Here is a 112,440-nt window from a genome sequence, read left to right as displayed (position 1 = left end):
TAACTAGACTGCGGATCTTCTTTATTAATAAAATTAATGAAATTGGAGCTTTGTAGAGGGTTGTCTCAACCCCTAGATATAATAATTCTTACATATTAACTAAATTCTGTAGTTTTTTGAAAATTAAAATTTCCCATAAATGCATAAACATCCGCAGTCTAATAATAACATAATATGTTGTAAATGCTTCATTTGGATGTTCATTTCTAAAATTATGTCTAAATTATGAAAAAAATTAAATCCTCGAAGTTTTTCGTGACAACATAACTATCAAATAATTGCATGCTTTTAAGATTTGAACAGAAGTTAGTTGCGTTTCACACCGTCTGATGGTATTGACAAAATCCACACGAAATATTTGGCCAACCCAATATTGCCGCACAACGATCGAATTTTGTTATCTCTCTCTGTCCTGTCGATATCGGCCTTCCTTCCTGCCTCCACGCACTACTGATTAAGCCATTGTCCCAAGAGCGACCGTGCAGGGTGTTCGACATATAATTTTTAACCATCCAGAAAGCGATCGTTTGAACGTGACGTTTCCGATTGTTCCTAAGACACGTTTTGGACCGGATCGGGGCAAGAGACGATCAGAAAATCCTGCTCGATTTCCGTGTAACGGTGAGACGACGGTGTCAAATAAGTGTGAAACCCGGACACGGTACAACAATATCAAATATGGTTAAAACTAGGCGATGATGATGTATCTTGGGCGACGATTCAACCCTGAATGTCCTTCTTGCGTCGCGAAGAAGAGACTTCTTGACTACTCTCATAAAAAACGCGGATGTTCGTCGCCTAACTTTCCGTTTGCAGGAAAGCTTTCATTTTCCTGGTCAAAAACTGCGTTTCGCAGGCGCGTTGGAAAATTCCACGGTGTAACGGATAGCGTGTAACTACCCCACAATGGTTGTAATTCTTTTTTTTTTTTTTTATTGCTTTTGGTACAAACAATTAATTCATTTAGTATAAATGCAGGTAATGCATATCATTTAGTTAAATATAAACCAAATTAGTTTCCTCAGCTCTCGGATAAGAACAATTTAATTTAATGCTTAAATTAAGGTCGTTGAGGAAGCTCCGAATAAAAATTATCCGCGGACGTAGCAACGTCAGAAATTCTGTTCCCGTTTCTGGCGAGCATTCTAATTTTTAAAACTGCAGCTTCCTCGACTTCGACGAATTTTAATCCTTCTCGAGCGGACTCTCGACGTACATAGAAATTTCTTAAGTTTACATCGGACATTCATTATGTACGAAAATACACTATCTATAGTCGCGTCAGTATTTAAGTGGACATTTATCGTTTTTATAAAGTAACGGCGAAAGGATACAATAACAATAAATAAAATGCGAAATGTTAACAAAAATAAATTTGTTCGGGTCTTAAGTAAATAACGTCGTCTTAATAGTTATGTTCATTTTAGTAACAATACCATTAACAAATATTTTCTAATTAACGTCCATCGGGAAGTAAGTTGACAATGTTTATAAATTATAATTCTATAAATAACAATAAAAAAAAATATTTAATAAGGCAGTTCGATACCCTTTGGCTTTAATTGCTTCCAGTGAACGATTTCACGTACTGTGTATTAATTTTTTTATACGTTTTGGGTTGTATCCTATGTTTATTGTGGCTATCAATTTTGATATTTTTCGATCGAGTTCGTCCCATAAGTGCTCAATCGAATTTAAATCGGGACTCTGTGGTGGTCAAGAAACCAGCGATATATTGTTTTCGTCGATAAATTTTTGAACGTGTTGGAATATGTATATGTATATTCTGTATCTGAGTCAAATTTTTGAATTGATAAAAGAACAAATTTTCTTTTAAAATATCGATGTATTTCGTTACTGTTAATATACCATCAATAATCGTTGATTTTCGTGTTTCACGGTGGAGGTGATAACATTTTGTTTAAAACCTTCCCCTTCTTTTCTCCACGCATATTTCCTTCGTTTGTTCGATTGCAATTCAAACTTTGACTCATCGTTCCAAATTATGGATTCCCATAATGCAGTCGGTTTATTAAAATGCTCTTTTAGATATTCGACCGTGCAATCCAGCTTCGTATAAACGGGACTTTACTTGAGTGGTCCCTATTAGCAAATTTGAATCTTCTTTGAGCTGTTTGGCAGTAATAAATGGTTCTTTTTTTGTTATTTTAACAATTTCTCGATCCTGACGGGTAGTTTTTCTTTTTCTTCCCGTTCTAACCCCTTCCTTTGATATCCCAAAATCTGTGGCAATCTGTTGCAAACTTCAGCCATCTCTTCCTCCTTTAAAAATTAATAATCTTTCGGACGTAATTCCCGTATTTTCAGCATTCTACAAGTAACCAATTCTTAACAATAACAATACATAACAAAAAAAACACTATACAATAAGAGTCTAAATGCATTATCAAGTTATTAAATGCGCGTTTAATAGTAAAATTTGATTAATAAAATAAAAACTAGTTTCAGTCAACTTATTTTCCGGCGGAAATAAAACCTTTAGGAAATATTTTTACAGACTGGCTGTTACTTGATTGCACGCGGTGTTTTCGCTTTGACACTCGCTGGTATACCGAGCCATTTCTTGTGCATAACGTAAACAATGCCAAAATGTACGGAATGACGCGTACAAGTGTTTACATTATGGAACAATATCGTCGATACCAGAGATGCAACAGCGTCAACATAAATACCGACGCGACTGCATATCTTACGCGTGAATGTTCTACGTCGAGGATACAATAAAACGATGATACGTGTAGTGTAATGAAATTAAAGTCTCCGGCGGATAAGTATATACATTGTTGGGAACAAAGAATGGCAAGGTGGCAGTTTAAACTTAAATCAGTGCACCTGAGAACTAAGATCGGTGCATCTTGCACGCGTATATCCGGCAATTATGCTGCATCGATCGTACGTTCATGCTCTCGAATCGTTGGATCGATCACGAACGACAAGATTGGAATGATGTATCGCGGATATAGCATAATAAATATGCGTGCACTTACCCAGCATGCTCGAAACGATTGCATGCGTGCCGTGCGAGAGACACTTCGAGGTTGCGACGTTCTTACTATTCGTGAGAAAAACGCATTTAAGAAACAGACGGGTGGGATCTTGCGTAACGCGACACGGGGAACCGTTCTCGATCGATACGCGGAAAGCGCAGCCGATCGACCCAGACGATCCTTACGAGCGCAATAATTCTTTGTTTTTTTTTTGTTTTTTTTTTTTTTAGGAATTTTTACCAAACACTTCTGGCGTCAACTCGAATTTCCAATCTCGCCCTCCAAAGGCAAACGTATGCGATGTATTCCGCGTCGCTTCTAGTTTTCGTATCTTTTTTTACAAGGAATGATTAACTACCGTTTTCGTTTGACGGCAGGGAAACTTCGAGAAGCAATTACCCGGTTTTTCTCCGCGCCCCACGTGAATTGAAACGCCACGGCCATCGACGCTCGGCCTGTACTTCACGATGCATCGACCTCGCGATTTTAGCATCGGACGAAAACAAGATCCGGGGTATAAACGTTCCCTGAGAGAAGCGATTCCAATGTCCGATCAAAACTTTCCGTCGTCACGCGTTCGACGTTTCCGTTTGTGCAACGACGACCACGACGTAGAATTCTCCTAAAGCGTTGCCGAAGGTCATCGTCTCGTTGATCTGATTGACTCCTGAGTCGGATCAACCGAGGCTAAATTCATGGAAGCCACATTTCGCTAATTTCGATACGGGAAACGCTCTGAATCGAGTTTTATCGCGCTGTAAACAAAGTTTTTAGCCGTGATTCGTGTCGCGATTGTCTTCGATTCGAACGAGCGTTGGATCGAAACGGACCGACCCCGATCGTGGTTTTTAGTCTTCTCGCGGGATATTTTGTTACGGAACGTGTATAGAGAGGAATTGACGTCTGTGTGTCGCGGCAGGTGCATCGAAATTTTACCCTAATCCAACGTCTAGGGACATCATCGCCAAGAAACCAACGATGGCAGCGCCGCTGGCGAGTTTACCATTTTCACTGTAATCAGAAAGGGGAAAAAAAACATTTTCTTTCGGACTACTTTGTAAAACGCGGGCATGCTTTTTCGTCGCGGCGGTGGGATCTGAGAGGAGGAAACGAGTAGGCTGATGGCTCTGACGATGTCGATTAGCACGTGCGATGGAGCACGATAGAGGAGGCGAATGGAAAAATCAAGCCATGGGGAGATACTGGTGGCGGCAGAAAAAGTTAGGATCGGCGGCGTGTCGGGGATCATCCAGGTATGGCCATGGCAACGACCAAAGAGAAAGAATACCGCAAGATGGCGAGAAATAAAAGGGTTTTTCACGGCACAAATAAGGATTAAGCACACACAAAGCATACACACACGCGCGTACCCCGGTATTGCACGTCACGGCTTGTTGATTTCGTAAATTATACACGGCCATCAATTTTAACGGCTGGTGAAATGCGCCGTTGTGTTTCGGTGGGCGTTCTACCACATCAATCATATCCGCGCGGTAAATACCTCCTTTCGGTGTGCTTCAGAAATTTGTACTTTTATTAGCCATTACCGTCTCATCGCGCGTTACGAACGCACGATGCTCCGTCCGTCTATCGCGATCGAGAAGAAAAGCTTCCGGGGGCCACCGGCGAAACGAGGGTGGGTAGAAATAGGCCGATTTGGGGTCACGCTGACAACGAACAATTCTATCAGGATATGATTATACATCTCGTGAGAATGTGAGAAAGTTAAAATAAACGTAAACTTTGAAATATCGCCGTTTGTAGTATTCACTAAATACTTTGATGTATTCTTGTTTGCAGGGTGATTTATCAGTGGGATAATCGTTTTAAATGATAGAAGGTAAATTCTTCATAATTTAGTGTCAAGTGTATTACAGATATTATAAAATTATGGTTACTTAAGAGGAAGAATTGTTGATCCATGCACCAACATTCGCAATGAGGAGTAGTATTTAAATTTTTGACTAAATGGTAATATTATTTGATTTAAAAATGTACATATTTCGAGATATATAATAATAACAAATAAAATATTGCATTGTTATTATTATTATACAGGGTAAGGCACGAACTAATCCCCACGATTTTTCAACCCCTTTCGAAATGTTTCCTATCTAAGTTAATCAGTGTTTCACCGACAAGAAATTAAAGTTGCTTAAATTTAAAAACAAATTGATTTTCGATAAAAAAAATGAAGGTTACTGTTACATTTCTAAATGGAACTAGGTATTTTTAACTTCATAATATTGTAGGCGACAACGAGACACGAATTCAACTACCTGCAACACTATGACTAATCGATTTCACAATATCGGCAACATTAACACTAATGGTTATTTTTAACATTTTAATGGGAAATTTTAGAGGCCAAAATAAGACGAAAATCAAGAATACTAATTTGTTGATGGGGGCTTCGTTAGAAAGTTATTAACGTTAAAATCCTGCTCGTACTGAATTTTTTTCTAGAAAGCGGGTAGAATTTTGGGGGTAGGTCTATTCACCAAAAATTATTGTAATTGACACCCTCAACCGAAAATAATTTTTCCAGAATGATTTGAAATTTTTTAATTTTGTCGAAAAAAATACACACCTTCTCGAATTTTTTTCTCGAAAGTGGGCAGGATTTCGAGGGTATATTTAATGATAAAAAATAATTGTAATTGACCCTCACAACCGAAAATAATTTTTCCAGAATGATTTGAAATTTTTTAATTTTGTCGAAAAAAATACACACCTTCTCGAATTTTTTTCTCGAAAGTGGGCAGGATTTCGAGGGTATATTTAATGATAAAAAATAATTGTAATTGACCCTCACAAACGAAAATAATTTTTCCAGAATGATTTGAAATTTTTTAATTTTGTCGAAAAAAATACACACCTTCTCGAATTTTTTTCTCGAAAGTGGGCAGGATTTCGAGGGTATATTTAATGATAAAAAATAATTGTAATTGACCCTCACAACCGAAAATAATTTTTCCAGAACGATTTGAAATTTTTTAATTTTGTCGAAAAATTTCACACCTTCTCGAATTTTTTTCTGTAAAATGGGTAGGATTTTTAGGGTATGACTAATAAACAAAAATGATTGTAATTGACCCCCGCAACCGAAAATAATTTTTCCAGAATGATTTGAAATTTTTTAATTTTGTCGAAAAAATTGCATACTTTCTCGAATTTTGTTCTCGAAAGTGGATAGGGTATCAGGGGTATATAGTATGTATTCACCGAAAATGATTGTAATTGACCCCCGCAACCGAAAATAATTTTTCCAGAACGATTTGAAATTTTTTAATTTAATTTGTTAATAACTTTTTAACGAAGTCTCAATCAAAACATTGATATCCTTGATTTTCGTCTTATTCTAGCCTCTAGAATCTCCAATTAAAATTTTCGCCAGGGGTGGTCGAATACCCTGTATATTATTAGATGAAAATAAAAATGGATTCGAAAGTATTATTGGGCATACGTGTGAATATAGAGTTGGTGAACGGGTTGTTAATAAGCGGGCAATAAGCAAAATTGTCGAATTTGGGAAGGTGCTAACCTTCGTTTAATAGTCGAACAACCCTTGTACCCGCAAAAAGTTACTATACAGGGTGTTCGGCCACCTCTAGCAAAAATTTTAATGAGCGATAGTAGAGGCCAAAATAAGACGAAAATCAAGAATACCAATTTGTTGATGGAAGCTTCGTTAAAAAGTTATTAACAATTAAATTCAAAAATTTCAAATCGTTCTGGAAAAATTATTTTCGGTTGCGGGGGTCAACTACAATCATTTTTGGTGAGTACGCATACCTCCGAAATCCTATCTACTTTCGAGAAAAAAAATCGAGTAGGTGGTGAAATTTTTGCGGCGAAAAAAAATTTTTCAAATCGTTCTAAAAAAATTATTTTCGGTTGCGGGGATCAATTACAATCATTTTTTATCGTTACACATACCTCCGAAATCGTACGCACTTTCGAGAAAAAAATTCCTTACTGAAAATCCAATTAGGTGCCTAAATTTTTCAACGGAGAAAAAAAATTGCAAATCGTTTTGGAAAAATTATTTTCGGTTGCGGGGGTCAATTACAATCAGTTTTTGTCATTAGACATACCCATGAAATCCTGCCCACTTTCGAGAAAAAAAATAGAGAAGGTGTGAGATTATTCGAGAAAATTAAAAAATTGCAAATCGTTGTGGAAAAATTATTTCCGGTTGTAGGGCTCAATTACAGACATTTTTGGTGAATAGACATACCCCCGAAATCTTGCGCATTTTCGAGAAAAAAATTCAGTAAGGGCGGCACTTTAAACGTTAATAACTTTTTAACGAAGCTTCCATCAACAAATTGGTATTCTTGATTTTCGTCTTATTTTGGCCTCTACTATCGCTCATTAAAATTTTTGCTAGAGGTGGCCGAACACCCTGTATAGTGTGTCGTTTTGATTGATGGAGTCATTGGCCTTTATTCCTTTCAAAATAAAGATTTTAGCAATATGGTGCCATATCCCATACTTCTATCGAATATTGCTTTTGTAAAGATCGAAGTTCCATAATATGATTATTTCGAGAAACGCAGCCATGCAGAGAATTGCTGCCATTTGATTACTTCTTGCAGGGCCATATTAAGTCTGGTTTTACACCATAATAAGTGTGAATTCCAAAACTTCGAGCTATGACACAATATCTATTCATTTCAAATTTCGATGAATTGTTGATGTTAATATGTTTAAAATTTCAAAAATCCTCCAAACTAACAAATTTTATTTGTTATCTATTAAATTACAAATTTTATCCTCGTCAATTTCAGAAGTATCGAACTCCATAAACTTACGGGTCGTCCTAATATAATAATGTTATTTGTTCTGTTGCTTTAAATCGATAAATTATAAACAAAACGGTACAGAAAGCATAAAATATTATATTTTTTTAATGATTTAAACTCCTACACAGTTTAAAATTATCGCGAAAACAGCCGTATCGAGCGACGGTTGCGCGAACGATCGTACGAAAAATCGTCACATTCGTGTCCATCATGCAAATGACAACGAACGACCCGAGTTCTAAGAATTCCACCGGCCATCGCGTTGCCCGTTCGCCGTGAAAAATTCGATTCCCAGGCAACGCAGGCCCTCCTACCCTTCGACTCTCGATCGTCGGTTTCGGACGCTCGACCACACGCGCCATCCACGAGAACCAACCGATTCCCAGATCCCGCGAAACTTTCTCTTGTCCTTGTCCCTTCGCGCTTCTCGTCGCGATATCGCTCGATCTCCACGCGGTAGAATAGATTTCACTGCGTCCTCCGCACGCGTTCGCGCCTTTCCCGAAGAAACTCCGTCGTCCCGCTAAACCAGAAAGCGAAGCAAGCGAGCGAGCATTGTAGTCTCTTCCCTCGGTCTCTCTTTTGGAAAAGATCACACGCGGCGTGCACGAGCAACCGCTGCCTCTTGGAGGTCGAGCAACGGTTTACCCGGTAAAGGGAGGGGCGGAGGGGGGGATTCATTTTCACTTTTGTGTTTTCCGGAGCCCCGGAGGGTTCCCGAGGGAGCGAACCGAGGTCTACTATCTCAGGAGCAAACGCGCTAGTATGTACGGTATATGCTTCGGGTATCCGGGCAGGGCGGTTAGATCGCACGCGAAATACAAAAGAAGCCAATTATAATGACAATGCGTCTTCAGCTAGGCCGCCGGGCCTGGGAAAGAAATTCGCTACGTCCGTTTTACCGACGCCGTGCTAACTACGCCACTGCCGTCACGCGCCATTGTACCGTAATCGTTCCCAAATACGCTCTATGCGCGCGTCTATCTCCGTAGACGATGCTAGACATCCTCCTACCTTCCCACCACTTAACCAGGTATTTGGTACCGCGCGCGATGGTCGCGGAACAAATCTTTTTTTCTAACCAAGGTTATCGTCCTACCGGAGTCCTCTAACCTTTTCTACGCGAGTGTTTCACACCAGTTTCGTGATACGGGGGAGAAGAAATACGGCGAAGCATCCGTAATCACCTGCAACTGGGGGATCCTCAACGATCGACATCCTCGATGAACCAGGATCACTCTTAATTGGATGTTGATAGGTTTATGGGAAATTTTGATTCTCGAAAAGACCACAGAGTGCGCTTAATATGCAAAAATGTGAGGAATACTTGAAGCAAGATACGAATTATTATATTGGGATGGCCAGTTCGTACGGTTCTAAAGTGCAAACAGGTAGAAATTATCTTCACTCGATAAGAAATTTTATGTCCTGATCTATTCCCATCTTTCAAATAGCTTCATAATTCCTATAAAAAGTTAGACAAGAGCTGTAACTCAATAAGCTGATACGAATTACAGTTTTGTCCATTGAGGGGATTTTACAGTGGGCGAATTTGAAATAAAATGAGCATGTTTAACACGTTGAATACCAAGTTAATTTTACGTAGATTGCTTGTCGCGCCAACATGAATTTTTTATCGTGTGACACATATTATGTTGAAATATTATCTACAACAGATAAGTTGGAGTGTATAATTATGTTCAATGAATCTATCTTGCTAAATGATTTCACGCGATTTTCTTATTTTTTGCAATTATCAGTTGTCTTGAATTGCTTATTCGAGTTGTTAAGCAACTGTTTCTCTTGTAAGAGTATCTATTACACTCTTATACAGTACACAAATTTTTACATTTCATATCTTCTATTTAATTATTTAGGTAACCCTTAAAATTAATATGACTTCGAATGAAGATTACGCCTCAAGTAATTCGTACTATGATAGTGAAAGCTTACTGAAAAAATCACGACATGAGTTTGAAAGAATGTTGGGAAAAGTATTGGGAACTGTGCTACAATTTTTGAAAAATATGTTGTAAAAAAAAAATTCATATAAAACTAGTTACGACAATCGCAGAAAATTGTACTAAAAAAGTCGTGACATAGTATGAAGACTGTACTGGTGATATAAATAAAGCTATTTTTATATGTTTTATACTGCATTAATGTCTGCATTAATGTAGCAACAATGATAGGATTGAAAAATTTTTAAGTATTAACCTTTATTATAATTATCTATTTTTACTAATGTTTACATGCCTCCATGGCGTTACCATCAATCTGAGTGCCGGTCACCGGTGACCCCCATTGCATTAAACGTGTTAAAAAACTACTTTTAGAAAAACGAACTTATGAGACCACCTAATAGAAATAGTTATCAACGAATATTAACCGAAATAGTATTATTTACAGAGTACTATACTATATTGTATGGTATGTAAATTATGTGGTAAAGAATCGAAGAAAATATTTTTATTTTTGTACAGGTAAATTGTACACTAATTGGACACTCGACTGACGTGTTACTTTATATTGAAATATCTCATTTATTTCGAGGAAAGCAATCAGCTTTTATTAAGAATTTATGAGAGCTGGAGTGTTTGTCAAATAATAAAAAAATGGTAGAAAAGAAAGAAATTTCGGTCTGTCATGGAAGCATAAATTATCGTACAATAGCTTGGAGATATACTATCCACCCAACAAAATTTATAAAAAGTTTTTATAACATAATAACGTTAAAAATTTGGGACGTTGTGGACGAAAGGGATGTGCTACGTCGCAAGATGGCCGTCGAATTGTGCGGGAAATTTAAATGTATCAACAATACGATAGATGATCCCTTTGATAATTAAAGTGTCGTAAATATCTTAAAAAGATATTTAAATAATATTATATATCGCATATATTACTCAGTTAATAATTGCTGTGTGTTATTACTGGTTATCTTTACTTTTAATAGGAGATTCTAGAGGCCAAAATAAGACGAAAATCAAGAATATCAATTTGTTGATCGAGGCGTCGTTAAAAAGTTAATTAAATTATAAAATTTCAAATCATTTACACAACTTTTGCATTATGATAACGCAGTGGCTCACACGTCACTATTAATTCGCAAATTGTTGGCAGAAAACATGAATGAAGAGGACATTGAAGACGATTTGCGATTGCAGAGGAAATAAAAGCATAATCGCAGATTTGAAAAGAACAACAAAGAGTGCTTTCCTCGAGTGTTCGTTCGATCAAGTGTATTTTATTAAATAGGAGCTACTTTGAAGGGGATAATATCAATTTCCATGGCTAGATTACTTTTTTAAAGCAAAAAATGAAAATTCGCGTCATTTTTTTAACACACTCGGTAAAGAGGTCGTTATTATTAGCAGAAAGTTTTGGAACCATATAGGATACGAATCAATAGGTCCCTTTTCTTTCCAATTGCCAAATATAGTAATCCCAGAATAATTAAACAAAATTGGACCCTTTGTGTTTAAGTTATCCGGGGAAAGGTCGGGTTTTCATATCAGGGATCAATCTGTTTTTACATCAAGCCGTGGCTGAGCTACGCACATAACGACCAATAAGCAGAGTAAACAGGATACACCGAAAGCGAGCAAGATAGAACAAGAACGGCACAAGTCTCGGATTACCCGCGTCTGGTAACTTGCGGTCGAGAGTGACAATACGCATGCCCGGAACGAAACATCCAATAGCAAAAATAAAAATTTGTGTATTTTTCATTACATCTTCATAAAAGTTTACAAACGGATCGATGAGATTTTCCTAGTGAAAATCAGTTTAAACGCGAATTCGTTCAAAGTACTTTCGATCACTGTTCTGTCTCTCAGATTGTCACAATTATCGTCACACACTCTTCTGCTTCTCAGGTTGTCGCGGCCTTAAACGTACAATAAACCGAGCATCGATAGGGTCAGTTGCCCTAATATGGAATACTTTTTCTTGCAGAACTTTTATAAAAACTTAAATATTATGAATTTATAGGAAATGTTATGCCTTTTTCACTAGTAACAGTCAAATTTAAAATATAATAACAGTTTAGAAAATGTTTACTTTTTATATTGAGGTCCTCATTTTCTATGTATAGTGTGTTCTAGAGGTTAAAATAGGACGAAAATCAAGAATATCAATTTGTTAAAAAGTTATGAAAAATTAAATTAAAAAATTTCAAATCATTTACAGAAAAATTATTTTTGATTGCAAGGGTCAATTGCAATCATTTTTGGTCGATAAACATATCCTCGAAATCCTACGCATTTTCAAAAAAAAAAATTCTTTACCGAAAATCTAATGTGAGGCTTCCCTGAAAATGTGAATCTTTAAAATGTCATAACTCCTGAACGGATTGGTGGATTTTAATTTAAAAAAATGCAAACAACGCGTATTTTGGTGTAGAATATATAGACATTCTAAGAAATCCCGAAAAGTTGTTCGTTAACCCTGTAAATTGAGAAAACCCCGATAAAAATGGTCCAAACTTCAAACGACTATAACTCCTACAATAGTAAATGTATTTCATTGAAATTTAGTATGGAAGGAGAACTCATGGATACCTACAAAAAAGTATTAGACAACATTTCCGTACAGCGTCAAACAAATTTATTAAAAATCAAAAATGAATTTTCTTAAAAAATCAATCATAGAGGCTGCCTAAATTTTTCGACAAAATTAAAAAATTTCAAATTATTCTGGAAAAATTATTTTTGGTTTCGGGGGTCGATTACAAGTATTTTTGGTGAACAGATATAACCCCGAAATCCTACGCACTTCCGAGAAAAAAATTCGAGTAGGTTGTCAAATTCGACAAAATTGAAAAATTTCAAATCGTTCTGGAAAAATTATTTTCGGTTGAGGATGTCAATTACAATCATTTTTGGTGGATAGACATACCCCCGAAATCCTACGTACTTTCGAGAAAAAAAATTCTTTACCGAAATCAACAAATTAGTATCCTTGATTTTCGTCTTATTTTGGCCTCTAGAATCTTCTATTAACATTTTTCCCAGGCGTGGTCGAACGCCCTATATACTGTTATTCCTTGAGTTTTTAAAAATATTTTACGAGATAGAAATCCGTAATTTCGACAATTATTACAAAAATGTGACTATATTTGAAGAAATAAACGAGCTAGCACAAAGCTGATGCACTTACCTTATTATGTGTAATATTAGGTCAAAGATCACCTTGCAAAAGCTCAGGCTGCGAAATTTTCTTGAATACTTTTTTACGAATGTAATCGATTGCATTCATCGTCGATAGATGAGAAAATCGCGGTGTTCCAAATTAGGAACGTACTCCATATCAGTCCAACTGACCCTATTATAATTAAAGACGGTTCGATCGAAGTCGTATTTAGACTTTGTTTCATTGGGGAAACCTCTTCAATTAATCGATTAGACTCACGACGATATGTACAACGACAAATATAAAAATTCTGATTCTCAATAGTAGATGAAATTCGAATCGTCTCTCACCTGGGATCATCGGGCACAAGGATCGGTTGATTTGCTCGCGCTAAATGAACATAAACAGTGGTGGGGAATGATATCGTTTCAGTTATACGTGTGGGAGAAGCAGTTCGCTTAGCCGAAAATTATTCCACCCAGGCACCGATATATATATATTCGCGACATTCTGTTCGCGATTCGTGCGTAAAGTCGTTCGATAGATAAGCGATAAACAAACCTCTGATGCGCTTCCGGGACGATGTCGTCGATCACTACGTAGATCATTGCACCGGCTGCAAAAGCAAGTGCATAAGGTAGCGCAGGTTCAGCGAACGTCACTCCGGCAGCACCAAGGACACCGGCGATAGGTTCCACCATCCCCGAGAGTTGACCGTACCAGAAGCTCTTCAAGCTGCTAATTCCAGCCGCTTGAAGGGGCAGAGACACCGCCAATCCCTCGGGAAAATTCTGAATGCCGATTCCGAACGCGAGATTTCTGCAACAAAAACGTAAAACCGAAATCCTTATTTACGGTTCTGTAAATTGAACGGGATCCTCGGATCGGTCGAGGGGTAGAATTACGCTAAGGCGAAGTTAGTCGACGGGGCGGCGGAGAAAAATTACGCTAGCTCTAGCGGGAGGCAAGAAAGCAACGTGCATCGCGATCGAACGATAAGAATAAAACCCAAGAGACAAGGTGGCTCTGCACGAGCCAACTTGCACACTCTCCTCTGCTCGCGGTCGCGGTGAGTTCTTGAAACTGGTCGACGCTTCGACATTCTCTACATTTTTCTATCTGCCCGAGAGTCGAGTGCCCGAGCTGCGAGGCTTCCTAGATGCCCGTTCTAAGTCGCTCTTTCGTGCTTACTGCTAGAAGCTAATCCCGCTTCTCTGGCATTCTATCGGATCGAGGGAATATTTCGTGTGGATTTTGTCAATACTTGCCATCAGACGGTGTGAAACGCAACTAACTTCCATTCAAATCTTAAAAGCATGTAATTACTTGATAGTTGGCATTTAATTGTACATTGTTGTGAGAAAGTTTGAGGATTGGATTTTTTTTTAACGGAACTTTTGCGACGTATTATGCCAAATTTAAATTTATGTAAAATCTACCGGAGAGAGTGTCACTGGTGGTTTCGAATTTATTTAAAAAATACAGACGTCTAAAGTTTACGGGTTTTTTAAAAATGGGCGAAATTTTTTGTCATTCCAATGTCTTGAATTTTGTTTAAAATTGAATATTTCGGGGTAATTTAAGTCATCACTTTGCTGGTTTCGAATTTATTTCAAAGATACAGACCTCTAAAGCTTTATCTTGGAAACTATTTATCGTACTGAGATGATTCATGTCAGTTTTATTAAGAAAAGAATGGCCTTTCGAAATAAATTTTGTTCTCAATGAATAATAATTTGCGATATCAGAAATTATTATTAAATTTTTACTTTACTAATTTATTATTATTGGGAAAATTTATTTAAAAAAGACAATCATTTCCAAATAAAACTGAAAAAATACGTTTCTATACGATAAATAGTTTCCGTGATAAAAATTCCTATATTTCTGTACGAAACTGGATATTAATCCAATTGAGCAGCTCTGGCTGGAATTAAAGTTAAAGTCGAGTGATCGTTTAGCAATAACTCAAATAAAAAAACATTTAAAGGCAGTTATAAATGCACAAGATTATGCAACGACATATTAAAATTACGTTTAACTTTGTTATTTTTGTATAATGTAATATCTGTACGCTCAAATAAGAGTACTTTTACGTTTGGTATCAAATATAGGTAAATAGGAAATTTTTAACAAAAATTTCGTCATTAAATTAACCGCTGAAATATCCAAACAAAGTACATATTCTGTCTTTACTTTTGAAACTGTGTGTTTTTGTTTACTTTTCCGCCAATCACCATTGCCAATTTAGGTAGACGTTCGATTTTGTGAATAACTGTATGTACCTATCCAACGACATCTCGCTTCGACCATCGTGTCCAAAATGTCATTGTGGTTCATCGAGCAACATTGACAATCTTCACAATGATATTTTAAAAATTATTTCCAGACGATCTATAAATGCAACAATTTATAATCGAACGACATCTTTGTCTCGAAATTTTCTTTAAAGCTTGCTGGATACGTAACCGTGATCTATGTACGGTCCAAGGATTAATACAGGCAGAGTATAATGAAGGGAGCCCAGACAGACTGAACGAAAGAAGCCAAGAGAAGAAGCGACGGTGCGGGGAACGCAGGAGAGCGAGCTACGCAGCAGGTGAATGAACCAACACGATCGTGTACGTATACGTAACACTCAAATGCAGACAAGACACATAATGCACCGGCACTCCGGGGCATTTAGAAAGACTTTTAAATCGTCGGTGAATTTTATTTCCCCCCCTGTCGATCGAGCCTCGTTCAGTTCCGTAGATCTTTTCTTCCGAACGCGAGACGCGCACCGTGGCGATTTACGCGAAACGAAGAATCTCGAGGTAAAAATGGTGGGGCCGAAGGAATGAATGAACCGTGCCAGAGGAATCCACGCTGGAATGGCGAAGAAATGTTTACCCCCGAGCGAATCGTTCCTCCAGCGTTACGGGCTGTTTTAATCCACGACGGTGCCAGAAGCGAGCATTAAAAATTTTCATCCGAGACAATGGAAAACGGATCGAGGCTAGACGACCGGTGGAATTTCCGGTAAACGGGGGGCTGCCCCGGGAGTCAGCCGGACCGCAAATCGACCGAGAAACGATCCGTAGGTCGACGAGAATCCGATTCAACCGTAAGAAGCAAGAAAACGGTACCCGAGACTCATCGGAGGAGACAGACTAGCCGAATGAATGGCTCGACAAGATCGGATACTCGGTAAACTAGGGGAAGGAGAGGTGGAAAAACCGTCCGTTCAGGCGGCAGGAATGCGGTAACTAAGGTCTCGTACGACCTTAGCTCTCGCGTCGCGAAAGATTCGCGGCCGCTCTCGGCATAGGGCAGAATTTAATTGAGGAGTAAACGATACGCGTATCGTAAGAAAAGAACACGTCGCGGAGGCTAGCGAAAAAGCCGAATGGATTCTGAGGGTAAACGCGATCGGCGCGGAGGTAGGCCGTGGCTAGTGAGATACGACGGGAAGCAGAAAAAGCTACGAGGGCCGACGTTCGAGACAATAAGCGAGGTGTTCCGCGATCCGACACGGTGGATCGCCGCGATCGACGAACGGTTAGAATTTCCAAGGAACAATAGATCAGGCGGTCGGTTGGCAGAGAGCGGCGAGGTGGCCGGAGCAGGTGAATGAATGACGTGATCCAAGCTCCTCCTTCCAATGCAGGATCACCGGTATAGGCTGCAACGCGTTCCCTCGTATAGGGCCGGGGAGCACATGGTATGGTATGTCATGCCGCGGCGTGTAGTGCGTTATTTCATGGGACGGCATCGTTGTCGCATTCCTATAGCATCGAGGTACATAAGTGGTTGTACAGTTAACCCGTTGGGTCCGGCTGTTCGCCAGTTGCACCAGGGGAGGTCACCCAAGTTCCGAGAATGATCGTCCCCCTCCCCCCTTCCTCCATTCTGGCTTCACCTTCGTATTTTTCCCTCCTTCTTTCGTTACGTGTCCTCCTTCTACCTTGATCGTCCGCGTCGCTGCTTCTCTCTTCTTTTCTGCTACTCCTTCCAAGCGTTTCTACAGGCCGGTTTCTTTTCCTTCCTGAGTTCTTCTTTCTGATTTCCACGGTCAGGGCCGCTGACTCCCGGACTCCTCGTCTACCGTACTACCAGACAGCTAGACCAACGACATCGAACAGCCTTTCCGCGTCCTTTGCGAATATCCTTAAAACTGCGCGTTCAACTTTCTCGTTAGCTCGCCATCGGCTTTTATCTTGGCTCGTAAGTAGCCGCGCGCGGCCGGACGCTCGAATCGTCGAGCTACGCGCACGAGAAACACCATCAACCAATAATGTTAGGATGATCAAACGGTTCAGACGTTTATCAGGGCCTCTGAATATTAAAATCGACGCTTCGCGAACATTTTGATGACAGTTGAAATATTTTCTAAAGGAATCGTTGGACTGGTTCGCTAAATGTTTGCACAAGTTGCAAGACGTAAAATATCTCAGTTTTTGTACTTTAATGATGGGAAATATCTTCATTCGATAATAAATTTTTGCGCCCTGATCGATTCCTATCTTTCAAATAGTTTCATAATTCCCATAAAAAACTAAACAAACGCTATTCAATTGCCTCTTACAAATCGAGATTTTGTCCATTGAGAGGATTTTACAGAGAGCGAATTTTAAATAAAATAAAAATGTTTAACACGTCGAATGCCAACACGCATTTCGTATCTCGTGATATGTACATATTATGTTGAAATATTATCTACCTACAACAGATAAGTTCAGGCGTATAATAATGTTTAATGGATTTATCTTGCTGGAGGTCACCGGTGACCTCCGTGACGTTGAAATGCATTTCAAGTTCGCGCGATTTTCTTATTTCCTGCTATTATCAGTTGTCTCACATTATTTACTCGAGTTGTTGAGCAACTGTTTCGCTTGTTTATTGTTTTCGAGCGGGTCCATCAATCAGGTAAGAGCGTCTATTTACACTTTTATATGCTTCACAAATTGTTGCATTTCATATCTTCTATTTAATTTTTTCGTTGTCTCGTAAAATTAATATAACTCGAAAGAAAACCACGTTATAAGTTTTAAAAAATGCTGGAGAAAGTACTGGGAACAGTGCGACGATTTTGCAAAATATATTATGAAATAAATTAAAAGAAACTAGTTGAGAGAAATGCAAAAAAATTGTACTAAAAAGGTCGTGATATATGTCGAATTAGGGTTGTTGGATTCATGTAAGAAGAATCAATTATTGAATTCATTCAAAATTCGATGCAGTATGAAATCGAACTCTGAAGAATCGATCTATTAAAAAATCGATTTATAAAATCGTTCAAGATACCACTTCAGTATACTATCTATTTTAACATTGAAATATCCATGGGTTATCGTGTTTTATATAAATTTGGAAATTTTTAAATCAAATTTGTATATTTATAATTTACGTTCAAAATATGACAAATAAAACAAAGTTTGCATTTGCCACCAGCATTAGTGAGGATGAAATACTTCCAAACAGTATTCTTTGTTTTGTGAGGCACTAGAAATGCATGTTCCTTACAAAATTATTGAAGTAAACTGATCAATAATATAATAATATTTAAGTCATCATTTTGTTGATTTAGAATTTGTTTAAATAATACAGGTCTCTGAAATTTACGACTTTTGTGAAAATCGATTGTATGTACTTGGGAATTTTAATCTCGAAAACTATTTATCGAGTTAAAATGTACTTTTTCAGTTTTATTTGGAAAGGATTGGGTTTTTAAAATAAATTTTGTCTATAATGATAAATCAATAAAATAAAAATTTATTTATAATTCCCGGTATTACAAAACTGATTTTTCATTCGGAACAAAATTTATTTAAAAAGTCCAAAAAAAGATCTAAATACGATAAATAGTTTCCAAGATGAAACTTTAGAGGTCTATATCAACAAAATGATGACTTAAACTACCTCTAATATCGTATGAAAATTCTATCTAATAATATTGTATTTTTTAAAATAACTTCGAAACCACCAATGGAAAAGTGGGATAAACGGAACAGAATCTTTAACGATTAATATAAAAATTTTTAATTTAAGGAATGGTCCTCAAACTAGAAATTATATGAACAGTCTAATACTTCTTCAAAGTTAATATTAATTTTTCTTTTCTTACTTGTTGCTGTTTGTAAGTTTTTAGAATGCAGATTTAAGAACAAACAGAAAAGTCTCATACATCACACTATAAGTAAAATTCGTGCCAATATCAAATATCCAAGACTCGATTAAAAAAGAATCGAAAATTGTATTAACCCCTTGACGTACGATTTAATTCCAAATAATTTTTCAAACTACTGCTATTTCATTTTGTTTAAATTTGTTTTTAGAAGGAACGGCCACGAGAAAGAATAAATTCATTTCACGATTACCTCATGCATGTAAAAAAGTGTTGATTTTAATATACAAGACTCGATGACAAGTGAGTAGTCTAATTATAAGTGAGAAACTTGATATCAAGAACTTGTAACGAGTCAGACTCGTCGTTGCACGTCAAGGAGTTACATAAATCGATTTTCTGGATAATCGATTCCGTATCGAACATTCTCATTGTGAAGACTATACTGGCTGTATAAATAAAACTATTCTTATATGTCTTATACTGTATCAATTTCTGCACCCTAGTATTGACATTTATTCCAATTATGTATTTCTACTAATCTTGACGTCGCCGGTCACCGGTGACCCCCATGGCATTAAACATGTTAAGAAACTACTTTTGATTCGTTATTAAGTGGCACTATCTCCGGTATACTTTACATAAATTTGTACCGATTCGCGCTTCGATTGTTCCTTTTTCAAAACATAACAACACAATACGTCCCAAATGCTCCGTTTGGATGTTCATTTGTAAAATTATGCCAAAATTATAAAAAAAAATCTAATCCTCAAACTTTTTCATGACAACATACAATTAAATGTCAACTATGAAATAAGTATCTGCTTTAACACTTTGACTGTCAGATTCACCCATATATGGGTGATAGGATTTACCATTATGATGCTAGAAAAATTAATTCTCAAGTTAAGACGTCGAGGGAAATAAATTTGAATAGAGTTTGTGAATTTTAACAAGGTTATGAAAATAAGTACCGAAACAAATTTTAGGTTATGTAGCTTACAATGGTCTAAAATCAAAATTTTACTTGTGCAGAATATTATACGGTTTTGATCTGACAGTGAACGTGTTAAAGATTTGAACTGAAGTTAGTTGCGTTTCACACCGTACGATGAATCCACACGAAATATTTGGCGGATCCAATAATTCGAGCTTTTAGGGTTACGCTTTCGTGCATACGCCAGGTGAGTTTATCTCCGTTGATCTCGATCACTCCTGTTAAAGATGCTAGACGATACGAATCCCTATACGATACACTGTAAGTTGGACGAACATCGTTATTGCTTTATTAAAGTTGTCGCATCACGGATAAGAAACGTCGAATCTTTTGACTTTTCTCTCGTCCGCTCCTCCATTTTGTTTCTCCCCGCACGCCAAGATCAAACGAAAGCACATCGATAGCGTCGGTGCTCGATATTCTTACTCGTAAATTTGACTTATACACCGTGTTTCTATACCGTGAAAGCGATTGCCCGCGAGACCGATGATTCGCAGTTAAGATTCGACGTGGAAAGAACCGAGCTCGAGCGGAGACGATAGATCGACTTAGCTGTAAGTTACGAGAAGAGAAGTCGCGTACAGATAACCTTACAAAAGGGAGAAGCGCAAGTGTCTAAGGGAGTAAAGATGCCGCCCGAGTATTTGATCCTCGACGCTCAGGATCCGGGAGAAAGTATCGACGTAGGAATAGATCTTCCGGGAGTCTTTCGACGGCCACGTTTCTTGTCCCACCTTTTTCTATGAAACCGGCGTCGCCGCGAGGCCGATTTAGAACACATTTCCAAGTAGTCCGCTTCCGAACCTATTTTCGCGCGCCTACGTCGCGTTGATAATAAAATTAACAGTTTACCGATGATTATCTCGATTGGCGCACGTGTGCCAAACGTAACGTTTGAAAACGCTATTAGCCGTTATCTTCGCCTTTTTCTCGAGTACCGTTTGTTTCTAGATTAGAAACCGTTTATCGCGGCGACGACGTACCGGGCCCGACTTTAACGCGATCCGTGAAGGACCACCGGGAAACCTTGGAACCAACGTAATTTCTTTCTTAATCTTTTACGCGGGTCGCCTCGTCGAAGCGCCAAATCGCGTTCGTATCCTCGGTTTAGCGGTACACCCGTTCGACGAAGATCGCGGGCCGCGCGCGCGATCGTAAAACGGAATTAAACCGCGGTGCTCGTTGTTTGCCTTTTAAACCAGAAACGATACGTCGCCCCAGGAATTCTGCGCGAGGGCGTCGCGCTGTCTCGGGCCGAAAATCGAAGATATCTCCTAGTAGGGGAAAAAGAGATCTTACCAAACTGGTTGGTAACCATAAAAAAAAAGTAGCACGCGTGTATTTTAGTTCCCCGCGGTGAAACTCGTATCGTGGCCGCACCGTTATCGACGCGTATTCGATCACGCTCTAGGTCGGTGGTCTAGCGAGGACAGCCATAAAATAAAAAAAAAATATTTGCTTCGTTAACGAAATTGCGGAAATTAGCCACGCGGTACGTTGATATCGTTGAACTTAACGGGCTATCGAACATAACAGCACACTTCGCCGGTGTGTACCAACATGGCGGCCCCGAGTAGCTTCGTCGGACGCACCGCGGTCGCCATTTTGCATTCCATAAGGCCGCGGTTGTCCTTACGTGGCAACACCTATCCTCACCTCCGTGCTCGTGCAACGACCGAAAGAATCGTAAATTACTTTCCCCGAGATACTTCGCTCGTACGAAATATCTAACAATGATGGCTGGTCGACTTTCGTCCGGCGTTATTCCGGAAACTTCGGTTTCAAAGGCAGATGCGAACCTTCGAACGCGTCTATGGACGGAGCTCGATCCTCGAATTCTGAAATATCGTACCGTCGAGCCTTTCGTGCGGTGGATGATGAAAACGATCTTGGAGCGGATCGTTTTCGATGGGTAAACTCGATCGATCTAGATGCTGGCGGAACTACCGCGGCAACCAGCAGCAAAATTCGATAGCTCGAGATACCATAACGAGGACTTCTCGTTCGCGTCGGGTCGACTTCCAAAGGAAGTATATATCGGACGAAGAGTAGGAGGAAATCAAAGAGAAGGAAGAGAAGTAAAAAGACGAGGAGGAACGGTCCTGAAGGAAACACGAAGAATCTCTCGGAGGAACCGGCCGCGCGATTGGTGAACCTGAAAGATACAGATAGAGATAGACGAAGGATAGCGATAGACAGACAGAGATAGCGTGGGAGGGGGAGGGGGGGGGGAGGGGGGGCAAACGAAAGAAAGAGAAGGAAATCTGTCCGTTACGCGCGCGTGTATGTGTGTGTGTGTGTCTTTACACGCGTTCCGTATAACGCTCGTTAAAAAGAGAACCGAAGGGAGAGAAGTAACGAAAGACAAACGTACACGTATAAACGTGTTTGTGTGAGAAAACTAAGGAGCGAGAGCAAGAGAAAAAGGAGGGAGAGTGAGACTGAGAGGCGAAAGGAGGGGGTGCAGAGATAAGAGAGTGAGGAGAAACGAGAGAGGGAGTAAGGAATGCATGGGAACGAGGCGCAAGCGGGCCGACCGCGATTTGCCCGTCCCGCATTCCACCAACGCCAAGGCGAGCTCTCCAGCTCTTCTCAGCTCCGAGTCCCGAGGCCACCGGCTACGGCCTAACACCATAAAATCATAAGACCATGTTCAACCCCGCTGCCTTTTCCACTGCCTCCACGATCGCTGCGCGTCTTCTCCTGTCAAGTCACAAATACGATCGAGAAATCTCCCCGGGGAACTTTCACCCTCCCCGTTAGTTCGGGGATATTTTCGAAAAACAGTCGCGACGACGATAAACAAGAATCGCTCGAATAATTGCGACCGAAGACAGGATCGCGACTAGTGCAAAAAGCTAGTATCTAGAAATATAATAAATTTCGAACTTAACCCCATGACGTACAATTTAATTCCAAATAATCTGTCACACATGTACTATTTAATTTTGTTTAAATTAGCTTGTACAAAGAACGACCACGAAAAAGAATAGATTTGTTTTACGAATACCTCGTGAATGTAAAAATGTGTTTACCTTAATATACAATAAGATTTGATGACAAATAATTACCTTATAATTGTTAAACTTGACATTAAGAACTTGTCACGAGTCAGACTCGTCATTGTACGGCAAGGGGTTAATTACGTAACATCAAGTAATTAAGAAAGGATACATTTATTTTGGCAATTACCACTCGCGATATCCGCCAGAAACAGGACAGAATTCGTCTAATTATCTCGTTTATCGTTGACGATACGAAAACACACAGTGAGCATCGATATAAAGTTAACGCTCCAAACTTCTCTTTGAAGTAATTTAAAAGGTATGAAAGAAAATAGGAAAAAGTTGTCTCTTGTAAAAACTATACATTTTTTTGTTAATAAGTTAACAATAAACAAACTTGTAACGCAAAGAACAAAGAGTCACTTGCTCTTGAGTCAATATAAAGTTAACACCCCTGGTTTTGTGTTTTTTTGGTTATGTTGGCATCGCTGTTTAGCAATATGGCGTTGGGAAAGTCGGCAAGTTCAACAAAGTATTCATTTTACGGAGAAAAGGAAAAATTTTTATCGATATCTATAGATATTAACTTCATATTGACTCAAGAAAAAGGAACTTTTTTTTTATAGAAGACAAATTGAATACCTTCATACCTTTATAATTATTTAAAAGAGAAGTTGAAAATTCTAAATGTTAACTTTATATTGACGCTCACTGTAAATATATATCGTGCATATCGTTTTCTTTACTATCTTACAATAGAAATTAATATGTATCCACTCAAGAATAGAGTGTAGATCGACGCTCACAATTTAAAATCAAACATGCTTTCTCCGTGTCCCTCTTGTTTCACCGATGGCAAAAGATACGCTATCAATGTACTATAGATACGTGTCCAAGGTCTACTTGTCATCAGATTACTAAGGTCCAACTATCAGTATATAGGTAAATTTTTTACGACGTGTTGCTTCAAACAAACGGAAAGATTATAGAAAAGTATGTGTATCTATCAAAGACTTTCCATTACAAAAGTCACGGACCGATAGACCTATTAAAGTTCGTTGCAGTTAAGATAACTAAAGGACAATTGCTCAACCACTCCACTGCCTAACTTTTTCTTTGGAACTCGATCGCTTTTTCGAATAGCAATAAATCTTTCGTAAAAACTAAAAGTGATAATTAGATGTCCTGTTTCTGACGAGACACCCTGTATACGCAGCATAATCCCGCCACTAATTGCAACGCATTCTGTGGTAAGGAGGCTCACCGAATCGAGGGCGCATTCGCGAGCGAGATTCCAAAAGCAGGTGTCCAACCGTGAGCCACCGGGGACACAGAAAGGTAGAAACAACTCCGCGGGTAGGTAACACGTGGGACATCTGTCGGACATTTTGATTTGCAAAAACACGCTAGTTTGTCGAATAGTCTGTACAGATAATCCTGAGGTCGTCGTCGAGAGGCATAACGGATCCGGCTGTTCGTCTGTTCCGAGTAAGGTACGCGGCGCGCATGCGTAATGCCGCCGCATTCCAAGCATTGCGAAGTCGCTGCACCGTGCGCGCCGGTGCATCGTCCGATGCCAGAGAAAGAGAAACGAATTAACCGACTAGAGGAGACAGAGAAACGATCGACAAGGGTGAAAGAGAAGAGAACAAGGAGAACGCCGCGATGACAAACGTGCTCTCATCTTGTGTCACCGCGATCGACCCCTTTTTCCCGCCATTTTACGAAAATTTCTCTACTTCCTAAGTATTAGTCGTTCTCGCGCTTACGATTCTCAGACGTATCTCGAATACAGAATTTACTTACTAATCTGCAATTCACAGAAGAAACACCCGGGAAGAATGACGAAAAGCAGGAAGGAGTCGAGATTTAGCAAAAGGAAGAGGAGAAGACGACGCACGAACGCGAAACACGAGACGAGAAAAGTATCGGCGTGTCGCTAGCCTAGAGAATGTCTCGCGAATCCAGTTCTCAGAATCTTTCGTCCCGTGAACGGCTGTGCCTGACTGATCGTACGCAGAACGGACGGGAATATATCCGATCGTTCGTCGTTCAAGATCCAATCCAACGAACGCATCATTTTGGTAGGCTGTATCTGGATTCGAGAGCCTTGGTTCGCTCCGCGGTCGGTTAATGCAATCCCTTATGTAATCGCGTAATGACATTTATAGGAAACGAGCCGCGATTTGTTCATTTGCGTCGATCGTATCGAGACACGTATCGGTCGACCTTCGGTTGCGCGCGCAACGTGTCGCGTTTACATTAATCCCTGCAGTAAGAGTTCCGTTTGCATGGAATTGGCCGACGTCGAGTGCCAGCGATAGAACAGGTTACCCAGGCGAAATCCGTTGACAACGGAAGGCACTTTGTTGCGGAGAAGGAGGTTCCGAGTTGCGGCCGGTATTGTATCTACCATGGCGCACGTGCACTTATAATACTATGCACGGAGGCTAAGCGGGAAGTCCTATATCGTAACCGACTTCCGTCGCTATTAACACACGTCAGAACTGGCTTTCCGCGTGTGATAAGCGCTGAGTACAAAGTGCAACAATTAAGGGAACAGTGAAAACCATACGTTACGAAAATGAACGATCGTCGTAGAATAGAGCAAGTTCGAAACTCGTATACGCGTGTATGTTCGACGAGATCTGTCGTTTAGATTCACGAACATTCGCTGCACGGATTTTTATCGAAATCCGTTACGTTGACAGTTACATTAAAACGTGGTTTTTCTTTTAACTGGGATACACAAGGTGTCCACCATTAATTGGATATTTACACTTTTTGCGTGAGAAACTTCTGCAATTGATGGAGAATATTCCCAACAACATGAAAAGAGAAATACTTATGTGCTATACTCTTAGTAATACTCTTGTACTATCAACAAGATGGCTGTCCAGCACACAATTCACGAGAACTTACAAATTATCATAATGATACATTTCAAGATGGCATTATTAACACGCATGGACCAATACAATGGCCAGCACGTTCCCCGGACTTATCTTCGCTTGATTTTTTTTTATGGGGATATTTACAGTCCGTTGTATATCAATCAGCAATTACAAATGTCAAAAAAATGCAAGAAATGCAACAATTTTTCCAGAATAATATGAAATTTTTACGCACCTACTTCGTCTTTTCTTAACAATTTGCTTTTCATTTTTAGTAATTTTATTTGACGCGCTATAGAAAAGTTGTCCAATACTTTTTTATAGGTATCTATGAACTCTATTTCCCCTTAAAATTTCAATGGAATATATTCACTATTGTAGGAGTTATGGCTGATTGAAAATTGCACCATTTTTATGGGGTATTTCTCATTTCACGGGGTCAAGGAACGACATTTTCAATATTGTTAGAATTTCTACATATTCTTTTCCAAAATACGCGTTGTTTGCCGTTTGAAACATTAAAATCCTCCGATCCGTTCAGAAGTTATGATGTTTTAAAGATTCGCATAAAAATTCGGGCAAACATTTCTGGCAAGAAATTATATTTTCGGCGAGGAATTTTTTTTCTCGAAACTGCGTAGAATTTCAAGGGTATGTCTTTTAATCAAAAATGCTTGTAATTGACACCTGCAACTAAAAATATTTTTACCAGAACGATTTGAAATTTTTTAATTTCACCAAAAAATTTCAATACCTACTCGAATTTTTTTCTCGAGATTGAGTAGGATTTCGGGGGTATATCTTTTGACCAAAAATGCTTGTAATTGACCCCCGCAACTGAAAATATTTTTTCTAGAACGATTTCAATTTTTTCAATTTAATTGTTAATAATTTTTTAATGAAGCCTCGATCAACAAATGGGTATTCTTGATTTTCGTCTTATTTTGGCCTCTAGAATATCCCATTAAAATTTTTCCTAGGAGTGACCGAACACCCTGTATATTGTTTTAGACTATGTAGTAAGTGGCGCACCTGGTAATAAAAAATGGGATGAGGATCCCGTAAAAAGTAAGAAATTGATTTTCCATGTTTTTTTAATGCTAGTTTAAGTAAATAAATAAATTTGTGTAATGAAATAAAAAAATAAAAGTCATTTTATTGCAATCTACGAGGGTCGTTCAATAAGTCCGTAGAAAATCCAAGACCTGGCGCTCGTGGCATCGAAAATGGTTTGTTAGTAAGCTACATGACTCACTAGACAACTATCAAACATGGTTTCATTTTTATTGTCGATCGAAGCAAGGAACTTCCTGTTGCATCAAGACAATGCACGGATGTGCAGTTTCGATAGCTAAAATCATGGGATTAAAGGTCGAATTATTACAACATCCACCGTATTCACCAGATTTGGCCCCCCACGTGACTCTTTTTTATTTCCAAACTTAAGAAAATGGTTCACGTCGAACGAGGAGGCCACCGCTCAAACAGATGCCTACCTTGAGGACCTTCCAAAATCTTACTTTTTAGACGGCTTAAAAAAGTTGGAGAAACGCTTGGAAAAATGTATAAAGCTAAAAGGAGATTATGTATGAAAAATAAAAAAAAACTCTAGCTAAAATAATTTGTTTTCCTATCTTTTTCTAAGGATTTATTGAACGACACTCTGTGTTTGACGAGTATACTCGTCGTCGCTAAATTTGTGCGACGCAATTTAGACACGCGTTTTCCAAAGAAGTCGAAACAGTTAACCGGTCAAGTTTGGAATCCGTAATCCGTGAAATTGACACGTTTCGTAAACCCGATGTAAAGACAACAGGTATCGTAGTCGCGGCGTTCGATTATGAGCAAAAATATTATACTACCGCTAGAGAGCCGGGTATATAGCACGATGGCTAAACAAATTGCAAACTTCGCGTGGCTCTCTCGCGATGGTTATACGTGTTGTATGGTAGTTGGTAGACGGCGCTATAACGCTTTGAAGGTAAACGAAAAGAGAAGGAACCGAAGGCAACCAGTGTCCAGAGCCAAAGACGGAAAAAGACGGCAGCGATAGTGCTCGAGAGAAAGGGTAAAAGGTAGAGAAGAGAGCGGGGGGAGGGGAGGTAAAAAGAGAGGAGTAGAGACAAGAGGACAGAGAGGGGCCGCGGTGCGGTGAGCACTGGTGGGTCGGTATATAATAAGACAGGCAGGAGGATAGCACTGAAATGAGGTGGTTTCGTCGGCAGCTTTGTCCGGCGCCATGTTTAACATAGCACCACCTCATCTACGTGCCACGCCAACCCGGCACTCCGTAGTTCCTCTGTTTTTACGCACGCTATCGCTCTCACCCTCCTTCTTCTTCTCCTTCTTCGTCTTTATCCTCCTCGCCGTTTCCTCTATTGCTAACCATCGCGTTAATAAAAAAACGACTAACGAGGACTCCGACGGGACGGCGCGTACACAAATCGGATGGATGCCCCCGTTCCCCTTTTCGATCGTTTCGAGCGAGCTCGCGCGATTATCGGGCGAGTATCGATCCCCGCAAAACCCGAGAATTATCGCGGGTATTCGAGGCACAGCGAACAAACGACGAGAAAAACTTGACCGGGCAATGGTCGATTTAGTCTTCGGCGCGCACGTACGCGCACGATCGAGTAAACGAACGTTTCTCCGAATCGGAACGGACGCGCGGGCACGGATCGCCTCGCGCGATCGCGCTGAAACGCCAACGAGCGATAAAGGATCGACGACGAACAGAGGCGGTTCATAAACCTTAAACAGGTATTTTTGCGGCGCAATAAAGAATGACGCGAGCGTACGTCGACGGGGAATGGCTGCATGTCGTGCGGGAAACACGCTGGACGCGGGGGAAAAAAAGGAAACGGCGGGCCCAGATTCCGCGAAAAATCCGCATAACTCTAAGGGTGACTCAGTGCCCGATCTCCTTAAGCGTTTTACGAGTGCAAATATCGTCATTCTTATCGGCTGTCCACCTCCCCGTAACTCCTACCTACCGGGAGGGCGCGTCTTTTTTCTCCTTTTCCCGCTCTATTTCTTGTCCCTTCTTTGTTGGCTATGCGTCGAGGACTGACACGAGCCCGCGCTCAGCAGAGAGACAACGAAACGTTTCATTCATGATTCTTTCGTCGCTTCGACCGGAACTTGTGGCCCGTTCCGCGACTCCGTCTCGGGAGTGAATTACTTTTCCTCGGAAAGGGCGCGTCGTGTGCGCCTGGCCAAACCGATCGAGCTAGCAACGCGGCCCGTTACGTAAAAATTCATTTCCATGACGGTGTCTCGACGATGTTTTCCTTGACCGGGACGCGGTGGCAACGATCTCTTTCTCGAGGTTCTTTTTTTCTGCGCCGTTCATAAACTATACAGGGTGGGCCATACAGCGTATTACAGGCTGTTTTCTACCAAATCTAGATATCAATTTTAATGTTTTTCTTCATCTTTAGAACACTTTCCCGACTTTCAATCACGATATTTTCAATACTAAATATAAACTTTACGAATAAGAATGATAGAACTCTCAATTATCATTAACTGGACTGCGAATCTTTATGCAAATTCATATTTCTATTGATAGAAATAATGAAATGGGAGCAGGGTAGGCCATATAGCGTATTACAGGCTGTTTTCTAACAAAACAAATCTAGATATCAATTTTAATGTTTTTCTTCGTCTTTAGAACGCTTTCCCGACTTCCGATCATGATATTTTCAATACTAAATATAAACTTCTCCAATGTGAACGACAGAACTCTCAATTATCATAACTATACTACCAGACGAAATTATAGGACATTTGATGTTTTTGTGTATTTCATATACATACAATAGGATATACAGGGTGTTCGGCTACCTATAGTAAAAATTTTAATGAGCGATAGTAGAGGCCAAAATAAGACGAAAATCAAGAATACCAATTTGTTGATCGAGGCATCGTTAAAAAGTTATTAACAATTAAATTCAAAAATTTCAAATCGTTTTGGAAAAATTATTTTCGGTTGCGGGGGTCAATTACAATCATTTTAGGTGAATACACATACCCCCGAAATCCTACCCACTTTTGAGAAAAAAATTCGAGTAGGTGCTGAAATTTTAAACAAAAAAAAAAAATTTTTTAAATCATTCTAAAAAAATTATTTTCGGTTTCAAGGGCCGATTACTAATATTTTTGGTCATTACATATACCCATGAATTCCTGCGCATTTTCGAGAAAAAAATTTCCATATCGAAAATCTAATGTGAGGCCAGAAATGCTTCCCTTGAAACTTTAAAATGTCAGAACTCCCGAACGAATTGGAAGATTTTAATGTTTCGGGAGTCCAACAACGCGTATTTTGGTGACGAATATGTAGAAATTCCAACAATGTTCGAAAAGTTGTTCCTTGACCCCATAAAGTGAGAAAAACCCCATAAAAATAGTCCAATTTTCAAGAAACCACAACTCCCACGATTGTGAATATATTTCAATGAAACTTTTTTCTGAAATACAGCTCATAGGTACCTACAAAACAGTATTAGACAACTTTTCTATAGAGCGTCAAATAAAATTATTAAAAATGAAAAACAAATTTTTAAGAAAAATCGACAGGGGGTAGGTGCCTAAATTTTTCCAAGGTTCCAAGTTATTTAATTTACCGAGTACTACCAAAGGTTTTTTTCTATTCTTGTATATCAAATAAAGAAACATTATACTATATGCTTCCATACGAGTTTCAATAATTTAGTACAATTTTCATATTTTTTTTTTGAAAAGATATCGGCTCAACCGCTAGGTGTACGATTTTAATAACACTAGAACTACCGACAATTATAGTGTGTTTATTTGTACCAAAGAAATTGAAACGATAGATACGCGAAGAAACATATAATGCAATGGAAATAAGTGTTTATATATTCTCTTTTAGAAAATTACGATAAATTTTCAAAAATTCAGTCGAATAAATTTTTTACAAGTTTTATTAGAATTTACGAATGGGTCATTTTGACTGGTTTGTTAGTTCTAGTGTTAGGCGACAGTCGCTGGTAGACCGCGATCGGCTTTAAGATTCACGTGGACGGGAAATGGAGCTCAAAGTATGGCTCACGTTCTATCGGTTATTGTTTCGAAGTGAAAAATATAGTTAATCGAGAGTGTTACGTTGGTTTGGTACCTCTGAAAATAAGCACGGGACACGAACACGGACTTAATCGCAATCATCGTGAGAGTGGAATGTCGCTCGTTACGAACGAGTTCGGCTACAAAAGGGCATGCTGGGTCGATAAATGCTCAAGGTTGAGTGATTTTCCGAACGACGACGCACGCTTGCGGCCCCGGCTCCTCGAAACAGGTCGTGTTACTTGGGAGGAGCGAACTCCATCGTTTGTTCCTTTATCGCGAATCGATCGATCTTCTCTTCGACGCGACCTCCCGATTACTTTGGCCGATCGTTGCCTGCTATCGCGAATTCTGCTCGTAATTAGCGGCGAAACGGATCGAGTTCAATATTCGATGCCGGAGATTTGTATCGCTGGGATCGAATGGCCCTCGTAAATTGCAAATGTTTCGTTTAATGTGCTTGCGAAATACTTGTCATTAAGTTCACATGGCAAGTAGTACGTATTCAACACCGATCCCATTGCTACTTGCGCGTCCTGTTCCTCGACTTTCGTAGTGCTTACGGGAAGGTTTACAATCTCAACTGTTTAAAATTGAAAATACCATAAGAAAGAAGCTATATCGTTTAAAAATATTATTTCTCATGCGTAAGACTCCTTTCGACGATCCCATTGCTACTTGCGCGTACTGTTCTTCGACTTTTTCACTACTTATGAGAAGGTTTACAATCTCAACCGTTTAGAATTGAAAATACCATAAGAAAGAAGCAATTTCATTTAAAAAAATTATTTCCCATGCGTAAGATTCCTTTCGACGACCCCATTGCTACTTGCGCGTACTGTTCCTCGACTTTCGTAGCACTTACGGGAAGGTTTACAATCTCAACCGTTTAGAATTGAAAATACCATAAGAAAGAAGCAATTTCGTTTAAAAAAATTATTTCCCATGCGTAAGATTCCTTTCGACGACCCCATTGCTACTTGCGCGTACTGTTCCTCGACTTTCGTAGTGCTTATGGGAAGGTTACAATCACAACCGTTTAGAATTGAAAATAACAAAGAGAAAGAAGCAATTTTGGTTCGTTTGAAAAAATTATTTTTCATGCGTAAGATTTCTGTCGACGACGATACGGCGCCTGAAGGAACACGCGCATCGATAACGATGTACGCACAGCACGAACCGCTGCGTGGCGATACGCAACGCATGACTTTGCTATCGGTCGGGGTCATCTTTCGGACCAAACCGACGATTCATTCATAACCGGGAAACTTGGGCGATACTGACTTTACGTCGGTTTGCTTATTGTCTCGAATATCAGAATAAATAAAATACCCTCGAAGAAACGTTATTTTACAGTAAGGTTTCCACGAGAAGAGACGCAGTCGAAATACCGATTTACGCGCATTCTGTTTTCTTAGGGGGTAAGACCACTGTAAAAAGCTGAAATGAAGTGTTTCTTTGCGATTTTTTTTTGCATGGGTGGAAAAGTAAGAGGATAATAATATTGAAGAATGTTATTAACCATGTCGTTAAGTGTTAAAAAAAGATATAACCCCGGAATTAATCGCTCTTTAATAGCCCACGAAAAAAATCACAAAGAAACATCTTTTTTTTCTTGTCTACAAGGTAGAATGGCCCCTTAAGGGGTAAGACCGCTATAAAAACCTGAAATAAAGTGTTTCTTTGCGATTTTTTTTGTTTTGATGGATGGAAAAGTAAGAGGAATGTTATTAACCATGTCGTTAAGTGTTAAAAGAAAATATTTATTCAAAATTAGTGGAAAATGACAACGCTGAAGCCATTCTTCCGAGGCGTGTTTTGAATTTGAGGCGCTCTGCAGCATGCAGTTTAACTGACGCAAAGGATCCCGCACAGATCTGATGGAAAATGGCCCTTAAATTAGCTGAACTTTCGATATGATGTCTTGATGAAAAGTTCCAATGGGCCCAAGCTCGTAAATTGAACAGTTTCCGAGATACGGAGGATCAAAAGTCAATAACAGCGCTCCTTATTCTAGACTATCACGTTTGAGCATATTTGAGTGTTACACCTTTTTGGTGTTTTTTTATTTTGTCTCTTGAATGGGAGTCAGAGGGTCAGAGGGTCAAGGGGTAATATTTAAGGACCCACAGTACAACTACTGAGTTTTAAGGGGCCAAATAAATGTACAGTGTACAACAGTGCTTCTTACTCTCAAATATGCTCAAACGTGGTAGTCTAGAATAAGGCGCACTATTATTGACTTTTGACCCCCCCGTATCTCGAAAACTGTTCAATTCACGAGCTTGGGCCCATTGGAACTTTTCATCAAGACATCATGGACTAATAAAAAACTAAGATTCAACTAATTTAACCGGGGGCCATTTTCCATAAGATCTGCGCGGGGCCCTTTGTGTCTGGAAAAAAAACAAAAAATTTTCTCTTAATCTACATCAGTATAGGTAGAGAAATACGTAGAGGATCTTCGATAAGTTAATTTTAACATTATTTGTTGACAAATGATTGCCCCATTTCTTGTACAAAACTGAACTTTCTACTTCAAATGCTCGCCAATCACACAAAAATTAATGTTTCAAAAATCCCCTACGTATTTCTCTAGCTATACTCATGTAGATTAAGAGACAATTTTTTGTTTTTTTTCCAGATACAAAATTACGTCAGTCAGCAAGAATAGCTCCAGCGTTGTCATTCTGCACTATTTTTGAATAAATATTTTTTTTTATAACACTTAACGACATGGTTAATAACATTTTTTAATATTATTATTCTCTTACTTCTCCATCCATTCAAAAAAAAAACGCTTTATTTCAGGTTTTTACAGTGGTCTTACACCTTAAGGGTCCATTCTACCTTGTAGGCAAGAAAAAAAGATGTTTCTTTGTGATTCTTTTTGCGGGTTATTAAAGAGCGATTAATTCCGGGTTTTGTGGATTATTTATTATACAGGGTGTTCAGCCACACCAGGGAAAAATTTTAATGGGGGATTCTAGAGGCCAAAATAAGACGAAAATCAAGAATACCAATTTGTTGATGGAAACTTTGTTAAAAAGTTATTAACGTTTACAGTTCCGCCCGTAGTGAATTTTTTTCTCGAAAATGCGCAGGATCTCGGGGGTATGTCTACTCACTAAAAATGATTGTAATTGACCCCCGCAACCGAAAATAATTTTTCCAGAACGATTTGAAATTTTTTTTTTTCGTCGAAAAATTTCACACCTTCTCGAATTTTTTTCTCAAAAGTGGGTAGGAATTCGAGGGTATGTGTAACGACCAAAAATGATCGTAATTGATCCCCGCAACCGAAAATAATTTTTCCAGAACGATTTAAAATTCTTGAATTTAATTGTTAATAACTTTTTAACGAAGCCTTAGTCAACAAATTGGTATTCTTCATTTTCGTCTTACTTTGGCCTCGAGAATCTCTCATTAAAATTTTTCCCAGGCGTGGCCGAACACCCTGTATAATACATTTTGTTTCATAATAATACAAATTATCAATATGCATAATCAAACCCCTGGACGCAAAGCTAAGTGCGCAAAAAATTTGCTTCGTAGCGATAAATATTTCTATTTTGGATTGCACAGAGTTCCGGACTTCAACCCCATAGAGAATCTATTATTTACTAAAAAGGAAAAAAACCCCTATAATTTCCAACCAAAATCATTCGTTTTTCCAAATTATTCCTAAACTTGTTTACGAGACGAACGACGTGGTGTACGACTTTGGCCGTGACTCTCTGTATATCTGAGAAACGCGAAGCAAAGATTGAAACACATCTTGTCTGTATTTCTTAATTATCGTGCGACCGAAAAAAGAAAAAAAAACACCGACACGGTTCATTCATTCTACGGATTGTTAATGGGCTTCCGACACTCGTGATCTTAACGTCCGACGTTCAACGCGTCGTCGTTTGAATGCTTTGGAATTCAAACCTGACACGGTCCTCTGCGAAAGCAGCGCCGACTTCGGTCGTATCGTTCGACTAATCGCTAAGAGCGTGCCATTTATTTTCGCGCTGGCAATGCGCGAAAAGACGCGCAGAAGCGCACGCGACTGGAAAAATAGAAACAGTAGACTTTCGCGTTCTCTTTTTCTATAGCTTGCAGAACTACTTCCACGAATCGCGGTGCAACCGTGCATGTATATCAAACGACGATCCTCGACCAACAGAATCGGAAATAACTATTTACGAGCACGTGTCGATTCACGTGCACCTCCTTAACCATGATAATAATCATAATCGCGGTTATCCCCTCCTATCCTTTGCGTCACATACAGCATGTTGTAAAATACGTGGTACAATCTCAAAAGTAATTCGATTCTCTCGAAAAAAGTACGTCGAGAACACAAAATCGTACTCGTATAACCTCACTTATTAGTTCGTCCGGAATCATTGTATTTTACAATTCCGATTTTTTGCTTGTCCGAGACTTTCTGGTACGATGACCGAATTCGTTAAGTAAGATGTAGGAAACTAGCAGAATATCTTCGCGAGAAACAAAAAAAACGGGTAAGAAAACGAAGACTAACAAGGGAAAGGTCGAAGATGAGGGAGCAAGCGATTATGATTGACATTTTCTATAAATAAGATTTGTCGTAGTTCGATTGGCTTTTGCAGAAATGAAATCAACGTCATACCGTTTCGATGTGTGTTGTACGTCATCGCCGGGCATCGTCTTCGTGTTCTAAAGTCAAAGGCGTAAGGCGGTAAAGAGAGCGAGTTCGAGAGAAGTCTAGGAGGAGGAGACGAGGAGCGGGGAAAGCGGGAAGCTGGAATGGAATGCGCGGCGCCTAGGGCTCGTTGAATTCCAGGGCCACACGTGCCCTTCCCCCTCGCCTCGGGCACCAACCGCTGCCAATAAACTTCGCCTGCGGCTGGCACTCGCAACCGACCACCATAGAACTCATTCATGGGGACCTCCTATCACGCAATGAGCCCGTAACCCATGCCGACGCCTCGCGACTTTACGCTGCTGCCCTCTAGCGGACTATAATCCGACTTTCTGCGATCGCGTCGTATCTCCGGGAATAACAACTTTTCTGCTTTCTGCGTTCGCAAAACACGAAGGGAAATTTTCAAACTTTTTTTCGCCAGTTTCACAAGCTATCAGAGTCGTTCAACCAAAATCAAGATCAACGAATTCAGAAAGAATGCACGCGGTTAAAACAAAGCATTTTCGCGGTCGTCGAAGCGATCGTTTTAATCGTTTAATAATAACTGAAATCCATTATCCCGTTAGCATTGCACTTAACCTATCTGGCTCTTCTAATGAATGGAATAGGGACGATTGATTTAAGCGAACAATTTCAATTTACGCGCATTAAAGTCTTGATCGAAATACCGCTGAAGCGTAGTCGTTGCAATCAATGTCACAAAGCATTCCACTATGGAAACTGCTTTCGGAAGTGTTATAGATATAACTCTTTCTAAATGACACACGTACGCAAAATAAATATTTTTCTACTTAAATATTCATTAACACGACGCATTTAACCCTTTCGACTACAACGATGTGTGAAACTCGTGGTAAAGAAATCGGGCCAAACTTGAAAACCACGGGGTTAGAACCATACGTCGATCGGACCAAACACGAGCAGTATGTATCAGGCTCGCAAATTTGAAAACAATAAAATACTATTATATCGCTAAAAAAGACATATTATAGGACGTGTACGATTGGCGCAACTTTGAACGCTCAGCCGACTATGGCCTGTGGCATCGGAACTTAAATCGTAGGACATGGAAATACTTCTGGAACATTCTCTCATCCATTAGTAAAGGTTTCGTTATGTAAACGTTTTTCTACATAGGTATTTCTTAGAAGTAACTTAAACGTATCGCTTACCGTGCATTTTCAAAGGTTGCTGACGCGCTGCTTCCCACTGCAGCAAATCCGACTCCAACAGCAAGTCCCTCTGGGATATTGTGCACCTAATACATACATCACGAAAGTTATACGTGTACACGCAAAACTTGCTACGTTATTTAATTAATTTGTACGTACCGTTATAGCAACAATTAGCAGTAAAACTCTCCTCCATTGATTGTTTGTACGTTCATTGTTAAAACCTTCATAAATTTCCTCAAGTTCTCCTTGTTCCGCCGGTCTATTTATATTTGCAATTTGACGTCTTCTGGTATGTTGATCGTTGAAACCTGAAAAATGTGATATCATTAGAAATGTTATAGTACAACATTAACCCATTACTTCCAAAAACAAATCATGCCTTCCCCTTTTTCTGTGTTTTAAAACAAAGTGTAATAAAGCATATCGATTTTGAAACCCAGTATCCTCTTTTAAAATTTTTGCACATTAGATCTGCAGGCAGGATTAATAAGATCAGTTTTCTAGAATTATGGAACTTTAGAAACACAAACCACACATCCGATACATTCTAATGATTATAGATTTATGCGATGCATTAGAATAATTGGTTATTAGTTTCCTAATTAGTTTCCTAATTCTGTGTTTGTAAGTTCCACATACTATTAACAGAATACTCCCATGCATGTGCAACCATCTCTTGCATACTTAAAGTGTAAAGCTGGTGACACTAACAAAGGAATTCACTAGGTACTACTCACACAATACAAAATGTTAGACACAATACACTTAACAAAAAACAAAGCATACTTCGGAAATAAGCAATAATTTACTGTAACAACAGTAATGGAAAAAAATATGTTTATAAACTGCTTATTTCCGAGCATAGCCGATCGCTGAAAAAGCAAAGAGGGGCGAGTGTACGCTGACATTTGCATATACAGAATAATACGTGTGTATATCGTGAACTGATCCCATTTTCCAAGCCTACAGAGAGAATTGGGTGTTACAAAAAAAAATGAGATACCATCGATGGTGGTCGACTCAATTTGAGTATATAGTTTCCCATCGGAAATCTGTACGTTGCTATATGGATCATAATCGTCTAAATCCTCGTCACTCTTTAGTTTTGCAAAGTTCTTGCGTCTTTTTTTCGTACCGACTGACTGCATAGCTAAAAGCACATTGGGGGACTGAATGCCAAGGGAAGATATCAACGCGTCCGTCCCATAAACAAAGGCCGCGCCTATAAGAAATCCAACTCCGACTGGTACAAACGCATATTCGCCCTCCATTCCGTAAAGTTTGCTCTTTGTCGCCATTTCAATAGCGGGTTCTAGCAACGACCAATAACTTGCCGCTATCATCACACCGGCCGCGAATCCGAGGCTGACATCCAAAAGCTTACGCTGCAACAAAATGCGATAACATTTTTTTTTATAACCGTTCTTTGCCGTGAATATCCTACCGTGCTTCCGCGAGAAGAAGGCGCAGCGTGTTTGCATCCCCACTTCTGTTGCAGTCCGCTGACTTGCTGGTATTGGTCGAAAACGGTGACGAAGATCGGTGACAGCCAATCACCGGACTGCAGCAAGAGTGGAGATGTAGACACGATACCTTTATCGTCCTTCCACGAGAAGAAGGCATAGCATGTTTGCATTCCCACTCTTGCTGCAGTCCGCTGATTGGCTGTCACCGACCTTCGTCATCGTTTTCGACCAATGTCTGTGAGTCAGCGGACTACAACAGAAGTGGGGATGTAAACACGCTGCGCCTTCTTCTCGTGGACGAATGGTACGTTCCACACGGTTTCCTACATTTCAAAATTCGCGCGAGAAAATCGTTTAAACTTGCGTGAAATTGGATCAACAACGACGGATTGCAATACGATTTTTCAATGTCTCAATGGTGAAAACTAATTTGGAAAGTAGAAATAATCATTTTCACGATAAGTTACGATCCACTTTTTAATCGAACATAAAAGAAAAACGTCTGTTCGCGGTAATTAACGTATTAATTGCCGTGCGAGAATCGTGTACACATATGTCGTTCGGATCAAATATTTAAAAATTGTACACGTTTCTATTTATTGTGTAACGTATTGAAATATATAAAAGGTTTGTTTATCTTTTGATGATAAAACACACACGGTAGTTAAAGTGTTAATACGCAATTAATCTTATCAGGTGAAACTTAAATAATGAACAAGTGTTATTAACTTTCCATAAAATTAAGAAACGCAAATATTATTCGCAAAAGATAACGGTGAAATTCGTAGCCGTATTTTACATATTAACGCGTAAATTTGTGTATTGTATCGATCGTGGTTTTTATAAATATTAAGAATATTCTGGATCGATTTAATTAATACTTAAATGTTATATCAGTTAACGACGATACGCTGCAGAAACAATATACTATCGTAGAACTGATAATCTCGTTTACGATTACAGTGCGCTTACGGAACAAGTTTTATATACCGCTTAAGTTTGCAAATTCTTGTACAAAAAAGAAATATTAGTTACTTCTTGTAACATAATACACAGACTGTAAATATATTCGTTGGTTTTTGATGACATAAAAACGTGTAAGAGAAAAGAATCCTTCGATTTAAACATGTATAATGGTCGGTTGGTAATCTTTTTTCAAGGTCACGCTTTTCAAGAATCAAGAATTTGTGTTTACCTTGAATGCTCACTGAATATAGCAATTTTCAGAACATTACGTCACGAACAAAATATTTTAATAAGTATTGTAAATATCGTACTCGCGATTACATCGTGAAATGTATAAGCGACTGACAATTCCATACACACATTTTCAAAGAAAAAGTTGTTCCCGCAATATATGTAAGTACAACAAAATCAGATAAGGTTAGAATATACTATACAAGAAAAGATTTGAACGAAATACGCCTGTCTCCGATAAACTATCAATAGATACGTGGCGAAGAGCAAGTACTTTGCATGTATATTCGATTTCCAAACTAAAACAAAAGAAAGTAGATACAAACTTACTTGTTTTCCTCGAATCATAAGAACGAGTGCGGCACCCGCTGCGGTAAGGGCCCATGTAAATAACGTACCCAATAGTGCCTGTGTAATCCGCGAATAACCCCTTAACATTGTACTAATCGTCAAGTTCCCGACGCCTCAAACTATACAACTGAACCTCTATAACATGAACTGAACATAAGAAACTGTTTTACAGGGCAAAATCTCACTGACGTACACTCAATCTCCCGTACTTATCTCAGCCGCCACTACCACCACCACTGGCACTACCTTCAATACGTTTACCTTGCCCTTCTCTTCCTCCAACAAACTTTTACCTAGTTAGTGTGCAGTTGAAACGCTAGATGGTGTTACTTAAGCTTCGCAATAGCACGGACAGTGTATAGAGCAGAGCGTACATCGAACGAAGTTTTCATGACACGGAAGCAACGATGCTTTTGAAACGGAAGCACGAAGAGTTATTCATTCAAACTAGGGTAAAAGATCCATCCTAACCTAAAAGATCGGAAAGTAAAAATGTTCGAGCAGTCGAGACTCGCATGCCTATGTTCTTCATAAATAGAATATCAATCCAACTTGGATGAATCTATTGTTACAAAGTAACATTGTTATCCTGTTTTATTGTATCATTTGTTAAATATATGTATATTTATTTTAGAAATAAATTTTAATATAATTAAACACAACCTCGAAATCGAACCGTTTTCTACATCACGATTTTAAAGTTAGAAAGATTCATTTGTACATTACAAATATTGATCGTCATAAACAGATATTTTACTTATATGTTTATATAAACCGTTAACCTCAAATCATTGGTATATACAATGCCCTTGTTTTCGAATAAATTCTCTCCTAAGAAAACGCCAACAAGAAAAGTGGGAGTGTTTTTAATAAATAAAGATTTGAGTCCAAAGCGAATTGAAAAAGAACTTGGACCGAATGTTGGTCCTATACGTTTGAAACTGGGTGATCATGAAACTGTTTTTGAGTCAGGCTTATGGATTCCAGGTAAAATATTGTAATACAATTTCAATATTAGGAACGTTTTATAAAAATTTATATTTTTCTAGAATCTGGTAAAATTGGAGGAACCTACAAGGAAAATGAAAAATTAAAGAAAGAAATGAAAAGATTGGAAGAAGAAAATAACTTGTTGAAGCTAAAATTTGAAGTACTACTCGATATGGTTATTAATATTTTATTTTCCTATTCTAATTTTGAAATATATTTAGTATTGTTAATGTTTAATATTAATTTTCTTATGTATTCTATAGTTGACACAGACAACAGCAGAATTTCATATGCAAAAAGAAGAGCTAGGTAGATTAAAAAGAAATTTAGTGTACAATAAAGGCACTGAATCTTGATACAAATATATATTAATTCACGTTTAACAGTGTGACACTTTTTGTATTCAAAACTAAATGTATACTCGTACATTTAGAATGTCGGTTTCATTAACTTATTAATATGTTAATGTACGCACATACACTCGTGCTCGAGCGCACCTCTCTCACACGCACACACACAGATTTGTATATACAAATTGTACGATACTTTAAGGCACAGCGTATTTAAAAAAAAAGATATTAATTTATCATAAAAAAAATACCAAAAATAATTGTTTCTATCACCATTTTCAAATTTTTCAATTATATTCGAACAACGATTTTCTCCTTCTATTAATCCATTACATTTTCTTGACAAGTTTTTCTTGTATGTCCTAAAAGAAAAATTTATATCTTAACTCAACAATTTCTACGATAAAACATAAATAAAATACAAACCTTCCATCCCACAATTTCCGCATTTTCTTTTACCGCCAGTAGCCCGAGGCTTTCTTTGTACATTTTTACGTGTCGCGTGTCCTTTTCCCCTAGATGTGCTGCTATTTCTTTCTCCGAACGTTTGATTATGATTTGAATTGTCTTCGTCTGCCCACTGAAAGAATTTACAAGACTCGTTCATAGGCTTTGGACACGAATAAAATAAACGTCCTTTATTAGGACCATCCTTCTGAACAGTCCGCCTACAAGTGCAAAAAATTGTTTTTAGTATAATGACAGGAGCAGAAAAAATTTATCGAATATTTACTTACTCTTTTGCTAATTGATTACAATGACATTTAATATCATTCGATGATGTGGATGCATTAAAATGTCCCCGTATATTAGAAGTAGCATTAGAAGTACTCGGCCAGCTGCTTGTATTTGCAATTTGTGTATGATTTGAATTTCTGTTGACATTAGTTTGCGTTTCCGGCGCGCTATCTGACGCCCAAAGAAAAAAATCACAACCTGCACCTTGAGGTTTGGCACATTTGTAAAAAAATCTTCCTATAATATGTTATATAACAATTATATAACAATAATAAAATGAAATGATAATTATAGTAAATTTTAAGATAAATATTCAGAAAATCTATACCATGATTTGGCCCATCTTTCTTTACTGTTAATTCAATCGCATTTTCATGACATTTACACACTATAACAGCATCTCTATTGATATCACCCCATGCTGCATTTTGTTGTGTACTTGGCAAATTTACATTAGTGCTTGAAGAAGTATAATTACTTGAATCAAGCCATGTGTCATCATTTTTAGAATTCTTTCGTTTTTTAGTATTTGTATTGTTATTTCTTGGTCTACTTGTGTTGTTACGACCTCTATTCTGACTTTGAACAACTCCTACAGATGTGTTATTGTTAGATAAATTTGTCCTATTTTCAACCGGAGGTTGGCGAATGTCGTTATTTCTTACTGTTCGTGGATTTGAAAGGACGGTTGATCTTGATCCATCAAACATACTATCATAACCAGTATCATTACTTCGATTAATAACTCTGATACTTTCATTCCTTATGTTTAGTAATTCATTGAATGAAGGATCACAACCACCTATGCAGGTTATGTAAGAAGTACCATACATTGGGAAAGCGTTTCTAGATAATTTTAATTTCAATTTATGCATATTTCCCGAACACTACAAATAACGTTATGAGTTATAAATTATTGAAATTGCAAATATTGTATAGCATGTTGTACTTACTTCTGAACAAACTTCATCTAGAACTTCGACAGATTCAACTGTCTGAGGAAACCAAACTGCATTATTACATGTTGGATACCCCATACAACCAATATATTTTCCTGTGCCTTGTTTTCTGTCTCTGAGTACCATATTTAATTTGCACTTCGGACACTTGAAGATAACTTGCTCAGACGGAACATTAATTTGTACTTCTACTGCTTCCATAGGTTGTTCATTGAGATAATCCGCTAAAGCATTATCGATTAAATTGGCACGTTCCAGTGCTACTTTAAACACGTCGCGATATTTATTTATTTGAGTTTGCAACACTTCTTTTGGATCTTTTTGCCGATCGCATATCCTGCATGTAAAAATATAAAGTTAAAACTTGTTTTAAGTACTAAATCAATTTTAGCATTATTAAAAAAGTAATTAAACTAACATACAATTTAAGATCTTTTTCTAAATCGGCTCTTAAATTTGGTTTTGACATTTGAAATCCCATATTGTCATAACCCATTACTAATCCAATTCCAAGTTTCCCAGGCATTAAATACTTTCCATCCGTCAAACCAACGTATTGACGTGACTTTATTGTGTCAATGTGTTCTGCATGCGTAGCATCAGTACCAATACCAAATTTGTCCATCAAACTAATTAAATCTGCTTCGGTTAATAATCGCGGTGGAGATGTTTCCTCTTGTACCATATCTATACTAGTCGGACTAAAAACCTGCCCTTCTTGGTACATGTGAATTCCTTTGTCACTCCATTTTTCATAAATATACACATCTAAATAATTTCTTTCGATAATTTGTAACCCATTAGCAATAAACTTTTCACCGGCTATATTAATCTCTACCGTTGTTTCATGTCCTAATGCATCTTTTGAAAGACACGCCAAAAAGTGCCGAACCACAAACTCATAAACTTTAGCTTCATTACCTATTATTAAATAACTAGTTACAATGAAATAGAAAAATATTTCCTGACAAATTGAATAATTGTAAAGTGTGCATACACACCTTGTAAATTGCCAGCACATTTTGTCGGATGTATAGGAGGATGTGCTTGATCACTTTTTTTTCCTTGTCTAGGACTCACTCCTGTCTCTATTAATCGTTGAGCAAAATTACCCCAAGCTGAATTATTTACTTGCTGATTTACCAAGGGAACAAGATTTAATTCTTTTGGAAATATATTTGTTTCTGTACGTGGATAACTAATAAGACCTTGGGTATATAATTTCTCAGCAATTTTCATAGTTTCCTTTGCATTTAAATGAAGTTTGCGAGAACCTTGTTTTTCCAGTTCCTAAATTTATTTAATAAAATACTAGAAACTAAATTATATCTTATTTTTTTTTTACTCAAACTAGAATTACAATACATACAACTGTGTCCAATGGCAGTGGCCTCCACTTGTTCTTTTGTTTACTTATGATACGTTGTACTGTGGCATTAGGCTGTTCTAGACATGTATCTAGCAAAACTTCGCAAGGTAATTTTTCAAATAACCTTCCTCTCATCCACCTAAATTCCACAGACAGTTCATCACGAACATCCATTACTTTTATTTTCCAATATGGTTCTGACTTAAATCTTTCTATAGCTAAAAATCTTTCAACTACGAATCCCAGTGTAGGAAACTGGCAACTGCCATAACTGATGAGCATATCAGCAAGATTTCTAGGAAATACTTTTTGAAGTCTCATTGTTTGAAACCTCGTAAATGCAGCACCTACATGCGTTATTTCTTTTACATATAATTTTACAAATGAATCAATTCTATTATAATGAAGTAGCGTTATTATATACCTATTCTTAAATCTAGTTCACTTCGTACATCGACAGCATCGCTAATTGCTTTGACTGGTTCGCATACGTTTTGGAGAGCTCTATCTATAGATGCCTGTGTAATTTCAGAAAATTTTGCTCTATGGAAAAATAAATTTATCAATATACAAAGCAAAGCTTAATTATATATATATATGCATTTAGTTTATTACCTATATATTTGAATATTAGGTTTAACTGCTTGACAAACTTGAATAATTTCAAATCCAATATTTTCTCCTTCTCGATCGCAATCTGTCCAAATAATTAATGCACTGCATTTTTTCACTTCTCTTTCTAAAGTTTTTTTAATTTTTATATAATTTTCTTCCGCACAAAGTTTTACTACAGGTGCGTCGAACAAACTTAATGGGTGACAACCTTGCCATTTTCGATACGATCCTACAAATTCGTGATTTAACAAATGACCAGAGACCGAAGTCATGATCATATCGCAATTCTGATTCCACAAATAGCAACTGAATTCATAAATTTTATTATATGGAGACAATCCTTCTTTCTATAAAAAGAAAAATATTGGTTATTATTTCCTAGCACTTCTCTGTGGTTTTAATTGTAATAAATTTTAATTACCCTTCTACTGGCGCCACGAGATAAATAACTTGCAATGTTTTTTGCAGCATCATTTTTTTCCGCAACATTGAGGATTTTCATAACTTTAATAGAACTACGTGTATCTTTCAAAAAACGATACTGTGTTGATTTAAACGAATTTAATAGTACAATATCAAACAACTTTGTGAAATTAATTAACATAATGAAAAATGTACAAGATAATTAACATTTAATTAATACGATGTAAATAACATTGTTATATTATCGTGATAAACCAGAATAGTATTTAGTAACGCCATTTTGTTACATTGTTTACGTTCTTGTTATGGACTATTCACCACATTTACCGGCACAAGTATTTTCTTCCCTCATAACTTGTCGGCGTTATTTAAACGACTTCCGATTTCGTTCTTTTGTTATTTAGTTTTTTATTTTTAATTTATTACGTACCGTATTCTCACACCGTAATTATTTATCTTTTACTGTTTTCGTTCACTGAGAATAACGTGATTATTGGCAGGTAAAGTGTTAACTTTTCAAATCTAGGTTAAAATATGCTAGTCGCATCAGCGGAATATATAACTTCACGAATACAGACAGTAGCACAATAGACTTCTTTGATGGACCGCTGTGTACCTCTTTCAATCTACATCCCATGAAGTCATGTTAACTGATTCAACCACCTAACTATAGTTATTGTATAATAAATAAAATATTTTTAATATAAAATTTCTACTACAGTAACACCGACTTGAAACTAATCTCTGATTGGGGGTTTACGATGTCGGTATAGCAATATACTTCTTTGCAATATTTGTGAATAATGAAAATCGTATATTATTAAATTTCTTCCTAAAATACGTGTGCATCTCGTGATTTATACCCATTTCCGGAGTAACTTTGCTTTCAATATTGTCTAATTTTGTATTAAAAAAAATTATTATTATTCTATAACTTTTAAAACTTATTATTATTATTATTTGACTTAGATGTTGTATAGTGTTAGGATTTCAGTAGTTATCTCGGTGAATAGGTTTATGGTATTGTCATCTGACGAAACTCGCTATTTTTTCAATCCAGATATTTGTATTTATTTAAGCTCTTGATTACAAATAAACGAAAGTTAAAGTGTCCTAAAGGCTAAATTAGTAACAATTCTCGATTTTTGGAAACACGTGCCCCGCAGGACTTTTACTCCTCGTATACCTCGATAGCATGTCGACACATGTGAAAATAAACAAACGGATTCAACCGCAAAAACAACAAATACACTACGGTAAAATAATCAAATAGTACCGAGTCACTACGTAGATCACAAGAAATACTTGATTATTATATTCGTAGAAAAAGGAAAGAAAATAATCTTTAGGGAAAAACAAATATTTTTTACCTTCGCTATAAGTTTTGTTTACAACTCTTTAATTCTATTAAATTATATAATTTTGACATTTTGCACACATAATACATTAAAAATAAACATAAACGTAAAGAAGTACAGTAATTAACTTTTATTTAATTGTACCTTATATATTAAATGTAATATATCATTACATTTATGCATTCAGAAAACAGAAGTCTGTTGAAATATTCTTCCATATGATTAAGTTCGAATTTAATAGGTTTAAATATTCTTTGTCTAAAACTGAAAGAGTTGTCATATCAAAAATATGAAATAATTCATTTGGTAAACATTAACATTTATTCTCATAAAATAAATGATACTATCCAGATATATATATATATATATATCTTTTTTAAAGCATGTGAGAGCAAATTCTTTCCTATATGTATAAATGTTATACAGGTTAGTATTTTATTAGATTATCATCTGCGTTTAAGTAACAGTCAAAAAGATATAAACCAGCTACAAAAACTGAAATTTACGTAATAATAAAAAGTACTATGTTTGTTTAAAGATTGCATAATGCCAGCGATTATCCTCGGCCGCAATTACCGTTAATCCTGTTAGCATACAATAACCAAGAGATTATCTCTAATAGAATTTGTACAGCGAGCAGTGATAGAAAAACGCGTGTATTATTGGTTTTTCTGGCATCGGTAACGGTTCATTACCTTCGATTCGAGTGTGATAACGGTGTTGGTAATGTCAGTACCGTGAGAGAGTAGTGCGTTGATAATCTGACAAAGATAGACGGCCGAAATTTAGACAGCGCCACGGAACGACTAATTAGAGTATCACGGCGACGTCTTCGGCTGTCAATCGACACAGTCTAACACCGACTTCTGCCCTGGACACATCGGCTCCCGATCGTGTCCGTCCAGAACTCGAGTGCAAATCGAAAGAAGATATTCTTTCGAATTAAGCACATAGACTACAAGATTCGTACAAGTACACTCAAAACCTGAATTATTTCAAATACTGCAAATTCTGGGGGCTCGAGAATACACCTGTAAGATGCTCGACCCTCCCTGTGCAGAATTGAACGGTCGTTTCAGCGTATAAACGTTTGAAACACAAAGAGGTCGACGGATACCGTCTACACTTCTTTGTGATTGCCATTCGGCTGAGGAGACACAGAAGGGAGGCACCTACGTGGTGTACCTCCAGGTGGGCTCACTGTAGTCAGGTCGACGTCCACTTAGGACGTCTGACTTTCGGTCTTCACCTCCTTACTTCTACAGATCCCGGCGGTGTAACGCTTAGAGGAGCACCTGTGCGGAGAGGTAACGGAGTCGTGGGTCAGGCCCCCGCGTAGTTCAAATACTGCTGCGAATCACATCGAGTAGTGCATTCGTGCAGTGAACAACGTGCTGTCGGGCTTCGCAGTGCAACTCTCGGCCAAGGCAATCGACGCAAAATCGGCAAAGAAAAGAAGTTTAATTTCTTTCAACGCCTGTAAAAATATACAGTCCACAAAATAATTCGTATATTACGAACTGGAAAATTCCCCGCTCCTGTACGTTCGTATTACGAAGCCAGGGGTGCGAGGAAACGAACGCGGCGTATCTACGTGTAACGTGTTTACGTGTGTCTAACACATAGCCGTGTTTTTCTGTTCACAGGAACCATAGCCTACCTCAACCAGGATCGAGAGCAACGGCCGAGCCCTTGCGATTCGACAAAGGCGCCGAAACTGTTTCGGAAAAAATTCAGATTTTTGTTTTGGGATCCTTTGATTTATTTTACTTTTTGTTCAGTTTTCATTTTGTATAATAAACGTTTGAGAACAAGAGGATCAATTTTGTGCCCAATTCACTTCCCCGATAAACTCCCATTCCTCTATCCGGACTTCGTAGTTAAAAGCTTCAGCCTTTTAACAATGTTACACCTATTTTTTTTTGTAAACTAAATATATATCACGAACTTATCACTATATTATGTAACATAAATATGAAATTTATATTGCAAAATAATTTAAAAAATTACTTCAAGATAAATGCTCTGAGACATTGTCTTATACTAAAACAAAATTAATACTTACTTTGTGAATAGTAATGTAAATACATTACTTCGATTAAATTTTTGCTCCTTTCAAATCAATAACCACAAAATAATAATAGCAATATAAAATGAAATAACAATGAACACATTTGCTTCTAAATATTGTGCATTCCAAAGTAATGTATTACTCAATATACTAGAATCAACTTCTTTAACTCAATTTCAGATAAGCAATTCAGTACAGAAAAGAGCAGATGAAACCAATGCAAAAATTGTCATTTCCGGTAAACGATAATTTTACATATCTAAAGAAATATTATTTAAAAACGTACTTTCTATATTTTTGGAGGTTAATGTAATTCAAACACAAATTATACATTTAAAATCTACAAGTAACGTTTTGAAATAATCTTTCTAACATGTAGATATGTTCGTAGTATTCCCAAATTATGTTTGACCAATGCTGTTCCTTTTGTGGTTTGTTTCGATCACGTATAAATGTATTTCAGCGGGTAATGGAAATCAAAATTGTGCAATATATTTTAAAGGGTATTGTTTAGATCAAGACGTGGCCTTTTGCTACGAACTGTTGTACCATCATCTTCAGAATCACCATTAGTGGATACAAAATCTCGTTTTCTATCAGCATTCTAAAAAAATTTTGATAATAAGTATATTAAGAAATCTGTCGCTTGATTAAGATTTTTCTTCAATATATAACTCACACCTTTTTGTCCCAATGTTGGTGAAGGTACCTTAATAGTATGGTTGTTTTTTCTGTCACTATAACTATAAACAATAACCGCACCAATAAGCTATGTTTAGTTTAATCATTTTAAGCGGTAATAAAGTAAAAACTTACTTTGTCCTGAAGGATGATCTTTTGTAGGGAGATAAAGAGAAGGTTTCTTTATACATATTCTATTCCCATTGTCTGTATGAAAATTAGCAAAATTATTTTCATTGTGTGAAGGTAAATCCTTTAAAAACTCGGCAACAGACTGCACATAAAATGATTTTAATTGTAAAACTTACAGAGTTACAATACTTTTAAATAGATATTAACATCAATATTTTAACTATTAAAATTGTTTTCTCTCTCAGTTAAGTAAAATAGGATAACGAAAATATCTGAAAATTAAACGTTCTCGCTTTATTATTTACTGTACGCATAATAAAAACTTAAAATTTCGAGAATTACTTTTCATATGAAAAAAGAAAAAACATCACGTAAAGCTGTAAACAAAACGTTCAGATAACGTAGAAAAGTATTATTTTTTTTCGCAATAATTTAAAATAAAATGTATATAACCTAAAAAACTATTCTATACTGAAAACGAAAGTTACTGCGTACAGATAAAAAATAAATCTTACCATTTTTAAACGATAAGCTTATTATATAAATTACAATTACAATAAAAGTCAAATTAAAAAATCATATCCACTTCACAATCTCACGAAATATTTGTACACCTTAAAGAAACGTTTAGAACGCTCTAATTGATGCAAAATCAACTACCGTCATTTTTCCAAACCATAGAATTCGAAATATCTAGATCCTATTCCACTTGCCGAGTACTGACGCACTAGGCACTAGTGATGGTTAGAATTGCTACTTGTGAATCACAATAATCGATCACGTTCGTTTAAAATTACGATGATTATTCACAGTGATTCATGATTTTTCGTAATCACTGATGAAGAATATAACTGTTCTCAATCAAAACTCTTTGAACTTATAATGATCTTTGTCGTAATGTTAAATAGTACATCATTCACTGTTTTTAAAGAATCTTAGTATACATAGTATAGTATAATAATATTACGATGTTGACATCAAGAAGAAGAATTAATATTTTACCCTTCAAAATACTGATATTGTTGCGTGGATTTTCAATAAATTAAAGTTTATGGCAAAAATTAACAATTTCAAGGAAATTAAACTCAAAAATAAAATTTAGATCAGACGAATCATGTTCACACAAGTACAGATTCGAAAACATACTATAGTAAAGACGAGAATCGTAACAATATACGATACTGGAACGAGAATTGAATTACTTTTTATTTTTAATATTAAATTAAATAAATAGGGGGCCCGCAATACCCAAGAGGGCACTGCCGTTCTTGATCGATGTATTCAATGATCACTGATCACTGATGGCCGCCAGTGGCGGCCCGCCACACTGGTCTTAACTTTAACAAACGGTGCATCGTCGTAGAGTTTCTGTTCTTCTTTGTTTTGCAATTAAAACATCGAAAACAGACAAGACCAACATTCCTATGTTTGTTTGGTTGTTTTCAATTTTCATGGATACAAAATTGTAAAAACATCGGATTCAAACGATGTAAACAATGACGATGTAAACAGTGTTTGACATTTGTTAATGTAAACATAACCTAGATTTAATTTATATTAATACTTTAATAGTAAAGAATATGACAGAAATCTTGGAATAAACTTGGCTTGTTTGTTGTATATAAGTCGATATATAATGTATAAGAAGAAATGGCAGAATTTGAAGAAAGTTAATGACATTTTCGAACTTGAACCAGAAATAACTAAGAGAACACAGTGTTCCTTGAAAGTTAATTTTACACATGTAGCATTTGATTGCTCCGAGGAACATCTTGTTACAACTGATTCAGCTGGATATTTATATTATATTGACATATCAAATAGTTCTCCATCTTACCAAAAATTAGGAAATATTGGGCAACCAACATTTATAACATTTAATCCGATAAATAAATTTGAGATATTAGTGGGTCTTACTACAGGCAATATAAAGATTTTAAAAATAAATGTAAATATTACCCAACTCTATTTGTTGATTGCTCACAAATTACCACCTGTACATGTTTCTTTTTATAAAAATTATTGTTTAACTAGTTCATGCAAAGAAGTTATAATATGGTGTTTAAATTCTTGTAGTAAAGCTCAACAATTAAGAGTTAGCACAAAGAACGTTGTAATAAAGAAAGCGAGTTTTTCGAATTTAGGACATATTGTTGTATTATATTGTAATGATAATTTACAAACCTGGAACTTTGATCGATTGGAAGACGATGTGAAAATTGATACAAAAACATTTGGAGTGCGAAATATTAAAGACTTTGTTTTTACACAAAATGGAAGAGCAATGATTTTATCTAATGCTCAAAATAAAGTTGTTATTCTAAACACATGCGATTGGAATTTATTGAAGATTTTGGATTTACCAGATAACTTTGTTGGACCAAAGCAATTATTACTTGTGCCATTACCTTTAGATGGTGGAGCAAATAATGTATTAATATGCATTTCACCAAGTTCCACTCTTCACTTTTTTGATCTGAATCAGTCTTGTATTATTCATACTTTACAAGCAGTCAAGCCTATAAGGAAAATTGCAGTTTCTCCTACTGGCAGATATATAGCTTATATAGAACAAGAAGGGCACTTAAAATTAATAATCGCAGAAAACTTATTTTCACAGAAATGTAAAACCTTATCAAAAATAAAGAAATCGTGCAGACCACAAGCACATGGAAAATGTGATCATTTACAATGTGTTAAGCAACTTATGGAACAAGAATTGCGTACAGAAAGATTAATACCCATTTTGAAAGAGTTTGGTGAATATCCTGAAGCATATCGTGTATTAATATGGTCAACTATTTTAAAATTGCGAGGCAATAGAAATGGATACAATGCTTTGGCTAACAAGGCAACAAATGCAAATTTTACTTCAGAACTTCTCAAAAACTATCCATTGGCAGATCGAAGTAAGAGAACATTGTTGATGACGATAATAAATTGTTTAATACAGTGGTGTCCTTTATTAAGCCAATGTTCATTTTTACCAAGTTTAGTTTTTCCATTTCTTATGGTCTTTCAGGTAATAAGGTTATTGATTTATCATAATGAACTAAAGAATAGCATTTGAAGAATAATGAAGCTTTATTTTTTATAACAATTTTTTTATTTTTATTACAGAAGGATCCTTTACTCGGTTTTGAACTCATGCTAAGCATATTATTAAATTATTGTCAAAAGTGGTTTGAATATCACCCTCTACCGCCTCTAAATGTGTTAGGTATAATAGAAAATATTCTCCTGTATACAGATCCATCTTTGTTAAATATTTTTTGTGAACGAGGAGTAACATCCAGTGAATATGCATGGCCACTTTTAAAAACTGCCATGAGCGAAGTCTTATCTGGTCCTGAATGGTTAATTTTTTGGGACAACTTAATATCTTATAAAAGGCCTTCACTTTTGTTAATAAGTGTTGTTGCTTATAGTATTTGTTCTCGTGAAATCATAATTTCTTCATTACATTCGCCAGAAAAGTTTAAACGATATTTTACTAGTCAAGGTCATATTACTGCGAAGGAATTATTAAAAGTTGCTCAACAACTTGATAATGATATACCATTAAGAATACATCCTAATCGCTATCTCAGGTAAAACAATTATGGATTATAATAAATATTCAATAATTAATAACTGATAACAAATAAGAACATTCTAAAACTGTCTCATATATTGTATAAAAATTACTCTTATTTTTTAGAAATGAATTAATAACATTGCCTTTAAAAGGACCATATCCACCATTCATGTTGCATGATTTTCCAAAATTTTTAACTGATGACATTTCTATTTTGGAATTGGAGAAGTTAAAAGAAAAAGAACAAATTATGCGTAAACATAACTATAAAGTTATGGAAATTGCAGAAGCAAAAAGACTGAAACACGAAGCGGAAGCTTTTATGGATCAGATTCACCAAACAAGATTAAGTGGTAAAATTTTATTCAGGCAATGAAAGCATTATGACAGTAAATTAATTATGAAGGCTTAAATTATTATATACTTTTTAGAAGTACAAAAATGTATCAAAGAACAATTATCAGATATAGATTGGAAATTCAGAACAACAGATACGGCGAAAACACTGGAAACGTGTAAGCATGTTTGTGATCAATTTTATAATCTTCCAGAATTAGATATAAATGTTTCAAGTGACGAGGATGTTGTAGATTATAGAAATAACAAATCAAAACATTACGAAAAACTCCAGCGAGATGTAGACGAATTAGAATATGAAGTGCAAAGTCTCTTGAATTCGTTACGATCTCAGAAATCAAGAGCAGAAAATTAATGTACAAAACATTCTTAACTTGTAGAAATTTATTATAAAATTTGTATACAATATCTACAATTTATTAATATAATAAATCATTTTTATATATAAGATTAAAAATATTAATTTACTTTGTTTCTGTATAAACAATGATGATATTATACAGCTTATGATGTTTACGTTCTTAAATTTACATTTACAATTTACAATTTACTTTGTTTCTGTATAAACAATGATGATATTATACAGCTTATGATGTTTACGTTCTTAAATTTACAATTGCCCTATACACATTGCTTTAAAGTAGAAATCAATCATATTGAACGAACGAATGAACAGGGACATTAAGTTTTTCTCTTCCCTTTAATGCATTTAATTCAATTACTACCAAACATTCAATCACTTTAGCTCCAGTTGATTTTATTAATTCTATTGCAGCAGCCATAGAACCTATATTTGTATAGTTAAAACATATGTCATAAAACTGGGAAAACTTCCGTCGTTACTTTTATCTTACCTCCTGTCGCTAGTAAATCATCTACGATAAGCACTCGTGAGCCTTTTTTTATGCAATCAGTTTGTATTTCAAATGTCTCCTATTTAAAGGAATTTTTTTAAGTAATAACAAAAATGATATTAACAGTGGAATGTTATAAGTTATAATTCTGACCTGTCCATATTCAAGAGTAAAATCTTTTTGTGTAACCTTTCCTGGAAGTTTTCCTTTTTTCCTAATAGGTACAAAAGGTTTCCCCAATTCTATACAGATCATAGGTCCAAGGAGGAAACCTCTTGAATCAAGACCTACAACCAAATCAACTTCAAGAAATAAAGTATGCTCTACTATCAAATCTTTCATTGCACGCAATGCTCTTATGTTATGGAATACGTTGAATATATCTCTGAAAATAAGTGATTCTTGAAACGTAATGATACAACTGTAACATCTATTTTTAAAAATGACCTTGGGAATGTTTTGAGGTTAATCATCCGCGATCAAAGTAATCAATGTAATATAAATTTGACATAATACTCACCGAAATACAACACCGGGTATAGGAAAATCTGGATAACTTTTAATTGTATTCCGCAACAAATTAATTTTTTCGATTTTGTCCATTCTGAATAACTGAAAATCTCAAATACCGATGATGGTTGTACTATGGTTGAAAATAAAAGTAATAAATTAATTTCAATATTATAATGCACACCGTTAGAATGCAAAAATGGTAAAAAACATGTAAAATTTGTGTAAATATCAAAGTTTTGATTCCAAAAAACAGGCGTTAGTACACATGTATACCTAAGTACAGTGTGACCAGATTTGGTATAATTGAGCAGTGTGACGTGTGACAGTATCAGATCAGGCTACGATGAAGCAGATAAAAGGACGCTGTAAAATTCAGTCGATGATTTTATCGTATTATTTCGTTTCGTAATAAAATAATTCATTGGGGTTATAGTACCAATCTTGTTATCGTGCTTATAGTTTTTTGATAACATAATTGCTTGGCGCATATTTATTACGTGAGCTCGATACTTCGAACAACTTCGGGAAATCGAGAAAGAAGGCGAGTGCGAGCTTTTCCTTCTTGCTCTTGTAACAGCTGAAATTCGACTTCGAATGTTAATATATTTACACATTATACATTTGCATGATTAACATTAAAGTATTTCTATCGATCGTATACTATAGATTATAAAATAAATATATTTTATTAATATTATATTCTATTAAAAAAAATGAATTTTTTGTTTACTATGCTTATAGACGTACGTTCATGTATCTATATTATTAATACTATCGAATCTAAATAACTGAATGAATTTCAATGTAATTTTATATTCGTAGAAATTTCAAAAAGGATCAGGTGATAAAGGAATACAAGGAATTTGTTTAATAGGACATTCACTTAGACCATGCAATAGAACTTGTAATAATCAGCATTATGTAATATTTTACATTACAGTTACAAGCATATTCTTATATGCAGAGATTAAAAAAACTATTTACATAAAATAACGTATTACAAAGTTAGTAATATATTATAAAAAACAATATTCATTAAAGCAGATGTAATAGAAAAGAAAATTATAACAGAATTCTGTTCCTTAAGACTTATTAAAGATATTTACAACTCTACAAATACTTTGATAAATTACGACGAATTTACATAGATTTTACGAAAAGTGTAAAAATATATAAGCTAAGTTTTTAATATGTTAGTGTTGTATTATTCTATGTAAAATTTTAACTTTATACATTAACTAAAATTTAAAATATTTTATAAATATGACTCTCTATAATGTTAAATAGTAACGATATATCAGGGATGTGCGAATATTAATTGTCACTAAAATTTAATTTTTTATTTTCACTTGAAGATTATTCTACTGTTGAATCCAGTTTGTATGTGATTGGTTGATGTTTGTAAAATATTAGTACAACTGTTCTTTTTGTCATATATTATTTACTTAATAGATTACGACGGCAGTGCAGGAACTGAGTACCTGCCTCAAAACAATAACAGATTACTATAATATAAATCTATCTGTGTCACGTTCATTAACTTTTCACAAATAATTCCATATACGTAGAACATGATTTTCATAGCGATTATCTTAAATCAATTTAATTACATCTCGTTTTTGTTCTCTCGATCTCTTATGGATTCTTACGATTTACTGATATTTATCATTCTATTTGGAATTATCGGCTTTGTGACTAGTAGCTCATGGGAACGATCTTGTTCAATAGAATCAGATACGACACCCTTTACTCTTATCGAGGAAATTATTTGATTTCAAAAACTTTAAATAATCAACAAGAGTAAGTTGTACTATTTACAATGCTGACACGACGACATCTTATAGAACCTCGCAGTCTTAGAAAGAAAAAAATTACTTTTACTGAGAAAAATATCTACAGTATTCCGCTTGAAACAGTACACTGAACAAATTTTTTATTGTACCGTGTTTGTCTTTTCAAACCATTCGAATCGTGTCTGGAATATTTAGTAATTTCCAATTTCAAGTGACAACATCGATATTGTCAATTTGCTTAAAAGCTCAATTAGGAAGCAATTTCTATCTTGAACTCAAATGTGTAGCTAGTCCTATATAAACATAAACAGTGGGTGATGGTTACTTTACTTGAATCTCTTGTATAAATTGTCTCTTGAAAGTGGAAATTGTATTTCCATATTGTAAAAAATAAGAGATTATTAGGTGTCCTGTTTCTAGAAAGACTCCTGTATACATTCTTTAACTCTTATGCCAATAACCAAAATACTCACTGTTATAAATAACCGGGGTATCTATTCTATTTAAAAAAGTCTACAATTGCATTTTTCAGATGCATTATTGAAAACGCAAATAAATGTAGAAGTATCCAAAAAGTGAAGATTCAAGGTGATTTTGTGATATTACAACAAGAACATTGAAAGACGGTACCTTGGTGCTTGGTTATTGACATATAGGTTAAAAAGTTTCTACAATCTATTAAATAAAACTTGAGACGTTAATTAGCCTGCCGGCGAGGGATCAGACTTTCGTCGTAGCCAGCAACTTGATATAATGTGCTTTATGAGTTATCTCGAACTCCTGAGCGGGTAGAAAGCATTGCGTCTGTATCCTGGGATGTCTCACCTTCTTCACGACGCTACGGCCAAGTACCACCAGCGCGATTAAAAGGGCACAACCTGCTCCAATAATCGCCAAGACGATTATCTCTGTGTTCTGCTTGAACCCCTGCACTTCGACGCAACGGAGCCTATCCCGATTATTCACGAAATTCGAGATAACATCTTCTTCGGTGACTTCGTCGAGACTGGCGCAGACCTTGTAACGACCTGGCAATATTACCTCCAATGTTACGAATGTTAAACTACAGTTGAGTTTCTGCTTATGCACTGCGGATTCAGCGTCGAATACCACGACGGATAGCTTACACTCGAGCAAACTTGACTTCTTCAAGGATGATAAGCTTACGTCGACGTGCAAGAAGCCCTGATTGGATACGTTCGCGTGCACGCCAGTTATTTTGGTCTCAGAGGGCTTTATCGCGATGGTCTCTTGATCCTGCTGCAATTCTCGTTTAGTCTCCTTGAGGGTGATCACGTCGGTGCATCCCAGGCCCAATGAAACGTCGTCATAATTGGTCGGTATCAGGAGTATCACGCAGTAACGATATTTGTGGCCCAATTTCAAATCCACCGATGCTGGTATGATCACTGGTAACGAGCAGGGGTCTTCCATCGTGCGGGAATCGCAATGCAGGGAACTGGACTCCGTTCGCATTTCACTGTCGCTTACGGTTTCGTAAACGATCAATCTGTCGCAAGTGTACTGCTCTGCGCACATCTCCACATGCCACAAAAGACTGACACCGGTTGATTTGTCGTAGTGGTAGTTTTTCAATGTCAGTTGAACACTGGTCAGAGGTTCTTTGGTCGTGATTGGTGGTGTTGGTTCCCCGCAAAGCAGACTGCCAGGGGAGACCTGTGTCAATATGCCGTTCTCCAACGCAGGCGGTGTAGCGCAGATCGCCGACGATTTGTCCTCTTCGTTCAAAGTGGAATTGCTTAGCCAATTAGCGAACTCCAGTAGGGTACAGTCGCAGTTCAGAGGATTGTCGGCCAGGGAGAGCCTCTTTAAACGTAACTTTGACGTTGGCACGTCGTTGGCTACCATTGTGATGTCATTGTCGTCCAGTCGTAGATCTTGAAGACTTTTCAATGGCACCACCAGATCGGCGGTCAGGGATCGCAAGAAATTGTGCGTCAGATCCAACGTGGTTAATTTGTCTAAATGCGCCAGAGACGAACTGGACACCGCGACTATGCGGTTGTTCGCTAAATCAAGTCTGGTAAGTGTTGATAAGTATTTGAACGAATGATCCTCCAGAACGTCGATCTGGAAATAGAAATACTTTTTAATGGGTGGTTTGTGTCTATTTAATATTACGAATACGCTATTCCTGAGCATCTATCTATTCAAATTAAATTTGGATCTGGACAAAAGATTCAAAAGGCTCAACAATGTAAATTTTCATACTTAAAAGAATACTGATATAAGTAAATTGAAGATATTAACTAAAAGTATTCTTTTTTATGTGCTTATCTAAATAATTTTGCGAGTAAAAGAAGCGTATTTAGGCACTTGAAAATTGCATTACCTGATTGTGACTTAAGCTCAGATATGACAAGTTCTTCAATCCCACTAGCGCCCCCTGCTGAATGTTTACCAGCTTGTTTTCAGACACTGTTAGGATCCGCAGCCGTGGCATTTGAGGAAGAAGATTCGGGCCCATCGGGCCTAGTAACAAGTTATTGGACAGGTCCAGTTCTTCCAATCTCTTGAGACCTCTGAGCGCCGACAACGCTGAGACGCTCAAAAGATTCCCGTGCATCCTCAACGAACGCAATCCGGGCAAAGCGGCGAACGCTTGCGGAGACAATTGCGACAATAAATTGTCGCACAGGTCCAAGTACGTCAGGTTCGACAAACCCTGCGAAATGTTTAAACTGGGATATACAGGCTGCTCGGCCATCCTTGGGAAAAATTTTAATAGGAGATTCTAGAGGCCAAAATAAGACGAAAATCAAGAATATTAATTTCTTGATTGAGGTCTCGTTAAAATGTTGTTAAAACATTTCAAATCGTTTTAGAAAAATTATTTTCGGTTGCGGGGGTCAATTACAATCAGTTTTGGTCAATAGACATACCCTTGAAATCCTATCCACTTTCGAGAAAAAAATTCAATAAGTGGACAAATTTTTCGACAAAAAAAAAGTTTTAAATCGTTCTAAAAAAATTATGTTCAGTTGCGGGGGTCAATTACAATCATTTTTGGTCAATAGACATATCTTCGAATTCCTACGCATTTTCGAGAAAAAAATTCAACAATTGAACAAATTTTTCGTCGAAATTAAAAAATTTCAAATCTTTCTAAACAAATTATTTTCAGTTGCGGGGGTCGATTATAATCATTTTTGGTCAATAGACATATCTTCGAATTCCTACGCATTTTCGAGAAAAAAATTCAAAAAGTGGACAAATTTTTCGTCGAAATTAAAAAATTTCAAATCGTTCTAAAAAAAATATGTTCAGTTGCGGGGGTCGATTGTAATCATTTTTGGTCAATAGACATATCTTCGAATTCCTACGCATTTTCGAGAAAAAAATTCAAAAAGTGGACAAATTTTTCGTCGAAATTAAAAAATTTCAAATCGTTCTAAAAAAATTATTTTCGGTTGCGGGGGTCAATTACAATCATTTTTGGTCAATAGACATATCTTCGAATTCCTACGCATTTTCGAGAAAAAAATTCAACAATTGAACAAATTTTTCGTCGAAATTAAAAAATTTCAAATCTTTCTAAAAAAATTATTTTCAGTTGCGGGGGTCGATTATAATCATTTTTGGTCAATAGACATACCCCCGAAATCCTATCCACTTTCGAGACAAAAATTCAATAATTGGACAGATTTTTCGTCGAAATTGAAAAATTTCAAATCATTGTAAAAAAATTATTTTCGCAGATTGCCGTTCTACGGATGAAACTTTAAACGTTAATAACTTTTTAACGAAGCCTCGATCAACAAATTGGTATTCCTCATTTTCGTTTTATTTTGGCCTCTAAAATCTTCCATCAAAATTTTTCTCAGGAGTGGCCGAACACCCTGTATATGTATAAATTCATAGACATATAAATAGGAAGATTATTTTTTTCTGTCTGAAAGAATTCTAATTCGTCGAAAAGAAGAGGAAGTTGAATTCAACGAAGACACCTATTTGGTTGAAACAGGTACATAATTGTAAGTATATTTACCTTGAGGGAATCAGCTTCTAAAGTTTGCAGTTTATTCTGAGACAGATCCAACTGCTCCAGCCCAACGAGGCGCGACAGAGCAATCGTCGGGACGGAGTCCAAGAGATTGTTCGGAAGTCCCAGAGCTTGAAGAGGACTAGCCAAACCAGCGAAAGCATTATCGTGAACGCTTCTCAATTCTCCGCTGGAAATAACCAGCCCATGCAGGGCTACGTCTTCGAGGAAACGCGCTGGTAGTACGGAGATCCCCGTCACGGTTACATCGAGAAGAGAGATTGTTCCTGGACGACTAAATCTCAGATGATTTCTGATAATCTGCAGAAGAGAACACACTGGCTTTAATAATTAGTTTCTGGGTAGAGATCAGTTGAAACTGATACATGCTATTATTTACTACGAGTATTTAAAGTATTCGAATGTTTAGATTTATGATGTTGTTTCGGCCGCGAAGTACTATGCCCACGTGCTATGTACTGCGCGTACCACACGTATTACACAGCTCCGTACTGTGTTCTCTTTCTTTGTGCTCGAAGGACCACCTAAACTGGTGTTTGGGAAAATATCGATAACTGAAGCCCGTTGCTCTTTATGTTATACAAGAGTATGAAACGTCTTGTGGAGGAGTCTAGTCGAGTTTGTAAGGCTCGACCAAAAACGAATCTAATCCGAGAACTTGATGCTATCCTTAACCTAAGCTCAGCTTCCTCTACCAAGGTGACGAAAACGCTCAGCGCTAACCGGTGGGAGGATTGGTCAAGTCAATCCTCAAAGACGTCACCTTGGCAGGGTGTTTCCTGCTTTTTGCATCATGGAACTGTCCAGTGTCCAAGTACACCATGCAAGAGTGAGAACGTTGCCTTTGTTTAAACATTTGGGGAGAGCCAAAGTCCCCAAAGACCCCGATGGTCTGCAGATGAGCGCTCAATCGCTATTGAGGCAAGGATTCCAAGGATTCCAAGTCCTGTGTGGAGTTTGGAGTTTCCTTAACACGTTGACTGCCAGACCAAACTCCTCAAATTACAAGGGAAATTAAATTTTGTTTATAGACAACTGGAAACTAGCATACCCATCATTTGTTAATGAATTTATTTTCACAGACTCGTTAAAATTCAAGGGCCCTACCTACCTTTATTTTCTTTGACATTTAAGCTTGAGAATTAATTTTTTTAACTCCTTAGTGAAAAGTCGTGTCACCCATATGTGGGTGACGTGGTAGTCAACGTGTTAATGACCGTAACGTAATTTGCCAAGTAAAAATATCTCGAAGGCCTGATCCTAGAAAATAGCGGAGAAGTCGCGTCCGTATCATAAACCCCACGATGTGAAGATTCCTTAAGAATCCTTAATAGATGTAATATGATGTTAACGAATCTTTCGTTGTTAGCTTTAATACCCACACCAGGTTTAATTAGTCATCTCGAATTGCGTAACGAGAATCGTTTGATTCGCGATGGTATTGCGAGACGGGTTGTTGGAATAATTGATAACGGGTCATTCAACGCAAAGCAACGGGCGTACGCACGAGACAAGGAGAAAGAGGGGTCTGGTACAATGGTCCCCTGTATAATACGTACGACTTGTAGTTCATCGGCGGTCTATTCACCCACGCCTACCTGGCTGGTGGCTAAAAAATCACTGACCTCGATAGGATGGTAAAATAATAAGAGGCTGGGACGAACTTGCGTGTTGGTAGCGCCAAAAGTATCATGATCGATAGAGTTTAGCCACTCGTGCAATCACAAACTCGATGGTAGAGATTGGCCAACTCAAATCAGAATATATTTTAGAGACTTGTCTTATTTAAATTAAGAATAACGTAGTTGAACGAAATCATGGATTTAATGTGTACGTTTCGGTATTTTTCAGTAACAATTTCCTGCGTAGAAATTACCTGCAGCGTTGTTCTGTCGCCGGTGCATCTCAACGTGTGAGGAAAATCGCAAGAACATTCGATGCCCGGTTTTGTAATATTTGGACACTCCCAAACGGTGTCAGGCGAAGGCGAGAACGCGTGGGACGAGTCTTTATCATTTTCCTCGTCCGGACTTTTTGCAACGTTTGACGAATTCACCGTCGTCTCCCCGGCTATGTTCAAGCTGGATAGCGTCGTGTACGACGTCATGGTCGAGACGATTGTGGAAATCACGTTGGACGTCGTCTCGTCTTCCGCGAGGTCATCCTCCGTTGTGTCCATGCACGACGCCAGCGTTGTGAGCAACAGGATCAGCGAACATCGGGACGTCCACAGCATCCTGAAATACATTGTTTAAATCAGGATAAACATTTACACGAGCCGCCTGTATTATCTTTATTTCCTGAATTTCACTTAGAAATTATGATCACGTTTTATGAAGTACTTTGTATTCACGTAAAATCAATATACTTGAATACTTTTTCAGATAAACACCGTTCAACCGTCTCTGACTCTCCTGTTGACTGTCCAGGACCGAAATTAACATTCCATGATGGAGTTAAAGAAAACTTTGAATTAGATCTTTCTTAAATTCGAGAAACTAAAATGGTCCACAGAAGACAGCATAAGCGATTTTAAATATGTATATTTTTCATAATTTAAATACAGTTAATACGGTTGTCAATGTGTTAAAAACGAAACGAAGAACAGACTATCGACTGAACACTGCCCTGTTCCCAAGTTTTTCATTCTGTCACTTTACTATTATCACCTCAAATAACCCAAATTTTCGGCCCTTGAATCATTTTAAAATTTATCAGTTCTCTTCTCGTACGAACAGCTGATAATCCTACAGCGTAAGAATCGTTAGACAAACTATTTGAAATTAATGTCAGAAGCTTATTACAACGAACTATGGCTCATCACGAGAAACGACCTGGACAAGTTATTGGAGCTCGATCGAAGAGTACAACAGACGGTACAAACAAGAATAAAGGAAATGGGTTTGGAAATAATGCTCCCGACGTATCTTAGGTACAATTAAAATACCATTTTAATTTGTAAATAGTAAATAAAATATATTATTTATTTTAAAGATTCTTTAAAATAATATTCAAAATATTATTTTGTTTGAATTTTAAAGTGTTTACTGTTTAAAATATTTTCTCTGCATATATTGATCTCCGATATCTTGGTAGGTATCTTAATCTGGTGAAGAGGCTCATAGTTTGTCACGATCAAATGGTACAGACGCAGAAACGGGCCTTGATAAAACGAGTTCTGGACTGTGCTGTCGGTCGAATGCTCGAATACAAACGACGGATTGTTAATCTGAACTTCACGGATTACCAGTACTATTTACAACGCTAAAGCCTCACGGGATTATTACGTTGCAACTTAGCGTAGCCCTATAAAACAAATATTAAAATGTATTAGTCTGTTCGTTGGATATTCCTTTTGATAAGGAGAATGGAGAATGACAAGATATTAGATATTTTTGAAAGGAAAAATGTCCATTACATCCACATTTTCAACTTTTTCAGTATTTTAGTTCCATTAAAAAAAGTCAGTCGCTTACAGTTTCATAATATTGATATTGAAGTTCAATTGTGCATGTTTTGTAAAGGAAGACTCATCAAACAGTGACATATTTTTATTATTTCATGTTGTGTATTAATATATTGTTATTATATCGTGTATAAAACACTGCTCAGGTGGCCCGACAACTTCATGAATCAATTGAAGTACGTGCCCGACGACGTGGAAATCTCTGTGTCTGCGGCTGGCAAAGACGTGGTGCAACAGCGCAGAAAACGCATCGAAGAGCTAATAGAAAATGCACACAAACGCAAGTTACTGAAACGTCGTTCAATTTATAAACGACATTTAAATTTTCTTTATTCTATTCTATATTTTTTGGGTGCGATACTAGCACTATCGACTTTGTAATAACACCATTTATCATCTACTTTTTAAATCCTCTATTTCCTACTTCCACCTGTCTCCTGTTCCTTACTCCAGCTATTCCCCTCCTTTCTACTCTTTTAACTCCTTCTCCTCCCCTCATCTTCTCCTTTTCCCCCTCTTAACTCTCCCGCAACCCTAACCCCGCCTCCAGCAGTCGCTTACAACTAAAATTAAAGTTAACCTTAACCTATTACAAAAGAAACTAAAACTAAAATAACACTACTTAATCTCTACTCTTAATTACTAATTATCACTACCCCATTAGGAACATCCTCCTCTCCCTCCTAACTTTCCCCTCCTATCGCGACCCAACTCCTCCATCCATCTTCTTCTCTTTCTTCACAAATCCTTCCCTATCTTATCAAAAAAACCCTTCATTGCCCTATATACCCTGGTCCTATTCATCGCCAACAACCCTACCACGTCTTCCCCTACCTTCGCCATTTCCTTCCTCAACCTCCCTCGAATCTCCTCTCTCTCCAGGTTATACAAACCACACTGAAACATTACATGCTCCACATTCTCCTCCCCCTTGCCCACACTCTCACCTTCCGTCCCTAATCATCCCTTTCCTCGCCAATGACCCTCTCAGATTATAATGATTTGCCCTTAGCCCGGAGACTATCCTAATCACTCCCCTATTCACCCCTCTTAACTTTTCAAACCACGGCTTAAACCTCTCCCTCTTACCACTGACCCAAAATGTCCTAAAATACTCCCTGCCTTTTTCCCTCCCCTTCTTTTCCATCTCCTCCCTGAACTTCTCCCACCCATCCTTTTTCCTTTGTTCCAACACCTCCTCAATTGGGCACCTTCATCCCCGTGTCCGGAGGCCCCTGTGCACACCTCTTCGCCACCCTATCCGCCATCTCATTCCCCTCGATCCCTACATGACTGAGTATCCACACCAACACCCTCTTTCTCCTCGTTGACCCCCATACTACATCCACTATCTTCACCATCCACTGGTTTACCTCCTTTTTCCCGTAGCCCCCCTCCTTGATTGTTCTCAGTATCATCAGCACTGACAACGAGTTTGAGAACATCACCCCATTCTCCTTGCCCTCCAATCCGCCAAAATTCTTCTCCTTTTCATTCGTTTTAAACACTGTTTCACTCGTCAGAATGACTCGAATCTCTTCTAATAACAGCGACAGAAGAGCCGAGCGAGCAATTGTCCGTATCAAGCGACGCCGAAAGTATCATCGAGTCTGAGAAATCCAAAGGAAGCATACCGAGACTGCGAAGACGGAGGGCCAAAGTGGAAAGCAAGATTGACGAAATTCCGGCAATTCTTCAAGAAACACCAGAGCAAGTCGCAGCTCGGGAAGCTCGTATCGCTGCCGAGCAAACTATGCGCAATGCAATACTGCTGATACAAACGCACGAAAGAGCGAGAATCGGTCGTTCCACTGCGACTAAATGTAAAAGCTTCAATTGAATCAAGCACAGGGACGTCTAAAATAATTTCTCATTCGTCGATACTCGATAATTGAGCGAAGAAAACTACATAGTGCAACGAATATTAAACATTTCCTTTTATGTACAAAATTAAACATTCGACATATGTAATTATGTTAGATGTTTATTTTCTAAAATCAACAAATGAGAAGTTACTTTAGATTGCGCTATCTGGTTGCCATTTTGAGTATATCTTGAAGGCACAAAACTAGTTTCTATCTCCTTTGACGTTTCGAGGTCTAGTAGGTCTGAACTACTGTTGATAACATTTGTTTTATAACTTGTAAATTTGACAATAGAGTTTTACAAATTAAAGACGCGTTAGATAAAGGTTTACTAACGACTCCAGCGATCTGGGATGAAACGTAAAAGGGATTGGAAACAGTTTTATATTTCCAAGGAATGCTCCAAAGCACCATAGAAGCGTCTTCATCGATATTGTATGTGAATGTCGTAGTGCAAAGGATGAACGAGTATAAGAGGAAACTAGAGACTGGGGAAATAGTGCCAAGAAAGTTGAAGAGATCTACGTTCGAAAACGCTGCTAAAACGATACAGAGAGCCTGGAAGAGGCACGTCGCGAAGAAGATGAGGAAGGAAAGAATCGCATGTATGGAGGAATTATTAGGCATGACGACACCCAGCTGGAAATGCGATAAAGTGTTTGTAAAAGATAAAGAAAATTTTCAAAAGAAGCTGGAAATGATGCCACCGTTTGCTGCTCGAATCGAAAAGGCAACCAAGGATGAACGAGCAAGAGTAATTCTCTACTGTATAGTCTATAATTTAAGCGACGGAGTAATATATCCTATGTTTCTACGAGTAAATGTTATTTAATGATGAATTTTTTTAAACTAATAATGGAGTATTAACGAATCAAAACATATCTCGATTATATTACTCTCAGAACTTTTCTAAAGTTCGTTCTTTATCGTAATATTTGAGCTCGTATAATTGATATTTTTGCGGTCTTACTGAAAAGTCTAAAACATTGAAAAATTTAGGCGATGCTATAATTATACATCGCGCTGTACTATTCGTAAAAACATAGGACATATTACTGCGTTTGATCAAGTATCGCGTAGTGTATACCAAAATCATCTAGTCCAATTAGTTAATCGCATATTTTTTAAAGACAATTACTATTTGAAAAGTTGTGGGAGATCAGAGGACCCGGCTTAATAAGGGACATCACGGAAGAGATTCGAGAATGGTTCATAATCTGGTACAACGAGACAGGTCACTTTGGCGTCTATCCAGCAGCAAATTTAGGTGGTAGCATTTTGATCGCTACTGGACAATCGCAAACGCCCCAGGAGTATCTGATAGAGAAAACGGCGAAGAAAGGCGACAAAGAGCAACCAGCGAAAAAGAAAGCGGACGAGAAGAGGAAAAGGGTACCTTGGATGTCTGCCACAGAGGCGTTTAACCTTCTCGATACCGCTAATCAGGATTTCATTAGCAACTGGAGCTTTCGCGACGAATCGGACGACTCACTGTTGAAGATCTACGGTGAGCTGATCACAAACGATCTTTGTTACGAGCTTCAATTGGAGATGAGAAAAGTAGTCGACGAATTGATGAGGCTCGAACTACAAACGTTGAACCAGGCGTTAAGGAAAGACTATAGAACCGATGGTAGACACCTCGATGTACCGAAACAGAAGGGTAAGTTGCCCGACGTGGAGTCAAATACACATAAATAGCCTAGAAAAGTACTATGACTATAAAACAGAGGTCATAATCTTTAGTGAAAAGCAAAAACACAATAAAACACAAAGACGTCACCGGTAAGAAACATGATATACCTTGGGCTTTACTTAGATTCTAAACGAACATAGGAAAACTACATGACACAAGCACTGAGAAATGAATAATAATACTCAGACCTAAAGAAAATATACTCACTCATGGTAAGAAACAAAAAATTGATATACAAAGCTACCCTGAGACCAATACTGATGCTGTATGTTTGGTGTTCAGCTGGTCCAATCAACGAAAAACCATTGCAAAATAAATGTTTCAGACTCATACTGAACAGAAAATAGCAGACTTGCATGACACTCATAACTTCCACTAATATCAAACTACATAGATAAAGTAGTTCGAGAATTTTATGCATAAAAATTGCAAAAGCAAACATGAGATCATTTAACATATCGTTCAAACTAAAACACAAACCATCTTATCAAAGAACATCATTAGGAACATATGCACTATCACCTTGTAAACACCTGTTAAAATCGAGGTCGGATAGTTAGGCCTCGTTCCCTCGTAAGCAAACAAAATCACAGATAAGTAAGGAGCAATATTTGTTAAAAATACATCAAAATATAAGTGACTTTACGGGAATTTCTTGCAGCGTAGGTGGCAAGAGACGAGGTCGGAAGAAGAAGAGAAAGAAGAATGCGCTGGACGGCGTCCCCGTGGAAGATGTTTTCAACGAATTGGCGCGGGCCAATATTATTAGAAACTATCCGTTTACATCTCTGAACGACTGGGTGGGAGATCTCTCGTATCAGAACTACGAGGCGGACCGCGAGTTTCGGGACTACAAGCATCGGTTGGGTGAGATCAGACAAGTGGTCATGGAGAATTGCGTGCTCCCCCTCAGCACGAAAGAGATTCATCAGATCGCACCCTTGATACGGTCAGTTTGCATTTGCGGCCTCGCGCGATATGGAAAGAGCTTTCTGGTGAACGCAATTTGCTCCGAAGTAATTATTTCACGTAATTCCATTTAACGAACACCCCTGTATCTCCTAATGAGCCTTCGCGGCTTAATTTCATGCAGGTCGGCGCATTATTGTTTGACATGACGCCAACCGTGCTGGTAGACAAGTACGTTGGACGAAGAAACGAACAGAAGTTGATCAACATGATCTCGAAAGTGGCCCGGGAATATGCACCCTCTGTGATTTTCATCGATAATGGTGAAAAACCTTGGTGGAAGAAAGTACCTCCGGAGGAGAGGCACTATAAGCCAAAACGATTTGCGCGGTATTATTTGAGGCTGGTAAAGAGCATCAAGCGCGGCGATCAGGTGATTTTATGCGAAATTATGTATTGGGTTGGTCAAATATTTCGTACGGATTTTGGCGATACTTATCTTCAAACTAAAATCTTCAAATTAACATTTAATTGTATATTGTCACGAGAAAGCTTGACGATCGGATTTTTTTTATAATTTTGGCACAATTTTACAAATTAACGTCCAAATGGAGCATTTTCGACGTAATATGCTGTTATATTTTTAAAAAGGTACGAAAGAAACTCAAACCTGTACAAAATGTAAAATTTACGCAGAGTGTCACTTAAAAATGAATCAAAAGTCGTTTTTCAATGCGTTTAATGCCACGAGGGTCACCGGTGACCAGTACTTTCCGCGGTAGCGTCATGGGGGGCACACAAAAAATTTTAATTAGATATATATTCATTTATTTATGTAATTTTTATTATTTATTTAAAAACTATTATTTAATAATTTTGTTTTTTTTATATAAAAATTTATAATAATACGTTATATATAATAAACGTAAACATTAGTAAAAATTCACAATTAGAATAAATGTCAATATTTATAAATTTTTAAATACTACCATTGTTACCACAATGGTGTCTAGAAATTGACGCAGTATAAAACATATAAAAATGATTTTATTTATACAAGTACCAGTTCTATTTCAATTTTTTTTTATGATATATCTTACAAAATCTTCGCACAGTTCCCAGCATTTTTTTAAACCCATGACGTGGTTTTTTTTCAGCAAACTTTTACTATTGTCGCATGAATTCATATTAACTTTAATAATTAAATAGAAGACACTAAGTGTAAACATTTATGTAGCGTACAAGAGTAAAATAGACGGTCTTACCTGATTGTTGGACCTACTCGAAAATAATAAACTAGCGAAACAGTTAATAACTCGAATAAACAATCCGAGGCAACCGATAATCGCAGAAAATAAGCGCGCGAAATTGAAGAAATGCATTTCAACGGTGGTCACCGGTGACCTCCACTAAGATAAATTCTTTAAACACGATTATATGTCTCAACTTATTAAATATAATATGTATCGTACGATAAAAAATTCATATTAGCGCCACAAGCAATCCATGTAAAATTAACGTGGCATTAAACGTGTTAAAAATTTTCTTTTATTTCAAATTTGCTTTCTGTGAAATTCTCTGAGCAAAACTTCGATTTTTAAGAGGTCAAAAGTAGCGCTTGTTTAGCTTTTTATGAATACTATGAAGCTATCTGAAAGATGGGAATAGATTATAATTTAGGCAGTAAAATTTATTATCGAATGAAAATATTTCCTGCTATAAAAGTTTTAAATTAATAGTAAATTATTAGTAAATTGCTTATTTGCACGTTTGGAACCGTACGAAATTTTTGGCGATCCTGATACATAATATAGAAAACAGAGAACGCCGATGCTTTGGGAAATTAATCGGGAAGAATGAGGTCGTATTATTAACGTGTTATTGTTCGTTAACGTGTACACTGACGCTTTCGAGTGGCGGTGTACATCTTAATGCGATATATTTCTTTCGTTTTGTTGCTCGACGTTTGAGAGGAAAGTGCGTGGTGTCGCAATTGAAAAGACTTGCAGTGCCTCACCTAAAGTGGCAAGGAATGTTAAAGTTGGTGATCTGGTAGCGCCCACTTTATGAAATTCTCGGTATTCCTGTTTCGACTCTGTCTCCGATATGAATGAACCAATTCAATAAAGCCAGTCGAGTTCCCCTACCCCCCCCCCCCTTTCTCTTTCCCAAACGTTCCGATCGTTCGAACCTGGTCATCAATGAAACTGAAACTCCTACTGAACGATCGAAGCGTAGGCGGGTACCGAATTAACGTAGGATTTTAGATTATCGATGATTCTGGCAGATACTCTTACTCGTTGGCGTAGATATTCCATCATCAAGAAATTAAATACAATTATCAGATCTGTGAAACAACGAAAAATCTAGTCACATCCAAAGAATAATAAAAAAAAGTAAAAGTACTTATGGAGCATTTGTTGGAAACAAATTTACTTTCAGAATCCTTTTACAAATTTCAAAATCATATGCATACTTGGAAACTCTTATATTTTCGATTTGTTAACTCTTTCTTTTAGGGCTTTTACTAAATTTACAGTGAGATCATAATTTTTCTGATTACGCGATTGATATCGTTGACTGTGCTCAAAACGAAACATCTGGAATTATGCTCCTTTCGCTAATTGCTCACGAAAGAGTGCTCGATGAATTTTTGCCACAACGCTTACGATACATCGGAACGCGATACTTTTCAGATCCTATTTCTCACGACCTCCTCGGAGCCATATAAAGCAACAAGACCCTTCATCAGGATCCACGACAAGTTCATAATGATTCCTCTCACGGACTACAACACGTTGTACATGTTTTACAAAGATCTGCTGATGAAGTACCACGGGGTTCATCGCGATATCGACATCTCCAGCCTGGCTAAAATGTCCGAGGGCATTCCGTTGGAGTTCATCAGAAACGCAATTGAGAACATTCTGAATATTCGACGAAGGATCAGGCTGAGGTTCGACCCATTGACCCTGCCGGAAATCATGGAAGAAGTGTGGAAATACGCGGGTGCTTCGAAGAAGTCGCTGGGACAGTTCGTGAAATTTGAGACTCGAATTCCGCTGAATCGAAGAAGAATCGCGATGCTGAGGATCGAGCAAACGAGAGCCAGAACGCAAAAGCTGAGAAAACGTTGAACATTTGGGGATTGCGAAACGATAAAAAGGCGTATTTTCTGCAATTTTTTTTTAATGCAGATTGTTCTCCATCTGGCGAGAACCCTTCACTGAAAGGAGAATGGAACCGATAGAAACTTGCCAGGTAAAACGTGGGACGTAGGAGCATTAAGAGACAAGGCTGTGGCGCTATTAACGAGGACTTTGACGCAATGAAAATATTACACGTTCGCTCGAATGTTCATATTCCTATCCGTCGAATAAATTCGAACGAAGGTAAACACGTGGATGCGCGTGCACGTCGTTCGAAGACAGCGATTTTGTACGGGAGAAACGTCTTTGGAAGAAGCACGATCATCGATTGAGCGATTTTTTCTTTCTTTCGTATTACGACTCGCCAACGTCCGTGTCCGGACGTAAAACTGGTTTTCGTTCTTCGTAGGATGCTAAAAACGATCGTCGAAAAAGAGGAGGCAGACATAGCGAGGAACATCGGTGAAAAAAGTTTATACGTTTAGATGGATCGTTGTTGGTATTGGTTATTCCTAGGAATACGCGACTTCGAAAACTTCGTTCCTCAAATAATTCATAGACGTGTTTCATGGCAAGATGTAACTAAATTCTGAAATAAAGCTAAGAACGAAACCCACCTCTTCGATGAATTTATTAATAAATTATGATTTCAGTTGTGGGTGCATCGATCTAGGTGAGATGACCCACCAGAATCACGACGACCACATGCGTATTGTACGTACTATTAACTAGTATACTTTAAAAAAATGCACGAATTAAATTCGAAGTGGTAATTGTTATAAAATTAGAAACAGTTTTTATTGTCAAAGTTCCAGTTGGAAGCTTAAAGAGATACAGGAACCTGACCAACTTCGGTGATATTCACGGACGGAGAAAAAGCATTCGGAGAGAGACCTTAGGGACAACCAAAAGCGTTATTCTCGGTTCTTAAAGGCTAGAGAAGGCCAAGATCCGAACGAGATCCGAAAGACTGGGATCTTGGCGCGTACACACGTACTTACTTACCTACAGCGATGTGTGTCCTCTGGTTTCGTGGCCCCTGTGGCTCCTCTTCACGCTCGGCGCACGCACACGCCGCCGTTACGTCGTAGCACTCACGCAGGCGCGGCACGGGCACTCACGCATCCAACCCACGTTGACTATCGCGCGCAGGCAACGCTCGAGAGTAAGCGCGAGCGGACCAATCGCACGCTCGCCGAACCGAGAGAGCTGTCACTCGGCCATAGGCGTGGACGCTTGAATCTTGGAAACCGACGCCTTTAGACGGGCGTCTATGCCTTCTGGCCGAAAGTAGCGAAGACGGACGGTAACACCCACGCCAGTGACACGTTTCTCGGGCGCATCGTCTGTTCGAATCCACCGTTTCCGTGCGCGCGCGCGTTTACAACCGGATAACCAGCGTCCCGACGTCGTCCACGAGATCACGGTGTCGTGTGTTTGGTCATAGAGGCAAAGGACCGACCGTACGACGACGTCGTGCTAGCTGATACTGTGCACGGGGCATGTGGTGGGCACTCGTGCCGAGAAAACGTCGCCTCCGCCGTGTCCACACGGTGGGGACTCCGCCGGTGCGTCCGTCTCTCTGTGTCTCTCAGTTTCCACATAGCATAGCCATGTATGGAACATGGGACGACGTTCTCTCTCCCGACCCTTACGCCCACTTGAACCGCTTCCGCTCTTGCTCCCGCTGCTAACCGCCTCGTTCTCATAGTCCCGGAGCAGGTATCGTCGGGCCGACGTCACCGTTACAGGTTACCAGCCTGCCACGACGTCGCAGTGGTCAGAATGCTCGATCTAGGTGGACAAAAATCCTCCATTCAACAAATAAGTGATAAACAAATCATTACACAGGTCACAGCTCGTTCGTGCGCTACGATTTTTTCACCGATTCGGTCATCTTATCGAGCAAAACTCATAGCTCACTTTATTCAATGTTCGAATATAAAAAGTAAGAAAATTACAGTGGCTTTCCATGATAGATATTAAATTAGAATTATTATTGTTATTTTGCTTAATACGAATTCTTTTCGTGAAATCAGTTTTGCACCGTATTAGAATTGTTGGAGTCAGCAGTGATAAACGCAAACTTTGTTAACATTATAGTGAAAATTTACTCATTTTTAGTTAATATCACTATTGAAAAATTATATAAAGGAAAGCTCTTTAGAAATACGTGGCATTTAGTTTATACAAATTGTTCATTGTGAAATACTCCTGTGCGATTCTAACTTACGAAACTAGTATTCTTATTTTCATGGTATTTATTGCCCATTGCCAAGGTAGAGTACGTTTCCCACACTTCGTTATATGTATAGCACAACCGCTGGTTGTTTCATAACCAATATTTGAATGTAGGCTTCATTCGTGTACACAAGGGTGTTTTAAAAAACGCAGAGAGAGATCAAGGAAGGAGAGAGACGCTGAATGCCCTCGAGATCTTCACGAAACGCTTTTTGATATTGGAAATCGGTCTGTCGCAGTTACGAAATCGCATAAAACCGGGCCTTTACGCCCACGCGAGTAGAACTGGCGTAGCTACGGTAAAAGAAAGTTTGACTTCTTTAACGAGCCATATGTTTATAACACATCAAACGGAAAGTAGGATTGGATGGTACATAACAATGGTAACGATTTGACTTTACAATAACTTTAATAAATTAAATAACATTTAACCCTTTGAGGAGTAAACTTTCTTCAAAGATGCACACGGTTGAAGAATAAGCTTCGTTAGATAGTGTTCACTTTTTATTACGTATTTACTTTCGATTACATGCTTTAATAGTTATATGAATTACATGTATAAAAATATACATGTATAATATATAAATATACAGTGGGAAAAATTTTAATGGGGGATTCTAGAGACCGAAATAAAACAAAAATCAAGAATACTAATTTGTTGATGGAGACTTTATTAAAAAGTTATTAACGTTTAAAATTCCGTCCGTACTGAATTTTTTTTCTCGAAAATGCGCAGGATTTCGGGGGTATGTCTACTCACCAAAAATGATTGTAATTGACCCCCGCAACCGAAAATAATTTTTCCAGAACGATTTGAAATTTTTTTTTTCCTTCGAAAAATTTCACACCTTCTCAAATTTTTTTCTAGAAAGTGGGTAGGATTTCGGGGGTATGTCTATTCACCAAAAATGATTGTAATTGACCCCAGCGACCGAAAATAATTTTTCCAGAACGATTTGAAATTTTTGAATTTAATTGTTAATAACTTTTTAACGAAGACTCCATCAACAAATTGGTATTCTTGATTTTCATTTTATTTTTACCTCTACAATCTCCCATTAAAATTTTTAATTTTTTTGTGTAACCAGTAAAAGAATTAGAATATTATTATAATATGATAACGACACGTGCTATTGAACGAAAGTTGGAGGAACCGCTTCGACTGGAACAAAAGTAATTTTTGTTCGGTGAGAAAGGCCAAGGGGAAGTTGATTCTCGGCGGTCCGTGACAGTTTGATCGAGGAGTTCATTGTATACAAATTTTCCCTGGAATTTAGTTCGTAAATTCGCAGTTTATGTAACAACTTAAAGACCAGTAGAAGATGATGTCTGCATCAATCGAACGTGGACTCACGATCGGTAGTTGCTCTAAGTTATCCATCTATACTACATCGCAGCTCGTTCTTGTTGAGATTCACTTCATTGAAAGAAAACACCTAAATTCTCACAGTTTAAACTGTATTTGTTTGCACAGTGTAAAACGTAGATTTATTTCATACAGATAAAATATTAAAGACACTGGTAAAATTCATGTGAGATTCTTGAGGCCAAAATATGACGAAAACCAAGAATACCAATTTGTTGATCGAGGCTTCGTTAAAAAGTTAATAACGTTTAAAGTTCCGCCTGTAGAACGGCAATCTGCGAACAGCTGCTGTCGATGCGACACTAAGCAGAGTTTCTCATACCGAGTGAGAATCATTATCATGCGCGCGCAGCTGTACACAAGTTGCCTATCTACAGGCGCAACTTTAAACGTTACAATTCCGCGAAGGACGATTATTTACGCAACACTATCGAAATAACTACAAATAAAGAGTTAACGAATAAATGTTTATTAAATATTTTTGAAATAAGGCCTAAAATCGAAAAATACATAAGAACTCCGCATATTCTAGTTAGTTTCCATTGTTTGGAGGTACTCTGTATATGCAACACTTGCTATTTACTCTACACAATTGTTAAAAGAAATATAAAATATTTTATTATACAGTTTCACTGTTGTGACATATAAAATTACAATATTGTTATATCATTATAAGCAATACAATCGAAACATTCGTTTAGCATTAAATTCCATTGTGCAATTAACGTATTCCAGCGTTCTCCTTGACGAAAGATACATATATCAACGTGGAATTTTATTCGTACTACTAGATTCTTCTATTATGTATATGTAATCTTTCACATCACTTATACACCTTCGAAAAAATTTATGGTCCCTTTTTACATTCATTATCAATTGTTTAACAGTTTTCTCGCTGGAAAAAATAATGATGAGTGCGATTAAAGGATTGTTTAGTATCTTTTATGAGATATTCTTCTATAAACTGACCTCGCTGAACCTAATAAGCAATCAACAGAGATGTCTTGGAATTCAATCTTCTCGAACGGTTTAATATTTATTGTAATCTTCAATATAACGTCCATCTTTATGGTGTGTGAAATGAAAGATATGCTAAAATAAAAAAAGAAATGTATGCTGCAACCAATGTGAAAGTTAGTTAATTGTCTGCAGTTTTATACCTATTGTGAGTTATTTCCATCGAATTTAAGCTGTCCAAATATTTCAATTCAAACATAATGTCCATAGCTAACTTTACTTCTGTTGATATATACTCTAACATTGGCAAAATATCCTCATTATTTTTATAAAAATCCATCAATTTCTTGACATCTAGTTTTTCTAGGACTAACTTATGGACTATGCTTATGAACACATCTGCATCATCTAGCGAAAAGATTATTTTTAATCAAATTTTATTATCTGTTCTTTTAAAATAGCAGTTAACATTAAACAATAATTCTCCATTAATTCTTCTTTAGACTCACCTGCAAGTCGTGAAATTATTTTAATGTTTTTAATAAACTGAGCATTTGTGATATTGCAATCGTTATTTGAATATATTATTACTAACAACGAACAAGACATAAAACCAATTATAATCATTTTTTTCTCAATATTTTCGTGGTATACGTCCCAAATAATTTCGTTACTAAAAAGAGTATTACAAGAATTATTTGATGAAGGCGAAATATAAACTAGATATGAGCATGGTATTACTTAAACACTTTAATTTCGTTTACCTTTTTGCACAAACTCTCAATTCCTTTATTAGTAAAGAAAAGGCATCTAATTCGATAGATACATCATTTTCCACAAAAGAATCATGGGATTCCAAATTTTTCCTCGGTTTTGTGTTCATTGCATTTGATAGATTCTGATCATTGCACAATTTTAATTTGTCATTACATAGATGACTATTCTCAATATCAGCTTTAGAAGTACCTTCATAATTATCGTTTATATTTAATGAAGAATATTCCATGCTTTGATCTTCTACATTAGAGTTGTCTTTGCAAACGTTCTGTGTATTTACATCTCGAGTTTTCCGTTTAACATTAGATATGCAAATTTTTTCGGTGTCTGTTATTGTTGGCAAAGAACAATCAGGTTGGGGCTCTATGTCAGTATTGGTCATATGTGACAATTGCAACTTTTGGGCCTCACCAATTTGTAACAGATCTTCATGTTCAAGTTTGAAACTGAGCGGTTTGTCATTCAAAAATAATACAGACTCATTTGTATTTTCTCCTAATATATTTACCTGGTTATTTTGCACAGAAATACAGTCCTGATTACTATATCTAAAATGTTTAGTGTCTGTACGTTCGGTTACTATGAATCTCTTGATCCTTTCTGTATCAATATCCCGATTACATGAAACAGTTACACTTTCATCTGACAAATTGTCTAAACAAATAAATGATGGCGGTTCAATTGCTTCTAATTCCCCCAAACTTTCATTACAAAATGTAGAACTCTCTTTCACTAAAGATTGTTTATCATTATCTTGTACAACATTGTTCAGTTCTGAAACGTTAATATTTTCCTTATTACTGCTTGTAAAAGAGTGATCAGTAAAAGGTTTTATTATACATGTCTTTTCAATATGCGATATAGTATCTTGTAAATGCTCAAGTTGTATGCATTTGTTTTGATTTATCTCTGATGTTATAGTACAGAACGGATCATTCGGTACAATGTTAAGTGAAGCGGAAGCTGTATCTGTGTTATTTCCTTTTAAAGCTGAAGCACCAGTACCTTCCTCTATCGAGTCATGCAAGGTCATGCTAATTCCAATATTTATAGAATTTTGAACTTCATTCTGAGCACGTTCATTGACAAGGCTATCTTTCAAATTTCTTGAATTAGGAATTGTACCACTTTCTTCGTTTAAACACGCATTTGAATTAACTGAAGAAGGATACATTGAAGCAGTTATGTCTTTTAAGATATTATCAGGTATGGTAATTTGATTTAAGGAATCGTCACAAAGACTTTTATTTCCAGTTTTTTCAGACAGTGGTAAGGGCCCGATTTCAGTGGAATTCACAGCAGTATATTCTACATGATTATTACTATGTAATAATGGTACTGCTTCTGTAATTTGCATAGACATATTTGGGTATAACACAGTTCTATCAAACCCTTGACTATTTAAATTTGACTCACAATCTAGCATTTCTTTTCCACAAGCATCTACCATACTCAGTGGTGACACAACAGCTGTAGTTGTCATCGATGCATTATGAAAAATCCTAGTTCTGTCTGATGCTAAATTTATATCATCAGGTCTATTAAACTCTTGATTATTTAATTTTGACTCACAATCTAGCATTTCTTTTTCACGAGCATCTGCCATACTCAGTGGTGACACAACAGCTGTAGATGTCATCGATGTATTATGAAAAATCCTAGTTCTGTCTGATACTAAATTTATATCATCAGGTCTATCAAACTCTTGATTATTTAAATTTGACTTACAATCTAGGATTTCTTTTTCAGAAGCATCTGCCATACTCAGTGGTGACACAACGGCTGTAGTTGTCATCGACGTATTATGGAAAATCCTAGTTCTATCTGATACTAAATTTATATCATCAGGTCTATCAAACTCTTGATTATTTAATTTTGACTCACAATCTAGCATTTCTTTTTCAGAAGCATCTGCCATACTCAGTGGTGACACAACGGCTGTAGTTGTCATCGACGTATTATGGAAAATCCTAGTTCTATCTGATACTAAATTTATATCATCAGGTCTATCAAACTCTTGATTATTTAAATTTGACTCACAATCTAGGATTTCTTTTTCAGAAGCATCTGCCATACTCAGTGGTGACACAACAGCTGTAGTTGTCATCGACGTATTATGGAAAATCCTAGTTCTATCTGATACTAAATTTATATCATCAGGTCTATCAAACTCTTGATTATTTAATTTTGACTCACAATCTAGCATTTCTTTTTCACGAGCATCTGCCATACTCAGTGGTGACACAACAGCTGTAGATGTCATCGATGTATTATGAAAAATCCTAGTTCTGTCTGATACTAAATTTATATCATCAGGTCTATCAAACTCTTGATTATTTAATTTTGACTCACAATCTAGCATTTCTTTTTCAGAAGCATCTGCCATACTCAGTGGTGACACAACGGCTGTAGTTGTCATCGACGTATTATGGAAAATCCTAGTTCTATCTGATACTAAATTTATATCATCAGGTCTATCAAACTCTTGATTATTTAATTTTGACTCACAATCTAGCATTTCTTTTTCAGAAGCATCTGCCATACTCAGTGGTGACATAACGGCTGTAGTTGTCATCGACGTATTATGGAAAATCCTAGTTCTATCTGATACTAAATTTATATCATCAGGTCTATCAAACTCTTGATTATTTAAATTTGACTTACAATCTAGGATTTCTTTTTCAGACGCATCTGCCATACTCAATGGTGACACAACGGCTGTAGTTGTCATCGACGTATTATGAAAAATTCTAGTTCTATCTGATACTAAATTTATATCATCGCTTCTATAATTATTCGACATTGAATCATGAGAATTCCGAGCGTAAGAAGATTTATTATAGTTCAAATTATCAGAAGGTACTTTAATTAATGATGTTAAAGCTTTAGTAAATTCCATCTCTGTATCTGTATATATTATGCTGTTATCAGGATTTACAGAATATACATTGACTGGCACTGCCTCGGTCATCTCTATAGTCATTTCATCTACACATGTATTATTATGTTTACATTGCAGTACTTTTCGTGGCAATAATCTATCAGATAATTCACTCTCATATATGGGTTCAGTAATATCCATTGATGTGTCATAATAAGTAGTATCCTCTATTTTCATAGTTGGTACTATTGCGGCAGTTATTTCCATCGAAGCATCGAATGTTTCAGTGCCTGATTTTGCAATATCAAAATTAACAATGGGCTTGCGCATAGTTGATCCTGCTATATTTGTTCTCATCGATATACTTTGATCTATTCCTTTTTTCATCGTTGTATTATGTTCCACAATATTTTGCTCTTGCAAAAGATTCATAGAACTCTGAGTATCTCTTACAAAAATATTCATTGATGTTGTAATTTTATTTGTACTTTTTAACTCATTATTCTCAATATAATTACTTTCAGTATATACAGTATCACAAAAATTTTTAGTAAAACTCATATCTATATCCTGAATGCATGTAACATTCGTGTTGTACAAACTGACATTACTTTTGCTTGATTGCTGAGAACAGACAATTTTATTAGCTACATTTTCCACCGGGTCGTTGTATACAATGACACTTCTATGTATATGGTCATTACTATTTAATTGTGCATCAGTTGCAAAAATAAATTCATTTTCCTGATTCACTGTACTAGGAAATGTAATTGAGGATGCATTCGTTAAAAGTTCTTTCCGAGTTAATAACGCATCATTACATTTTATGCTTTCAACTATATTTATGGAGTTTATATCACAATTTTCTACATTCAGATCTTTCTGACTAATTTCACTATCTTGAGTATCTACAACTAACAATTTCAAAATTAATATAAGTAAGCTCATTGTTATTATAGAATTTAGTAACTTGAATATTCTCTTTCAATATACTTTTGATGTCATAATTTTCATCGCTAGGAGAGCATGAAACTTTAAGATTGCTTATATCATGTTCCTCATACGTACTATCCCATATAGTCCCTTGCTCCATGGAATTACAAAATTCTCTACAGAATGAATTTCATGTGATGAATTAATTACCCAATCTCGTGTCAAAAGTTTAGCAAAAAAAAATAATTCACATACAAGGAACAACCAACTTACTTGACATGCTTTTTCTCTGCAAAACTAACACGCCTTTTCATCTTTATCGTAGACATAGGACTACTGTCGCTGGATGAATTATTCAAATTTAAATTTTGCAATGGTTGCCGTGGTTTAGGCGGTTTAAGAATCTACATATTTTGAGAAAGCAACGGTAACATTAGTTAAAGTTTAGAAAAACTAAAGCTTATTGTTAAATACACATAAAGCAACAAGAGTAATAATATAATAACACTTCTTCAGTTTCATGTTGAAGAATACCAAACCAACAGCGCTAATGGTATTAAGTCAAATTTAATTTGTCCAAAATGTCATAAAGATTCTATTATCTGTTATGTTTTGACAAGCATGAATTTAAATAATTTATAACAAAAACTTAGCTGCAAATAGAATCTAAATGCACTGTCAATTGAAGCTATCGGAGCACTACATTAGCATTTATCAACACAAAGTGTCAGCAGTGCGATCACAGAAATGGTTAAATTGAAATAAAATTTAAAATGTATCATATGCGAAAGGTTAATATAATCAATGTTGTAATTTTTTTAATAGTAATATACTTACAGAAGACCGTCTTGAGCTGTTTCTACTACGTCTGGAGGGAACCCTACGCAATACAGAACAAAATACTTAAAATTATAAAAAGATTTCTGAAAAAATTACCCCCATTGATAAGATCAGTAAAAAGTTCACATTGAATACTTATAAATAAGTTATAAACTCTAGACAATACTGATATGATACTCTAAATAACTAAAGAATACAAATATTATTCAAAGTTAAACATTTAATGATTTTAAATTATGTTCCTAATATTTTTCAACGCTCACTGTTTATAATACAACAATAATCGGAGTGAATGAGAAAACAAACGAAAACGATACTTACATTTCATTATATCTGAACTTAATTCAACTTAAATTCAAACCACTGAAGGCGTTGTCTCGCGGCCAACGACTGCTAACAATATTAATACTTTCAAATGATACCAGACAGCATACCGCGCCGCGGTTTTTTAATGTTTCTTACGGTACTAAAATCTCTACCGATTATTTCGTCAATTTCTTTATAGGTCTTTACCATCCTTCAAGTGTGAAATTATAATTTTTTTACAATATTGAATAAACTGAGTTCAGTACAAGTATTTAAGATAGAATTATTTCAAGTTGAATTCTGATCATCAGAGTCTGAGGCCGGACGCACATGAGCATGAGCGCCATGAGCGGCTGCGGCTGCACAACTGAGCGCAACGTTGCCATATCGTGACATGCAACGTTGTATTTTTTTAGTAAAGGTTACTCCTTAGTAAAGAATTCTTATCGAAAATATTTATCGTCCGATGTATTCCATCATTTAGTTTCAAAGTTATTAACATTACGCAACGCAGCACAAAATGTGTTTGTTTTTCTATTAAAATGACGACGTCATTTTCTCCTGAAAGATACTTTATTTCATGTAAAAAATGAAGCTTCTAAACATTTATCGATTCATTTAATAAAAAACTGATGAACAGATAATAAAGATAAATAAATATTCACATTTGCCAGCTTTTTCTTTTTTAAATCACATATCTACAAGATTTTGTATAATTTCAACTTTAATGAGACTCTCTGTAAATAAATTGTATATACATACATATGTATGTACAGTGTATGAAGCGTTCGCTATTATCCGCGGGAAAGTTTGGAACCGATCTCCCGCGGATTCTAGGGTTCTACTGTAGTCATGTTGTATACGAAAAAATTCCAGTCTTCGCACTAATTTCTTAAAAATTATATTGGTATTAATTACTAATATAAATTATAATATATTTTGTACTTCGTTAATAAAATAATTGTGTAAGTTTTGTTTTATACACCCACATATAAGTATATACTATACTTGATTTTATCTCTTGCCTGCAGTCTACAATGTTTGTAATCTAACCCTTCTTAGAAAAAGTTCGCCGATCTCTGTTGTATACGATTTATTAATACGTTAAACGCTATGCTGGTTCCTAAGGACCGGCATTAAACTTTCCTTTTAGGCGGCGCCGATTCCTGGATACCAATAATATTAAAGAAAAGAAAAGAAAAAAATATGTTTATATTTTTTGAATGGATTTTATTGAAACGTTTTAAATAAAAATTAAAATAGACATTTTCTATATTCGCACATCGCCTAAATGGAAAGTGAAACATTATTAGCTTGGCTTGCAACGCGATAACAACACTTTTACCACTGTTTAAGAAATTACAGAAATTCTATAATTTAAGAAGATTTTAGTTAATATATTATTTTATCCACGAAATACATATTCAAGCAAGGCTTGAATTTGTAGTACATTGTACAAGGTGCGTTTGAAAATTCACCTGCACTAAGAATCATTAAAATAAACATTACATGATGCATTGCTATCATCCTTCCCAGTTTTTATATTTATCAGTATCTTAAAAGCTCTACAATAACTTGATTTATATACATAGTATATATTTTTCTTATACCTTTACATAACTACAAAAACAGAAAGTTTATTATTAACGAATCCTAAATACTTTGGGATGATTTTTATCAATCTCCTGTAAAATTGAAGCTAAAACCACCTTCTATAGAATAATTATTGATTGCAAGTGTATTGTATGTATGAACCCTGAGGTAGTCTCAAGTAATGAAGAAAGTAATATACAAAAATTTACAAATACCAATGGAAATATTTATAAAAACGTCATTTACTTTACGCATATATTTAATGTGTAATAAATATATACCTATATTATATATATATATATATATATATATATATATTATTGTATACAAGATCCATATGCTTGAAAGTTCAAAAAATTTTTACAAAATGATGTTTTGCAAAAGTTATCTTTAAAATCTCGAACAATATAAATCTTTTTCTTAATGTTTAATCAATTTATGTACTAAAAGAGACTATCTCGACGGGTTTAGTGTCAGGCTTTGAGAACTTTTTTAACAAGGAAGAAAATTTACAACAAAATTGAGTGCAAAGAACTGACACTCGATAAAATTAGATAACATTTGGTTGATCTGGAATAAGAGAAGCAAAAAATGATCTAAAGAGTATCCAAGCATAACCGAATGCACCAGGTCTCTCTACAGCTGCTACTTGACCATTTTGTTGCTGTGGCACAGGCTGAGGACCCATAGCTTCATTTTGCCATACTTGATTATTATTATCTACCCGGTCTACTCGTTCGTTATCAAACAATGGAATAGGATGACCTTGGAAGAAACCATTCTGGTATCTATAAAGCATTTGATGTATTAGATTTTTTTTTATATTATAATCGTACTTCATTGATAAAATGTATATGTGTATGAACTTACAGGTACATTACAAATCCAAGAAATATAACAATTAGAAATCTTAGCAGAGACGAATAAAAATATACTATACTAAAGAGAACAATAATTCTGGATAGTATATAAAAGAATTCTAGCCAATCTCTATTAAATGCACCATCTTCTACAGCACCATTATTTCCACCATTAATATCGGCATCTTGAGCAGCAGGTTGTTGCTGCTCATCACCTATATTATTATTATTATTATTATTATTGTTATTATTATTATTATTTGTATTAGTTATATGTGGATTTTGAACACTATCATTTGTATTGACATTCATCTGCTGAACATATGGAATGCTAGTTTGCACTTGAATTCCTTGTGCTGCCATACTGTAACAAAACATAGTGTCATATTATATGTATAGCAATTCCTCATTTAACGACTGAAAAGTAGGACCGCTAATTTTCTTTAACCGAAGGTCAGTACGCAATTTTTTGAATAAGAGAACATAAGGTCGTATTTTGACATACTTTCATCAAGAAAATTTTGCCAACCCATTTATAATATACAATGAAAAATATAAAAGTTTTTAGTTTACATCAGTGACTGTCATACAGATATACATGCAGTATTGCTTTGAAGCTCGGTCAGTGGATTCTTAATTCCGCAACTGCCAGTTGGTAAAGCAAAAGAAACATATTTTAAGCCTGTTCAAATCCACGAGAAAGTACCTTTTCGGTAACATCACCAAAGTAATGATGAAAATATCACTTACAGTTGCATATACTGTGTGAAATAGTGCGTATATGCCTGTTGCATCCAAGCCATTTGCTGACTATTCCGTGGATCAAAATATTGTTGCATAGAGTATAACTGTGTAGGAGACTGTTGCACAACAACATTATTAACATCCTGACCTTGATTTTGTGTACCGTTTGCAATTATCAATCTTATTTGCGCCAATGTAACTCTCGGATGATCCGTATGTTCTGTATCTTGTTCAGGTGTCACTTTATTTGTAGTTGTTTTTGGCATAGCGCAAACTAAATGGACTGTATACGGTTGGTCTTCCTGCCTGCCATATCGTCTCAAAACATCTTTCAAACATGTCGAATCATTTAACAGATGTCCCAAATATATAAGACTTTGACTAGATCGTTCCTAAATGCATACAATAATCAAAAATAATTTGTGTAATTTCTAAACATTATTCGCAAATTTATTATTATCTTATAATTTCGTGAATAAATAGTATGTAAGTGAATGTAATCCGTACAGACTAAGAGCATAATCTTATATGACTACAAGTTAATAAAAAAAAAACGAGTTACGTACGATTAGCAATGATTAGATTGCAATTATTAAAATCAATTTATGAACAATTTGATAATAGAAAATATTTTTGTTTGATAATATCAAAAGTTTGCGATTTTATGTTTCTTTTAATCGGCAATAGCAATAACGCACTTTGCTATCGCCGTGAATGAACAGACTACAGCTATCATAAAATTACGTACGATTGAGCTCACAAATAAAAGCAACGATTACTCACTGGTTTACTAGGATAAACTTCGGACAGATATTCCTTTAATCGACCGATGGTCCATCCGCTATCACATTTTACAATTTGATCTTTAATTTGCTGATTTGGCGCTCTTATTATCAATTTGACGACAGCCTCTTCCATTATCATGAAACTTTTGTTACTGCGTTCCACTTGATCAGCTGTCTTCTTCTGTCAATTATACTGACAATGATAATTAACAATGTTACCGAGGCAAGTTAATATTTCTGTGGCCCAAGGTTCAACGATGCGTTTGCTTATTTATTCTATCAAGTTGTCGAGTTTCACAAACTCTTCCGTATATTATTTATTTGGAGATCGGCCACGTATACTCATCGCTAGTACACCACGTCTATGAAACGTGAAGCTCACGTCCTGAACAGACATTTAATCGTTGATATATTTTTGTTGCGTACTAAGTGGAATCACATATTTGGCCACTTATCATTGGCCGTAGATTACGATTTATTTATGGTTCGATAAAACCCTATCTTCAAGTATGCTTCTTTAGTTTATTCCTATACTTATGCCGGTGTTACGTTATCACGTGAACGTAGGTTTAATGCACATAGCGCCACAACGGGAATTAATTGTAACCCGATTATTCACCGTCGAGTGCAGAGTCATGTAACTGCGTTTTAGTTAAGAACGAATTTCAAACGGACCAGCGTATTGTAATAAACAATACGATTGTATATTTTTCAACGTGGGCGATCAAGCTGGGGAAGGTAGAGAGAAAGGAAGGCACTTCTTTTCAGATACTTAGTTTATTTTCTAAAGGCCGCGTCGATTTCGAGGTTCCATCGTTCCTTTAGTTTATTGTTTAGTTATTACGGACCGTGACCGATTAGCTATTTCCGATAAGAGTTTCAATGGTCTTGACACGCAGCAGGGCCTCGCGACACTTCGCTTCGAGTTTCGTTTACTTTCACAAGGGTCATCAATTTTCTTAAGGGTTGTTTAGGCCGCTAGCCTCATTTTCTCTCTCGACTCCCACGCTCTCTCTCACGCGCGCCGCTCCAACATGGCCGCGAAACCTCCACCTCCACTCGGCTCGGGGGTGGATCATCGATCGAAGACGATCCGGATGGAGGGAGCAAGGCACGAACCCCGATTGGACCAGGACAATCCAGAGGGAGGATCAAGGAATATTCCGGAGAAGGGATGAACACCGAGGACGACGAGAAGATTTCCGCGGAGCGACAGATCGATTTTGAGAGTCAACAGAATTGTATCTAAAATCAAGCTTAAGACGAATAAACTTTTACCAATCTTTTTCGAGCAATCAATAGTAGTTTGATTTTTGCGCGCCTCGCCGAGCAGAGCGGTTCAGCGCTCCACGGGCACCAACCCACCGTCCTTTCTCCCTAAACCGCTATCTCGGGACGTAACACCGGCATCGCAATTCATGTAGTTTTGTGGCGGCTCACATTCCATTCGAAATGTTGGCGCCTAGGAACGTCAGGCGGCGCTGCAAGCGCCAGGAAAAAGGTTTCCACTCTTGATGGCGAAAAGCATAGAACGGAAGATAGACAAACAAAACTTCCACCCCCGTTCAGATTCGCTTGCAACTGCTCGTGCTAAGATTCAAAGATTATTATTATCCATTGTTATCCATTGTTGAGTAAAGTTTATTGTTAAAAATACATAAACTCTCCACACCGAACGATCACGAAATATATATGTGTGCTCGTGGATTAATTCCACCAACGAAGAGAGCCACAGTTTTTATATTCATGGAAATTGCGTTGCAACTACAATTTGAAAAGAACGCTTGTGAGAGAGCGATCTCTCTGGTGGCGAGTACGGAAGGTGTCGCCACAGCCATTAATCCTTTCTCGCTGCTCACACATAATTAGTTCGAAAATGGTTCGGCGATCGATTAGAATACATATAAAGAAAAATAGAACAAATACAACTAAATACACATGTATTATACAACATGTACTGGAAAAATTTAACGAACCTTGTGACAGAGGATTTATTGTTCATCATATGAATTTAAAATCATAGGCAAAAGTTAAAAGATCGGAGCGAATCTGCTCGAATTCAAGGTAACACGTGGATTTGGAAATTCAAATATTTACGTGCAAGCTACACTTTAATGTACAATCTTCATATATTTTTCAAGGAAGATTGGAAAACTTTCAACATTATATTTTCGAACAATCATGCTTGTGCCTTATAAAATTGCAACAAGGTGTTTATTTATTATATTATTTATTACTTTAGGATTCGAAGTTTTTTTTTTCGTGTCATTTATTATGTTTAGAGCATCGTATTTATTGGGCTGGGTGAGATTCTGCAACTGTTTTTCTTGTAAAGCAATCATTTTTTGGCTCTTTTTGGATTCTTCGAACATTTGAACAGATTGAATTTTCTCAAGTTTGATAAAATATTCAAACTACTTGGATAATTAAATACTTTACTTGATTTGAAAAAATAAGCGTTGTCTAGGTATGAATTTTAAGTACTTGGACAACTCTATCTTATTTATTAAGAATACCTTGCCCTTAATTATGTTTTTCTTAATATAAATTGAACAATAAGACATTTATACAATATGTACACGTCTTGAATTAAATTATTAATTAACATTTTTTTTCAAATTGTCAGATATACAAAATAAATATATGAATAGGATTATCAACAAACAATTCTAATATTCTAATTCAAGTGTATGAAAAATATATAAATTGCAAAAAAATCGAAAATATTTATGAAACGCGGTATTTTCTATATTAATGTGGGCAAATAACTTCTAAACTCTTTTTATAGTTATCTTTAAATAAAATCGAGTTATAATTATTTGTCTCAGGAATTGTTCATAATGTGAATATTTTCAGGGAAATGCTAGTATCTGTAACACCAGTGAAGAGAAACTTTTATCCAGTAACCTTCTTATAATTTGTATAATGAATATTTTTTTAATTTTATTGATACTTCCACGATAATTGTCTGATACAGTGCTATTATTAAAGATGTGCAGGACGATTCGGGTTCTCTAGACTGTCGGAATTTTCGATAATATGTTGGATCCTCGAAATGAGATTTTCGATATTTTCGAGGATTTCGGAAACTTTCGAGTTCCACTTTACAAAATTGATATATATAGTTTATTCATATAAAATAATAAAATTAATATGAAATTATGAAATGGTAAAAGGTAGAAGGTATTTTTCGTTTAAATTTCAGTATTTTAGATAATAATTACTTTTTTGTAGTTTTAAATGGTAGGCGAGGCCGTCAGACTATATTTATTCGTGTGAATATTCGAGTCTATAATTTTCATTCTAATTTTTATTGAACATGAAACGGGTGAGCTATGTATCTATCATTTGTTATTTGAAATTTTTATCTAGATAACATTTTTACCTATCTTTTCATTTTACCAATTGAAATCATCCTATTGTACGAAATTACAGAAAATTGTTCGAAAGAAGCAGGAATTTGGACAATAACGGAAACTGCGCATGCGTAAACCTCGACGCGGGTACAGCGAAAGGTTCCCCCTAAAGGATTAACGCTCTCAGTTGCGCGCAGCCATCGAAACGGGGTGGATGTTGTTGGACTCACTAAAGTTTACGCGTTACGCGAATACTAAACGTGTTGTTCGTTTGCTGCCAATCGTTTCTATATTATTGTTTGTTTAACCGTGAGTGTTTTCGTTTCACGATAAACTAGTAAATTTATCGATCGTCACATGGTGACACATGTGAAGGATTTTAACGTGTCTTCGGATTCTGACGGCATGTCCACCTACGTTAGGAGGACAGACACTCATCTGACAACGCTGACAAGAATCTTGGGCGTCTGTACTGCGATTGGTGAGTAATTGTTACGATATATGCAAAAGAAATAATCGTTCGGATCCAATAATAATTTTATTTAAATAATTAATATCATACTAACATTATAATATTTCAGCAATTTTTCCTTAAATTAAAAACAACAGGTTTTATAAGCTCTCTTTACAAATATTATCGATACTTCTGTGGTAATCGGTTTTCTTTGGAATGCAGGCAACTTTTCTCATCTATCCTGTTGAACTACTTCAGAAGGAACACTTAAAAAGTGCTTTTCAAAATTCATACGTATTTACTTTACTTTCAAATAATTTTTGAAAAGACACATTACGATTCTAGTTTCTTGTAATTATAACTCTGTTAGTTTCGTGCAACCGTTTACTATTCGAGAATTTAGTTTTTCTATTTGACTATTTTCATTGCACTTTTGCCTTTCTGGTTAACTATAGTGAGTACGCCACATAGAAATGCATAATTTAGGTGATCATTTCAAGTTCTAATTATCTTGGTTTTGTTCGAACGCGAGTGTTAATTTTATCGGAACGAACATAAATCTTATTAATTATTTCAATCTTTTTTAGTTTATTTGAAACTTTCAATTTACTGTTAAACGGGACGAAAACATACATCAGTTTTCAGCAATTTACTATGGTTATGCTACGCGTAGAATTGCGCGCATTAAGCACCCAACATTTAACGCCCATAGAAGTCTTAATTTCACTGCACATTTAACGAACGGCGTACACAGAAGTAATCGGCAATTAAGATCTGGATGATCTTTAATGAAACAAAATATGAGAGAGTTCATTGAACTTATCTTTTCATAATAATAATGCAAAAAAAAACAGTGTGACCTGGAAGTATTTAATAAATAGGGAATTTTAGAAAAATAATAATGAAACTGTTTATTCAAATATATGTTTAAATAATATGAAACGTAATTTTTGATTGCAACGCAATTATAGCACCATATTTATAAAAATGATTTTTTTCTAAAATTAAAAATAAAGCAAAAATTACTTTTTGTATTTCATTAGTCGTCCCAAGTATTACATATTTTAAATCAAAACTCAGAAAACTGCATCAAAAAATTAATTTCTTTTCACGAAAGAATAATTCTATCAACAAATGTCTTATCCTTGGGATCATTGCCCCGCAAATAACAGAGAAAAGGAATTTTTACGTGACGTAGAATCAAGAATTGGTATAATGTGAATGTTGTTAGAAAGTTGCTGCGTATCATGAATTATTTTGATTGCATTTTAAAAGAAAGGGATACAAGGGAAGTATCCAGTAGCGTTTAATCGAAACTGCTTGCCGCACACTGGCTTTGCTCGAACGAGCTCGAAGCAATTCTCGACTATTAATATTTAGTGCACTTAAAGAGCTTCGCAGATAAACGCGAGCACCTCTGGTTCATTGTACGAAAAAGAAAAGGGAAACGTCGACCGTGCTACTTTGATACGAAACATCGTGGAACACGATTTTCAAATTTCCCACGATGTGTAAATTCGTGTTTGCAGAACTTTAAGGCAATGAGTTTTTCTCGTGCAATTTTCACCGCGGAGAAAACCTGTATAATTCCTCCGCAGCGTATCAATCCGAAAGGTAGAAAAATCACGCGGATTAAAATCGCATATTTTTCCGGTACGTTCGTGTGCTCTCATTGGAAAGCCCTTCACGCTGGAAATATTATTCTGGCACCTTTTTCGTGAAATGCCTGAAACGAAATTACTAGTAATTATTCTAAAGAATCGTCTACAGCGTGAAATATAGCATCGCAAAAACGTTCAAAAATATAACCGTGAAAAAGAATTTGTCATTAGTATCGAGACCTTTAACAATTTATTAAAGGCTCGAAATTGTAAATAAAAATCACAAAATGTGGATAAGATTCTATTCTTTTTTATGTTCAAAATTACTAATAATTATTCTAAAGAATTGTCTATAGTGTGATGTATAAATATAGTATCGCAAAAATGTTCAAAGATATAACTGTGAAAAAGAATTTTTCATTAGTATCGAAACGTAAGAAGAAGGTAAGAAGGAATAGTTTACCCATGGTTAACCTTTTACAATAAAACTGTATTTCGATGCATTCTCTTACGCGTCGCAAGACGAACTAACAAAATCAAGGTGGCGCATCCGCTTGCGTTATGGTGGCGCCCTCACCGATCGACTACGTGGTGCCCTCGATCTACAATCGATTTCAATAAAAACCTTTAACAATTTATTAAAGGCTCGAATTGCAAATAAAAATCACGAAATGTGGACAAGATTCTATTCTTTTTTATTATCAAAATTACTGGTAATTATTTTAATTAATTGTCTACAGCGAGATGTGTAAATACAGTATCGCAAAAATTTTCAAAAATATAATTATGAAAAAGAATCAGTACTGTGGACTGAAGAATCAAGATAAACGATGAAGGACAATAAGTCACAGAAATGGGACGAGTTATATTTCAAATTCGATAAGAGAGGTTTTTTATGCGTTTTTCATTAGAAGTCGTAGAAGAATAGACATTACCATTCCATTCAACTTTTTCTTTTATCTCCTGCAAAATTTGAAGAAAGAGAGCTCCAATTATTTTACAGAAGAACCAACTTCATTGTATGAGCGTTATTAGGCTCCATTGTTTGCAACGTGTCCGTATAGGTAACACTGCGAAGGAAATTAAGCAATCTAATTGTTTTTGTCTATTATACAATGCAACGCGGTTTATATTTCAGTGAAGAAAAAAAGATATCACTTCAGAATAACTCGTAGAACATTTTGAATGTCTCGTTAGTTTGCTTGTTTCATTTAACAAAATTGCTATGTTTATTAGTCGTAACAATGATTAACATATTCGACCTATATTATTTAAGTGTTTTTTTAAACTTCACAAAGATTATTTAAAAATACATTCAATTTTCCAATAAAGTAAGAGTACTAAATAATTGTTGTAAACCATTGTACATTTATACTTTAAAGTATTTTTGTTAAAATTGTAAAATACTATGAATTGGATCTTATGTGGTTGCGTGGTTTTAATTTTAGAATTATAGTAAATTTCACAGAAAAAATTGAGCAATTTACACCATTTTCTACTTAATCTTCCTTACTTACTGTCATACTCCTTTTAATAACATCACTTTTATGAAATTAGTTTTTATTTACTTATCTTTGTCGACTTGACATCTTTCGATAAAGTCTTAGATAATTTCAAAGTTTCTAAGCAATATTAGACTCATTATTTTGCATCTATTTCATTACATTTTTCTAGATAGAATTTTTATACGGTTGTATATTGTATAAAATTGAAAGCATTCTTTCTATTTTGACTAATTTTTTGATATTCTGAGTTTCCAATGTAATTTAGCCAACTTAAATATCTTCTTACATTTCTACATGTGGAATATTAAAAAATGGCGATTTATTTCGAAAAAAAATACAAACAAAATTGTAGTTTTATTTAGCAAGTTTATCGTTATACAGGAAGAAAAAAGGCAATAAAAAGAGATTTAATTTTTCTTCTTCTATTATTTGTTCTGCAAGTTAAAGTAAATTTTAAAACAATTGTAAAAATTTCAATTGACTCAGAACGAAACTATATTGTACAGTTAATTGGATGTACGCTCGTTTGTCTAAATTGAAAGCAGTTGAATAGGATACCAGCTACAACATATACAGGTAGTTACTTTGTATTCTACACAGAGTAGGCGACGGTGGGTGGTGCAACCGGGCGTAGCATGATTCTTTGTGCAAAAGTAAATCGAAAGTGTAAAATACAATTCCTTTGCAAGAAGTTTCGTTCCTGAAAATATCGATATTGAAAATTCTTTGAATGCTCGTACTGTTAAAGTCATATTTCTGTCATATTATCTTCTACTTACTTGGAATTGATTGAAACGAGTAGAAACACTGAATAATAAACAGCCGTCAATCAAATTGTATTTAATTACACGTTGAGAAAATGTTCGATTCAATTTTAATTGCGTAATACTGTTGAAAAGAGATTTAAAAGTTATATGAGCTATCGATTCATTCCAATGAGATAATAGTGGCAGTACAAATATCAAAAAGTGTCAAAATTGGTATTTGATTGTGAAATCCCTTATACTTTGAATGCCAGAATGCTAATATAAAATATTCCATTTATATATATAGGTAAACCATTTCATACAATGCTTCATTTTTGAGGAAATGAATGTCGACAACTCTTCGTGCAGGCGTGCTATTCAGTAGTATTCAGTACGTCTTGGTTGGCATGTCCGATTATAACGCATTATTTTTACTTGTGTTTGTTTTAAAGATGTTGACAAAGGTGTAATCTCTGTTTTATCTAGATCGAACTAATTGAAAAAGGAAAGCTGACAATTCTGTTAATATTTATAATTACCAGCACAAGTGGAAATAACGTATAATGGTCAGACAAATTAGCCAAATTTTTCTTTTTTTTTAATCACCTGACGTACGATTTCGAATAATTTTTCAAACGTATACTATTTAATTTGCTTTTTGTTCGTACAGGGAATGGCCATAAAGAAGAATAAATTTGTTTTATGAATACCTCGTCGATGTAAAAATATGTTGATTTTAATATACAGGGTGCTCGGCCACCACTGGGGGAAATTTTAATGGGAGATTCTAGAGGCCAAAATAAGACGAAAATCAAGAATATCAATTTCTCGACTGAGGCTTCGTTAAAAAGTTATAAAAAAATTAAATTTAAAAATTTTAAATCATTCTGAAAAAATTATTTTTGGTTGCGTAGATCAATTACAATCATTTTTGGTCAATAGACATACCCCCAAAATCCTACTATAAAATCCTCTATAAAAATGGAAATTAAAAAAAAACAAACTTAACCTTGAAATAAACTTGAAAAATCAGGTAAATATCTTCAAAAATATTGAACTTACAAAAAAAATATTTCCAACAAAACTTGTGTATATTTTTACGCAGAATACGATTTCAGAATAAAAAATTACGTACGCATTAAAAAAACTAATAGCATCATTTGAATCTCCGCTCAAAATATTAAAATATACGTGCCAGTTTATTTTTCAAATAATATCTCAATAATATTTATCTGTTGATCTGCAATATCGTGTATCCATCATGCTCTATTTATCGCGTATTATAACTCATTTGATTCGTTAGATTTTTCTATACAAGTTTGAAAGGGAACGTCACTTCGTTCCCGATTCAAATGACCCGCTTCCCTTAAAAGCGGAAAGTGTACTTTTGTAAGCTCACTGTACCGTAAACGATGCACAGTACTGTTTTCGTGTCGCTATTGTTGAACGGAACGTGCACACAAAGATCTCCCTTGGCATAAGAGCTGACCTCGCGCAGTTCCTCTTTAATTCATAGACTGAAAACAATAAATAGTTGAAGACGGAACTTTGGTAGCGTGCTGTTCCAGCGTGATGCTCGAGGCCTATTATTCCTGGATGAATGGACGGAGCCTTTTGCGGGTGTGTCGTCGCGACGCTGCTAAAACATCGTCTCGGTGACGTCAGGGAACGCTGAATCACCACTTCCGTAGCGGTATTAATTACCCGCGACAATCGCGCTTTAGGCAGTCTTAATTGATCGTAGCTAACGGTGGCCGAATTGAATCGCCGTTGCGTGCAATTAGTTTGACCAATCGCACGGATGAATCGCTGATTCCTTGTCCTGCGTTTATTTCGTGCAACGTTGTTATTGGAAATATGGTGGTGGAATAAAAATAAAACGTACAGTTGAAATACTTTTTAAACTAAACTTTATCTTTATTTGAAACACTTGCAAGGGCACGTTTGTTCAATTCGGAAGAAACTGCTAAAATGAAGAAAGGTCAGTGACGAAAAATTCGTCACGTATATGTATACGAGGGTCGTTCAATAAGCCCTTGGAAAAAGATAGAACGCGTTCAATCCTGTTCGACAATAACAATGTTTGGAAGTCCAAACAAAGAGTGTTGTTTTAGTATCGGAAAATGTTCTTACTTAAATAGTTTTGTTTTCCTACTAATATAGATAATGGGGATTCTGTTACACGTGTAGATTTCATAAAACCGGAGGTCGTTAATAATTTCGTGATATGAAAAGGGATCGCGAGCGAAGGAAGTTTAAGAAGCACTGGATGAAGCGCTTATGGACGACAGCTTTTCATTCGATGGTACTTGTATCGCTGCCGGTACTTACATGAAAGCAGATTTAGTGGTGCATGAAAAACAGATGGATGACCTTTTTGATTCATAAAATGGCGCAAAATGAAAATGCAAAAATTTTCGCATCTAAAAGTAAATAGGTACTTACGTATTTTCATTTTCGCCTGGGTAGCATTACTGTATCGATTTCGCGGCCAAAGAACATATAAAAAGAAAACGCGCATTCATCAGTGTATTCTTTTGTCTTATATTCGAAAAGCAAGCATAAAACCGCATTCGTTCCAAACACCAATTTGCCATATGAGTTGATAAAACGTAGAATAAACCATATTTTAGGAAATTATTCATCAATTATTTATCAATTTTTAACCGTAATAACTTTTGAACTGATTGTTTTAAGACATAAGTATCTTTTCGTAGAGTTTGAAAAATTGTTCTATCGAGAAAACTGGTATTATTCAATTCTGCCATATAGCATTTTCATTCGTCTATAAATGTTTTAAAAATGCAACTTGTTCCATTTGTGTGGGTTTTTACGTTGTTTTTAGTGCCGTTAAAAAAACTTAAAAGAATCTTGTTTGAGAAATAGTTGAGGTTTGGCTCACCACGCACGCTTTATCTCAGCTCAAAGAAAGATGCGTTAAAGACCGAAATTGGGCATCTGCTCATGATTGATATGCGCGCGCATCGATCATGGGCCTGCCAATCGATGCCTCGCGGTGGCCAAGTTCACGGCCATCTTCTTAGTCGTGTTCTATCCGCGAATGTATCAGCGTGTGATGGTTAGAAAAAAGTGACCGTAGTGAAATGATTTACTGCTCTCACACTCGTTATTTTCGCCCAACTCATGTCATTCATCGGATTATTTCGAGGTACGTACTCTCGTAAATCCTTTATACTTAATGTAATGCGTAGCAACTGGTCATATCTGATTCTCACTCTCGATCGGTTGTAGTGATCAATAATATTATTATTTCTGTGTAATCTCGACCACGTTTACATCTTAAACTAGTACTCATTTCATGTACATGCACAAAATGTTTTTGTTAATGAACTGTGGCTATCTTGCTTCATACATTTTTACAATTTCTTTTTTTACGAATCCAATATCCAACCGGCACTCTCAGTTTTATACAGTTCGTTAACGATACTTTCTTGCGTTTCTCAAACAAATTTACTAACCAGATACTGATGAATATTTGAATAGTAGTATCCTGCGAGTTGTTTGTCATTGTTTAAATAGATTCGATAATTGTTCGTCAAAATTTTCCCACGTACATCCGGATGTTAATCGCGAGTGAATATTGATGTTTCGTCACTTTGCTGAATAAAAGACGAAGTATTGAAAGAGTCGGGAGCAACCGTCCGGTATGCATAACCGAAACTGCAACTATTGATTTTCTTTGGATGTATTCCTTCATACGTGTATTCAATGTTAAACGCGTATGAAAATATAAGCAGAAATGGTACAATATAAACAAATTAAACTTTACAAAGTTAGCTGCACGTGTGTATAAAATATTCGAATATCATAATTCGAAAATAAAGTTTAAAAAAGAACGATGAACATAAAAACTTTATTTATATTGTTCTTGTATTATGGTTAACCAGATATTAGATTAATGCACGAAATACTCGATCATTGCTTGACTCTTATCGCTTCAAGAATATTATAGCATGGGTGTCAGCTAATTTTAAATTAACTGTTTAACTTTAAAGTGAAAAAAGAGACACTACACAATTTCTACAATGTATTTGTTTATTTGTAAGAGTACTTATAAACACAATAGAAAATTACTTCAAACCGTCGCAACAATATGTATCGTCCCTCCACGAGAAGAAGGCGCAGCGTGTTTCCATCCCCACTCTTGCAGCAGTCCGCTGATTGGCTGTCACCGATCTTCGTCACCGTTTTCGACCAATGCCTGTGAGTCAGCGGACTGCAACAGGAGTGGGGATGTAAACACGCTGTGCCTTCTTCTCGTGGAAGGACGATACTATTTCTATGTACAGAATATTGTATTCTTTAAATGTGTGATATTATTGTGATTAGTCGTGCCTATAAATTCACTATTTATCGCGCAAGGATTTCCCAGTTAAATAATATACATTTTTCAATTTTAATAAATGTTCATTAGATAAGACAAGAATGAATTTTATTTCACTATTGATAATAAGTTAATTATTCACAATAAGCTTCTGTTATTCAAATCTCGGTCTTTTCGCGCATTATATTTCGTAATGGGCTCGATAGCAGCACGGTTTAATTAAGTAACAATTTGGCGTCCACTGCATGAGTAATATTTAAAGCATATCGTTTATAAGAGAGCGAGAGCCATCCGTTTAAGCTTGATTACACTCCTGGCACGTAGCAGTCTCGTTTAGCATTCCATAAATTATGCATTCACTCGCACTGAAATTTCAATTGTATTTCGTGTCGCCTTCAAGCGGGGTTTTATAAGAGATTCGAGCGTTTCCAATTTTGAATTCATCTGGATCGAGAAATATTCTTCGTATAAATTATAATCGAATGACCTGACTTATTGTTAGATCAATGCTTTCCAAACGCTTTGGAAGACGCCCCCTCATAAAGAGAGAGAATTCGTACGCCCGAGATTTAAAGCAATATTGATTATGTTTATTTCAATTAATTAAATATTAAATTGTAAGCGATATCGATTGAATTGTTTACCCATCTAATAGGAAGAATTATTCGGTATAAAACTCTGGCTGCATTGAATTTTTGCAAAATGATCCTGTTAATAAATAGGTTACATTTACTTTATATTTTAGAAATGTGAGATAGAAACAAAAAAAAAATAACGATGAATCAAAGCAACGGATTTATTTCTGTTTTCTTTCGACTGAGATTTACAGATTATACTACAGATTTGAAAGAAGCTTTAAGAGTAAATTTAATTATTTTGTCATTAGATTATAGATCATGACAATCAAAAATAAAGTGCTTCAAATGTGGAAGAATAGGACATTTAGACTAGACAAGTAACAAAAAATGAGCTAATGGCGGTTAGAAGCCAGTTTGACTATTTTGTTTAAAATAAACTATATAAACGTTCAGACATTATTGAATTAAAAATCAATTTCAAATACGTGTATATCATCAAACAAATACTTATTTGGAGCGTTTGATACAATTTGTTTCAATATAATAGATTGTTACGTACGTATTAAGGAAATTGTGAGAAATAAACATTTCCAGAACGATCAATACGCGATCGATATTGTTGGGCAACCCTGGCCCTATGTGTATTGCGCATGCGTGAACGAGTGGGTGGGAGAGACGCAGTGCTGCGCAAGCGCTGTCGCGCCATGATGGCTGACGAAAGTACGCGTGTTATGTTTGTTGAAATATATTTTTGTATTATGGTTGCTGGTAGTGACGTTTCACGTATGTGACGTTTCATTGCAGTTCTGTGTTTATTGTTATCTGTATGAAACACCCGTGCAACAGTTCTATTGTCATAAGCAATATCATTAGATTCTAACGGGGAATATAGCGTAAAGCTATTTCACGCGATACATATTCCTGTCAGAATTCTACCAACTTTCGAACGAATCAATTTTATTACTTTGGTGCTCTATTGTGCGACAAACGTATTGTTGTTTCCTGAATCGTCTCACGGAGTCGAGTATGCGACGAGTAAAAAGTTTCTGGTCGATGGAATATCGAGTGGCGGTCCTCGCACAAGGACAAGAGAAGTCAAAACTGCAAGTCGGTAACAAAATATCCAATTTATCCTCGTTACCGAGTTACAGCAATTGAAAGTTTATTCCCTCTGGAGCGCTAGTAGATTGGTCGTCGCTGACGCTACCCATTTTCTCTCATTTCTACTTCCATCACGGTGGTCTTCCTCGTTTTCAGTTTAAAGCCATAGCCGCTTATGACTACCAGTTACACTTCCATCCGATTTAATGGTAATTTCTCGGAACATAAGTAGGCTGTTTGGCTTTATTCAAGCTGAAAATTGGTCTCATTAGATGGGTCATCCGTGTTTGAAAACTGAAAAATAAAAAAACCGAAGTTAATGCTTTATAAATTCTTATATTTGAAAATATTAGTAGGGGAATAAAATTTAATATTGTCGATCATTGTTACTGAATTTATCAATTTGTTGTCGAAAATGATGTCAGAAAATATTACAATTTTCAATATTATCAATAACTTTAGTACAAAAGATGTGGTTTCAAAATTTTATGCGTAGATTATTTTACAATAACTTTGAAATTTTGCATATCATCCTAGATCAGCAAATCTTGTCGCATAATACGATCTTTCTATAGACTATAAAACGTTTTTAAATAATTTTGCTTGCCTCCAGCATTTCTAGCCACTTTTATAAGCTCTTCAGTCGCAATCCACATACTGTATAATTCTTTGGCCAAAGACCCAGTTTCAGGACAAAGTCAAGAGCACTCATTATTCGTAGACATGATCGATAGCCTTCATTAAAAATGCAAGTTGCAATATACGTTGCAATTTGGACAGCTGAGCCACTTATACATATAGTATATCTATCTGGAAACCTCCTATAATGTAAAAATTTATACAATTTTCTTAATTGTTTACAAACAACAAAATAGTATTTTTTCGTGTATTCAACTATCTTGAATGGCAAAAGTTTTATGGTTTATGCCATGTATTTTCAGTCGATTTTTATCTGCTTTTTTTTATACGAATTCTCCACTATGCACCGAAGCGTATCTAGTATCCGACTTTGTCGGTTCTTTTTTACATTCATTTTTACGTTACATTTTCCGGGAATTTTCGGGATACGGTATTTTTTTATTCTGTATATACGCGTCTTTTATTTGCTTACTTCATAACATATTTTTTTATAACCGTAAAAAATATTATATGTTTATATAAACTTTATTTTTGATAACGCATAACTTGCATGTGAATTTAATGTAAAATAAAAACAGAACGTGAAATGAAGATGTTACCATTGTACACCAAATATATTTTTATTTTGAATCTATTGTAAACGTAAAATATCAATGTTAATAGAAATCATGTAGTAACTCGATTATTTTAAAATTAAAATCTGCGTTACTTTGCGTCGATTTCCAAATCTGCGAAATGGAAATATAGATTTAAGAAATTGTATTTATCAATACTGCAAAAGAGAAGTACATTGGAGAAATATTTGATCTTTCAATGTCATTACCTTATCTTCAAACTTTATTACCTTCGTTTGAAACAAATGAATGGCGATGCTGCGATTATATTGTGAAATAATGGGAAAACCGTCACATTTCGAAAGGTTGTCCATTCCATGAATCTGTTTATTAGACCGATGGTAGATCAGAATTTCATCTTGATGTAGCCTGTTTATTAGACTGTGAATTTCATCTTGATCGAATCAAATTTCAATTCAGCAAATGAACCTTGCAGTTACTCGCTATGTGGAGAGTTAATCAAACAGACAGATTACCGATACTTCACCCAGACTATCCACAAGAAGGAACGTTTTTAATTCGGTGATAAACCGTGAGTGTTTGTCCCAAATAAATTCTCAATGTCAACAATATTATTTTCAATAACGTGAAAAATCCACACTGCACTGTTGAATTTCAAAATTAAATTTTTAAACCTGGAAATCTCAGATACATAGAACTTATTATAACTTACTTTATTCGTTGCGATACTCGACATTTTAAATTATGCAGGGTGTTCGGCCACACTTGGGAAAAATTTTAATGGGGAATTCTAGAGGCCAAATTAAGACGAAAATCAAGAATACCAATTTGTTGTTGCAGGCTTCGTTAAAAAGTTATTAACAATTAAACTCAATAATTTCAAATCGTTCTGGAAAAAATTATTTTCGGTTGTGGGGGTCAATTACAATCATTTTTGGTCATTAGTCATACCCTCGAAATTCTACTCACTTTCTAGAAAAAAATTCGAGAAGGTGTGCAATTTTTCGACAAAATTAAAAAATTTCAAATCGATCTGGAAAAATTATTTTCGGTTGTGGGGGTCAATTACAATAATTTTTGGTCATTAGTCATACACTCGATATTTTACTCACTTTCTAGAATAAAATTCGAGAAGGTGTGCAATTTTTCGACAAAATTAAAAAATTTCAAATCGTTCTGGAAAAATTATTTTCGGTTGCGGGGGTCAATTACAATCATTTTTGGTGAATACACATACCCCCGAAATCCTGCGCATTTTCGAGAAAAAAATTCAGTACGGGCGGAACTTTAAAAAGTTAATAACTTTTTAACGGAGCCGCTATTAACAAATTAGGAAACTTGATTTTCGTCTTATTTTGGCCTCTAGAATCTCCCATTAAAATTTTTCCCAGGATTGGCCGAACACACTGTATAAATATTTTATCCGTGGAAAGTTCAATGTGATTAAAAAGTTTATCGCAGTTTTTTCCTCGAGTCTAATTTCAAGTTTTCGACAATTCTTAATAAAATGTTTGCCTCGCTTATTATAATAACACACGGAATGAATAATTAGTAAATTTTTTCAGCTTCTTTCCTAGAAAGTTAAACAAGTATCAGGTGAAAATAATTCTAATAATTAACGCTTTAATATGTGCATATTTACAACAATCCCATTATAGTTGTTGCATTTGTCTGAACTATGGGTATGCTAACTACTGAAATCAGGTCAAATATCATACGTTGTTCTACTGCCGAAGAGTTTCATTCCCGTTGAAATCATGTTTTCGTATGCGTGCGATATTGCGCTCTGGAAACCCGCTTCGCTCTTTGAGTCTGTAGTTATTAAAAAATTTCTTAGTCCCTTTTTCACTAATACGAATGCACATAGTATTTGATGGTAAAATACGAGAATAAATGAATGTTTCGTTTCGAGTAAATAATAATATGAGAGATAGAGTTTCCTTTATAATTAAATATTTACTTCAATTTTGCTATGAACACTCTGTCAATATTAATTATTTTAAAGCCTTGAACGAAACTTAACGAATTACTTTTAATGGTAATGTATTTATTAGAAATGATAAAGGAGCTTATTAAATTTTATTGATATTCGTTACGAAGTTGCTGTTAATTAAACGAATTGTATTATAAATTATTAAAAAACTTTAACGAACTAAATTATATTTTGTATTAAATAATAATTCTGTATTATGAAATTGTTATCGAACGAACGAGAAATTTTAGCTATTACGTAAGCATCTTCTAAATTGTTTTCCATTAAGAAAAGCTTGTTAATCAAGTTAAAAGTTTTAACAATTACGACGAAGGTTTCGAACTCGCGACTTAATTAGACTTAGATAGATTCTTAGTAAACAGAGTTACCGTGTTTTGAATTTTTTAGGCATTGTAACAAATTGTAAAACAATTTGGTTGATAGAGAAGTTTCTTTTTGGGATAAAATAAATGACTTTAATTTTGTTGAAAAAATGATTTGTTCGAAACAAACGAATTAATATATTTTTTATAAATGATTTATTCGAGACCAACGAATCTACATTTTTGAAAAATTGAAATACCTCGATTTTGAAAAGAGAATATGTAATGAAGTTTATATATACAGATTTTTAATTATTTAAATTTGAAAATATTCCAAACGTCTGATCGAGCCCCGGCATAATTAGTCATAATGAATTTGCCATACAAATTGCATAAAAAATACTTTTTGTATCATCACAATGGAGAAAATAGAAATAATTTTGTTCATCTTTTTGGATTACGGAGCGAAGTAAATTCGAAGGAAATGGATCGACATTTTCGAACACTAATTTCACGGATTATCAATTCGCGCGTATTCGCACATCAGCGTAATATTACTTCAGCCTCGATGAAGTTAAGTACATTGTAGGCATTGCACGGGAACGAAATGAGATAGTAATTACGAAGCCGGTGGTAATTTATGGCGGCAACGGCAGACCGCATTTGTAATTCGTGTCAAAGCGTAAACCATGGCTAATTTGACTACGCTTGATGTGACTATATTACCGGGAATCAGAGCCTGATACAGATTATATCTTGCGCACTGTGCCAGAATGTAACACGGCTGGTACTTACGTTCCACCACAGACGAGATTTATGAATAGACCTTTCACGTAATGTAATTTTTCGGCCGGAGTTTCTGGGGTCCCGGGACCCCATTTCCATTTTCGTGTCACTCGCAACGTTATCAACAGATTCAGAAATGAACACAAGAGGAAGTGAGACAGAAAATAAAATTACATAAATTTTATTATTTTTTAACGGAATTAAAGCTGTAGGGTCCATCATTGGACATTAATCGATTAATTTCATTGGAGAAATCAATCGATTCAGAGTATTTAAAAATTTCAAGATTATTAAAATTCCTAAGGATGTATTTCATTGATACGTACACCGCAAATTCTCTATTTTTTATTTTAAATTGTAATACATCATTTATTAAAAAAATAACTCGGCAGAAACGTATTTGCGACTCGAAATCAGTTTAATCAGACTGTGCATCGGGGCCCCGGAAACTTCTCATTCCTCACTTTCGCACACTATGCCCAATTGCGTGTACGTGAGCTCGTTGAGTTTCGGAAGAGCCGAGAAGAACAGGCTGATACTCGATTTCCTTCTCGCTCTTGCATCGCTGACGTCGCTTACATTTCTCGAAAGCAAGCCTGCTGGCATCGCCACCCGTTCGAATCGTCAGTAAACGACAAAAGCCATCGTGACTGACAGACCTTACATTTCTCGAAATCGGACCTGGGCGTTTTTTGAAGATTCATTGACTTTCCATACGAAGCGACCATGCGTTATATATATATACATGTTATACATGCTAGGAACTATAAGTTGTATAACTTTTGTCGTATATCTACTCTCTAATAACATGGGAAAATTTTAAAATATAAAAAATTGTAAGAATACTGTAGAATTTTTGCAATGGAGAATTATTGAAGGAAAATGAATTGATTATATACATATGTATATATCGGACACATCCCTCGCAAACACGCTGCAAACATTAATGAGAACAAAACTGCAAATCTGTCCTTTTTTAAAACCCCGCAACTGATCTTTGACTCGCAACTCGTCCTCTTCATTTAGCAATTATAATAAACGTAGACTCATTAAAATTCGTAAAAATAACAAAGTTATAGCCATTTAGAGGGAAGAGTACCCAACAGTTAATAATCATACCAGAAATTTTAAATGAGTTTTTCTCGAAACCATACTTTCGAAATTGGCTGACATGATATCACAAATTCATATTGATTGATGGATTTGAAATTTATAGAGACATGTCTGTATGTTAGAAATTTTGCCTTTGACGGTTCTGGGGTAAGTCCTGTGCCGTTCTTCACAGTGCTCTTATCGGAAGGTCCCACGCCTTCCCCACTCCGTGGCCAGATCCTTCAGGACAAAGTCTTCATTTTTTCCAGCAGTACGACGTCAGGTCGTCTGCCTCTTTTAACTACTCTCTCTCTCCATTTATAAACAATCAATGCCTCGACACGCGCTACCTGGAGACCCAACGCGGTCGTCCGCTATCGCGTCACCCGTTTCCAGGCCTGTTTAGTCTCATTCGCTCTTTAGGCCACATGCACCCCAAAACTCTGTCATAAATGTATCGTAGACTGAGCGTCCTTCAGTGGTCCTTACATTCGACTCTCTTGGAAAATACATTGTCGCTAGCGTTTTTGGAAAACAAAAGCCGATCCCCTATTTCGGGGGAATGTCCACGCGTCGCGTCCAACCATTGTTGCCGTGGCGAAATCGACTGTTTTGCCTTCGCCTTCGAAAAAGATTAAGCAAAAGAGTTTCCTTCATTGAAAGAAGAAAAATTTTCCAGTCTTTCATTTTCAGTAGGGGCGGTCTCAACTTCCATTCATTTTCGTATGATTGATTTTTATGAGTCAGCGTTTTTTTAAATTGCTAAACAAAGAGGACAAATAGGGCAGTATTTTAAAATTTTTTCAGATTTAAAAATTTAAAATAATATTGAAATTCATTTGGTTGTTCAGACCCAATTGTATTAATAGTATAAATATATGAACGCACGTACATTAGCATAGTAAAAAAATGTCTTTTTTTTAATAGTTAAAATATGATCAGGGGGTCCTAAAACGTCTATTTCCGTAAAAAAAATTTTGAAATTTTTGTTTCATTATGGTTTTTGCTTATACATTGTATACGCCTACATAGGTCGGAAAGTCAAAAATGCCTGGGCAGTCGAGAATCTCGGCTCGAGATTATGCGAGAACGAATTTCAGCTGTGTTGAGAGCAAGAAGGATAGACTCACATTCGCCGCCTTTCTCGAATCCACGAATCTATACGAAACGCCAGAACTCATATACAAGGTGGTTGGCATTAGTGTGTGTAAGTGGAGGGGCAGTTCCCTTTGGGCACAGGTCTGCCGTCTGATAATACTGCACTGTCTTTTTCAATCCTTCCCATAGTCAACTCACATGTATTTACGCACGCACTAGAGCTGGCTGCCCATCAATACTAATTCAGTGCCTAGTTTTTCAACTGACCGCCATCCATGAGAAGAGGCCGCTAAAATCACCTCCGAATTTTCAGGTCGGTATGGCAGTCAGATTCGGCCGCGAAAGTCCATAAGGTGAAAGGTCTATTCATATATCTCGTCTGTGGTTCCACGCACAGATCCGACGATTGACAATGCATCGATCGCAGGAAATCTACTTCACTTGCTTACTTATGGTAATCCTCGTTCGACACACTTTTTACGTAAACAATTTCATTACTCGTCCATCCGTTGAAAAATTTTATTTTTTTAACATGAAGCATATACAGGGTGTTCGGCTACCTATAGCAAAAATTTTAATGAGCGATAGTAGAGGCCAAAATAAGACGAAAATCAAGAATACTAATTTGTTGATGGAGGCTTCGTTGCAAAGTTATTAACATTTAAAGTTCCGCCTGTAGAATAACAATCCGCTAAACAGCTGCGTTCGCGCGGACGGTTGCGGCAGGCGAGTGCTAGTGGTTCTCACGCAGCATGATAAATTCTGCTTACTGACATTATCGACAGCCTTAGATTTTTGTCCACTTATGGGAATGCGAACACCTTACGTTGAATAAGATTCAACCTGTCTTATGAGAATCCAGAAGGGCATATCAAAACTCGCCCGACGAGATTTCACAGAGAAAGGGTGAATGCCAGTTCCAATACACAATGTTGTGAACAAAAATCACCCACATGCGATTATACACGCCCCACGATTGTCCACAGTGTCCACAAGTATCCACAAATAATCCTTTCAGGCACTAACCACTATGCAATTAAATAAACACGTACCGCGATTATGTTATTCGTGAATGTCTACGTGTACGTGTATCACGATTCTTCCGAGTTACTTACGAATAAAACTGTATTAATACGGCATATATAAACAATTAAATACAAAGCTCTCTCAGATTCATGGGGTAAATACGATAGTGTCATGTTTTTTTTCTATTTGTTCAGAGTTTTTTAAGGTTATTTGAAAGTCAATAGAAATGAAGAAACTTTCATATGAGACACTTTTCTATCAGACTTAGTTTTATGAAAAATACTTAACAAAATATAAAATTTTTTCAGTTACAGAAAATTAATCCATATAAACAAAGTTTCTTTATTTTTCATTTTATCTTTATTTCATCTGCAAGGTTATTTACTCAATAAATAAATAAATATATAACTCTTAATTAAAATAACGGCTACACTTTTTATTTCCACAACGTTATTGATTTTCACTTTCAACTGTCTTTCTCTTCGTATTATTTGCTTTATACATATCGATTACAAAAATTTTTGGCTTACACATTCGACAATTTAACCTGCACGTTGTTATTCTTAAATCTTTGGCGTGTCGGTTAAAAAAAGAGACACTTGAGTCCATGGAGTACAGTTCGAGATATAAGTAATTGAAGATACGGTGGGTCTCACAGACACAGTTGTGTCAAGTTTAATAATCTGGATTCAACCACTGGTTCTATTTTTTAGATACTAACTTCTTAGAGTAGCTCGGATGATTTTATTGTGTTAGTTTTAAATTATATCTGTTACACGATAGCGACGATAGAACGATTCTGGCAGAAGTATTCTCGGCGACAGAGGCACTGTGCTTTATCGCGAGACAACATTCTCGGAAGGACCGTTTGGTCAGCAAAGTTCTGTTTATCTAGCGTCGTGTGCCATAAAGCGATAGTTTGAGATTCTCGAGTGCGCTCTTGACACGGAAACAGTTACGCTTGCAACCGTAACGCGCCGTTGAATTTCTAATATCGTCGCGAAAATTTTGATTTTAAATTGTAACTCGATTGCGTATGGCGGCGAGTTGGGGTTGCGCAGATTTATTGCAGTTTCTCCGTCTCCTCGGCCCGGTACAAAGGTTTAATCCCGATTCACAGCGGATAAAACGTTTTATCCGGTACGTAGAATGGAGCCGTAATATTCCATAATGTTCAGAAAATGAGATTAAAATATTTTTACTGGGCGTTTGCAAACACTCCGTACACTGGAAAAGTAAAGTAGAAAATACAACCTTCAGAGGCGCTTCGCGTTTGTAATGGGACGAAGCTTCACGAAATTTTTATTTATGCGACAGAATAACTGGGCGTAAGTGAAACAAAATTGTTTTTCCATTGCATTGTTTTGATAATCAAATACGCTTGGAGTCAAGATTATATAAAAAAGTTACTTAAAAAATTGACAAATTATTTACTAACCTTTCTCTGAAAATTTTTTTCTATTTTGTCAAATTTGCGAATTTTAACAATAGAATTAAAAATAGTCGAATATTTGAAGATTAATTTGCGTTTCTGAAAGTAAATTTCCGCAACAGAAATAATATCCTAATAATTTGAGAATTTTTTAATTCCTCGTAAATCATAATCCCTTGTTTTTCTTATATAACAGTTAGCTTGGAGTCAAGATAATTTAAAAAAGTTTCCTAAAAAAATTGACAAATTATTTACTAACTTTTCTCTGAAAATTTTTTTCTATTTTGTCAAATTTGCGAATTTTAACAATAGAATTAAAAATAGTTGAATATTTAAAGATTAATTTGCGTTTCTGAAAGTAAATTTCAGCAACAAGAATGATATCTTAAAAGTTTGAGAATTTTTTAATCCCTTGTTTTTTAATATAATAATTAATAATTAATGTCCTTTCTATTTCGGTGAAACGATTAAGAAAAACAAATTTTTGTAATTTTCTGTAAACGATAAAGAATTTACGACTTAATATCCGGTCTTTGGAAATCAGACGAACAAAGCTTGTTAAAGCAATACACACCGAACGCGTAGGAATCAGCAAAGTACAGATTCGATAGTTGGATTTTTCCTCCCGATTCTCTATCGGGCAAAGTTCAAGGGAACTGATGTGTAGTAGTTGCGAGCGGCACGTTGTCCGATAGCTAGCTTTTTCTGGACGAAAGAGGTCTTGAGAATAGCTTTGAACACGAAAGCGAGTCAGTTGAAGGAAAGTAGACGCAAAAACAGTGCAAAGAAGAGGTAAGCAATTCTATGGAGAGCTATTTGCTCTGCGAAACAGCAAATCCTGCAAAACGATCTTTTACCGGTAAGCTCGACAAATACGGTCTAGTTGTCTTGGCACACAAGAAAAATTTCTAAAGGGTAAAACAACTTGCGTACTTCCGTGTTCCATAGAGGGGAAAAAGGGCCTTTGAGCGTTCAAACAGTAGAGTCTTCGAGCTCACGACGTTCATTTCGTTAAGTGTTAATCTGGACAGCATATAGTCGGGCCTCGATAGTTGCATTAAAATGGAGCTATGAATTTCTGCAAGTGTCGAGATATCAAAATATCGATCGAGGGGAAAGTATTTAGATAAAATAAGAAACGCTGGAATAAACTTTCTCCGATTAAATAACTCATTTGTGTTTATAACTAAATTCTCTTGTTTATTAAATTTAGAAATAATTGTTTCGAAAAGCATTAGAATCTTAAGATTTCAATGATTTGTGAAGTATTTTTGTTCTTTTCAATCTCATTTCTTTTTTTATATTTCTAAATATATTCTGATCGATGAAATATGTGTTATAATACCATTTAAATGAAATATGAAATCGAGATTAATTCTCATATATAAAATAAGAAATAACTTAATCATTCCATTTTATCGAATGTAGCTGAGAAAATTGGATTATTCATTTGCGCACCTAATAATTTATTTTGAACTTTGACAGAATATTGTTATTTTAATTTCAAATTAATTTTGTTAATACATTAAGAAGAATATGTTTATCGACAGCTTTGTAAAACGGGGGAATACAAATATGAAGTAACTCGAATCGTTTTTATGTTTCCAATAACGCAATATTTCGCGTTAAATTCTCGGAGAAAAACAGAACCATTCGTTTATTCGAACATCACGTATGGAAATTAGTTCAGACGTTATGATTCTGTAATTTGAATCTAAAATATTTTGTTTAAACAGTCGCTCCAAGAGGTCGAAAGTTGAATCTGATTTAAATTTAAAATCACGACGCGCGGCGGACGAGATATCGCGAATAAATCTTTTGTATTTCGTTTCGCGTAAGAACGTTTCCCAAGGTTTCGTAATTTATAGAATCGGAGGGAAAATTTTTATTATAACAGTGGGATTCGTGCGTTCGCAAACGGTGCTGACTAAACGTTGTTTAATCTCGCTGAAAATATTCGTAGAATTGAGTTTCCGCGCTGCTCTCTAATTTACATTTTTACTGCCTCGCTTTTAATTACGGATACATGATCCCTGCGTAGAAACATTTTCGAAAGGCTGTTAAAGAAATCATTGCAAGCTCGATGGATAAACGGTGTTCGCCAATCCCTTTTCGAGCCTCTCGATTGTCATTAAAATGAAATAAAGCCTGAACGATTTCGAGTTTCTGCGTTATTTCCACAACGAAATTGTCTACTTTTGATACTGGTCGGAAAAGCAAAATTTTCGTTGATTATATATTCGTGCTACTTTATTTATTTCATTATAATTTATTATATATTTATATTTTATTATTCGTTTGTAATATATCCCTGTAAAATATTTTTACTCCAATTGAAACATTTGTCTAGAACGATTCAAACTAGCGCACAGTGGGACCAAACGATAGTCTAGCTAATAAAAATTATTAACTATTATTATATTACCTAACGACTTAAAAAATAGCATTTCATGGTTGACGTTTTTCTTTTTTGTAAATGGTAATATTAATTATGAATTATTTTGCATCTCATGGATTTTGTATAGTAGAGTACATACTTTCGTTTTGTAATATAGAAATTCAATGAATTTAATGACGTTTCAAGGCAGATGTATGTAGGTACCCAAAGATAGCTAATTTTTTACTTTATGTATTCTAGTTGCTGGAATGAAAGTAAATCGATTCAACAAGATCCATCGCATTTTTTGTGGTAACTTGTTTTAGTTGTCTTAGTTGTTATGCTCGGCAGATGGGGGATAAGGAGACCTTTAAAATGAGTGTTCATTCAAGTCGATAGCCTAATTAGTTCCGGAGATATAACTATTTTTGTTTCAAGTCGATCGCGTGGCTAGTTCCGGAGATATTCCGGAGCTTCGAAGCGTTTGTTTACCTTTCATTGTTGACGTCCGCGCGGGGTCATTGACCGCGCGTGTAAATAGTAAACAGTGCGTAGTAAATTCTTGGAAATACTACGACCACCTGGTCACGATCTTTGGTTGATTATAAACATCACTTATCTGAATCTGTTTCCTGTAGAAGCGTTATAAATGTTTCCTTGAAATTATAGTTTTTTAATTAGACAAGTTAATAAGTTTTCCATTATATGCCGAATAATAATAATCATTTCCTAATTTCCTGGGACGTACAAGCACATATTACGTAAAAATATTGTTTTTTCAACGAGTATTGGTAATTGCCATTTTTGAACATTGTCGTTTATCCTTCGACACGTTTATGCGAATGTCAACGGAATGAAGAATCATAAGCTCATGTTTACTGCATACTTCATCGACTTGCTGTATTGTAGCATCGCATTATCGCTGCATAAATGAACAGCTTCCCTCTATAATACAGTGCGTTCGTGTTTCATGGTTAATACGTCGTAAATTATTCCTCTCTATTATATGTACCTATTTTTCATTGCTCCACGTATACACGATCTACTTCGCCTCGAATAATCGAGATCCCATTAAGATTTGATTTACGTAAATGGCGGTCATCGTAACCCGGATAAATATTGGTACCAAATATTTTTCGAATAGATTAATGATATAATACATTTTCTAATATATCTAGCATAAAAAAGAATAGTTTTGTTTCATGTAAACGTTTTTATTCTTAATTTTATTCTTTCAGTATAACAAATATAATTGTTAATCCCTAGAAAGATGTATATAATTAAATTGTATACGAAGATCAAAACGTGGTTAAACAAATTTAAAAATGAGGGGACATGTAATCGTTTATGAAATTAATA

General features: G+C 36.1%; 10 protein-coding genes across 11 annotated transcripts; 3 read left to right on the top strand and 7 right to left on the bottom strand.

Annotated features, from left to right (window-relative positions):
- Positions 1-3,338: 3,338 nt before the first annotated feature.
- LOC122397382 (zinc transporter ZIP11) lies at positions 3,339-40,121 on the bottom strand. 2 transcript variants are annotated; one of them, XM_043396513.1, is made up of 6 exons: positions 39,883-40,121; positions 37,893-38,274; positions 37,046-37,197; positions 36,887-36,972; positions 13,511-13,768; positions 3,339-4,019 (listed from the first exon to the last, which is right to left on the bottom strand). In XM_043396513.1, exons 1-6 carry the CDS (start codon positions 39,988-39,990, stop codon positions 3,941-3,943), a joined length of 1,065 nt encoding a protein of 354 aa, XP_043252448.1. In that variant the 5' UTR covers positions 39,991-40,121; the 3' UTR covers positions 3,339-3,940. The 2 variants fall into 2 exon arrangements, with proteins under 2 accessions (XP_043252448.1, XP_043252450.1); XM_043396515.1 differs by having other exon boundaries at positions 38,025-38,274.
- A 464-nt stretch (positions 40,122-40,585) lies between these two features.
- LOC122397393 (protein chibby homolog 1) lies at positions 40,586-41,269 on the top strand. The gene is made up of 3 exons (XM_043396530.1): positions 40,586-40,890; positions 40,953-41,068; positions 41,157-41,269. Exons 1-3 carry the CDS (start codon positions 40,707-40,709, stop codon positions 41,247-41,249), a joined length of 393 nt encoding a protein of 130 aa, XP_043252465.1. The 5' UTR covers positions 40,586-40,706; the 3' UTR covers positions 41,250-41,269.
- A 198-nt stretch (positions 41,270-41,467) lies between these two features.
- LOC122397372 (DNA topoisomerase 3-alpha) lies at positions 41,468-45,543 on the bottom strand. Its single transcript, XM_043396499.1, has 11 exons — positions 45,346-45,543; positions 44,925-45,271; positions 44,734-44,852; positions 44,310-44,656; positions 43,942-44,230; positions 43,363-43,861; positions 42,935-43,277; positions 42,310-42,868; positions 41,981-42,218; positions 41,670-41,911; positions 41,468-41,605 (listed from the first exon to the last, which is right to left on the bottom strand). Exons 1-11 carry the CDS (start codon positions 45,526-45,528, stop codon positions 41,565-41,567), a joined length of 3,207 nt encoding a protein of 1,068 aa, XP_043252434.1. The 5' UTR covers positions 45,529-45,543; the 3' UTR covers positions 41,468-41,564.
- Positions 45,544-47,148: 1,605 nt separating this feature from the next.
- On the bottom strand, positions 47,149-50,245 carry LOC122397396 (DET1- and DDB1-associated protein 1). Its single transcript, XM_043396532.1, has 4 exons — positions 50,105-50,245; positions 49,593-49,731; positions 49,458-49,519; positions 47,149-49,380 (listed from the first exon to the last, which is right to left on the bottom strand). Exons 1-4 carry the CDS (start codon positions 50,105-50,107, stop codon positions 49,273-49,275), a joined length of 312 nt encoding a protein of 103 aa, XP_043252467.1. The 5' UTR covers positions 50,108-50,245; the 3' UTR covers positions 47,149-49,272.
- A 980-nt stretch (positions 50,246-51,225) lies between these two features.
- LOC122397433 (TBC1 domain family member 31) lies at positions 51,226-53,878 on the top strand. Its single transcript, XM_043396586.1, has 4 exons — positions 51,226-52,611; positions 52,710-53,179; positions 53,290-53,519; positions 53,598-53,878. Exons 1-4 carry the CDS (start codon positions 51,226-51,228, stop codon positions 53,876-53,878), a joined length of 2,367 nt encoding a protein of 788 aa, XP_043252521.1.
- A 153-nt stretch (positions 53,879-54,031) lies between these two features.
- Positions 54,032-55,322, bottom strand: LOC122397390 (adenine phosphoribosyltransferase). The gene is made up of 5 exons (XM_043396527.1): positions 55,164-55,322; positions 54,898-55,020; positions 54,531-54,762; positions 54,378-54,456; positions 54,032-54,310 (listed from the first exon to the last, which is right to left on the bottom strand). Exons 2-5 carry the CDS (start codon positions 54,978-54,980, stop codon positions 54,171-54,173), a joined length of 534 nt encoding a protein of 177 aa, XP_043252462.1. The 5' UTR covers positions 54,981-55,020; positions 55,164-55,322; the 3' UTR covers positions 54,032-54,170.
- Positions 55,323-57,403: 2,081 nt separating this feature from the next.
- LOC122397376 (leucine-rich repeat-containing protein 15-like) lies at positions 57,404-62,975 on the bottom strand. The gene is made up of 4 exons (XM_043396504.1): positions 62,584-62,975; positions 60,693-61,007; positions 59,037-59,369; positions 57,404-58,774 (listed from the first exon to the last, which is right to left on the bottom strand). The coding sequence occupies exons 1-4, from the start codon at positions 62,953-62,955 to the stop codon at positions 57,404-57,406; spliced, it is 2,391 nt and encodes a 796-aa protein (XP_043252439.1). The 5' UTR covers positions 62,956-62,975.
- Positions 62,976-63,493: 518 nt separating this feature from the next.
- LOC122397432 (IQ and AAA domain-containing protein 1-like) lies at positions 63,494-71,780 on the top strand. The gene is made up of 9 exons (XM_043396585.1): positions 63,494-63,639; positions 63,804-63,956; positions 64,320-64,468; positions 65,724-65,996; positions 66,491-66,792; positions 67,188-67,705; positions 68,411-68,750; positions 68,828-69,076; positions 71,340-71,780. Exons 1-9 carry the CDS (start codon positions 63,494-63,496, stop codon positions 71,778-71,780), a joined length of 2,571 nt encoding a protein of 856 aa, XP_043252520.1.
- A 4,361-nt stretch (positions 71,781-76,141) lies between these two features.
- Positions 76,142-82,348, bottom strand: LOC122397431. The gene is made up of 9 exons (XM_043396584.1): positions 82,109-82,348; positions 81,785-81,827; positions 81,221-81,351; positions 80,959-81,123; positions 77,121-80,909; positions 76,866-77,029; positions 76,560-76,764; positions 76,365-76,491; positions 76,142-76,290 (listed from the first exon to the last, which is right to left on the bottom strand). Coding segments are annotated over exons 1-9 (4,755 nt in total). The 5' UTR covers positions 82,111-82,348; the 3' UTR covers positions 76,142-76,161.
- A 1,741-nt stretch (positions 82,349-84,089) lies between these two features.
- LOC122397381 (homocysteine-responsive endoplasmic reticulum-resident ubiquitin-like domain member 2 protein) lies at positions 84,090-86,537 on the bottom strand. Its single transcript, XM_043396512.1, has 4 exons — positions 86,074-86,537; positions 85,297-85,682; positions 84,557-84,910; positions 84,090-84,474 (listed from the first exon to the last, which is right to left on the bottom strand). Exons 1-4 carry the CDS (start codon positions 86,212-86,214, stop codon positions 84,237-84,239), a joined length of 1,119 nt encoding a protein of 372 aa, XP_043252447.1. The 5' UTR covers positions 86,215-86,537; the 3' UTR covers positions 84,090-84,236.
- Positions 86,538-112,440: the final 25,903 nt, after the last annotated feature.

This window comes from Colletes gigas, unplaced genomic scaffold (genome assembly GCF_013123115.1).
Source record: "Colletes gigas isolate AHSC1104 unplaced genomic scaffold, ASM1312311v1 Colletes_gigas_Sc00009, whole genome shotgun sequence".
NCBI lineage: Eukaryota > Metazoa > Arthropoda > Insecta > Hymenoptera > Colletidae > Colletes > Colletes gigas.
This window is presented reverse-complemented; position numbering and strand designations above follow the sequence as displayed.

Excerpts from the sequence above, each read along its gene's own strand:
- LOC122397390 (XM_043396527.1), bottom strand. The coding sequence starts at position 54,980 with ATGGACAAAATCGAAAAAATTAATTTGTTGCGGAATACAATTAAAAGT. Across the intron at positions 54,457-54,530 it reads TTACTCTTGAATATGGACAG|GAGACATTTGAAATACAAAC; the intron begins GTCAGAATTATA and ends TCCTTTAAATAG. Across the intron at positions 54,311-54,377 it reads TGATTTACTAGCGACAGGAG|GTTCTATGGCTGCTGCAATA; the intron begins GTAAGATAAAAG and ends ATACAAATATAG.
- LOC122397382 (XM_043396513.1), bottom strand. The coding sequence starts at position 39,990 with ATGTTAAGGGGTTATTCGCGGATTACACAGGCACTATTGGGTACGTTA. Across the intron at positions 37,198-37,892 it reads TGAGTCGACCACCATCGATG|GTTTCAACGATCAACATACC; the intron begins GTATCTCATTTT and ends CACATTTTTCAG. Across the intron at positions 13,769-36,886 it reads GCAACCTTTGAAAATGCACG|AAATCTCGCGTTCGGAATCG; the intron begins GTAAGCGATACG and ends TTTTTGTTGCAG.
- LOC122397376 (XM_043396504.1), bottom strand. The coding sequence starts at position 62,955 with ATGTATTTCAGGATGCTGTGGACGTCCCGATGTTCGCTGATCCTGTTG. Across the intron at positions 61,008-62,583 it reads GCGACAGAACAACGCTGCAG|ATTATCAGAAATCATCTGAG; the intron begins GTAATTTCTACG and ends TCTCTTCTGCAG. Across the intron at positions 58,775-59,036 it reads TGAGCTTAAGTCACAATCAG|ATCGACGTTCTGGAGGATCA; the intron begins GTAATGCAATTT and ends TTCTATTTCCAG.
- LOC122397431 (XM_043396584.1), bottom strand. Across the intron at positions 81,352-81,784 it reads ACAGCTCAAGACGGTCTTCT|ATTCTTAAACCGCCTAAACC; the intron begins GTAAGTATATTA and ends CAAAATATGTAG. Across the intron at positions 77,030-77,120 it reads TTGAGAGTTTGTGCAAAAAG|TAACGAAATTATTTGGGACG; the intron begins GTAAACGAAATT and ends TACTCTTTTTAG.
- LOC122397372 (XM_043396499.1), bottom strand. The coding sequence starts at position 45,528 with ATGTTAATTAATTTCACAAAGTTGTTTGATATTGTACTATTAAATTCG. Across the intron at positions 43,862-43,941 it reads ATGTGCTGGCAATTTACAAG|GTAATGAAGCTAAAGTTTAT; the intron begins GTGTGTATGCAC and ends ATTTAATAATAG. Across the intron at positions 42,869-42,934 it reads TAGATGAAGTTTGTTCAGAA|TGTTCGGGAAATATGCATAA; the intron begins GTAAGTACAACA and ends CGTTATTTGTAG.
- LOC122397393 (XM_043396530.1), top strand. The coding sequence starts at position 40,707 with ATGCCCTTGTTTTCGAATAAATTCTCTCCTAAGAAAACGCCAACAAGA. Across the intron at positions 40,891-40,952 it reads GTCAGGCTTATGGATTCCAG|AATCTGGTAAAATTGGAGGA; the intron begins GTAAAATATTGT and ends ATATTTTTCTAG. Across the intron at positions 41,069-41,156 it reads TTGAAGTACTACTCGATATG|TTGACACAGACAACAGCAGA; the intron begins GTTATTAATATT and ends TGTATTCTATAG.
- LOC122397381 (XM_043396512.1), bottom strand. The coding sequence starts at position 86,214 with ATGATAATGGAAGAGGCTGTCGTCAAATTGATAATAAGAGCGCCAAAT. Across the intron at positions 85,683-86,073 it reads AAGTTTATCCTAGTAAACCA|GAACGATCTAGTCAAAGTCT; the intron begins GTGAGTAATCGT and ends GTATGCATTTAG. Across the intron at positions 84,911-85,296 it reads TTCACACAGTATATGCAACT|TATGGCAGCACAAGGAATTC; the intron begins GTAAGTGATATT and ends GTTTTGTTACAG.
- LOC122397396 (XM_043396532.1), bottom strand. Across the intron at positions 49,520-49,592 it reads AGATCATCCTTCAGGACAAA|TTATAGTGACAGAAAAAACA; the intron begins GTAAGTTTTTAC and ends TATTGTTTATAG. Across the intron at positions 49,381-49,457 it reads ACCAACATTGGGACAAAAAG|AATGCTGATAGAAAACGAGA; the intron begins GTGTGAGTTATA and ends AAATTTTTTTAG.
- LOC122397432 (XM_043396585.1), top strand. The coding sequence starts at position 63,494 with ATGTCAGAAGCTTATTACAACGAACTATGGCTCATCACGAGAAACGAC. Across the intron at positions 66,793-67,187 it reads CCAAGGATGAACGAGCAAGA|TTGTGGGAGATCAGAGGACC; the intron begins GTAATTCTCTAC and ends CTATTTGAAAAG. Across the intron at positions 68,751-68,827 it reads TGAACGCAATTTGCTCCGAA|GTCGGCGCATTATTGTTTGA; the intron begins GTAATTATTTCA and ends AATTTCATGCAG.
- LOC122397433 (XM_043396586.1), top strand. The coding sequence starts at position 51,226 with ATGTATAAGAAGAAATGGCAGAATTTGAAGAAAGTTAATGACATTTTC. Across the intron at positions 52,612-52,709 it reads CATTTCTTATGGTCTTTCAG|AAGGATCCTTTACTCGGTTT; the intron begins GTAATAAGGTTA and ends TTTTTATTACAG. Across the intron at positions 53,520-53,597 it reads TCACCAAACAAGATTAAGTG|AAGTACAAAAATGTATCAAA; the intron begins GTAAAATTTTAT and ends TATACTTTTTAG.